Below are 109,253 nucleotides of genomic sequence, written 5' to 3'. Positions count from 1 at the left end.
CTTGAACTTGTTTTAAATATTTCCTTCATTGACTTGGTACTTTTAGAGCAATTATGTAGTATCTAAGATGTTTTCAGTAGCAAGTGTTGCTCTTCGCTTGAATTATGCTCTAAAACTCTTTGTATTTGTTTAAAATTAATGTTTGCTCTTTTTGTGTGAAGTACGGACCTCTAGACATGTCCATGTTTGTAATTGGTCATTTTTGGCGAACACGCCCCTTTTTATGTGAACACGTTCATTGCTCAAGTGGGGAAACCTGGGTTGAGTTAAGGACTTGATAACCATCGTGATACTGTTTAGCGTGATTGTGGTCTTTAGGGTTAGTGAAGTTAGTGAGGAGAATTTATCCCGGGCGTGTTGAACTTGCTTCATGGTATAGGGCTTTGACCTTTAAACCGGAACACTTATTGGATTACCCTGTAAACACACACACTTTAAAAGAAGACCATTACAGAGAGCTTTAATAACAAATGTCACTTTATATCATTGTATTGCTCTCACTGGAACAGACACTGGCCTGGAATTCAGCCTGCAGTTTGACATTTAGAAAAACTTGTACACATTCTGACCACCCACAATGACAAACCATACATTTGTTTATCTTGGGAAAAGGGCAAACCCTAGTACCAAATGTACAAAAGATAAAGAACATCAAGATAAAGGAAGCTGAACAGTCTGTATCACCCTCCCTCCCACTCTCTGGGCTCTCACAGAAAACTGCCACTGTTCCACCTCAGAGAACCGTGTTTCTAACGGTGAATTCTAGAATCATGGGGATTAAAATGGTGGAGGGGTGTCTGCAGGCCCTGTAGAGACTGTCAACCGCCGTGGTCAACCTTTACCAAACCTCGACCATGGAGAAGGTCTGGAGGGTCAGATGTCGATCATAAACTGGTCATCGTCTGCTGTGAGGAGAGGAGATGTTATACCCCAGGAAGCAAGGAGACAGGAAAGGTTGAATGACAAGGAACAAGGAGGGAAGAGAAGGGGATTAGACTGTAGGTTTAGGGTTTGCCCTTGAGCAAATTGAACTCACTGAACCTGCCCAGCCAGTGTGTGTGTGCACGCCTGTGTGTGTGTGTGTGCACGCGCGCTTGTGTGTGTGAGCACTAAAGTGTGCTTTCTACTTTCCAAAAAAGAAAAGCAAACATTTTTTTCATTCTAAACCTCCAGAAGTCATCATCAGTGATGGGGCTGAGTAATGCAGCATGTGATCTGCAGGTCAGTCTGCTCCTAGTCGTAGTCCTAGTCCTGGTACTATCCTAGTCCCTGATACTTTGCCCTGGGCTAAATGGTAACATAATGTCTGTTTTCAGCTTGCTTGCTCAGCATAGAACATCTGCCTTGAGAATGAGAGAACGTGCCTGGGTAGCCCTGAATGGCTAGGCCCTGGAAGTGCTGTTTCTCAATCAGGGTGGACGAGGACAAAACAAAGGTACCTCCTGGATGATGTAGAGGGGAGGAGATATAGAGAAGAAAGAGAGAAAGAGGGGGAGGAGAGGGAGAGCTGAAAGTGACAAGCTAAACACACCTGCAGCCATGTGAGAACAGTGTCAGGTGTTTGGGTTAGTAGGTGAAAGGGAGATATGGAGGGAGAGAGAGAGAAAAAGATAGAGGGAGAGAGGGATAGGGAAGAGGGAAACAGGCAGGCAGTGGGGGTGTAGAGGAAGGGAAGTTATAGATAAGAGAAATATAGACACAGAGAAACAGCATGAGGGCTACAGTTAAGACGCTTGACCCAGACTCAGGTGTTAGGTCTCAGGGGTCAAGAATCACCTGCCAGGTGGGGGCTATTCTCCATCCCCTCAGGCAGCTTTCCCAGCGGGGGCGCAGTCACTCCGGGGATGTGGGGGAGGCAGCAGGGGGGGGTACGGGCAATGGGAGAGTTACGACATTCCAGCAAGAACTTCCTTTCGTAGATGATCTTAGTTCCTGGAACGGAGGAGGGGGGATTTCCTGTGATATCACGGAGGTAAAAAGGACTGCACACCAAACAAGCTGCAAGCAGATCAGGTGAGCACCTGGCATGAAGAGCAGGATTTAGACAACTTTAGTCACGAGGGACACAATATTGACTTACGGTTTCGAGTGTGTATTTCAGAGGCACAAAAAGCTGTGTGCTTCCTTCAAGGCACGTACTTTCTTTACCCGCCCATACGAATCAGCAAAAACAAGTAAAGCAACATCTGTGAATGTGTTTGTGAATGAGGGTGTGTGTCTGTGTTTGAGCTAGTCTGTGTTGTCAGTGACACAGCATTTGACCTGTGGATCAAGAGGTGAAGGCGTCTGTTTAATGAACACATTATATGGAGCTGTCACCATGGGACTACAAGGCTGACCTACTTCTGCAGTTCAAACCACTGTTTCCTTAGGTTACAGTATCTGTCATATCCATGCTCCCTCCTCTTCCCTCTCCTTTCCTCCTCACATCACTGAAAACACCCTCATTCCCAGACACCCTCCCCCCTCTTACCATTGGACAGGCCGTTCCTTCCCTCTCTCACCCCCAAACTGGTGCTCTACCTTTACTCCCCTGAGACTGGCCTCTGGCTTTTACTGTCTCCCTCCTTAATGGCCTCTCTCTCCCCACACATCACCCAAATAACCTGGAATACGGTGACCATTCGTCCTGTTTTTCAAATTCGGTTTTAGTTATATTATGATGTGCATCTCGTCTAATACTTCATTTAATTGTGTGCGCGCGCATTTTGCATTGCTTTTAACATTTCTTTAGAAGTCTCGCCTTCTCTCACACCAATTGGTGGATAAAAGGCTTGTAGCAACTACTGACCAAATTATTGCCTGTCAATCTGTTTTCGGCATCAAATAGTTGCTTAATAGTAGCAGCAAATGACAGCTGAGTGGAAACAGTGCCCAAACCATATACAATATTTATGTTGTGCAAATATATATATATATATATTTTTTTTAACTGCTTAAAGGTAGCCTTATCGTAACACCGTTTAGAACCCCATCATCTCCCCACCCCCTTCTACGAGAAAAAAGGTGTCCTCTGTTTGGAAAACCAGGGTATGGTCACCATACCCTGGCTGGAACAGCCATTACGCACGTGTACGCTATGCGCTCCACTACGGTTTTTGTACCATGCACCGAAGGAGCGATTCGTTAACAGCAAGTAAAATACAATAACACAACCGGCGCATAGTACGTAACTGCAGCGGTAGCTGTACCGTAGCTCACCCCCGGGCGTGGTGGAGAAGAGCGTTCCATCGGGAGTCTGGCTGTAGGAGTCGGGTAGCAGGGGCCAGTCCTTTGAGTTACCGAAACGGCTGGGAATAGGACAGCTGCTGCTCTGCTGGCAGTTAACAGACATACTTGCAATTTACACAGAAGTAATATGACTAGTTTGCGGATAAAATACTCGATCGTAAAAATAGAAAAGTTTGCACGCTCTGTTTCTATAATGGTTGCCGTGAAACCGAGACCAAGGCAGCAAAGGATCGCTTCAGCCTCGAGATTGAAATTGCACGACGAATACTGACAACCACGTGCACATGTTTATGTACAGGCAGCTGGTGGGCGTGGCATGTTGGTATCCCAATCTCAACTCGAGACACTTACGTGTGCACTGCTAGGTTGTCCTCCAGTTGTTTACTTTCCTTCATGCGTCTTTGGGCATCAAACCAACCAATCAGCACCATGACAGTCTACATCATCGCCTATCAGAGATGAGCGGCTTAAACCGCTCAAAGGTGTTTGGTTTCACATCGTTTAACGTCATACTTGTAAACAATAAACGTAATTTCCCCAAATATGACTAGCGTGTCCCAGCCAAATGCTGTGTACTATACAAATCCCGACGACAAGTGACTAGACAAGTAACAAAGTACAGGACAATTTGATAGTTTAATCTTTTTATTGAATATTAAGGTAGATATTTCACATGGATACAGCCTACGGTAGAGCCACTACACAACATGAAATTTACTCTCATTTGAACCCTTTTTTTGTAGGTAAACAATTATACATGTTTATACCACTCTAAAAGGTTCAGATTTCTCTCTGTATCGGTTATCGCCAAGTCGTGCCTAGGCTGGGATAAATAGCACAGTAGCAGACCCTACTGTGGACCCCAGAGGGCCGGGGAGGAGGACTTAAGGGGAAGGTTTAGAAGTAGACGTCATGGTTATGCTTACGCTAGCTAGGCAGACAGGATCCTGTTGAACAGGTGGATAGAGTGCTGCAGCCCTCCATCCCTCCCTGTGTTAGGCACATCAGCATGGTGTCCCCCCTCTCTCTCTTTCTCTCTCTCAGGTCAGGGACATGTCTAGGTTAATATCTCTATATTATTATCTGTGTTACTGGTACTGTGATCGGTCCACTACAGCACCAGGTGTGTGTGTTTAGTTGACGTGGTTCAGATGTACGTTGCCAATATGAGGAGCCCAAGTCCCTGGCCACACCTGGAGGGAGAGAGGAACAGGAGTTAGAATACAAATACACACACACACACAATAAACTCAAATCACAGACACAAAAAGACAAACACCCAGAACACCTCAATAACAGAAAGCAAACACACGCGCTACCTGCTGAGGGTCGGTGCTGTCTGTGTTGGAGACCACCTTGAGGACAGGGCTCCAGGAGGGGTCAGCAGCGTGGAGGCCGTTGTACACCGGCCCCCCAGGACCGTCCCCCAGGGGGGGGTGGGGGGGCAGCATTGCACCCCCGTACAGGGACATGGGCAGACCCTGCACACACACATCAGAGCAAAGTGTGTTAACAAGCTAGTCTGGGCCTCTCCACAGTACTGTCTAGAACAGGGGTGTTCAATCCTGGTCCTCGAGAGCCCCTGTCCTGCATTTTTTAGATGTTTCCCTGCTCCAGCACACCTGATTCAAATGAATGGGTTGTTATCAAGCTCTGTGGAAGCCGGGTAATGACCATTCATTTGAATCAGGTGTGCTGGAGCAGGGAAACATCTAAAACATTCAGGACAGTGGCACTCGAGGACCAGGATTGAACACCCCTGGTCTAGAATAGCCCCCCAGGTGTTATGGTCAGTCTCCCTCACCTTGGGGAAATCCATGAAGCCAGAGGGGATGGGCTGGAGCTGGGCCTGGTGCTGCCCTTGGTGGAAGCTGTTGGCCGGGGTCACCATGCCGCTGTCGTCCCTCTCCAGGGCCTGGTGCTGGGAGAAGGCGGAGGGCTCTCCCTGCTGGTGGTGGGGGTGCATGACGTGTCCGGCCATGAGGGGCGGGGCCCAGCCAGAGATGGACTCTGGAGGGGGAGGAGGGTAAGAGGAGGGGCGGACTGAGACGGGCCGAGGCCAGTTAGTATCCACTCAAACACAGAACAGCGCATGCACGCACACCACATACACACACCAACAACAGTCTACACACCCACAACAGTCTACACACAAGACAGCAACAACTAGGACAGCGTCTAAACAAACAGACTGATTATATACCACAATAAGGGATGGTATATTCTCCTTGACTCTGACCATCATAATACTGTAGAACTATAAACTTATGATCCTTGGTCTTTTACTGTACTATCTGTAGAATTAATAAAAAGAGTGCATAGTGCCTGTGATGCAGTCGGTGATTACAATGTCAGTGAAACACACATGTAAAGATTCCTTGAACTATGGATCGTGAAAATTGCCCACGACTATGTTGCTGACACACACACACGTCTGGAATTATAGATTGATAGTGCAGTGACTGTGATGCAGCTGGCGATGACAGTTCTTCTCGGTGGTTTTGGTACCAATATCTTTCAGATCTCAATTCAAATTCTCTTGAAGTTCTTGTTCAACCTCCACATCTATTGTGGTCAAATTGCCATTGCTGTGGTAGCCAATATTCAGGTAAATGATTATGTAACCTTCATTTGTCTACCGTTTCCTACGTAATAAATTGCTTTGGTTATGTTGATCAAAATGTACGATCTTGGTTCTCTGTTTAATTGTCTTACTACCGTCTACAAAAAAAACCCCTCCCTTAAACCAGCCGTCCTTCAGAACTACAGACCAGTATCACTGCTACCCTTCTTTAAAAAAACAATTGAACACGCTGTATCTAACCAACTGTCAAACTTTCTCAGAACAACTGCTTGACCCCAACCAATCGGGCTTCAAGACTGGTCACTCCACAGAAACTGCCCTTCTGTCAGTCACCACTGCCCTCCAGTCTGGCAGAGCGGCTTTGAGGTCATTCGTCATCATTCTGCTGGACCTTTCTGCAGCATTTGATACGGTTAACCATCAAATCCTGCTCGCCAGACTTTCTGAGTTAGGCATCACTGGCACTGCACTTCAGTGGATCTCATCCTACCCGTCGGGAAGATCATACCAGGACTCCTGGGGAGGCAAAGTGTCAGGCCAGCTCTCCACTGGTGTCCCACAGGGCTACGTTCTTGGACCCCTACTCTTCTCCCGGTACAACACCTCACTTGGACCAATCATCACCTCCCACGGATTATCCTACCACTGCTACGCTGACGACACGCAGCTGTACCTGTCGTTCCCCCCAACTGATCCTGGCATCTCAGCTAGGATCGAGGCCTGCCTCACAGACATCTCTGCCTGGATGACCAAGCACCACCTCCAGCTGAACCTCGCCAAAACAGAACTCCTCATCATACTGGCCTCCATTTCCCACAATCTCTCAATCACCCTGGGATCTGCGACGGTGACCCCTTTATCCTCTGCCAGGAACCTCGGGGTGACCATGTATGACGATCTCTCCCTCACAGCCCACATTACATTACTGCGGTCTCCCGATCGTGTAGATTCACCCTCTACAACATCCGGAAGATCAGGAGATACCTGTCTGAGCATTCCACCCAGCTGCTAGTCCAAGCACTTGTCCTCTCAAAGTTGGATACTGCAATTTGCTGCTCGCCAGTCTCCCAGCATGCGCAACCCGCCCTCCAGAGGATTCAGAATGCGGCAGCCCGCCTGGTCTTCAATCTACCCCACTCCTCATCTCCCTCCACTGGCTTTCCATCACGGCACGTATCAGATTCAAGACTCTGGTACTGACCTTCCGAGCGGTGAACGGGACTGCACCCGACTACATCAAGCATGTAGATTTGCAATGTGCTGACATCAGTGAACATTTTAATTTATGTAACAAAATTCACTGATCTATTCTGAAAGTATATCCACTTTATAATGTTGTTCTGTTCGCTAACCAGCCCCTTTGAAAGCAGCTGATTATCTGTTGTAAAAGCGAATTTACGTCTAAACAAGAAAACATCATTTCCATTTCTACAGGTCTATCCACTGGGAGAAATATGTTCAATTACAAGTTCTGTATCATGTTAGCTATTGGATGGCATCGCTTGCTCTCCAGGAATTATAATCCTCATGTGATAATGATAAAAAGGACAAGTTGACCCAAAGCTAAAAGTATTTGGAGTGACATACATTTTGTGTTTGCAAAGCTTGCTGGGCCTTGGCATAAAATGACTGCTAACATAATTTCAGTAAGTCATATCATCAGCACAGGGGAGAGTGTGAACTAGTTCTAGCCAGGTGAAATCACTATCATTCTGATTGGATTTTAAGAGCAGATTGACTGCTGTTAAAGAGGGGACTATTTGCATATATTGAAAATCTTCACCCCAAAAAAAGCTTTAAAAAATAGGAAATGTGTCTTATTGTATTCCATTATTCTATAGAAACATGTGAAAACATTTCTCAAATACTAAACTAGCAAACTTTGCAAAACACAACATTTGTCATTGCCAAAACCTATGGCCACGATGGCACCCTATTCTGGTTTACTGCTTCCATATACATTGACTGATCTCCCCCCCTCCTTAGGATTTTTCCTATTTATTTTGCATTACAATCTGTAATTTTAGTATATTTTGGGGAGGTTTGTACCATTTGATTTACATGTCTATCACTTGAAGAAGCAAATATATTTGATTGTAAAACAAACCAAACTTGAGCATGCTATTCACCCCATTAATCCCCCGCTGGATCACTGACACCGTCATACTGTAATTCCAAGAATCTGTGTTTGTGTTCATCTGTATATCACCAAATCAACTAACCAACATCTTAGTCACACAGGTTGCATCACGGGCACTGCACTAGTAATTGTAAAATAGGAAAAAGGCCTAGTCGACGGAGGGGTGTGATACTTCTGCAAGGCTCTACAACTGTCCTAAAGATGGACAGTGTCCAGGTGGAGCAGGGTCCTCACCAGAGCCGCCCCCCAGACTGAATGACCAGATGCCCCCCTGTCCCACCGAGGGGGTGTAGCTGCTGTGCATCATCTGGCTGCCTGCGCCCGTCTGCCTGATACGAGCCAGACGCTCCGTCCCGATCGGTGGAGGAACCTTCCGGTCGGGCTGCTGCCCACCCCCACTTGGCTTGGATTGGCCCATGGTTGCAGTTACCACAGACGCGCAGAGAGGGGAGGAGTTACCAGATGACACGGAAAGAACTGGAGACTCACCTGGGGGATGGGAGGAAGAAATGAGGAGAAGAAGAAAATATAACAATGATTATGCAAACCTATATCAGTGATGTATTTGTGTTGAGGCTGTATTTGTGTGTGTGTGTGTGTGTGTGCTTACAGGAGGAAGCAGCACTCCAGGGGTGGGGGGAGAAGTGCTGTCTGCTGAAGGCAGGTGTTCCCAGGGGGGCGTGTCCTTGCAGGTAGACTGGGTTGCCAGGTATCGAGGAAGAGAAACTGGTCAGAGACGGGCCAGAGGACGACATGGAGCTCAAAGAGGGGTCCAGAGAGTGCAAACCTGGCAACACAGAGGGGACGGGACGTTACTGATGTGTGTTTGTCTGTACAGTCGTGGCCATGAGTTTTGGCACAGATAAATGTTGTGTTTTGCAAAGTTTGCTGGTTCAGTATTTGAGCAAAATGTTTTCACATGTTTCTATAGAATACTGGAATACAATAAGACACATTTCCTATTTTTTTAAGCTTTTTTGGGGCGAACATTTTCAATATATACAAATAGTCCCCACAGCAGTCAATCTGCTCCTAAAATCCAATCAGAATGATCGTGGTTTCACCTGGCTAGAACTAGTTTACACTTTCCCCTGTGCTGATGATATGACTTACTGAAATTATGTTAGCAGTCATTTTATGACAAGGCCCAGCATGCTTGGCAAACACAAAATGTATGTCGCTCCCAATACTTTTGGCCACGGCTGTAATATGTATACTTGCATGTCTGTTGGAATATTAAGTAATATGCAAAAGTTTTAGGAACAATTAAATAAATGTAAAGCAAAATTTCTGTAAGAAACAATAAAAGACAAAACGATATTTGGGGTGTGCTGCCTTCGGCGAGCACAAACCATTGTTATCTCACATATATATTATTTATTATTTATTGTTTATTTTCGCGCCCCTAAGGCTCAGTCAATATATGGACTACATAGACAACGTCGATGTCAAAAGGTTCGTCTTGGTCGCGATTGCGTTGGTTCTATTGGGATTTATGTTCCGTTGCACGGTTTAGGTTTTAATTAAGTTTTTGTGGCAAAAGTGAAGCTAACGGTGGCTAACTTGCTAGCCACAGTCACTGACGCTACTGACTTCAATAACGTCACGAAATATCGCGTGACTACCTCTAGCAGAACATTAGTTTAGCAGCTCATTAACTTCTGGGAGATAGCTAGGCTAACTGCTTTACTGCAAGGGAGCTGCAGAAACGCCACAAGCAATTAGGACAGGGTGATAACTATTTACTCATTTTACTTTGAGATACTTTTACTTTGTGATATGAAACACAATTGTGAAGTTTAATGTACAATATAAGCTGATATAAGGAAGTAGTTACGTCTACTTTCGGAAACAGTAGCAGAGCCTGTTTTTTTGTTCTTTATTTGATATTCTCTGACAGTCTACTATTTCACTGAAGCATTAGCAGCATGACATTAGCCTCTGTTGCCCGGGCAACACATACTACAGCGGTCTATGATGCATCTGTTTTCAGTCGTTAAAATAAACATTCTTCTCAAATACATTTTCGTTGTCGGATTTATTATGACATTATATTACAAGTAAACGATTTTTGGGTGAAATTATCATTACCTGTGGTTTCAAACCAGTGTAGCTCACTGCTAACAAAAACATCCACAGCTGTTTACAGTACTGTAGCTAAGTCAAACGGCGGCACATGTTTTTGGTGAAACTATCTGACTAGTGACTACTAACCTGAACTCCATTGCCACAGCCTAAACTTTGTCAATCTGTTCATGAAAATAATTCATTTCAGCCTAGACCGTACAATGGAAGTAACGTTAAATCGAATTCAACCAACGCAATCGCTACCAAGACAATCTAGTAGTAGTACTGTAGTTGTAGCCTACAATCTACCGGGGCAGCTTCTCCACACTGCAGGGCTATATCGCATTTTGCCTTGTTACTGACAATGATCGCTACCACTGACATTCTTATGAATGAGTGATTTTCCCCTAAATAAATGTCAAGCTTATTTACGTTTTTGGGGGCATATTTTCATTTAGCAGATGTTACTATTTGAATTGCGATTCCATCTGAGATAGCTAGCTACTGCTGGTAGCACTAACGTTGTTGTTAAAATACATTTCAAAGGGGGTTCTTTATTAATGAATTAATGCAATATGAGTTGGCTAAATGCCTGAAAATATCACGAGAATGGAAAAACTTACAATGACGTTTAAATCATAGAGATTAGGTCAATTTTTACACCGGTCTGACAAATTTATTCGTTTTGATTCAACTATGAGGTTGCTAATCACCATTCCATCTTGCAGGGGAAATGAGAAGACAACTATTTCATTCTACTCTTTACTCTTAGTATTTTGAGTTGTAAATGAGCAGAAAAAATATGCTTTTAAATCTATGTAATCTTTATAAATAATAAGTAGGCTTTGCATTTTAATATAAAATATACAGAAATGTAATTTAAATACGGACCCCTGCAACCAACACAAGTAAGCAAGCACACCCTACAATTTCCCCAGAAATTGTACCATCTCTAGTTTTTTTATGAAATTGCACTTTTGTACTACTGCACAGAAGAAAATGTTAAGAGACAAATTTCATGTCAAATCATGACTTAGAATTCTGCACAGTACTGTATATATTAAGGGTGGGGAACAAAAATTATTCACATTTGAATCGCGATTCAGTCTTCTAGCGATTCACAATTGTTATCTTATACATTGTTTTTTGTTAATTAAAAATAGCAAAAAAATCGTGAATTGATTTTTAATCGATTCGTGACCCCAAGAATTGATTCGAATCGTGAGGTACCAAAAGATGCCCATCCCCTAGAATATATAATATATGAGATATACAAAATAAGTACGTAAATAAATATATTGTGTGTGTCCTCACCGATGGGGCTTTGGACCATCCTCTGAGAGGGGCAGCGGTACCCAGGGGCCTTGGAGCCGTCCGGGCCCATTCCATTCTCCCCCTGCCCCCCCAGGTAGGGGGCGCTGTAGGGCTGCTCAGGGGGGGCGCGTGGGGGCATATGGCAGGAGCCCCACACCTGGCTACTGCCCCCCTGGGTGGAGTCGAACATGCTGCTGATGTGGTTGAAGAGCGCGGCGGAAGAGTGGCCGTAGCTGGGTGGGGCCATCTGCGGTTTGGGCCCATGGGGGGGCATCTGGGTGCCGTTCATCATGGAGGGGGGGGGCATCTGTAACGCTGAGTGCTGTTGGGCTTGTGTTGATTGTTGCTGCTGTTGTTGATGATGATGGTGAAGGTGGTGATGGTGATGCTGTTGTTGATGTTTGAGAGGGTGTTCCTGCGAGGGGGGGGCGTACACGGACGGGAGGTCCTGGGGGTGTGTCATGGGGGGATAGAAGGGTGGCATGCGGGCTCCAGCTCCCTGGGGCGAGGGGGGGTAGTGTGGTGTGGAGGCGCTGGCTGGGCTGCCCCCTGCTGGCTGTGGCCGGGAGCTGGGGGGCGGGGCAGAAGGCGGGGCGGGGTCAGCGCTGGGGGGGAAGGGGAGGGGCAGCTGCTTCCTTTGGGGATCTGGCTGGGAGGGGGGGGCGGTGGGGGGAGGGGCCGAGAAGTGCATGGGGGCTGGGCTTTCATTGGCTCCACCAATAAGAGGGGCGGCAGTGTCGGGGGAGGGCTTCTCTCTCGATGGAGGGGCAGCGGAGGAGCTGGGGGGGTCCGTTCTGGAGACGGGCAGCTGGGCTGGAGGGGCAAAGGGCGCCGGGGGGGATGGGGAGGCAGTGGTAAGCGGGGCTGCATTAAGGGGGGCTGGGATGGACTGAGGGGCTGGGCCAGAGCCAACCACTGAAACGAGGGCGGCCATGTTTGTAGTCTTTGGTTCGGGGAACAGCTGTTTCCTGGCGGAGGAGGGGGCAGGGCCAGGGGCAGGGCCTGATGAAGAGGGCATGGCCGGGGATGCGGTGATTATGTGATCTTGGAGAGCAGGAGTGGAGGAGGCGGGCGACGGTCTGGGAGCCACGCTGCCGTTGTGTTTGGGGGAGCCGTTCGAGCTGCCGGGGCTGACCGGCCGCACTGGGAAGGGCCCCCAGGTGCTGGAGGAGGGGGAGAACGTGCCTCCAAATTGAGCCATGGGCAGGCGGGGGTGCCGGATCTGGTGCATGGTTTGGGCCGCTAGGAGGGCCAGATGGGGGTTGGTGTAGGCCAGGGGTAGGGAAACGAAAGGGGGCCTCACCCCAGCACCCGGCCCCTTCCCTGGCTTTATCCCCGGCTGGCTGCTGGAGGTCTGGAAGGGGATAGAGGAGGAGGGGCCGGCAGGGGCCAGGCTCTTGGGGCCCAAGGAGGCTGTGGAGGCCAAAGCCCCAGCGGTAGGAGGGAAGGTGGGGCCCAACTTGCAGGAGGAGCCCCCAGGGGCCCTGATGTGAGTCCGGGGGATGAGGTCCTCAAGCTCCTTGGCCGGGTCCTGGATTAGAGCGTTGATCAACTGCACCGCGTGGCGGGTCGACTCGGTTCCACCCCTGCAGGACGGGAGGACGTTAATACCCCAGTTCTCAAACACTTCTGGAACAAGGCGAGCCACTGAAATCCTGTCACAGCAACCCATTTTATACTAGGTTGTGTTGTGTAGGGTTAGGGAGGTGTGAGGTGTACCTGATGGTGATCATCCTCTCTCCGTTCTTGTCCTTCTGCTTGTCCACGTCTATGTGCGCCCCTGTCACGTCCTGGATCGCGGTGATGTTGCAGCCACCGCGCCCCATGATACGGGACACCACGGAGGCCGGGACGGAGAGCTTCTTAGACCTGGGGGCGGTGGACACACACCACGTACGTACACACAAAATTAAAATTGATGAACATACAGATTGTTACACTTACACGTCTCACCCCCCATCTCCTAGGTGTGTCAAGTCCAACATCCATACAGGAAGTCCTACGCCTGTACAGGAAGCTGTACATCCATACAGGAAGCTGTACATCCATACAGGAAGTCTTATGTCCCAGGGTGCCAGTACGGGGACCCACCTGCGCACCACCTCCTTCCAGCCATCCTCCCTGCGCTGGCCCCTCTTGGGACTGGTGAGGCTGGGCTTGCTGCTGGGGGAGCACCCTGGCAGGGCCATGGCCTTGAGCTGGGCGGCCAGCATGCTGGGGGGGCGCTCACTCAGCATGTCATGGAGCCTGGGAGAAGCAGAGTGTAACACACACGGGTTCACACACACACATTCCATTTGAGAGCTTTGCTTTTACTCCATTCTCTGTTCTACTAAACCGTGCTATCTACGTCCTCTTACTTCTGGTGTGGCTTGGAGACATTGACCAGGGGCTTGTCGTCACGGAAACCGTGCAGCGAGGTGCACTGCCTCTTCTCCGGTACGGGGGCCTTCTGCAGAGGCTGAGGGGCGGAGGACGAGGAGGACGAGGAGGAAGAGGAGGAGAAGCAGGGCAGGTCGGGGAGGAAGGCCAGGTCCTGGCTGCGGCCTCCCCCACCCCCGCTCCCGCTGCTCTCGCTGGTACAGTCGGTGCTGTCCAGGGGGTCCGAGTCGCTGCCCCCTCCAGGGGCCCCCCCACCCCGGGGCTCCCCCTGGACCTTGTTCTTGTCAGCCCGCTGCTGCGCCAGTGCCACCTGCAGGATCGGAGGAGGAAGACAGGATAGGGTTAGGAAGAGGGAGGGAGGAGACAGGAGGGAGATAGGAAGGAGGAAAGGAGGGGAAAAAAAGGCAGGAAGGAAGAAGCTTCATGAAAATAAATAATTGAAAGCACTTATGTAAATGTACTACTAAAACATCAACAAGCAACATGACTGTACCTGACAGGTGGGCCTACCTGGGAATCCTGGAGTATTATTGGCTGGCTGACCAAGGGGTCCTTGGTCTTGTTCTTTTTGTTCTTGCGGTTGGCGCTGGGTGTGTTTGCCGCGGTGGCCTGGCGTTTCTTGCCGAAGGCGCTGGTGAAGGTGACCGAGGTGGCTGAGATGCCGATGGTGGTGGTGGTGGTGGCACTGGGGGGGTCGATGGGAACCTCCGGCTCTGAGCTGGGGTCCTCCTCCCCCTCGGAGTCTGAGTCCTTGTCCTGCTCCTGGCTCTCAGGAGAAACCTCCTTCCCCTTGGCCTCCTCCTCCTCCTCTTCCTCCTCCTCCTCCTGCTTCCTCTTCTGCTCCTCCTTCTTCTTCTTCCTCTTCTCCTTCCTCTTCTCCCTCTTAGCAGCCAGGGCCTGCTTCTTGCTCTCCTCTCTAGACTGGAGGGCAAACAGAGGGCTTAGGGACCAGGCTCACCCATAGAGCAAGCCCTAAGTCCATACAGCAAGCCCTACGTCCATACAGCAAGCCCTACGTCCATACAGGAAACACAACGTCAATACAGGAAGCCCTAGGTCCATACAGCAAGCCCTACCTTCTCCAGGTCCAGCTCCTTCAGCAGGATGCTGGCGTTCTTGTTGGCCTCTGCTGCCTGCTGATCCTTAGCCTTGACGATGGTCTCCATGCACTGGTGGCACTTCTTCAGCAGGTCCTGAGGACAGCACATTATTATTATTCAAAACAACAGACTTCAGTTGAAACTCTGATATAGGCAAGTAGGTTTATTTTCTACCTATAAGCTGCTTAAATAACTAGCAACCCTCATCTACTCCTATAAGTCACTGAAGACACTTCCTGTTTCAATGCCTAATGTGATCAGGGGTGGATGTATGTGTTTGTGTGTGTGTCCTCACCTTGTCAGTGATGGTGGCAATGTATCTCATACACTCGATGTCAGAGGGAAACTGGTTGACCTCCTTCACCAGGTACTGAACCACCTTCACATGACCCTGGAGAACAGAGGTTAGAGATCAATCTGGGACCGTGTCTGAGTGAGAGTGTGTGTGAGAGTGAGAGAAAGTGTGTGTGAGTGAGAGAGTGAGTGTGAGTAGAGCACTGAAACTCCAGCTGCTCTCTCCGTCAACCACTCGTTCTCTCACTCACCTCGCTCAACCGGGCGAGGTAGTGGGACAGGTTTGCTTCTTTCCCCATATATTAAATACACATCCACCCCACTCTCTGTCACCGCCAAATCATTTGAACACCATTATGTGATGCTAACTGATCCTATCAAAGCATTCTTAGTTGTCCTCTTTCGCCCACCAGGGCCGCTAGTCGACTTTGTGGAAGTGCTGGACATGCTCCTCAGCTTCCTCCCGTATGATGGAACCTCGCTGATAATCCTCGGGGACTTCAACATCCACCTCGAAGGAACGCAGGCCGTCGACTTCATGTCTCTCCTGACTTCTTTCGACCTGACACTGCTGAACACACCAACAACCCACAAGGCAGACAAACAGCTCGACCTCATCCTGACACGTAACTGTATCACTGACTTAACCTCTGTAACCCCACTACACATCTCTGATCACTTCTTTATCCAGTTCTCTGTCTCTCTCCCCCCAACTCCTCCCGTCTCCCCACCCCTGAAGAACGATCCACCCTTCCTCCATCTCCCACGATCTCTCAATCACCCTGGGGTCTGCGATGGTGATCCCTTCATCCTCTGCCAGGAACCTTGGGGTTACCATGGATGACAAGCTCTCCCTCGCTGCCCGCATTGCTGCAGTCTCCCGGTCGAGTAGATTCACCCTCTACAACATCCGGAAGATCAAGAGATACCTGTCTGAGCATTCCACCCAGCTGCTAGTCCAAGCACTTGTCCTCTCAAAGTTGGACAACTGCAACTCGCTCCTCAACCCGTTCTCTCCAGAGGATTCAAAACGCAGCAGCGCGCCTGGTCTTCAATCTAACCAGACGCTCCCATATTACCCCACTCCTCATCTGATCAGATTCAAGACCCTGATACTGACCTTCCGAGCAGTAAACGGGACTGCACCCGACTACATCTCTCCTCCAGCCTTACACCCCCACCCGCCACCTATGGTCTTCTTCTGACAACCGTCTGGTAGTCCCACCTCTCAAGAGCGCAAGACCTCTTTTGTCTGGCCCCCCAATGGTGAAATCAACTCCCCACCTCCATCAGATACACTGACTGTCTCCCAACCTTCAAGAAAAGGCTTAAAACGCACTGGGAGTACAACGGTACTTAGGAATGATTTGCTGGACCTGATGTTAGTTTCCTCCAGGAACACAATGACTCTTATTGAGGGACTTGTTGCTCTTGTGTGAGAGTGGTGAGAGTGTGTGTGTGTGTGAGTGAGTGAGAGACCTTCCCTACCTTCCGGAAGGCGGCCATGAGCGGGGTGATCTTGCGGTTGTCAGCAGCATCTACGTCAGCTCCGGCCTGCACAAGCAGCTGGACCACGTCGAAATGGCCGCCGTTCGCCGCAAGCCAGAGTGGCGTGTTCCCTTTCTTGTTGCGTACGTCGATGTGTGCACCCCTGGTGGGCAGGACATCAGAGAGTAGGTTTGACATTATGTTGAATTCTGACATCATAGTTGCAGCCGGTACAACATCATAACGTAAGTAAGATTATAGCAAAGTTGCGGGTATGATTCTGACATTATAGCTTAGGTACAGTTATAGCATCAGAGGCTAGGTACAGTTATGACATAGTATCACCTACCTGATGATCAGCAGCTCACAGAACCTGTGGTGTCCTTTGTCAGCAGCGATGGTGAGGGCAGTGTCTCTGGACGAGGGGACTGGGGGGGCATTGACGTCGGCACAGCGGTCCATCAGGACACGACCGACCTCAGCATAGCCCCCAGACGCCGCCTCCATCAGGGGGGTGAGCCCCGTCTGACAAAAACAGGGTCAAATGTCAAACAGGAGACGCGGGCCTGTGTGACTGGGTCAATGTGTGTCTGGTAAGGGGGTTGTTCTGTAGGTGTGTCTGTGTGAGGGTGTGGGGGTTACCTTGGCGCGGTGCTCCACGTTGGCCCTGCGGTTGAGCAGCAGACCAACCACCTCGGCACGCCCCTGGAAGCACGCCAGTGTCAGCGCCGTGTTGCGATTGGTCTCTATCTGCGCGTTGATGTCAGAGCCCATGTCCAACAACAGCATGACGGCAGGGACGTGGCCGTTCATGGCCGCCAGCATGAGGGGAGAGATCCCCAGCTTACTGCCAGTCCTGGAGGACAGGACGTGCAGGGTGAGATGAGTTACAAAGAGAGACAGCGAGGAGACACAGTTAGGAGATACAGTGAGGAGACATGGCTAGGAGAAAGAAAGTAAGGGGAGAGATAACGAGGAAAGGCAAAGTGAGGAGACAGCGAGGAGAGACAGCTACCAGACACAGCGAGGAGAGACAGCTACCAGACACAGCGAGGAGAGACCGCTACCAGACACAGCGAGGAAAGACAGCGAGGGAAGGCATAGTGAGGAAACAGCGAGGAGAGACAGCTACCAGATACAGCGAGGAGAGACAGCGAGGGAAATCACTGAGGAGACAGCTAGGACATTGGGGGCCACCTTGAGTTGATCTCAGCGCCGGCGTTGAGGAGGATCTTAATAATGTTGACGTAGCCCCCGGACGCGGCCAAGCTGAGGGGCGTATAGTCGGACACGTTACGGTGCTCCTTGTTAGCCCCCCTCAGCAGCAACAGCTCCACCACCTGGCAGGGAGGGGAACAGCAGCTCTCAGAGTAGCAGGGTAGAGCACAGGACACCTCAGTACAACAGAACACCATTTGACTTCGTCACTTCACACTAAAATCGGAGTCATGCCGAGCTAGCACTCATACACACACACTCTTGCACAGACTCCCAACCACACATACTCTGACACGCACACACAGCTGAACTCACCTCCTGCCTGCCCCCGGAGCAGGCCAGGGAGAGGGGCGTGTCTTTGGTCCGCTCTGATTGGGCCTCAATGTCTCCTCCTTTGTCCAATAGGATCTCCACCACGCCTACGTGGCCAGCTGTGGCAGCCAGGATGAGAGGAGTGAAGCCTGGAGTGGACAGAGAGGAGAGGGAGAGGTGGTGGTGAGGGGCAGGCTTTACATCACCATCTAATACCACTGCGTATGTGTGTCTGTGTATGTGTGTCCGTGTGCGTCCTGTTCTCTACCTTTCTTGTCGCGGTGCTCTATGTTGGCTCCTCGTGCGATGAGGACCGACACCAGCTCCTCGTGTCCTCCGGCACATGCCAGAGTCAGTGCCGTGTCGTGGTTACTCTCCGTCTGGCCAATCAGAGTCAGGGAGACATGTTAACCACAGCTAATCAGACAGAGGGACACTAGTTAATCTGTAGATGGGTAAGTAGAGCAAATTAGGTGAGTAGGGTAGAAGGGAGAGTAGAGTAGGGTAAACTCACGTGAGCGTCAATGTCCACAGTGGGGTAGAGGGGGAGCATGGAGGGGGGTGTAGACGAGGTAGGGGGACTCTGGGAGGGGGGCTGGGGGGACGTGGTAGTGTTCATCATGGGTACTCTGCTGCTCACTGCTGTAGGCCAGAGATACAGGAGTTCATAAAACATCTTTAGTAAGAACATCAAGAACAACAAGAAAAAAGAGCCATTATTATCGACATAAGCTCTCCGACACACACACCTGCCATGATGTCGTCCAGCGTGTCTGTGAGTGTCTGCGCAGGCGTGGCCACCAGGAGCCCGGCAGGGGCGGTGTGCGTGACGAACCCCCCTGCCTGCTGACATAGCATCTGCTGCTGGCTCAACAGTGCCCTCTGCAGCTCGGGGCTGGAACCGCAGCCCTCGGGCCCTGGCCCAGGGCTGGAGTAGCCCGCCGAACCGAAGTCTGTAGACTGCTGCTGGGAGGCGAGGGGCTGGAGGGGGGGGAAGCTGGGCTGGAGGGGTGGTGGAGGGGGGCTCTGGTGGGACTGGGGGATGTGGAAAGTCGGGGGCAGGGGAGGGGGTTGTAGCTGGGCCTCCCTGTGTAGGATGGTGTCCACCTGGGGCAGCTTAGTAAAGTCCAGCTCTTCCTCCTCATCATCATCATCATAATCCTCCTCCTCTTCACCCTCCTCCCCCACTGGAGAGCGGGGAAGGCCGTCCTCATCGTCACAACAACCCTCCACCTCCTGTTCGCAGTCACTGGGTAGGGGCCCGGCGTGCGGGGGATTGGCCGGGGCGGCAGCGGGTGACTCCACCCCTGCGGGCTGACCCAGGTCATCCTTCAGCCCCTTGGCCTCCATGTACTCTTTGGTGAACTGCTGCTGGGTCTTCAGCTGCAGCTGCCGCTCCACCTTCTGCAGCTCTTTCAAGATCTTCTTCTTCTTCTGCACCTAGGGGGGTAGGGAGCACAATCACTACAGCTACCTGCACACTTAGATTTTAGATCCCAAAACCCATCCCATGAGTCCTGTATGGAACCCCCATACTCCCATTACACCAAAATCAGGCATAAGTGTCTAATTCAAGTTTAAGAGCATTTGTGTGTGTGTATATATATATACATACATATGTGTACACAGTGTGTCTGTAATGCCTCGTGTGTCCCCCCCCCCCCATCTCCCCTAAGATTGACGTTCCTCACCCTCACCTGTTCCTCCCTGCTCTTCTTCAGCTCCTCGATCTTGTCTTTGGTGAGTGGCTCCCCCTGGATCAGCTCCAGGGACTGCAGTTGGGCTTTCTCGATGGCGCTGATCCTCTGACCCAGCTCGTTCAACTTGCCCTCCGTCTCCTCCACGATGCACTCCAGGGGCTGGTATGGGTGGAAGGGGGGCAGAGGGTCCCCTTCGGGGCTGGCCTGCAGGGGGCCAAGGCGCTGCTTGGAAACACCTGGGAAGAGAGGAGAAGTAAAACACTGGCTAGCCAAGTTCCTAACTCACACGTTCAATAGTTAGTTGGGGTGCTAATTAACATGAGGACCCAGCTAGTCAGGCAGGTCAAGGCTGGTGGGGACAGGGTGAACAAACCTTTGCCGGCGACTGGAGGGGGGGCGACGAGGCTGGAGGGGGCTCTGTCGGGTTCCTGGGGGGGCACCACCATGGCCAGTGCCTGGAAGGGGACTCTGGGAGCCTGGAGTGGGGGGGAGGGGGGGGGGTCAGGGACACACACACACACACACATGTGAAACATGTTCATATAATTAACATTCTTTTAATGAACCTATAAATCATTGTTTCTCAACGGAGGCAGTACCACCCCCCAGGGGGAGTTCAGAGTACATCAACAGTGGCGGTCCTAGCACATTTGGCACCCCGGGCAAGGTCTTCACTTCCCACTTTTTAATATATATATTTTTTTTTTCACATTTTCATAATTTTAGCATTAGACTTCACTGATCTGCGATTTCATTCACGTAATCACGGATTCTTACTTTACATATTTTTTTGTTAGACGGGTAAAGCAAGGTCACACGTTTATTTGTATCCATCTAACATGCAATGCTCGTTTCCAGGCTCAAACTAACTACTCTGCAACCCAATGTGAAGAAACTGGCAGACAACCATGGGCACAGGGCTCACACTAACATTCAAAGCAATTTAGCTAATTTCCTTCAAAAGTTTAGATAAATTGGCTTGCGTTTCCCCCCCCCCCAGTAAGCAAATACGTTTTCCTAGGTAGGCTGCTCTCGTCATATTCTTCAGTCCTCATCTATACATCTATGTGTTTTTGTGCGTGTGTGCATGTGCGTGTGCTCCATACCTGGGAGTTGTCGTGCGAGGGGGGGGTGAGCTGTGCCAAGTCGGGGGGGGGCACTGACAGGATGTTGTTGGGGTAGTCCAGCAGGTAGGACACCACGATGGTGTGCCCCCCCTTGGCTGCCTCTATCAGCATGGTCGAGCCGTCCTGTGGGGGGACAGGTAAACACAGTGTCAGGCTCACCAACTACAAACTGCAGCCATGACTAACTAAATGATTCACCAACAGAGTGGCTTCTGTCTAGGTACCACTTTATCAGTAAGCTAAGTGGTGCACATTGTGATCAACAGACGATTCGTAAATCTTTCCATTCTCATTCGTCGTCTTGTGTCTGTGAGATAATGGATAACTGAGGCCAAACATTTTTATTAACTTATTCTATTCTACTTTGTACAGTGGAATATTTGGCTCTACTGTACAAAGTTCTATTCTACTCTACAGTACATCGTTTTTTGTGTTGGTCTGACTCTTGTTAGCCAATCAGGATGTGTTTTCCTGGACAGATGAGCTGACCTTGAGCCTATGGGTTGGGTCAGACCCGTGAGCCAATAGGAGCTCCACCACTGCCAGGTGACCACCGGCACAGGCCAATGAGACAACGGTGTGGTCGTTGTTAGCAGTGGCTCTGTTCACGTTCGCACCTGCGAGGGAGAAGGAGGAGGAGGGAGGGGAGGAGATGGAGGAAGAAGAGGAGGAAGGAGGGAGAGGAGATGTAGGAGGAAGAGGAGGGGACGTAGGATAAAGAAGAGGGAGGGAGGAAAAGGAGAAAGAGAGGAGGAGGAGAGGGAGACAGTGTCAAAGTCCTTATTGTTATACAGCCTCCAGTCCTACTCTCTACACAGTCACTGGACAGCCAGGGAGCAAAGTGGGGTCGTACCTTTGCTGATGAGGAACTGGACGGTACACAGGTGACCTGCCCTGGCTGCCTTCATCAGAGGAGTCCTGCCTCCCTCTGACTCATGCTCCTACGCGCGCACACACACACAAAGAGAGAGAGAGAGAGAGAGTCAGTGACAGCTTGTGTCCATCAGGGGTCAGGGGTCAGTTCTCACCAGGTCAGCTCCAGTCTGCAGCAGCACGTCTCCTACGTCAGTATGTCCATTCTCACACGCGTACGTCAGCGCCGTGTCCCCGGTTGCCGTGGTAGCGTGGACGTTGGCTCCTTGGGGAGGGTCACAGTTTAACAACCCTTAACACAACCAGGTGGCCCTACTATTATCCCTTCCTCCCCCTCTTCTCCTCTCTACCCTCTGGTTGCCTACTCTCCTCTCCTACTACTACTACTACATTTCCTCCCTCCTCCCCTCTCTCGCTCCTCCGCCGCTCTCCCTTCTACCCACAAACCCCCCCCCCACCCCTCTCCTCACCTGCAGCCAGTAGGTACTTGACCAGCTCCAGGTGGCCCTCCTGGGCCGCCTCCATCAGTGGCGTGGAGCAGCCCAGCTCGATGTCCGCCCCCGCCTTGATCAGGAAGTCAGCCACCTCCAAGAAGCCCCCGCAGCACGCCAGTGTCAGAGCCGTCTCCTGAGTCTCCTCGGTTTGGGCATTGATATTCGCTCCTGGGGGAGGAGAAGGAGGTCAGAGAAGGCGGAGCCGACAGGAGGAGGAGCAGAAGGAAGAGCAGTAAGGGGGGGGGGGGGGTGGAGAGGACAGACGCAGGGGAAGAGAAAAGGAGAGGGGAAAGAGACAAGGTAACAGTGGTCACAATAAATTAACGTGCACACTCTAAAGTGTTTACAAAACGTACTGCTGCCCACAGGACCAACCCAGTTCCAGTAAATAAATACAGTGACAGGAAGAGAGACAGCAAGTGGGAGAAGAAGAAAGACAGTGGTAAAGGAAAAAAAACGGGAAGAGCAACAGGACAGGAAGAGGGAGAAGAGACAGGAAGTGGAAACGGATAAGAACCGAGAGACAGGATGTGGACCGGCGCTACCTTGTGCCAGCAGCAGGGCCACCATCTCCTCATGTCCCTCCCTGGCGGCCTCCATAAGGGGTGTGTAGCCCTCGTCGTTCACTTCCTCCAGGTTGGCGCCGCGCTCGATCAGGAGCGCCGCCAGTTCCACGTGGCCCCCGCACGCTGCCAGGGTCAGCGGTGACTCGAAGGAGTCGGCCGGCATGTTGACCTGCGCTCCGCTGTCCAGGAGCAGCCGTGCCACCTCCACATGGCCATCCTGCAGGGGGACAAGGGTTACCAGCTGGCAACGCTAAGAGTTGTATTAAACTGTTGAGGGTTATTATCCGTCTGCTTTCTTGAACCCTTAAAAGCTCTTATTAGCTGTTAGAAACGGTTATGCTGTTTGTTATAAGCTGCTGCAATCACTCAAACCATTACAGACAGCTAAATAAAACATTAAGAGTTATCGGTCATGAACTGTTATAAGCTCTTCGGAGCCACTATATACTGTTAAGAACTGGTTCTGTTACAAGTTGTTACAAGAGATGATAGGCAGCCATAAACAGGCAGCCATAAACGTATTAACAGTCATGTACGCCTAATTTTTTTATTTAGGTGCAACAAAAAAAAATTAGGTGCACCCATATTTTTCCTTTAACGTCACAATTTCAAGGTCACCTTTTTACCACGCACCAAATACATTCATATATATATTATGTAAATGATTTTAAACAAGAATAAGTTGAAGATGTATACTTTTTTTTATTTGAAGCACAAAAATAATAATAATAAATTTGGCACATGCAACGTCATAGCTGTACGTCATGTTCCCGTGTAATAAATTTTTCTTCATCAGAAGAATTTTCAATCAAAATTTTGTGAATGACAGCTCTTCTTTTGAGATGTTATAGGAGATGTTGAATTTGATTATCATCTCTGAGTGTTCTGAGGACCTGATGGCTGCTGTCCGCCGATGACATGCAGCCTGGAGAGGGGCCACTTTAGTCCAACTTATTGCGTTAACTCAACTCAATTTCTAAATCACCCTGGGATCTGCGACGGTGACCCCTTCATCCTCTGCCAGGAACCTTGGGGTTGCCATGGATGACAAGCTCTCCCTCACGGCCCACATTGCTGCAGTCTCCCGGTCGTGTAGATTCACCCTCTACAACATCCGGAAGATCAGGAGATACCTGTCTGAGCACTCAACCCAGCTGCTAGTCCAAGCAGTTGTCCTCTACAAGTTGGACTACTGCAACTCGCTGCTCACCAGTCTCCCAGCATGCGCAACCCGCCCTCTTCAGAGGGTACACTTGCACTTATAGCGATTCATGTTGTTTAATTGTAACTTACTTAACTACATACTCTTATGGTTCTTCCCTTTGGCACTTCTTTTTGGTTGTTCACAATGTGTGCTTCATGTTTTGGCTACCCGCAATGTTTTTGGGACTATCTTGTTGTTATCATCAGTGACCTATGCACTTTGTAAAGCTCTCTCTTGAAAGTCGCTTTGGATAAAAGCATCTGCTAAATGAATACATGTAAATGTAAACTTCTGTTTGGGTTATTGGTTCCAGATAAGCTCATGCATTGTAAATCTATTTGTATTCCGCAGCATTAGGAAGTTTGTGATACTTTTAGGTAGTTAAATAATAATGATCAGCGTTTCGATTCAAAACTTTGTTGATCCACTTACAAATGCACTTTTCCCTGCCATGCTCTGGTCACATACTTTACAATGAATGCAGTGCATTATGTTATCTTCTTATTAAACCTTAACCAGGGAAACTAGTCTAACCAGTCTTTACAAAATGTATGTTTTTCCCTTCTCTAGCTCAGGCTCGGTAGGCTCTACCTCGGAGTCAGATGCCATCTCCGACGAAGGACCAGGGCTGGCATCTTACCAGGGACTGGGGAGACTGGTGGCTGAAGTAGCTCCATGTCTGGGCTGTTGTCGGAGCATTGACCGGGGAGAGTGTTGGGTACGGGTCTATTTCTTTTCATTGTTCGTCGTCTGTTTTTTCTTGAGCTTATTTTGCTGATGCTGATTGCCGTAACTGATTCTCTGGTGCTCACGTCGCAATTCCAATCACACAGCCCAAAGCGGTGTAGGCCTACAGAAATATCTGGACTACAGCCAATCAGAGGCAAAGACCTACTCCATCTCAGTCTCTGATTGGTTTAGAGTCTATCATATCGTGGTCTAAACTTTAGACCACGATATGATCCAACCATTTGCAAGTTCTGTCAAAGGAGAACAAATGCTTCGGTCGTGGAGAGGCAGCGGATGCGAGGACGTTAGGTGCACTGGTGCGACCTAGGAACATTTTTAGTCGCACCCTTACAAATTTTGGTTGTATGTGCGACCAAATTGGTCGCACTCTAGAGGATGCTATAGGCGGTTATGAAGACTAATGTGACACTATGTAAAGGAGCTGTTGTGGTGGTGTCTAGTGGTTAAGTGTGAGTTTACTCACCATACAGGCCTCCATGAGCGCTGTGTGCATCTCATCTGTCTTGTGTTCCTGGTCGGCCCCGGCCTCCAGCAGGAAGCGCACCATGTCCAGGTGCCCTGGGGAAAACAACAGGGCTTAGCATGCTAATGCTAAAAGGAACAAAGTTGACCATGCTAATGAGGGCTTTGAGGGACAATGCAAGCAGGGGTAGCTAACCATAACAAGGTTCTCTCTACATACTATTTCAACGTCACTTTAGATAAATAAATCTACAAAATGGTAAAAAATGTCATGTAAATGAATTGCCATCAAATGAAAGGCAGCAAGGTCATACCTTTGTAGCAGGCCAGGGTAAGTGCACTTTCCTTGAACTCGTTGGAGTGCGTGTTGATGCCGGCTCCGTACTCGAGCAGCACGCGTGCCACGTCTACGTGGCCGGCGCTCGCCGCCTCCATCAGCGGCGTGTGTCCGTTCTCATTGTGGTCCTCGATATTGGCGCCCTCCTTCAGCAAGACGCGCACCACGTCCAGGAAGCCTCCCGCACACGCGTACGTCAAGGCCGTGTTACCTGGAGCATCGGGACGGACACGGATGTGAATGCGAACCTGTCGAGGATTGTGAGATGTGTGTATGCATGCATGCATACATACATACGTGTGCGTACCTTTGGAGGACTGTGTGTATATATGCAAGGCTCTATAGTGAGTATTTCACTCACATTTGCCCCTAAAAATAGATACGTGCGAACCAGAATTTATTTTCACAAGCACAGTGTGCGACTAAAGATGTTCTGTCGGACTAATTTCTGACGAATTTCAATTGCAATACTACAGTTTGTATGAGGGACTTTTTTACAAGCTAGTTGGCAGCTATAGCCTGGCTTTACACTTAGCAACAACTGTAGCTAGTGTTGTGGGCCATGTTCCTGTTCTCTGAATTGGGTTATCTAGCAAGTTATTTTACAGTCCTGCCATTTGTTCTTTATTCCTTCGTCATTTTCATTCCTTTGGAATTGCGTTGCTGTTGTATTTCGCAGTAGTGGCCAATGCTAGACTTGTGAGTAGTGAGTAGACCTATACATTGATTTGGGTTAGCCATGTACTTACTTATTTAGCCATTATGTTTGACTCAGTTTATCATCAGTTTGTTGAATGCAGGGCTCGACATTAACTTTTTTAGGCACTTGTCCTTTGGACAAGTACATTCACGTTTCACTTGTCCATACACAAGTCACTTGTCCGGGTAAAGATTTATCATTTTATATTTAAAAAAATGTGTTGACGTTTCTAGTTTGCTAGCGTCAGCAGTGGTGTACCTAGCAAGCTTTAGCAGCATTTGTATCGGTTAAATGTATGTAGTTAAATATCAGCTAATATTCAACTGTAAAGTAGGCTATACACCAGTGGCGATTTTAGACCCTTTTTAGGGTTTTTCCCTAAAAAAATAATAAAAGAATATATATATTATTCTTTATTATCATTTGATGCTGGTAGTTCATGAAGAAAGGGACATCCTTAGTTGTTTCATTCATTCAATATTTTGCAGAATAATACATAAATCTATGAATTGTTATCAAGTGAAATTAGGGATTTATATTAGCAAGGGGGTTTAGCACTTTTGCAAGGCACTGTATTCATGTCACATTTTAATTTGGGGCTGAGCACCCCTAAAGGTCTGATCCTAGAATCGCCCCTGCTCAGACGCTCTCACACCAAACCTACTTCTCACACTGAGGGCTATTTCACTTATTTTAGATACAGTATAAGTTTAGATATCTTGCAAATACTGAGGATAGCCTACCGAAGTAGAGTTAACCAATGTCGTAGTGATGCTAGCTAACGTTAGTTTGCTAGCTGTATAACATTTCACTGGGTCTTACAGCGTTGCTTGATTTACTGAATTTATTATGAAATTTTCTACTAGCCATTTGCCTACTTGAGCAAGTCACAGTTTTTTTTTAAGCCCTGATAGTGTAACTGAGATGACACAGTAAATAATTCCTCTTTCAAGTAATAAGCCCCCATTCAAGTGTTTAGCATTAAATTAGCTGCACAGTCTGTAGAGATCTTGGGACGAAGCCACTTATTTTGTGTTTTGCTAATGCAGAATTCGGTCAAATAAAATTGGTAAAATAGACGTAATAATTGGAACATAACGTGAAGTAACATAGCATTTTATTTAGTTTGAGTTGACTTGTCCAGTGGGACAAGTAAAGTTCTCTTCCACTTGCCCTACAAAAAATCCACTTGTCCCGGACAAGCGGACAAGCCTTAATATCGAGCCCTGGAATGTGTTGAATGTTTCATTCCAAAATACAGAATTTTTGTTTAAATGCTAGGTTTCATCATTGTGCCAAACAAAGAATGTTTAATTCAGACGTATTTTACAAAATGCTTTATTCTTGCATGCCCATGTGCATTTTTGCATTATGTAGGATTTTCTTTTACGATTTCATGGAAATCTTCCAGTGCATATAATTAAAATATTTTGTATCCAATCACTGCAGTTGTTTTTTGTAGTAAATCTTGTGAGGTGACATGTTAGTGAGGAGTTAACATGTTTGTCACTTTAAAATAATGGTCCACATCACAAGTAGTTCCTGCAGGATGACAAGGTAACGCTTGAGTAATTAGTGAGGAGTTATACTTGTTTTCACAAGTAATAGGCCTATAATAAGTCTACACATACGGTACAGGCATACATTTCTGTGAGGCACTAGTGATATTATAACAAACATTGTAATCTGGAAGATGTGGTTTTGCGCTTATAGCAACATAAATGCAGGATTCAAATCGTTTTTGATAGAGAACATCAATGTTTATATTCATATCCTAAAGAGAAGTCCTCCTCAGGTGGCTACTGTAACATAAAGGTAGGTCTTTGGAGTCTGAGACATTGAACTGACACTCAAGAGCTCATAATAGTAAACTAATCCAAGTGTCAGCATCACTTCCTAATTATTAAAAATGTTAAACAAAATATCATTATTTGTATTCTACCATGTTTAAGTTTGAAATAAACAGAGAACATACGTCCAACCTTTGGTAAGAGTAGTCACAATCTCAACCTGTAGTTAACGCATTTGGGGGGATATCATATTCATAAAATGGTTTCCACAAAGAACCCATTTGAGGCACAAGCTTCTGAAAAGTTATGACCATGTTAAGAGTAAAACAACCAAATTGTTAACCTTTTAGAAATGTTTACTTTTGTGATTAGTAATTAATTGGTTATTCTTTCTTAATTGGTCATAGTTCACAAGTAGTTCTCAAGAGGATACATTTATTTAGTTATATCCAAATACCTACAAAGGAATTACCTTTGTTGTAAATTAGCCATTACTTACTGCTTAGTTAATCTTGGTTCCATATTAGTTAATAGTATTAAATTCGGTGTTAATGTAGAACTACCTATTACTTCCTGCATAGCTACTTGTTAACAATGGACCCTTATTCTAAAGTGTTACCGAATTTTGTTTGAGGCATGATGAGTATCACTCCCCCACTGAATTGCACAGTAAACAAACCAGAAAGTAACAAACTTACAAATTAATGTTTTGACTGCATAGAATAACAATATGAGTCCAATGTAATGTTTATGTCATCTCCCTCCACTGGCTACCCATAACGGCCCGCATCAGATTCAAGACCCTGGTACTGATCTTCCAAGCAGTGAACGGGACTGCGCCCGACTACATCAAGTCTCTCCTGCAGCCTTACACCCCCACCCGCCACCTACGGTCTTCTTCAGACAACCGCCTGGTGGTCCCACCTCTCATGACCGCCCGGTCCCAGCACAAGCTCTTCTCCTGCCTGGCCCCCCAGTGGTGGAATCAACTCCCCACCTCCAGAGACACGGACTGTCTCTCCACCTTCAAGAGAAGGCTCAAGACGCACTTGTTCCGGGAGTACAATGGTACTTAGGAATGGTTTGCTGAACCCAACGCTAGTTTCCTCAAGGATCACAATGACTCTTGCTTAGACTGTTGCTCTTGTTGGTTAGTGGTAGCTGATTTAAACTGTTGTATTCTATTTGAGTTAATCCTATTTTTTATTGCTTTCTTACAGGTACACCTGCACTTAGAGATTAATGTTGTGTAATTTTAACTTGTTTAACTACATGCTCTTATGGTTTCTTCCCTTTAGCACTATTTTTTGGTTGTTCACAATATGTACTTCTTGTTTTTGACTACCCGCAATGCTGTGGGGCTATCTTGTTGTTATTATCAGTGACCTATGCACTTTGTAAAGTTCTCTCTTGTAAGTCGCTTTGGATAAAAGCGTCTGCTTGATGAATAAATGTAAATGTTACATAAAACAAACTCAAAACTCAACTGTATTTTGCGCCCCCAAAAAAATCTAAAGTAGGCATGGGTCAATGTGTGATTTTGGTGGTAGGTAATGTGATGTTCCGAAGTCTTATGCCAAAACCTGTAATTTTGCGTTTGCGTTAAGACGACACATTTGGCCGTCATCTAAGGATGACAGAAATTGCAGTCTAAACACAGCCGTTTCAAACGTCGCAAGACGTTTGGACCATCTATGCTTGGTTGTTGCCTTTCCATATTCCACAGATGTGTCCCTAAGTACACATCACATGTATCTCCAGTGTGTTTGTGTGTGTGTGTATATATAAACTCCTAAAAAAAAAAGGTTTTAAACGTTATTTCGGTCGATTATTCCTCCCTTTCAATAATACCAATTGGTATTGTATTTTACACAGAGTAGGGATTATCTAATCCACCAAGAAACTCAAAATGAGAGTGAATACGAACAGAAGAAAGGATTAATTTCCAATCCTTTATTCAAAAACAGTACCGACAGTGCAAATTCACAGTGTAATTTTTTTTCAGAATGTGCACAAACAGGCACAACATAAAAAAATAAAATAAAGATTAGCAAGGATTAAGCTATTTTCAGAGATTTGTGATTTTCTATCTTTTTATTTGAAACTTCATTGAAAAAGTAAAGGCTGTGGAAGTATACCAACAATTTTCAAAATGGTATGGGTAGTTTTCACCCGGTCCCTAACGCGACGCTGCAAAGTAGCGTCTTCCGAATGTGAGACGAATGTTGAATATGAAACTAACTTCACCTCGGTCAATTAACACATCTTTTCGACGTTTTTAGTGTGAAATGCACCCACACCTTGGATGACTTAAGTTGACTGATTTCTCCCGTGTTTCAGAACAACGTTACTCAACGTCTCTCCGATGGCCTTTACTCTACCTCCACTCAACTAAACTTTTTTTTTTTTAATACTCAAACATCTCCGCGACTTACTGAGTGGCGTAATAATCGCACGACTCAACGATCGATAATGAAATTTGTTGCCAACGCTTTTAATAATCGATTTAATCGATTTGTTGTTGCAGCCCTAGAAATAACGTTTCCAAACTTTTTTGGAGTGGTTTATGGGTACCTGTGGAGGACTGAGGAGTGTGTGTGTGCGTATATATTTGAGTACCTGTGGAAGACTGTGCGTGTGTGTGTTTGAGCACCTGTGGAGGACTGTGAGAAGTGTGTGTGTGTGTGTGTGTATGAGCACCAGTGGAGGACTGTGTGTGTGTGTGTGTGTGTGTGTTTGAGCACCTGTGAAGGACTGTGAGGCGTGTGTGTGTGTGTGTGTGTGTGTATATGAGCACCAGTGGAGGACTGTGTGTGTATACGAGTGTGCGTACCTGTGGAGGACTGTGTGTGTGTATACGAGTGTGTGATTACCTGTGGAGAACTGTGAAGAGTGTGTTTGTGTGAGTGTATGAGCACCTGTGGAGGACTGTGCGTTGACGTCGGCTCCGTGCACAAGCAGCAGTTTGACGATGTCTACGTAGCCTCCGCTGGCAGCCGCCATCAGAGGCGTGATGTCACCCTTGATGCCCCGGTCCTCCACGTTAGCGTGCATGGCCAGCAGCACCTGCAGGACAACACTACGCCCTCAACTGCTGCGTGTGTCTGTGTTCTACCTGTGCATGTGTTACCTGTGCTATCTCATGGTGTGTATGCATTACCTATACTAGCTCACAGTGTGTATGTGTGTGTGTGTGATTGATTAAGTGTGTGTGTGTTACCTGTGCTAGCTCGTAGTATCCAGCGGAGCAGGCCAGGCTGAGCAGACTCTCTCCCTCCTCTGTGTGCTCGTTGACGCTGCGGCCCTCGTCCAGCAGCTTCCTGACGGCGTTCACGTCTCCATCCGAGCACGCCTCCGCCAAGCTCCGGCTGAAAACAACCAGACTGCTACAGTTACTGGCATTGTAGCAGGACAGACCACCACAGCCACACACACAGTGTGGACACAACTACAGTACACACACACCTGCCTAAAGTACACACACACACACAGAGTAGGGATGTTAATAATTAATCATTAATCAATTGCCTTTATTAACTGATTAGACGGACAATGTTTGTCATCTGCCTTTTTAGGGTAGAAATAGCAGTACCGTATTTTTTGGAAATAAAGCCGCGGGTTATACCCAGATTTTTAAAAAAATATTGTGGTGATGCGGCTTATATTTCAATGCTTCTTATACCATGTTTTTATAACAGAACAACAGTAGAAACCCTTTTTGTGAATGCTATTTCACCTGTTAAGGAGTAGCGTTGCACATGTGATCGCTTGAATGCGGGTCTCACAGCGTAACTTCGCATATATGCAATATCAAACATTCCAACTGAATATTTTCCGATGGACAAAAACTGTGCCACAAAAGCTTTATTATGGCAGCAAAATGTACTAATAAGAAAGGTAACAAGCAACACTAGCATGGTAGTAGCATTGCAACGAGTATTATGCTAGCTAACTTAGCCCTGAAGCTAACTAAAGCTAGCTAGCTACCGTTTCGGAAAAATAACTTACGCTTTGGGGGCCGTCGCAAATATTTAGAACTCACGCGTGTAAAGGTAAATAATTAGTTAATTCCCAGGCAATAAAAAACATACATTACGCACTTATTTTCGTTTTCGAAGCGTGTTACAAAACGGCATGCTGTAAGATCGCCTATAATCGTGCATTGCTTGGTATCATTGTTCCCGTATCAAGTGCGGCCTATATTCCAGTGCGGTTTATACTCAGATTTCTAAACACAGAGCATCCATTCTGGTGGGGTGCGACTTTTAGAAAATGCAGTTTATTTAAAAGAAAATGCAGTAATTGCGCCGGACCCTTTTCACACTGTTCCATTGTTCCGTGATCATGTTGGGTTTTATTTGGCTTATTTGACACACTGGTGTTCAGCATTTTAGCTATGCATCATACATGGCTTGTGGTGTTTTAATAGGGTCAAATTAGGTTGGTGGTGTTGCCCCAAGGGCGTAACCACGCATTCTTTGGGGGGGGTCGTGTCCACCCCAATATTGAGAAAATACCAATCTGTCCCCCCAATATACAGCAGAAAATATGTAAAATATATGTTCTCCTTTTATGAACACTGTCAATGGATCGGTCTCTTGTTTCGTCTTATTTCTTTTCAATTTATTTTCCATTGTTAAGAAAAAACAGGTGTGTGAATCCCCCCTCCTAATTTTACACTTGTGCGATTTAGTTTGAATCCACCTTGCGCCATTCTGCGTTGTCATGGTTAGTTAAAACACTTTTTTGTCAGTCAGTTGAGAGAGAGAACGTGAGAGAGAGAAAGTGAGAGTGAGAAAGTAAGAGAGAAAGTGAGAGAGAGAAAGTGGAGGGAGAGAGAGAGAGCGAGTGAGAGAGAGAAAGTAGTGAGAAAAAGTAGTGAGAGAAAGTGAGAGAGAGAGAAAGTGAGAAAAGTGGAGAGAGATAGTGTGAGAGAGAGAAAGTGAGAGAAAGTGGAGAGAGAGAAAGTGAGAAAGAGTGGAGAGAAAGTGAGAGAGAGAAAGTAGAGAGAGAGAAAGTGAGAGAGAAAGTGAGAGAGAAAGTGAGAGAGAGAGGCAAACAACATAACCTACCAACCCACAACACTGTATCAGTATCTGAATGTGTGTGAGAGAGACCGTGTGTGTGTGTGCGTGTGTGTGTGTGTGTGTGTGTGTGAGACCGTGTGTGTGTGAGACCATGTGTGTCTGTGAGACCGTGTGTGTGTGTGTGAGACCGTGTGTGTGTGTGTGAGACCGTGTGCGTGTGGAATTACCTGTGTGTGTGTGAGATTGTGTGAGTGTGTGTGATTGTGTGTGCGTGCAAGCAGAGAAACATACTTGTCGGCCTGGCTGGCGTTGAGCGTGTTCTCGGCCCTCATGCGTGTGAGTGCGGCGGCAGCCTCGTCCAGGGCACAGCTCACAGAGGAAGTGAGGCGGCGGAGGACCTCGGGGTCTGCAAACGCTTTACCATCGGCAGTGGACAGTTTACCTATCCCTTCAGCACCACACAAACACACACACACACACGGGTCGACAGGTAGACAGACAGGTGGGCAAACAGGCAGCCAGGCAGGCGGGCAGACAAACAGACAGACAAGTGGGCAGACAGACATGTGGGCAGACAGACAGGTGGGCAGACAGACAGGTGGGCAGACAGACAGGTACCATGGCACATTATAGTGCCAGAGTTAGGACCAGGCCAGAGGAAACACATACAGTAAACACACACAGTAAACACATGCAGTAAACACATAGAAAACACACACGCAAGCATAGATTAGCCATGATCACACTACACCACTTCCCCTTCCATTCCTGACCTCAGTCTGAAAGCTAAACCCAACGTAGACATAGATATCGGAGGAGAGTTCTCTGACGTAACAGAGTTAACTGACTGTTTTCATATTTCCAACCATGACCAAGAGAGGCGGATGAACTAGGGAGATAGTCGGCAGGATTAGCCAGTGTGTGACACTGCTAGCTCAGAACTAGTCTAAACAAAAGCACACGCAGGCAATAATACAGACGTACAGTGTAAACACAGAGACAGGGTAGTTACCCCCACACACACACACAGTGTACTAAAGGCCACTGCTGAGTCATGATGGGAGCTGCTGATCCTGTATGGAAATCCATTGTTGATACTAATCTCCCTGCCGGTGCCCTAGCAAGCTAGCTTTCACCAGTGTCATGTGGATTAGACGGGGCTAGCGTGTTAGCGGTTAGCTAACACACCTATATACATTATACTGATATGGGCTAGCCTGATATGTGTCATTTAGCCTCCATGCTCCTATCACTAAGAAAATGATGTGCTAACCTAGCCTCTGCTAACCCTTAGCTAGGCAATAGGTTAGCTGTGTTACCATGGCTAGGCTAGCCATTGCAAGGCTGGCTAACTCATACGCTCACCATGCCGTTTCACATAAAACCAGCATCCACAGCATGCACATGAACCATGTCACACAGGCATAAAGCATACTCTTCTGATCATTCTGACTGGTAAACTGGTCGCCAGCCCTGAGTTCTACTGTTATGCTGGTCACCAGGCCTAAGTATAACTAGGGTAGTTATTGATCATCTACTGGTCAGTGGGCTACTGACAGACAAACCAGGAAGCAGGTGACCTTCCATCACCAAAACACAACAGAAGGTAGGGCCAGTAAAAAATAACCCTGGCCAGCAGGGATTTGAGGGTCTATTCTGAGCACAAGCTTTCCATATAAAGGTATTTCACTCTGTATTGCAAGCCAAGTCTATACACTGTATCCTCTGCTAGGCTAAACACACTCCCTCGACTGACAGGAGTGCTAGCAACACGTGTATGTGTGTGTATGCGTTCAGTACCGGCGGCCTCCAGCAGGGCATCCAGGCGGGCCTGTGTTTCTGGATCCACCGTCCTGAGGTCAGCTCCATCCGCAGCGCTGGACAGCAGGAGTTCAGAGGCTGTCTTCAACATGGGGTTGTCCAGGTCGTCCTGGTCCAGGATGAACGACTCCACCTGGTGGATGGGAGGAACAACAGGAGGAAGGAAGGAAATTGAAAAAAACAGTCAGGTGATGTTTTGAAAACCTGTGTATTATCTTTACCAGGAACTGGTCAGCTAGTGCCAGGCTAGCTAGGTTTTAGAAGAGCACTGCCGACTACCAAAATCAGTGAAAGACAACGTGTAAGGACCCGAAACAGAAGGAACAGAAATTTGGACGAGAACAGTTGGCTCAAAGTCACTACTTACAGAAATGAGTACTCACCATGCCATATGATTAATAATTGTACCCAATTAAAACACATACTTCTTCAACAAACATCATAATGCAAGTTGCAAAATCCACTTGTGTTTTGTTTCTACACCAAATACAGTACAGAGTACAGTATAGCAGTCAAGGGCGTACATTACTGTACTATGACGAGTAACTTACTTAACCCACTCAGAGGAATGGATCTCCAAGCACATTACCAGGCCAGAGGTGAGATAATTGTCCCACCAGGGCACCAACCACAAAGTTCTAACAGCTCCCGTGCCACGCCCCCTGCCCCGCCCCCCTGGTGGTTGCCAGGAGACAGAGTGGTGCTTAGGGTCTGAGCCTGGGTGGATTTGCAGTCGCTAAGCACCAAGAGCTCAGCTCAACCCGCTTGCTCTCTCGTTCCTTCTCTCTTTTCCCCTCTCTGTCTTTCTTCCTCCCTCACTTTTCACTTATCGCTCCCCATCTCTCCGTTTCCACCTGTCCTTCCCTCTCCAGCTCTTCATCAATCTCTTTCTCTCCATAAATCTCATCCCCCTCTCTCAACCTCTGCCAGTGTGACCTTGACCTGCATCCACCTGTTGCTGAAAGGGCAGTCCAGCCCTCTATTACTCCTGCTGGACACCAAACACGGACAAGCACACACCACAAGTAGACAGGGCTTTTACATTACAAACGCTTACTTTAAGTGCACTGGATCTGGCTTCCCAAGAGGAAAGCCCTTCACCTCCCTGCCCACCCTGCCTTCGAGAGGATGCTAAATCGAGCACACCTAAAGTGCTTGAAGGTAAAGATAAGGGGGCGGTCCCCTGAAGCTCCTCAGGGTGGGGAGGCTCGTGTCAACGGCAGACAGACCGACAGCAGCTTCCTTGACAAGAACAATGTGTGTGCGAGTGTGAGACCACAGGAGTAGACCTGAGTTTAAGTATCACAATCTGTTCACGCACAAAAACACAGGACTGCCAGACATCTCGACACGAGAGTTCATCTTGAATGCAGATAAGATCAGACGGGTCTTGGTCCCCAGCTGGATGATGTCACTGATCTACTCCCCCCCCCACCCCCGAGTATTCCCATCATGAACTGACCCCGGGCACAACAGGAGGGAGGGAAGAAATGAGAGAGGAGAAAGAGTGTGAGGGAGAGAGTGAGAGAAAGACGTAGGGTGTGGTCAACAACAGCAATTCTCCCATGTTAATTTTTCTTTCACAAAAATCTCTTTGGGGAGAAAAAAAAGAATGAAACGAATGCGGTGGTGAGCGTAATTGAAACCATATTGAAACATTGTTGTTGGAGAGCACGCAGCAGGGTGAAAACCAGGCTGGAGGCTGGGAGTGAAGCTGGGGCAGAGGCTGAAAGTGGGGCTAGGGATTGAATAAGGCTGGGGCTGAGGCTAGGGCTGAGGCTGGGGCTGGAGACTAGCGATGGGGTTAAGGCTGGGAGAGAGAGACACAGAAGCTGGATTGAAACAGAGTAAGTGTAGCGCAGCAGACGTGAAAACAAGTGACTCATTACTTCATCCATGTGTCTCAATGGGTGTGTGTGCGTGAGAAAGTGGGTGTGCGTGAAAGAGGGAGAGTACATTCAAGTTATAGACTTGACCCTACACCAGATACTACCTAAAACAAGACAGTTCTGTCATATTCCAGTTAGTTCTCTACTAGACCATGCCCCTGGAGCAGCTCCTTTCAAAACATCTCTCTCTTTTCCGTGAGGAGCACATGGAACAACAATGGCATTCCACGCCTAAACAGCCTTTTCATCCAGCTTTACTCATTAGCTATGGTTGTTTAAAGCTCTCTGCAGGCCCTGTCCAAAATGTTCAAATATTGGCACGCCTCCCACACCCTTGCGCTAGTGTGGTCACCCTAGCGTGTTGCTGCAGTTCCCGTGCTCACCTGTGCCATCTAATCTCAATAGCACACTTCCCTCCACTGTACTTAACCGAGGAAAACATCAACATGGTATCCTGTGATTGGCTAGGAGGCTGAACAGAGTCAGAGTCCACATTAATAACAATGAGGTTGAACCTGAAGACAGCCACAAGCCGCTGCGTTTCCAACACACCAACACTTCTATTATTGAGTAGCAACGTCTCCTGAGCACCTGAAGCCTGAGACACAGACACACACACACACATTTACCAACACAGCTCAGGCACACATCACAATCCCCACATAAACAGCCAACACACACTCACACACACACAGTAGGGTAGCAGGAGCAGCAGCAGCAGCAGAGGGTGTGAAGGCAGACTGCAGTCTAGGAAGTTCTCTGGTGTCTGGTTAGGAAAGACTGAATAAGGCAGGTCAGTGTGAAGCCCAAACACGCTGGTCTTTCAGTGTCAACATCTCCAGTTCTCTCCTCTCACCAACGTAAACAAGCACGACATCGCTGCTGTACCTACATTTAACAAAAACTAGATTTTTAACACCAAGTATTTTCTCAAAGAACTCTGTATGCTTCTGGGTTACTGGCCGTTGGTTACATGAACTGCGTGTCCATCGATGGCTTTCTGGCTACTTAGCCGCTTAATCTGGGCGAGTCTGTAATGACAGCTGAATTTACAAACTGGACTGACGGCCCTTTTAATGAGGACGTGGGCACTGATGAGTACGCTGACATGCCAAGTGTGAATATTAACCAATTTGATAATACTTAAAATGGTAAGGTGGTTTTCTTGATAAATTGCATCTGCTTTCCACGTTATCCATCTATATTTCAGCTATTCACAGCTATGCCATGCACCGGCTGAAACTTGTGGCTTTCCTTGCTAACTAAATATCAGTTGAACTGCGACGTGCACTTGCTAGTCTAGCTAGGCTAGGTAGCTTACTAAATTGCTAACATTAGCTGGCTAGGCCTGGGATAGAAGCCTCCGACAGAGCTAGCATTGCAAGCTAACTTGGCTAGCTTGCAAAATACTGTTGTTCTTAAGCCAAATTGCGTAATAAACCCCTTACTTAAGATCCAGGTGTGCCGACCAGCTATACAGGAAATGTTACAGATCGGAAAATTACTCAATATTCTGATAACATTTTGTTTTGAACAGTTAGTGTTATCGTCGAAGGAGACAATCTTTGGCAATATTAACATTAGTTAGCTGAACTAGCTAGCTCGCTCGTTGGCAGTGGTTAGCTAGCTAGGATAGCATGAAGCTACACGGGCTAGTCTCGTAGTACTCGAGTCGTAGCTACTAGTATTAGTTGTCTGAAAGGCTCACCTCAGATACCTCGTCTTCGTCGCTACCAGATCCATGTCCAGAGGAAAGTACTGCGGCCGCAGCGAGTTTAAAGTCGAGTCTGTCTGCTACGGGTCCACCAGCCTCGCCAAACAAGCGGACTTTCTTTCCACCGACGCCGATACCTAGGCCCCCAAGTCCGGCTCCTGATGTGGCCCCGACCCCCATTCCTACGGCAGGGGAACGCGGAGTCACCGAGTCAATCTCGTCCTCAAAGCCGTCCGTCAGCATTGCTGTCCCGGCTACTGCATCCTGCATACTTCACTGTATAAATTGTGTACCAATAGTAGCAACGTTGTCTTTAACTTTCTTTGAGGTTGGACTGTATTTAGATATTATAGTTACACTTCAGAAAAATCCTGTAACTCTCCTGAAGCGAGAAGAGCTTCTCTTTCCCCCAAGCCATTAACTTTCTAACAACCTAACTTACTTCGTCCCAGTTCTCCGTTTACCCACCTCTATTTGGTTTCTATACACGCTATTGGCCAGACCATCCAAACAGTGAAAAACGGTTGGCCTAAATGAATGCGTGTCAAGGCAAGGCAAGCGACGTCAAGATAGGTTTACGAGAGGGCTTGGCGATTAATGCTTGGCAAGTTGATGATTGGGCCCTTGCCTGCCTGTCATGAAGTGAAGTCCCACCCCTAAGATAACATCTTTATTGATAAATACAGGCGTTATGTAGAATTAGGTCGAAGATCAATAGAAGTTAGGGGTTGGTGTTTGTTTTTTCAACAAAAAAACAAGCAAACAACCTTACACACAATATCTCCATGCTGGCACTATGAGTACGAGCCAAGATTAATTGGTAAGTTTTCAAGCAATGTGGTAATAGCAATTTAAAAAGATCCCCAAGGCCATGACGTGACAAATAAAACTGTACAACTAAAGTGGTTGACATACAAAAGAATGTATGGCTGTAATGAAAGAACATGGCATGTTCTTTCATTACATGATCCACTTGTGCTTAGACGAATGCTTCATTGAAATAGATGTGGAATCTTCAAGTTTATGAAATGCCATGGTTTATTGTTCAACAGATTTTCAGGACTCAATATCAAGCATTGTTTTTCTGCGCTGGACAATCTGTAAACATGTTTGAATCAATTTCCACAAGATCATAACTGTAACATTTTGTACAAAAATCAAAAAGAAAATTGGGAAAAACAACAACAACACATTTAATGTTTAAAAAGTCAAGAATATGTACAATTCCAACCTCTATTGATAACATATACAATGTCATGTTATAATAACAAGGAAACTTTGCAATCCCCCACTTAAACCTGACATTTCACTACTACTAAAATCACTTAACTTCAAGTAGACCTGCGAACGCAGTTTGCTCCACATTAATAGAGGGTGAGGGAGGTAGACTGAGAGGAGAGACAAGGTTGTGCTGTAAGGTTGGAATGTGGGATAGTCTATGTTACAAGATGTTGATGGCCAAAGGAGAAAAGGGTGTAAATAGAGTAGTGATAGGGAGCTTCATCATGTGTTTTGTGACAGTTGTCAACCAGAGGTTTAGTTATGTCAGCAGGTCAACAGATGAGGTGGTGTTGTCTCATTGTATGGAGGTCGAGATGGAGCAGTCTCATTGGGTGGAGGTGAAGATGGAGGGTTATTATTAGGTGGAGATGGAACAGTCTCATTGAGTGGAGGTGAAGATGGAGGGTTATTATAAGGTGGAGGTGAAGATGGAACAGTCTCATTGGGTGGAGGTGAAGATGGAAGTGGCGTTCTCACTGGGTTTGATAGTGTGTCTTTGTCCCAGGTCACAGAGTACTCAGGAACTCCTTGACCTGTGAACAAACACAGGAAAACAACATGGTGGTGAGTACCTGACAACCCAGCAGGAGCTGGTATTGCTGGCATGCTGGTTATGGAGTGAATAACCTGGGGCCTCCCTTGGTCATTTATACATTTGGACGTCACAGCCCAACAACCCGGCTCCGGCCCCACCTTCCTCTTTCACCACCTACTTCCCTCACCTCCACACTCCTCTCCCTCCCCCACACTCGTATTCCTCTACTCCTCAACCTCTTCCCGCCTCCAGCCCCCCCCCCCCTTCTTCCTCTACCTCCTCCACCACTAACCTTATCTATAGTAGCCTCCTGCTTGATGCGATTGTTCTTGAAGTCCTCGTTCACATCCAGGATCAGGATGGGGATGTCCTTCAGGTACTCAAAGTCGACCCTGGGGAGACAGACGGGGGAGGCAACATGTTAGCTGCTCCACCCTGGACATCGACCCAGAGAGAGGAGGTAGCATGTTAGCTGCTCCAGTGTCACACTAACCTGGGAGCCAGTCCTGACTACCTGGGTGAAAGACCAATTCAGTGCAACCTCCCACCCATTTACATTTAGTCATTTAGTAGACGCTCTTATCCAGAGCGACTTACAGAAAGTACAGGGACAATCCCCCGAGGCAAGTAGGGTGAAGTGCCTTGCCCAGGGACACAACGTCATTTGTCACGGCTGGGAATCGAACCTTCTGATTGGTAGCCCGATTCCCTAACCGCTCAGCCATCTGACCCCCCCCCACACACACACACAGACACACACACATGAAAGTACATGAAAGTCCCGTACATGATAGCTGTAACAGCAGAAGCAACATCAGGATTTATTACTGTGGAGACAGGGAGCCTTACTGTGTGTAGACAGGGACTATTACTGTGGAGACAGGGACTATTACTGAGGAGACAGGGACTCTTACTATGGAGACAGGGACCCTTATTGTGTGGAGACAGGGACCCTTACTGTGTGGAGACAGGGACTATTACTGTGTGGAGTAAGATACTCTTACTGTGGAGACAGGGACTTACAGTGTGGACAGGGACCCTTACTGTGTGGACACAGGGACTATTACTGTGGAGACAGGGACCCTTACTGTGTGGAGACAGGGACCCTTACTGTGTGGAGACAGGGACTATTACTGTGGAAACAGGGACCCTTACTGTGTGGACACAGGGACTATTACTGTGGAGACAGGGACCCTTACTGTGTGAAGACAGGGACCCTTACTGTGTGGAGACAGGGACTATTACTGTGGAAACAGGGACCCTTACTGTGTGGAGACAGGGACCCTTACTGCGTGGAGACAGGGACTATTACTGTGGAGACAGGAACTATTACTGTGGAGACACAGACTCTTACTGAGGAAACAGGGACCCTTACTGTGTGGAGACAGGGACTATTACTTTGGAGACAGGGACCCTTACTGTGTGGAGAAAGGTACTATTACTGTGGAGACAGGGACTTTTATTGTGGAGACAGGGACCCTTACTGTGTGGAGACAGGGACTATTACTTTGGAGACAGGGACTCTTACTATGGAGACAGGGACCCTTATTGTGTGGAGACAGGGACCCTTACTGTGAGGAGACAGGGACTATTACTGTGTGGAGTAAGATACTCTTACTGTGGAGACAGGGACTTACAGTGTGGACAGGGACCCTTACTGTGTGGACACTGGGGATACATACTGTGTGGTGCGATGGTGGAGCCAGCACTCGTGTTTGTAGTGGAGCTGCTCCAGGTATTCCAATGGAATCCCTTGCTCCTCTTCCCGTCCTCGCAGGTGCAGCCTCTGCATGCACCTCTGATACACGCGTACAGACACGCACGCACACACGTGTACAGAGACACACACACACACACAAACGCACGCATACATGTGTGCAAGCACACAGACACACAATTGAGACAACGGAGAGACAGAAGTCAAACACAAGTCCAATTGGCGTATTGGTAAATGTTATGTGGTATTTGAGAGGTCAAGGCAAGATGGCAGCTTTAACTCAGGCACTGCGTCTAGACAATTCTCCACAAGTGCATGACAGGGAAGGAGGTCCAGAATTTCTGACTCAGGACAGTGATGGGAACGATAGATCAAGGAGACAAGTCGACTGATTACCAGGCCCAAATGGAATACGCGGGCGCAGAATTCCTACGAAAACCCTCGGATTTTCAAGTAGAACTAATTGGTCTGAGGCAAAATGTAAATACACTTTTCAACTCATATTACATCTCTATTAGTTAAAAGTTAGCCAAAAATACTAAGAATTGAAAAGGAAACACTTATTGACCCAAATTACATCAAGAGACAGGGCCGGGGAGTTTTCAGACGATCTTTATGAGGATGGATCAATACTTTTTTGCAAAGTCTGTCAACATTCAATCGACCATATTTGCCGTCAAACTGTTGTGGAACATCTTCGGTCGCTCCGACATAAGAACAGGAATGCTAGCGGAATTCCGCAGTTTTTCAGTCTGAATAACCGCAGAAAATGTGAAAAAAATCTGCGTATTCCGTTTGGGCCTGCTGATTACCCATGAGCCTTTGCGTATTATGCGGCGGTAAACTGCTCATGCACGCTAACATGGTGCCAGCTCTGGCAAACGATCAACATCACTGGTTGTCATCATTTATAACTTCTCTAGAATAAAAACCTTTCTATAACAAATTGTGATAACTAGGTTTTACGATCAATCACATATTTTAAGAAGCAACACTTAGCGCTTCGCTCACTTAGGGTCCCACTGAAATCAGAACATTCTCGTGGTCTCAACCTGGACGTATACCCTCCAGGGGGAAGGGCTCCCTGCAGGGTGCTTACCTGGGGGTCCGCCCTCAGGTAGATCATGGCATCCAGCTCGATCTGGCTCTCAAACTGGGCCAGGAGCCAGCTGTGCCAGTCCTGGTAGACGGCCCACTCTGTCTCATTCAGGTCCCCACACTCAAACAGGTTGGAGGCAAACACATACCTATGGAGACAAGAGGTAGCCACCAACAGACATGATATATTTGATCATTTTGTGTCTTTTAAGGTGTTAGTGAATGTACAGAATGAACATAATGTATTTAGTAAATGGACAGCATACTGTACGTCTGTCTTTTAATGGAAGGCAATGCCAAAGAAAGAATACTATCCATCCTGGATGGACAATAAAGTTATTATAAAATTGGTATATTCTATTTTGATTTTGGTGGGTTCTGGGGTCTCAGAGGAGTCTCTCTGTGGCTTGACACATTGTGTACACACACTTGTAGTTTGTGATTGAATCTTTATAAACTAGCAAAATCTCAAATTATATACAGTGCCCTCCAAAAGTATTGGAACAGTGAGGCCAATTCCTTTATTTTTGCTGTAGACTGAAAACATTTGGGCTTGACATCAAACGATGAATGTGAAACCAGAGATCAACGTTTCAGCTTTTATTTCCAGGTATTTACATCAGGATCTGATGCACAAATTAGAAAATATCACCTTTTTGTTCGAACCCACCCATTTGTCACGTGAGCAAAAGTATTGGAACATATGACTGACAGGTGTGTTTTGTTGCCCAGGTGTGTCCTATTACATACATTATTCAATCAATAAATACCACTGAATGTCTACACTCAGGTTCAGATTGGGTAAGATAGGTTTTGTCTATGCAGACTGTATTCAGAGGTGAAAACAACATGAAAACCGGAGCGCTGTCTTTGGGTGAAAAACAAGCAATTGTGAGTCTTAGAGAAGATGGAAAATCAATCAGAGCCATTGCAGAAACAATGGCCATAGCCAGTACAACCATTTGGAATGTCCTGAAGAAGAAGAAAACTACTGGTGTACTAAGTAACAGACGTCGAACAGGTAGACCAAGGAAAACATCAGCAGTTGATGACAGAAACATTGTGAGAGCTGTAAAGAAAGACCCTAAAACAACTGTTAGTGAGATCAGCAACAACCTCCAGATGGCAGGAGTGAAGGTATCACTATCTACTGTTCGCAGAAGACTTCATGAACAAAAGTACAAGGGCTACACCAGAAGATGCAAACCACTCATTAGCAAGAAGAATAGGAAGGCCAGGCTGGAATTTGCCAAAAAGTCCAGAGATGAACCTCAAAAATTCTGGGACAAAGTTTTATGGACTGATGAGACAAAGATTAACTTTTACCAAAGTGATGGAAAGGCTAAAGTTTGGAGAAAGAAAGGAACTGCTCATGATCCCAAACACACAAGCTCATCTGTGAAACACGGTGGAGGTAATGTCATGGCTTGGGCTTGCATGGCTTCTTCTAGGACGGGCTCATTAATCTTCATTGAGGATGTAACACATGATGGCAGCAGCAAAATGAACTCGGAAGTCTACAGAAACATTTTGTCTGCCAATTTAAGGAAAGATGCAACCAAACTGATTGGCAGAGCCTTCATCATGCAGCAAGATAACGACCCAAAACACACTGCCAAAACAACAAAGGAGTTCATCAGGGGCAAGAAATGGAAGGTATTAGACTGGCCAAGTCAATCTCCAGACTTAAACCCTATAGAGCATGCATTTTACCTGCTTAAGAGGAGACTGAAGGGAGGAACCCCACAAAACAAACAACAACTGAAAGAGGCTGCAGTGAAAGCCTGGGAAAGCATCAAAAAGGAAGAATGCAAAAGTTTGGTGACGTCAATGGGTCACAGACTTGCTGCAGTTATTGAAAGCAAAGGATTTGCAACTAAATATTAAGTCTTATTCACTTAAATATGTTTTAAGTATATCTGTTCCAATACTTTTGCTCACATGACAAATGGGTGGATTCAAACAAAATGTGATATTTTCTTAGTTGTGCATCAGATCCTGATGTAAATACCTGGAAATAAAAGCTGAAACGTTGATCTCTGGTCTCACGTTCATTATTTGATGTCAAGCCCAAATGTTTTCAGTCTACAGCAAAAATAAAGGAATTCGCCTCACTGTTCCAATACTTTTGGAGGGCACTGTATATATCAAATAATATACTGTATTTCACAGGTTCACACCCGTTACACTTATGTGTAACGGGCGTGAACCTGTGAAACTCACTCCTCAGGTATGTAGTGGGCTACCCGCATCAACGAATAGCTAGCTTTTCTTTGGCATAGCTGGTAGTGGTCGCGCTTGGCAAGTCAGAGGTCATGCGTTCGAGCCCAGCAATGGGCGAACAACACCTTGTAGTGACGGAGCGTGGCTACGTCCGTTACATCCCGTCACATTGGTGCGGTGACCCGGATTCACGAGGTTGGTACTAGCTAACCACCAGAGTGAATTTCAGAAGGGTGAATGTAACGGGTGTGAACCTGTGAAACTCACTCCTCAGGTATGTAGTGGGCTACCCGCGTCAATGAATAGCTAGCTTTTCTTTGGCGTAGCTGGTAGTGGCAAGTCAGAGGTCGTGCGTTCGAGCCCAGCGAGTGGCGAACGACACCTTGTAGTGACGGAGCGTGGCCACGTCCGTTACATACCGTCACATAAGTATAGTTAGGTCCATAAATATTTAGACAATTACACAATTTGTGTTTTTTTATTAGAATAAAAATGGGCTTCAAGTGCAGTCTCTCAGCTTCAATTTGAGGGTATTCATATCCAAATTGGAGGGTTTATGAATTACAGCTCTAGCCCCGTTTTTCAAGGGACCAAAAGTAATCGGACAATTGACACAAAAGCTGTTTCATGGACAGGTGTGGGCTTTTCTTTGTTATTTTCTTAATCAATTAAGCAGGTAAAATGTCTGGAGTTGATTCCAGGTGTGGTATTTGCATTCGGAAGCTGTTGCTGTGAACTCACAACATGCGGTCAAAGGAGCACTTAATGCAAGTAAAACAGGCCATCATTAAGACCGATATATGCTTCTGCGTTTTTCGAAAAACGGACACATGGGAACGCCCTCGTCTCCGTGGATCGCCCTCTACGAACTCTCCGTCAGCCCTCGGAGAGCCTCGGAGAGCCTCGGAGAGCCTCGGAGAGCCTCGGAGAGCCTCGGAGAGCTTGACGTGCACCTCCTAAATTTTCTAACTATCCGTCGTAGCTACGGAGAGCCAGAGCCATAGAAAAAGCTTTTCTATGCTTTTTCTATGGCTCTGCGGAGAGCTACGGAGAGCTACGGAGACCCCCTTGGCTGTGATTGGTCAGTATTAAGAACCGCTTGCGTCAGGGGCGGGGTTGCCGTGATAGCAGGACGAACATAATCCTTTGACCGCCATTGTTTGTAAAGTTTTTACAATTCATATTTCAGCTAAACGGTACATGTAAATCAGCATCTGAATTAAAATGTGACGAGAAATGGGAAGTGTAGTTGCTGAAAATGTGCGTATTTTATTGATGAAACGGTTAATTTGTACATTTGCTCCGACTTCTCGGTAACCTAGGTAAATAAACACTCAACGACGTCTAAACAAAAAACCGTTGCGCCACCTACTCTTCTGGCGATGAATTGTTTTCAGCACCCACAGCCTACGGAAAAAACAAACGCAGTCTATCCGTCCGTATCCGTGCGTATCCGTGCGTATCCGTGCGTATCCATGCGCCCGCCCATCCGTAAACGGAGACGCAGAAGCATATTTCGGCCTTTAGGCTGCTAAAAAAAATACAAATCCTTCAGAGATTGCAGGAACATTAGGAGTGGCCAAATCAACAGTTTGGTACATTCTGAGAAAAAGAATGCACTGGCAAGCTTGGCAATTAAAAAGGCCTGGACGTCCAAGTAAGGCAACAGTGTATGGAAGCAAATCGTGACCAAAATTCAAATGAAAATGCATTTCCAGAAATGCATTTTCATTTTAAGAATGTGGCTGCATTATTTGACTCATAAATCAAATTAGTATTCAATCATCCTATTTGCATTTTCATTTTCTTCTTTAAGACTGCTCATTCTTTCCCTTAATTAAAATGAAAACGAAAAAGACGTTTGAAATTTAATTTTCAAAATATGCCCCAGCAAATAGATACCAAAATTCAATTTGAAATGTAAAATTTGAAAATGAAAATGCATTTCCAGAAATGCATTTTCATTTTAAGAACGTGGCTGCAAAATCGTGAACACAATTCAAATTCAACTGCATTTCCAGAAATGCATTTTCATTTTCAAGAACGTGGCTGCAAAATCGTGACCACAATTCAAATGCATTTCCAGAAATGCATTTTCATTTTAAGAACGTGGCTGCAAAATCGTGACCACAATTCAAATTCAAATGTATTTCCAGAAATGCATTTTAATTTTAAGAATGTGGCTGCATTATTTGACTCATAAATCAAATTAGTACTGATTAGTACTGAGCGGACATTGCATTTTCATTTTCATGTTCTGCCCGCAAAGAACTGCCCATAATTCGAAAACGAAAATGCATTCTGAGCGGCGCAGTAGAGTGACGTCAGTAGCCGCTCTTCTTCAGCTCCCTGCTGACCGAGCTACCCATCTTGTTCGGTAGGGGGCGGTGTGCACATACGCATTGCATTACATGGCAAATGTGCCGGGAAATTGATTGAATTGCCGGGTCTTTAGAGGACGCATCACAGATCATGGCGCTCCCTCAAATTGTGCAGACACTGATAGAATTAGCTGAGCTGGTAGAAACTAATAATATATCTGAGTCTGATGCCCGTGACCGAGTAGAACAAGTCACAGAGAGCTTGGCTGCATACTCTGCCGTCACAGAGGTACACATTAATGAGGTTGCCATAGTAAACCTCTCTTCAGTCCTGGAACGGCTGGATGCTGTGGAGCCTCAAATGGGACGGGGACGACCAACCATCCACATCCCGTTCGAGTCCATTGAAAACTATTTATTGTCCTTGCATTCCACACTTCAAGCAGTCGTTACCTGAAAAGGATTCTTAACAAAGTATTAAAAAGTAAAATTGTATTAATGGTTAAGATCATTTATCCAATTACTTTTGAGCCCCTGAAATAAAGGGAATGTGTATAAAAATGGTTGCAATTCCTAAACGTTTCATACAATATTTGTGTTCAACCCATTTAAGATTATTTTATGTTTATTATATGTTAACTGTATGCACCTGCCCACCAAAGTAAACTCCTTGTTTGTGTACACTTACTTGGCAATTAGATTTCATTCTAATTCTGACCTGAATTAAATCTGAAAGTCTGTAATTTAATTGCATCGCTGTTATTTAATCTCAAGTCCATTGTGGTGGTAGCCTGACGTTGTCATACTCATAATTCTAGTCAGAATATGAGTCTGAAAACTCTCCGTTTTCGGCTGTGACAACGGGGCGTGTTTCAACCGAACTCGTAAAACAAATGCCTCTTCGCTCAATTGGATAGACCTACAACCAATCAGAGCAACGTAATATGTTGTTTGTTGAAAACGAATTAAACCCAAGCGCTCTTTCGTGACGTTGTTGATTACGTTACTGTTGATCATCTGTCCATCATCGTATAAAGCCCCCCCTTGCAATTTCATTGGTCCGTCCCGATTTAGGTTTTCTGTAGTTGTCCCCAATACGAGACCCTCCAGACCCAACTTCCCGAACAAATTTTTTTGTGGTTGTGGGCGGGGAGAAGTTGGGCTGGCAGCCAGGCTATTGTGGTGGCATACAAAGCCAAAATTATGACAATGATGTCACTCTCCAAATATTTATGGACCTAACTATATACACACACACACACACACACACAAACACGTGCTAGAGTAACAGTGAGAGCAGTGACAACTACAGCTCAGGTAGCTGCAGAGTGATGTATGGTGATGGGAGCAGCCATGCCGGACTTGGCCGCACCTGTCGCTGTAGACGGAGCGCTCAAAGAACTGCACGGGGCTCTCTGCCTGGAGCAGCTTGGCGGAGGGGGCCTGCAGTTGGGAGCGGACTCGGCTGAGGCAGGCGTAGCTCTGGAAGGTGTAGGACCAGCGGCTGGGCTTGTCGTACAGCATCTGGAGCAGGTTGCCTCCGCTCTTCTGAGAAGTGCTCAGTTCCTGCGGGAAATGAGGAAGACATGGTGATCAGGGGCCGGGTCTCGAGCATACACACACCAGACATACACATGCACCAGACACATACACACACACACACACCAGGGGCAAAAGGACCAGACACACACTCTCTCTAGACAAACACCAGGCATACAAATGCACAACAGACATACGCACACCACACACTGCATACATGAACACAGCATTCATACACAAAGACTATATACATAGTCACGCAGAATCAATAAAAAAATATATGCAGTCTTCAGTACAACGGTCTGTCACATTGTCTGCCTCACACACACAGATATGTGTGTGTGAAATCCTTAGGGAAATGCAGTCTGCATGATGTACAGTTTAGTACCTCGTAATCGTTTTCGGTATTCTGAATGTTGCACCATTTTCCAATCGGCTCCGGAATCACCCCCCACTCCTCGGAGGCTTTCTCTAACAGCCGCACGAAGGTGGACTTTCCCGCAGCTAAAACACACACAAATGCACAATCATACTTCTAGGTGTATAGATTTTCCCAATAGTTATTTGTCATAAATGACAAGTAATCAAAGCACTTGGGTTGTTGTCAGTGCAGCTCATAGGCGGAAATCCCAGGGGGGACAAGACCCCCTCATCCTGGGAAAAATATGATTTGTCCCTTCCAATAAATCACTGTAAACATAAGGAAATTTCAATAATGTTAATAATATACGTTTCACATATTACGTTATAGGCTGTGTGTTACAGCAGTAATTTGTGTGTCCCCTTCAGGAATTGCTCTTGAGAAAATGTCAAATAATTGCCCCCCCAAAAAAATTGATAGCAGAAATTCGCCACTGGTGAAGCTGTCGGAAATACAAGGTTTGAACAGATTTGGCGCCAACGCTGATATGGAGGGAAATTAGCAGATTAAGTTTGACACCTTCCAGCAGCATTTACACGCACACAACTATGAAGGAGAGGACAGCCAGCTAGATAACATTAGTTGTTAATTGTTGTTAACTTGACCTGTTTCCTGTATATCGATCAACTTATTGATCAACTTTAGATAGGACACAAGACAGATGGTTGTGAAGTTTAGAAACTCACCAATATTTCCTTCAATTGATATTTTCTTGGTTCTCTTTTCAAAGCTGTTGTTTAAGCTTGAACATACTCTTTTAGGGGGGGTTGCCATTCTGACGGACACTTACACAAGTATTAAAGAAGCACGCGAGATCAGAAATTAAACTTTCAGTGTTTTTTTCCTAGGGCAGGACTATACCTCAGGTTGCCATGTTTTCAAGAACAACCCTATCTGTGTTATTTTATATTGAAACCTACAGTTGTAACAAATATTTAATGTCCTGATTTTAGCCTTATAAATAATTGATATGATATAGTGTTTTTTTTTTTTCAAACATCAGTGAAATACAGGACTTCTTACAAAATTGCATTATGGGGTTTTAGGCACCTCAATAGCTAAACCATGTAAAGAAACTTGGCAACCCTACAACTAAAGTGCGCCATTGCGCATGTACTCATAAGAACCGGCCTGGGGGAACAAATTCGTGAGCAACCACGCCGACTACGTGATTATTTGAGAAGGAAAAATAAAGGTAATTGTATATTTTAAAGCAATTTGGTTATATTCAATTTGGTGGGCTACGCTATTGTAAGGATGCATAACCCAATAAATACATACACGAATGTATGTTTCTTTGCCAAACCTCTTTTGTCTTAAGTAATGTATTCAGGAGAGGCCTGCGCCTTTGTCTGCGTGCGGCTATGCTTGGTCAGGATAGCCAGCTAGCTGCTGTCTTATCGTTTCAGACAAACAATGAATGAGACATATTAGAAAGTCAACTAATATCATTGCGGTTTTATCGATTCTAATTTGGCAGTTTAACTTAAAATTGATTTGAATTAATTTTATTGATCTTACTTTAATCTGATTGTTTTACTAGGTAGCTAGCTTAGTTAGCTGTAGCTATGCGTAGACTTTGAAATGGCGCCTGGTCTGGTTGCGTTAGCCAGACTTCATTGCTTTTACGCACGCCTTTTTTGTTCCGACAGAAACGTGTTAATTAACTGTCCAGTTTGTGTTCCATGAATGTTGAAATATAACCTAAGAGCCTCAGAAGGCACTTTTTTTTGCAAAACCAATCTTACCAGCGTGTGTGCGTGTGTGTGTGTGTTAGGGCTGACCAACCATGGCTGACGGTGAAGGATACGTGGTGAGAGTGCGCGGCCTGCCGTGGTCCTGCGCCGTAGACGAGGTGTCACGGTTTTTCTCAGGTGGGTTGACCGGGCTTTCACAGCACACGAGGCCCTAGCCGAGGCCTTGTTGCGAAATTGCTAATATATTCAGATGTAGTTGCAGTAAACCGTTCAATGCTCTCGGTTCTCCAGATTGTAAAGTTGCAAACAATGGGACAAGCATCCACTTCACCTACACACGGGAGGGGCGGCCAAGCGGGGAGGCGTTTGTGGAGCTGGAGACCGAGGAAGACCTGAAGATCGCAGTTAAGAAGGACAGAGAGACCCTGGGACATAGATATGTGGAAGGTACAGGTCACTGTGTTTGTGTGGGAGGGAAGGGCATGTTTTAAGTTTGTCCTACACACTTTGATGTTGTGGTTTATATATAAATCCTGTATTTGCTGTGTGTGACAGTCTTCAAGTCCAACAACGTGGAGATGGACTGGGTGATGAAGCACACAGGCCCCAACTGCCCAGAGACAGAGGGGGACGGCCTGGTTCGCCTGCGAGGCCTGCCCTTCGGCTGCAGCAAGGAGGAGATCGTCCAGTTCTTCTCAGGTAATTTCTCCCTCCTCACCATGCTCCTTTGCGCTCCTCCTCAACACCACTCTGCTGTAAGCAGACGTAGACACAGGTTCGTAGGGTGGAGAGGTCAACACAGACTACTCTTGAATAGTATCAGGGTATATTATCTGTGAACTCTTGATTATGAGGGATGGCTAGCAGTTATCCTATTTCTAACTGTAAATATTGTTGGAAAACAGATCGACAAATGGATATCAGTTCAACGTTCAGACCAACTTTTTATTTTTGACTCAATCTAAACAAATTTGACTCGGTTTACTGTAAGATACCCAGTTATGCATCTTTAATGCTTCTATTCATCTTAATAAAATCATGCTATATTCCCACATCAGTAAAAAAATAAAACATTCCACACTTTTTTTCTGGTAAGCTGTTTAGAAAACATGCTCTTGACCTGTTTTTTATTTAATTTAAAAAAAAACTTTTTTAATTAATTTTTTAAAGAGAAGAGTGGAGTGTTTGTAACGTGAAGTGACATCATGTGGGCATGTGATTTAATGTGTCCCCCGCTGGGGTTATCTGTCCTTGGGTTGAAGGGTTGGAAATCGTGCCAAATGGGATAACATTGCCGGTGGACTTCCAGGGGAGGAGTACGGGGGAGGCCTTCGTGCAGTTTTCTTCACAGGATATAGCTGAAAAGGCTCTAAAGAAACACAAGGAAAGAATAGGGCACAGGTGGGGATGGATGGTTGGCTGGCTTCAAGCTGCTTTTCAGATATCATTGGTACTGATTGATTGATTTTCTGATTTGATTGATTCACCACTTTCAAATGATCACAAAACCAGTGTCTGATCTGTTACTGTGGTAACCGTTTGCCAGGCTCTGACCATCTCTGTACATGATACCAGGACATGCATCATACATGTAGCTATCGCACACTACCAGAACATGCATCACACATGTAACTAGCGCACACTACCAGGACATGCATTATACATGTAGCTAGCTCACGCTACCCGTACATGCATCATACATGTAGCTAGCACAAGCTTCCAGGACATGCATTATACATGTAGCTAGCACACGCTACCAGGACATGCATCACACATGTAGATGGCACACACTACCAGAACACGCATCACACGTAGATGGCTCAAGCTACCAGGACACACATCATACATGTAGCTAACACACTACCAGGACATGCATTATACATGTAGCTAGCACACATCAGGTCATTGTGGCCTTCAGCCCTGGTAGAGTCCTCAGATATCTCTTTTAGTGGGCAGTAGTGCTGAGGGACTTCCTGGTTGTAAAAGGAAGCTATGGGTATACTTGTCCAAAGAAGTCCAGAAAAGCCTATGAACTTCATAACCAAAATGATCAGATTTTAAGTGTTTCTTTTACAGACACTATTGTACATTATTCCGCCTAAAACAAGCACTTACATTTTGCAAATCGGGCATCTAGTTATATAAATTCCCTGTGGAAGGCAAAAAGCAGTGTCTGTAGTGTGGAGGTACCATAACACCAGACATCTCTCAGCACTACACCCCAGCCGGCTGTCATAGAGGAGCCCCAGAACCAGTCTTCCTTGGACCATGGAACCAGCTGCCTGCCCCTGTGTCTGCCTGCCTGACCCAAGGAAAGCTCTCTGGCTGGGCTCAACATTGGCCCCCCTAACCAGCCCATCTCTGGCTCCTATAACCTCCACACAAAGTTGTTCACCAGTCCTGCACTGTGTATGTGCCTGGATCGTTTAGTGTAGTTGTCTTGGCTACGGCCACGTTGTCCTAGCACACCTGGGGCTCTGTAACCTCCAAGCAGTTGGGCCCGTCTGAGCACTCCCAGTCCCAGCTACCATCATGATCACCACGAGGCAGCACTTAGCCAGGCTAGCAGAAACCCAGATGGCCATGCATGGCTGTAGGACCCCCATGCTACAGTCATAGCTGTCCTTAGCCCTGCCCATATCCATCACAGACACACACCCCCGTAGTGGTCTACCCCCGCCATACAGGGGCCCTGTCTGATGCGCGTGTGTGCCTGTAGGTACATAGAGATATTCAAGAGCAGCCGTGCAGAGGTCAGGACCAACTACGAGCCCCCCAGGAAGCCCATGGGCATGCAACGCCCGGGGCCCTACGACCGGCCCGGGGGCGGCGGGGGCCGCGGCTACAACGGCATGGGGGGCCGCGGGGGCTCGTTCGATCGTATGCGCCGGGGCGGCTACGGAGGAGGTGAGAACGGTGAGGATAGACAGCCCGCCGTGATCGGTCTCCTCCCCTGGGTGACTTTGTCTCCTCCATCTGCCTCTCCCTCCCTCTCTTTGCTTGTCCCTCCCTCTGTCTCCATCTCTCTTGCCGTTTCTCTCCCCCACCCCCCCCCCCCCCCCCCTTCATCTATCTCTTCCTCCCTCCATTTCTCTTCCTCCCCCATTCCATCTCTCTTCCCTCTCCCTCCATCTCTGCCGTGCTGACGTGTCTGTCTGGTCCCCAGGGGGCTCTGATCGCTATGGCGACGGGGGCTCCAGCTTCCAGAGCACGACAGGCCACTGCGTTCACATGAGGGGTCTGCCGTACCGTGCCACAGAGACTGACATCTACAGCGTGAGTCCTGCCACACGCACGCGCGCGCACACACTGTAGCTCAACGGTAGAGCATTTGATTTTAGAGGGCGCAGGCTCAGATCCACGTCCCTGTATTGTGCATCGCTTTGGAGTGTCTGCTAAATAATAATAATAATTACTATTACTCATCTACATACTATAGATGCTTCAGTCAATGTAATATCATCTGGCATCGCCCAGAAATACTCCTGACTGTGTGTGTGCGTAGTTCTTCTCTCCTCTGAACCCGGTGCGTGTGCACATTGAGGTGGGGCCGGACGGCAGGGTGACGGGGGAGGCAGATGTGGAGTTTGCCACCCACGAGGACGCCGTGGCCGCCATGTCTAAAGACAAGGCCAACATGCGTGAGTCCTGAACGTCTGCCCCGACCGTCTCTTTCTCTCTATTCTCTTTGGTCAAGAGAGTAGAGACTGTCTGTCCCTCTCCATCAGTATGTCCCCCTCCGTCTGTCTCCGTCCGTCTGTCTGTCTCCCTCTCTCTGTCTGTCTGTATCCATCTGTCCCTCTGTCTGTCCCCCTCCATCTGTCTGTCTCTGCCTGTCTGTCTCCCTCCTTTTGTCTCCGTCTGTCTCCCTCCCGCTCTCTGTCTCCCTGTCTGTCTGTCCGCCTCCCTCTGTGTCTGTCCCTTAGCTCTTCTACCTCAGAGCGGGCCAGTATGGAGCTTTTATAGCATGGCCCTGAGCACCTGTTTGACATCACCTCTTCTCTCCCTCCAGAGCACCGCTACGTGGAGCTGTTCCTCAACTCGACATCGGGAGGCAGCAACGGCGGCTACGGAGGTCAGATGATGGGGTCCATGGGTGAGGCCTCACCCACCCATCCACACAAGTACACAGGCCCCCAAGGGCATTCCCCTTCCTGGTTAAGTGAGCGTCTGACTGACAGTGCTCCTTGTTCCCCAGGTAACCAGTCTTCGTACGGGGGTAGCCAGCAGATGGGCGGGGGCTACTCTGGAGGCTACAGCAGCAGCTCCAGCATGGGGGGCTACAACGATTACAGTGAGTCTCAGCTCTACCACCCAGTCACCCATGTCACACTGGCTCACGTAGTCCACAAACTGGAGTTGCGGCCAAACTTTTTTGCCAGCGCAATGTGTAGCCTATTGAAAAGTAATGTTTTCGTATTGCTTCAGATTCCTCACTACATAAAATGTGGTTGTCATTACAGTTTACTTAAGTGTTCTAAATTAAATAAGCCTCATACGGTCTGCGAAAAATAATTATAGCCAGGCAAATGAGGCAATAATGATTTTAAAAGTATGAAGCACATATTGTTAACAACCAAAATAAGTGCCAAAGGGAAGAACCATAAGAGCATGTATTTAAACAAGTTACAATTAAACTGTATGAATCGCTATAAGTGCAAGTGTACCTGTAGAAAAGCAAGCAACAGTAAAAAAATAAATTCACAGCGAGTACAACAATTTAAATCAGTTACTGTACCACAAACCAACAAGAGCAACAAGTCTCTAAGCAAGAGTCATTGTGATCCTTGAGGAAACTAACATTGGGCCCAGCAAACCATTCCTAAGTACCGTTGTACTCCTGGAACAAGTGCGTCTTGAGCCTTTTCTTGAAGGTGGAGAGTGTGCAGTGTACAGCCACTACGAGTGGTCCCACAATGAGCTTTCCTTAGGACGTGCCATTTCTGTGTCTAGCTTGAAATGCTATGAGGAGGAGAGAGGTGGGGCTAACCGCCATTGCAAGCCATGATGTGACTTGAGGGGAAAACCAATATCTCGCTCGCACGGTCATAGCTCATTTTCTTATTGGTGGACCAAATTCTCTGAAGATTTTTTTTATCCGAGCATTTGAGTTTAAATTCTCAAAGGCGGAGAAAAACACGCAGGGCTTGGTTTACACCTATCAACATTTCTGACACTGGGGGACCAAATGCAGGCTAGGGGAACTCGGGTTAATGTTAAATAACTTCATAAAAGTGACATTTTCATGCCATGGACCTTGAGTGCACATCTGTATGCAATACAAGTTCATTATTGTTTATTATTATCCAGAGTGGCTTACTATAAATAATTTGTGCGACCAAATCATGTTTAGCACCAGTAACTGAAAGTTAGTAGCGCTAGTGCAGTGGTCACCAACCTTTTTAGGCCAAAGATCACCGACCTTTGCCTTGGTGACCCGAAGATCTACCTATTGAGGCGTTGAGAGACAGAACAGACTCCAGACTGAACTTACAACTTAACTTTATATTTGGCCTTCAGTGTTTCCCACAGATTAGAAATCTAATTGTGGCGGGGAGTGGTGGGGGTTGTCAGACGGGGGGGGGGGGGGTCGTAATTATTCCTTCGTTAATAATTCGTTACACAGTTAATTTGTTAATAATTTTTACATTAAATATTAATCCAAAATGATTCACACCTTCACAAATGAACAACAACTAACATATAATTTCTGCATTATGCATGTAGCAACGCTAGTGCTAAACAACTATTTAACTGGTCGGCTCCATGACGCCGAGTAAGTAGCTAGCTCTTGAGACTTCTCACCAAAAGAACGAAGGGGAAACTTCGAGTACTAAATGTAAATGTGAGTAAGGTACCTAGCGAAAAGTAGCCGCAACTTTCCTCGACTTTTAGCCACGGCACTAATGCTGAAGGCTCGCTGATATAGCTGTCGGTCTTACTAGAACGGCATATGTACTGTATGCATTGTTGCTAACGTGTGCTGATGTTGTGACTGTGTGCATATGTGGGAAAGACGCATCAGTAACAGAGAGACGGAGGGAGAGCAGGGGAAAGGAAATGCAGCTGAACGAATACGCTGCATGTTTTAACCTAAATAGAAAGTAAAAAAAAAAAAAAACGAAACGCAATGTGTGGCGGCCGGTGTTGATTCTGTGGCGCACCGCCACAAATTAGTCTATGTGTGGGAAACACTGGCCTTATTGTAATTGAATGAAATCAAACACTTTGTGAACAATATGAACAAGAAAAAACACCTTTGCAATGAGCAGGCTGGATATGAACGGTTTTATTTATAAACTGAAGTTACAACACAACACTGACAAATTTCTCATGTGACAAGTCAGTGTGATGGCTGTGACTGAACACTGTCTGTGAGTGCCTTGTAGTTTGGCTCATAAGCAGAGACAGCCAGTCTGAGGCAGTCTGTGAGGTGTCTGTCAGTAAGCCGGCTCCTGTACTTGGATTTGGTGATTTTCATCTGTGAAAATGCCATTTCACAGAGGTAGGTCGATCCAAAGTAGGCACTCACTTTTAGTGCACATGCACTGAGGAGAGGAAACTTCTCTCGGCTGACAAGTCCCCAAAAGTCACTGTCCCTTGACCTGGCTTTCAGCTCAATGTCATTTTGCAAATCAAGCATCTCCATGTCCACTCCACTTGGCAAAGCAAATGCTTTCTCGAATTGGTCTGCAACCTCCTCTGTATTAATAGGCAGGAATGGGTCTGAAAGAAATGCAGCAATATCCTTCATGATTTCTAACTCACCAAAACGTCGACTGAACTCCGCTGCCAGTTTGTCCAGGTGCACACAGTACTGCTCAGGGTGAAAGTCAGAAGAGTCTTTGATGGACTGTGACATTTTTTCCAGGTTTGTAAAGTGTCAGCGTCCCTTTCCTCAGATTCGTGGTCCAGACACAGAGTTTGGCCTTGAACGCATTCACTGCGCTGATCATGTGGAGGAGGTGCCGGTCTTTTCCCTGGAGTTCGTGGTTGAGCGAGTTCAGTTTTCCGGTTAGGTCCGTCAGAAACCCCAGGTCCAGTAGCCACGCATCCGTTGAAAGTTCCTCGTGCTCCTCGTTCCTTTTCGACAGAAACGTCTTAATCTCAGGCAGCAAGTCAACAAATCGCTGCAGCACTTTTCCGCGACTCAACCACCTGACATCAGCATGCAGAAGCAGGTCTCCATACGCCGAATCGAGCTCATCCAATAACGCCTTGAATAAGCGATGCTGAAGCGCTTTTGCTCGAATCGAGTTTACCACTTTGACCACCAGTGACATGACATGAGAAAAGTCCACAACTTTCCCAGCCAAGGCTTGCTGATGAATCACACAGTGATACTTCATGAAGTCGGGGAAATCCGGATCATTACGGCACAGTGCTATAAAACCAGCGTGCACACCGCACATTGCCGGTGCCCCATCGGTAGTGATTGCCACCAGTTTCTGAATGGGGATGTTCTTTTCACGGACATAGCTTTTAAAAACTTTGTAAATATCCTCACCTCTCGTTCTCTCTTTTAATTGGAGAAGAGTGAGGAAGTCCTCCTTTGTTGTAAAGTCCTGGAAAGCCATTCTGACAAATACAACAAGCTGAGCCGTGTCCATTACATCCAGCGATTCATCAAACTGCAGTGAAAAATATTCACAGAGTGACAAGTCCTCCAACACCTGTTGACCAACGTTATCCGACAGTAACTCGATCCTTCGTGTCACTGTTGTAGGACCAAGAGGCACAGCACGGAATGCAGCTTTTATGTCCTCTTTGTTTTTGAAGGTGCTGCAAACAGTCTCTGCGGTGACGGTCAATAGTTCCTTAAACAAATCCCCATCTGTAAAAGGTCTCTTGTGTTTAGCCAAAATGTGGCTAATACGAAATGACGCCTCAGTTGCAGCCTTACTTTGAGACGTAGGTTGTGAGAAAAGCGACTGTTGAGCCTTCAACTCCACTTTCAGCTCCTGAACTTTTTTGGCGCGGATTGCGCTCTTTGGTGGATAGCAGTCTTTGAATTTCGGATGGTTAGTGTTGTGGTGCCGCTCCAAATTCCCTCGCTTAGACAGTGCCTGTGGCTGGTGGCACAACATACACACACTCTTGTCTTTTACCAAGGTAAAGATGAATTCCTCCTCCCATTCATGATGGAAACTGTAGTTTTTCGCCCTCTTTCGTGGTGCCTCTGCCATGCTTGCTAACACTATGTGGACAACACGGCCGGGTAAATAAACAAACCAACGGCAACCACGCCCACAGGTATCCTGGGATAGCAGGTCTCTCAAAGGTCGTCTTCGGGAAAAAACGCCCATTTATTCTGTCGGTGAATTGCTTTGCAACACGCACAGGCCAATATGCAAATCCAGGTACAAGAGAACGCGCGTTCAGTTTAAGAATCCTCCGCGTTCATGAATTAGTCGGAGATCAGTATTTCTGAAATTATTTTGGAGATCGACAGGGAAAGTCTCCGAGATCGACACGTCGATCGCGATCGACAGGTTGGCGACCTCTGCGCTAGTGCCACCAGTGGAAAATGTTAGTGTACAGCCCTGACATAACCGGCTCCCACGTCAACATGTTGTGTAAAGGTTCCAAATCTTTCTTGGACTATGGACCGGTATGCATATTTGATTTTTATTATATATTTGTAATATTTATGCGACCCGGTACCATGTCCATTCAGCCAACCCGCCCATGTAGGCTTCCAGTTGGGGTATCGTTGCAAATAGCTATTCTTTTTCCAGTCCTAAAAAATAAAATAATGAATGTGATGACTACAACAAAGCTGCAAACTAAGTTGAACCTTTCCAGTGACTAGTTTATGCCAACAAAATCATGTTTTAGCTGTCTGGAATCGGACTCATCAAATTTGTTTGCTTTTTATGAGCAATTTTTCGCTTAGCCACACAGTACCACACGGTACAAAAATCATGCTCACATTGCCACGTCATCGTCATTGCTACGTCTGTACGTATAATTTTAAAGAGTAATGGATGCATCGAACACAGATTAAACATTAACAACCTCTATAGATTCCTCACAAATTCCTTGAAATCATGCGACAGCCAAACTCTGGAAGCTGAAAGTTTTATTTTCAGCGGCCCGGCACCGGTCCAAGGCCCTGTCGTTGGGAACCCCTGGTGTAGATAATTTGTGCCTCTAGAGTGCGCTCTTGCTGCAGTTTTTACCTGTCCGTTCTTGGTGCGTGTGTGTGTCGCTGATCCTGACGTTGATATTCCTCTTTCCTGTCAGGTAACCAGAGCGGGATGAGCAGCAGTTACTACGGCAACAGCAGAGGCTCTGTGGGCATGAACGGCAGCATGAGTATGGGAGGGGGGTGGGGCATGTAGGGGCAACAAAGGGGGGGCGCCACAGGGGCTAAACAACTTCTGTAAAGCATTTTGGCTGGTGGGAGGGGGTAAGATGTTCTGTTTGGATAAGGTTACCAGTCTCAGTCTGTGGTTGGTCTGAGAGGAGAGGGGAGTGATTAAGTTTCCTGACCTTTGACACTGGAGTCAGTGTGTTATGTTGATGTTACTTGTTTTGTTTTTGTTTGTCAATCCAGTACATTACAGGGAGCAGCAGGGGTTATTTATTAACCCCCCTCCCCCACTTCTGAACAGGTAGAATTCATGCACCTGATTGACTGGATGGGGATTGGAGAATAAGCCAGGGGTGCTTTTTGTAAATATCATGTCAGTTTGTGAGACTCCTTCAGAGTCGGGGAACATTTTCAGCTTCTTGTTTTCTTTTTCTTTTGCTCTGTAAGTTCTGTATGCTTGGTATGAAGAAGGGTTTTTATAATGTGAAAGAGCATGTGAAAAAAGCATTTTTTAAATAAACGGATGTTTTGGTTGACCGACTACGAACTGTTAGTGTTTTAAAATCTCCTGTTGTAACAGTCGTATGACCCTGTCCCACAATCTTCGTTTCGATTCTGCTTACAGGTGTTCTAAATAAACTTGTTCACAGAACTCTGTCAATTTGTTTATTTACAGATGCTGCCAATGTTAAAATACAACATGTATATTTTGGCATTAGTGAGTAACAATTGACAGTAGTGCACAACATTTTTACCTGGTCTCCGTGAGGTGCAACATTCATTTCACACAGAACAAAGCTGCTATGGATTTTGAATTTTGTTTTGTATTTGTGCTTGTTTTTGTCTATGGTGAGTTTGTAACACCATAGTAATGTTTGACAAATGTATTTTTTATTCATAGTTGTTAAAGTAACATTAGCAGGGCTGAAGTTTTATAAGTTTGGCGCGAGATTCTGATACCTGTCAACGTTTGGGCAAAAATTGGGGGTGCTGGTGATTTGATTGGCTTTTTACTCTGTATAACTTGGGACAGTTCTCAGTATGCCTGCGCCTGCCAGTACAGGCACTGGCACGTACCACTCGCTCCACTGGCATATACCACTAGCTACAGTACAGTTTTGGTTCTTCTAACCGCTACTGTAACTTTTCTTGACATTAGTAAATAAATGGGGTGTCAGTTTACCTATTTTGGATTGGTTTCAAATTTAGCAAAAATCTGGAAAAATTATTCTATGAAAAATCTAGTAGTATGACCCAGGTTCGAGAATCGAACACAAATTATTGGGGGCGATAGTTTTGTAAATGTTGACTGGAGTTACTAAAATAAAAGGACCGGAAGAGCCAGGTGCCTAACCATAAATGCAATACCACCTACATCCGCCGGGGCCGTTGCTTCAAGCCGAGGGGCGAAGGGTCGGGGTCTGCTTCGCTTGCATCTTTCTCTGCCGCCATTAGGAACTACAACACAAACTAACGCACAAAATCAACGTCATCTTTCTCAGCCACTCCCTCTGTTTGCTGATTGGACAGGTAGAAAGTTAACCGTAGACATCTGACTTGCGTACCCCAAGCCCAGACACAGTACAAAAGCAAAAGCTAAATTGAGCGGAAGTACGTAGGAGGGCAGAACCTGGCTAAGCTTTCATTGCAGTCTAAAGAAATCGCCAATGGTAGAAGGCAAGCCGACTGAACCATGTGATACTTTGGACAATGTTCTGCGGGGAAACCTTGGGTCTTGCCATTCATGGGGATTTTACTTTGACACGTATCACCCTTTCATGGAAACGGTATTCCCTGATGGCAGTGGCATCTTTCAGCAGGATAATGCCTCCTGCCACAAAGCACAAATGTTCAGGAATGGTTTGAGAAACACAACAAGTTCAAGGTCTTGACTTGACCTCCAAACTGCCCAGATCTCTAATCAATTTAACATCTCAGGTAGGCTGTGCTGATCCATGGAGACCCACATCATAACATACATGACTTAAAGGATCTGCTGCTAACATCTTGGTGCCAGATACCATAGCACTCAGAAAATGTGATTTCTCTAAGATCCTACAATGATAATTGTTTTGTTTTTTGGGTTCAGACACTGTGATACTAGCAAAGGCTCTCTGAGGCATGAAGGTCAGAGGACAGTGTTTATAGTGAATAGAGAAAAAACTAAGATTACATGCAACCAAAAGGTGGTTGTTATTATAGTTAGGCAGATACTACATCATAAAACTATGACCATCATCAGAACACAGAAGTTTACAATAGGAAGACGCATATGAATAATAAGACTTCACAACCTAGAATATATGAACGAATGATAAGGCAATTAGCTGATCCACTGATGGTGATTAACTAATATGTTTTCTGCCACAAAATATACTTGAATCATTAATTTTCCTTGTGTTTGCGCATGTGTGTGTACCTGCATGCGTGTGTAGATGCCTGGTGGGGTATTCAGGCGAGTGCTGTCACCTGTTCATCCTGCCAGTGAACAGGTCTGAGGGGGGCTCCAGGACCACACTGGGCCTAGCCCTGGGGGCCCTGGAGTTCTCCCTCCTCTGCCTGACTATCATCAGCCTCCTGCTTGCTCTCAGGTACCCCCCTTCAAACTTAAAAAAGGGGGGGGGGCATAGAGAAGGAGTAGGAGGAGATACCAGGAGATAGCCAAAGACAAGGTTAGTGAGAGCACAGCACACCATAACACAACACACCACAACACACCATAACACACCATGCCACAAAACACCACAGCATGCCACAACACACCACAACACACCATGCCACAACGCAACACACCATGCCACAACACACCATAACACACCACAACACACCATGCCATAACACACCACAACACACCATGCCACAACACATCATGCCACAACACACACCCCAACACACCATACCATACACAACAGAACACACACAATACAACAGAACACAACAAAATCCAGCCCAGAAAAGCTGTGACCTCCTACCCAGTGCTCTATTTCAACCTTTTCTATTTTCTACCTCGCCTTGCCTCCACAGGAAATGCTGTAAGCCCCGGGAGGAAGTCACTGTGTCAGAAAGAGGATATGTCCGCCTGAATAGGACACCTGGCAGGCTAAATAAACATCCCGGTAGACTTCCCTACATCTGCCAGGAGGTCATTTTGGACCAGAGACAGATTTAACCTGTCAAGCAGGGCAGGTTCTAGGATGGGCATTTAGAGTAAGCTAACGCAAAATGTCTGTCTGTTATTTAAGAACTTCGGTTGGCAGTATTACATTTAAGGTGGACCCAGCAAAAACCTGTATCCTGTAATTCTGGGTTAAATACTGATTCCCAATTCTCTGTCTTGCCCCTTAACCCTTCCCCTTAGTTTTGCGTGTTCATGTGAGAGTAAGGGCTAAATATCCTTTGATACACACTTTGCGCACATCACACCAGTTTTAAAATCCCTGCACTGGTTACCTGTTAGTTGCAGGATAGATTTTAAGATTATTTTACAAGTAAATCACTCTATAGTCATGCGCCTGAATATATTTCCAGCATGCTCTCAAGATACGCACCCAGTAGATCCCTGAGGTCTTCTGGCACTGAACTCTTAACAGTTTCAAGACAAGGCAAAGATATATGGAACAGTTTCAAGGCAAGACAAAGATATATGGAGAGGCAGCTTTTAGTGTTCATGCTCCCAGCTTTTGGAATACTTTACCAAAGAACTAAGAAAGGCTAAAACTTTAGAAACCTTTAAGCAAGATATTTAGACATACCTCTTTAATTTAGCCTATTATTCTTTTTGATATGTATTGTGGTAAAAATATATTTTTTAAATGTGGCATAGATTGGGATGTCGTAGTTTGCAATATCTCTTCACCATTTTGCTGAGTGGGATTTAAAAGACAACAGCATGGATAGATATGTTGTGGTCTGTCTCTTTGCTACTGCAGCTGAGCAGCAACTGGCTTTACAAGCCAATAGCATCTCCACTAGCTCTTTACTTTACATCTGCTGCATAATTTAGCTTTAAAAGCTTGCTGTTTAATGTCTCTTGTTTTCTACAGTGCTCAGCGTAAATGAGTACACCCCACCTTTAAAAAGTAACATTTTAAACAATATCTCAATGAACACAAAACAATTGTCCAAAATGTTGACAAGACTAAATGTAATATAACATCTGTTTAACTTATAACATGAAAGTCAAGTTAATAATTTAATTTAAATTACACATTTTTCAGTTTAACTCAAATTAGGATGATGCAAAAATGAGTACACCCCACAACAAGTAGACTACATCTAGTACTTTGTATGGCCTCCATGATTGTTAATGACAGCACCAAGTCTTCTAGGCATGGAATGAACAAGCCGGCGACATTTTGCAACATCATCTTTTTTCATTCTTCAAGAATGACCTCTTTTAGAAATTGGATGCTGGGTGGAGAGTGCTGGATGGAGGTGTTCGATTGGGTTCAAATCAGACATACTTGGCCACTGAATCACTTTGACCCTGTTCTTTTTCAGAAATCCAAAAGTGGCCTTAGATGTGTGTTTAGGATCATTGTCATGTTGGAAAAGTGCACGATGACCAAGGGCATGGAGTGATGGTAGCATCTTCTCTTTCAGTATAGAGCAGTACATCTGTGAATTCATGATGCCATTAATGAAATTCAGCTCCCTGACACCAGCAGCACTCATGCAGCCCTACATAAAGATACTGCCACCCCCATGTTTCACTGTAGGCACCATGCTTTTTTTCTTTGTATTCCTCACCTTTGCGACGCCATACAGTTTTGAAGCCATCAGTTCCAAAAACATTTATCTTGGTCTCATCACTCCAGAGTATTAGTCCCAGTAGTCTTCATCTGTCGAAAGATGAAAACTACTGGGACTATACTGCCGTGCGTTCATTGATATTGTTTAAAATGTTACTTTTCAAAGGGGGTGTACTCATTTACGCTGAGCACTGTATATTGCTGTTTGTGTCAGGTAATATAGATCCTTTTAGGAAGATTGGTCCAATATTTTCCAGTAGTTGCTTTTAAATTCTTAGTGTGTTTTGAAATGTATATACTCTTAAAGCAAATATATTCGCCTACCATTCATTACAAAATGCTGTACTTATTTTATTTATTCACATAATTTATTTTTTGTTTGTATAACATGTCATGTATCCTATGATGTAGTATTTGTTTATGCTGTGTGTGTGTAATATGTTAGCACTTCCCATTCTCCAGGAGTGTCCTTCATTTTCTCATTTCAGATAAGTCAGGGAGGAGTTTGTCCAGTTCTCCTATATTAGCCCCAATGAGTGAAATGGTGTTTTGCTTCCCTCTGGAAAATTTGTGTCAAACATAAGTATTTCCCCCCCACCCTCCTTTCCCCCTCTGTGAAGCGCATTGTGTTGCCTTCTGGTATGAAATGCGCAATATAAATAAAGTTTGATTTACGCATAAGTCTATCCACCTAGGGTCTGTCTGTGAAACCATTGTAACCAAACAGGAGAGATGTCCTCTATCTTAAACAAAAATAAGCTGTTTGTACTCCAACATGCATGTATAATAGCACTGTGCTAGAAGTGTGTTGTAGCATTGGTTTCACCTATTTATTCAGTTGTTGTTTTGTATGCCTATATGTTAACAGGGTGGACAAATAGCTATTCATATCCTGGCACAAACAAACTCATATCTGGGGTTGTGCTTTGGCTGTAGATTGCTGGCAAACATTTTGCGTTGTGTTGTTAGACATATAACTACTACTGGGGCACAGGCCCCTATTCATATCCCTTATTCTTTCAAGCTTGCTGCACACAATGCACTACTAGGCTTTAGAAACTCCCCTTGCTTAACCCACTATACAACAATTCAGGGACGCAAGTTTGATATCAGATTTCAAGGACATCAATAGCTAATGCAAGTGGGCATATTTTTTTGGCATTCATTTGGTGCAAATACAGTTTTTTTGAGCTTCATGTAATATTGTTTTTATGTTAAAAACAAAATGTTTAAGTCTAAATAAGATTATCGGTAAACCTATCATTTAGAAACTTTCTTTAGTTTTGTAATGTTTTCTTAGCCTACCTCAATTCTTGTGTCCGAGTCCGACACCTGGACTTCTGTGTGCGTGCAGCAGTGGCTATTTGGCAAGCTCAGAAGAGCGTGTTGACATGGAATTCTGCGGGCATTGGTTTATGTTTTCGGTTAAACACTTTTACAAGCGTTGATTGGGATACTTTGTTTATTCTTTACGGGATTATCAATCTAAATGAATCCACTGACAAATAAAGTAAATTGTTAAAACTCAAACTTTAGATTTTAATGAGGCACAGCAGATTTAGACTGGGGCACGTGCCCCAGTAAGAAGGGTCTAACGATGCCCCTGATGTGAATCCTGCTCCTGCAGCTGCGAGGGTGAGACCACTGAGCTCTGGTCTCTAATCTCCATGATGACTATCTCCGTCTTGACGTGATACTGAAGTCACACATTTACCAAGCCTGATGCTGCAGCACATACTGCTGTCATCACCCCAGCCAGGGGCGCCGTATAGGGGGGAAAGCTAGGACGATTCTAAGGACCCCTGACTGACAGGGGCCCCAAAAAATAAATAAAAAACAAATAGAAATGATGAAAAAATATAAATATATATTTTCTTTGTCATGGGGCCCAAAATTCCTGGCGGCGCCCCTGACCCCAGCACACCATAACACTTGGCAGTAGGGAATACAGGCCAAGCAAGTGAATGAGTGAATTAATTGCCAATCTCATTACTGTAATGTGTTTTAAACAATGGGTTTCATTTGTGCAATTAAGTTACAAACGTGGGAAAATATAACTTTGAGCCAGGATGTTTGTACGTTTAAATCGACAATAAAAGAAAAAAGGGGATTTCGTCTTTCATTTTACATCAAATTTTCTTACATTGTAAATATAATAGCAATGTTTATTTATTAGAATTAATTTGTTTGGATTTTGGGTATTGCAACAAAAAAAATAAGTACATTAAATTACACAAACGTTACTCATTTGTGCGCATGACGCTACTGACGTTCTAGTTGAGTCCATCATGGCCGCGCCCATAGACCTCGAGCTGAAAAAGGTACATCTTATTTTGTATTTTCTACGCGATTAAAGATACACATGGGGTGTATTGTAAAGGTCCCATAGTAAACATCACTCAAATAAATTGTCTAATATTCTTTGAAGCTGTACAAATAAAAAGAAACGCCACTGAGGGCATGGCACAAAATGCTCGTGCATGGTACCCACAGGCTAGCTAGCTAACATTATCTAGCAGCAAACTAACATCTGATCTTGCAGTAAGATGTGGCAAGCTAGCGGTAGATGCCACGGTAGAGACTGTTCATGAATAGGCATCAAACAGCAAAGTTAAAATTACAAACTGTGCTAAACAAAAGCCTATGGTCAATGTATGATGTCTTCATCCTAACTACCTACTTTTGTAAAGTTGCTGAAGGTTAAAGTGCTAGTATAACTTACAGGACATGATCAACATAATGACTGCTGTTATTGTCTGGGTGCGCGCAGGCCTTTGCGGAGCTTCAGGCCAAGATGATTGACACACAACAGAAGGCTAAGCTAGCAGACTTGCAGATCGATCAGTTGACCCGGATGAAGAAACATGCTAACCTCACACACACGGAGATCGCCTCATTGCCAGGAACCACGCGAATGTACGAGGGTGTGGGGCGGATGTGAGTAACCTTCTCTAGACTGGTACTCAACTGTGGAACACTCAACCAACCTGTGTGTGTTCACGCATGTTTGTCCTTGCTTGGTTTTCTGCCTAAACTTTTTCGGACTCCCTGCTCCTTCTCCCCTCTCTCTCTCTCCCGCTTAGGTTCATCCTGCAGTCTAAAGAGGAGATCAACACCCAGCTCACAGACAAACAGAAAACGTCAGATGAGAAGATTAAAGAGCTGGAGGTGGGCATACAGACACTTCGTCTGCCCCCAACAGTTACACACACACACACCAGGACTCTGATTCACATTAGAATACATTTGTTTCAAAACAGTTTTTTTGGTGGGCATTTTGCTTTTAACATTACATAGACATTATTCCACATAGATCTTACTAGAAATGTGTGCGTATGATGCTAATGATATCCCAGTTGAGTCCATCATGACCACAGTGTTTGTTGCATGTCTCCACGCTGGTGTTGAGATCTTGGTTCTCTGCTGGCGCTGGCTAGCAGTCACAGTTCCAGCTTACTCATTCTGTTAATATTTGTCTGGAAGAGCAACAATGGCCCCCGAGATGTCAGCGGGTCGTCATTATGTGGGCTTGCTCCTGCCTCGCAGAAAGCTGCCGATGCAGATGACATTCAGGGGCCATCTTGATGGCATCACAGGTGACATCTTGGTGGTGAGGTAATAGCAGGCTCCTCTGTGCGGGGTCAGACAGTGAGACTGGAGGCCTGACACTGGAAGCTATTGTATGGGTGGCTAAAGCAGGTGTCATGGAGTAGTTTGTCAGGGTCTCTTCCTCACTTTCTCCAGGCTTTGAACTAGGGCCCTCACACTCACACATGCAATAACCAACTTTCATAACCACCTCTTTAGCCAGCTGCACCATGGAAAAGCTAGCAATTCCATGGCGGGGGATTTATACTGAGTGAAATTAACCAATTCACATTGGGTCTCAGGAGCACAGGGTGACTCAACGCTTCACACAGGAAGTCATTGTAGGAGCACAGACAGTAGGTTGGCCACTAATCTTCCTGCTCCTGTGTGACACGTTATTCTCTCCCCATGTCTCCTGACTCCTTCTCAGATCCCTCTCATAGCTCTCTCAAATTCAAATTTGATGTATTGGCATGAATGTCACAATATCAATGTTGCCAAAGCATCAAAAAAAAATAATCTACTAAACCTCTGGTTGTGGCATGTTGATTCATGTTGGGCAGCAAGATATGCCCTGTCTCCTCCTAGGAGTATTTTTTATTTGGATAGGACATTAAGATCTTTGAAATCTGTAATTATAGAGTGGAATAATAAATATATCTTATTTCATTAAATGGTTCAATCTCTTCTTTAGTAAGATGGTGTGTATATGTTCAATATGTATTTCTCATTTTCTTCCCACTAACCTCTGTACCTCTGTCTCCCCCCCCCCCCCCCCTTTCCTCCCTCAGCAAAAGAAGACCTACCTTGAGCGCAGTGTGAAGGATGCTGAAGACAATATCAGAGAAATGCTGATGTCCAGGAGGGCTCAGTAACACACACACACATACACACACCTGCTGACAGACACACCACACAAGCAGGCTAATACACCCACATACAATTTTACATCTATGTAATAAGTGTGTTCCCACATTACCCAAGGTGGCCACGTGTCTGTAAATCACCAACCAATTCTGCAAGCTCTTCTTCTGTTGGTCTTTCCAGGTAATAAAGTTATGAAACAGCAGAGTGTGTTATGTGTGTGTGTGTGTGTGTGTGTGTGTTAACATGTGGGAGTTCCAGGAAAAAGGTTTGAGACATCCAGAACGGTCTGAAAATCTTCTGGAATGACCTTTGGCCTATTTCACATGCATTTACATTTAGTTATTTTAGCAGCACACAAGTGTTGGTTGCATTTCCGATCAGGAGTGGATGATGGAAGACCAAAACTGCCATATTAATAAATGTCCACGTCCATGCATACATATGGAAATAAATAATATAATAAATTAATGCACATATAAATACATGAATGAGAATATGGAGCCAAGACAAAAATAATTGTTTATCCATAATTACATATTCTTTTGATTTATGCATTGATATGGACATTTCATGTATGCATTTATGCATGGATTTGAACATGTACAGTGCCCTCCAAAAGTATTGGAACAGTGAAGCCAATTCCTTTATTTTTGCTGTAGACTGAAAACATTTGGGCTTGACATCAAACGATGAATGTGAAACCAGAGATCAACGTTTCAGCTTTTATTTCCAGGTATTTACATCAGGATCTGATGCACAAATTAGAAAATATCACCTTTTTGTTCGAACCCACCCATTTGTCACGTGAGCAAAAGTATTGGAACATATGACTGACAGGTGTGTTTTGTTGCCCAGGTGTGTCCTATTACATACATTATTCAATCAATAAATACCACTGAATGTCTACACTCAGGTTCAGATTGGGTAAGATAGGTTTTGTCTATGCAGACTGTATTCAGAGGTGAAAACAACATGAAAACCGGAGCGCTGTCTTTGGGTGAAAAACAAGCAATTGTGAGTCTTAGAGAAGATGGAAAATCAATCAGAGCCATTGCAGAAACATTGGCCATAGCCAGTACAACCATTTGGAATGTCCTGAAGAAGAAGAAAACTACTGGTGTACTAAGTAACAGACGTCGAACAGGTAGACCAAGGAAAACATCAGCAGTTGATGACAGAAACATTGTGAGAGCTGTAAAGAAAGACCCTAAAACAACTGTTAGTGAGATCAGCAACAACCTCCAGATGGCAGGAGTGAAGGTATCACTATCTACTGTTCGCAGAAGACTTCATGAACAAAAGTACAAGGGCTACACCAGAAGATGCAAACCACTCATTAGCAAGAAGAATAGGAAGGCCAGGCTGGAATTTGCCAAAAAGTACAGAGATGAACCTCAAAAATTCTGGGACAAAGTTTTATGGACTGATGAGACAAAGATTAACTTTTACCAAAGTGATGGAAAGGCTAAAGTTTGGAGAAATAAAGGAACTGCTCATGATCCCAAACACACAAGCTCATCTGTGAAACACGGTGGAGGTAATGTCATGGCTTGGGCTTGCATGGCTTCTTCTAGGACGGGCTCATTAATCTTCATTGAGGATGTAACACATGATGGCAGCAGCAAAATGAACTCGGAAGTCTACAGAAACATTTTGTCTGCCAATTTAAGGAAAGATGCAACCAAACTGATTGGCAGAGCCTTCATCATGCAGCAAGATAACGACCCAAAACACACTGCCAAAACAACAAAGGAGTTCATCAGGGGCAAGAAATGGAAGGTATTAGACTGGCCAAGTCAATCTCCAGACTTAAACCCTATAGAGCATGCATTTTACCTGCTTAAGAGGAGACTGAAGGGAGGAACCCCACAAAACAAACAACAACTGAAAGAGGCTGCAGTGAAAGCCTGGGAAAGCATCAAAAAGGAAGAATGCAAAAGTTTGGTGACGTCAATGGGTCACAGACTTGCTGCAGTTATTGAAAGCAAAGGATTTGCAACTAAATATTAAGTCTTATTCACTTAAATATGTTTTAAGTATATCTGTTCCAATACTTTTGCTCACATGACAAATGGGTGGATTCAAACAAAATGTGATATTTTCTTAGTTGTGCATCAGATCCTGATGTAAATACCTGGAAATAAAAGCTGAAACGTTGATCTCTGGTCTCACGTTCATTATTTGATGTCAAGCCCAAATGTTTTCAGTCTACAGCAAAAATAAAGGAATTCGCCTCACTGTTCCAATACTTTTGGAGGGCACTGTATGTATTGTATAGCAGGTTTGATCCTCAAAGATAAGGATAATTTATTGTCATTCCAAAAACATGGTACATGAGCTGGAACGAAATTAGGTACTGAGATCCCGTTAAAACCACTCACAAATAACTAAAATACTCATCCTAAATAAATACAATAAATACAGTTAACCAATCATACACACACATAGATGCATATTAAAAGAACCTGAAAAATTAGCAACATAGTTAAGGAGATGGGAGCTCAAACTTCTAGAACAAAGGGCTGAGTCACTGTCTTGCAACCTGATCACATCATCAAGGGAGCATTGTGGGCTAAACATGCACACCGTACAAATACTGTAAACAAGATGCATAATCTGACCTCTGTTTCATGATCCCAGATACTGCAAGGGAATGGTTCACAAGTATATAACTAGTTTATTGCTAGTTAAATGTTTATCGTCTCAATTAAACAAAACAGACAAAATTGTTTTTGAGTAGGATCATCTTTATATTTTTGCCAATCCATCTGTCTCTAATGTATGCATCGTGGGAAAAACCTTTAAAACTTTTCAACTTTTCAAAAACTCTTGAGGTGCTGATTCATGTCACTTCAGCGTGTGTTGGGCTCCAGAGGATGGACAGAGCCATGACACCTTATATTAAGTGTGCTTCAGACCAGCAGAGAGATGTCGGGGTTGTGTGCAGTGACCCAGATGTATGTGTTACATGACAATGACTTTGATAGTGTCACAAGAGCTGAGTCATCAAATTATTCAAGTGCTGTCTCTCCAGGAACATGGTTGGCTGCATTCACATGTGAGGACACACACTGATATACTTCAGAACACTCATATGGATGCACTCTGTGTCAAAAATATATCGACTCTCACACACCCACACATTCTGTTCGTTGGTCTTTCACATTGATAAAGCTGTTATTAGTCACTGATCAAGCTCTTTATTAACCAGACTGAACCCTGACTCTGACTCCTCCCTGCTCTGATTGCATTCGTCCCCAAACTCTTGTCTCCTATATCCTTTTATGTCTGCCATCTTATCTCCTGCCTCCTATCTCCTCTCCTGCTTCCTCTCCTATCTTCTCTCCAGCCTCCAATCTCCTCTCCCATCTTCACTCCACCTCCTCTCCTGCATCCTCTCCTACCTCTGATCTCCTCTCCTGCCTTCCAACTCCTTGCCTATCTCCTTTCCTATCTGCTCTCCTGCCTTATATCTTGTCTCCTGTCCCAGTAGGCCTCCAAACCCAGATCTCCTGATCTGAAGGGGGGGGGGGGGGGGGGGGTAAAGTCCGTCCCAGGGCAGATGATTAACCATAGGTAATCTGTCTCCTAGCGCCCCTTAAAGCCTGACCCGTTACACACATGCTAGTTCACCCTCTCTCACACACACATGCTCACTCTCTAACACGCGTGTCAGGAGGCCAACCGAAGCACATGGACACGACAGTGGAACCCAAGGTAAACTCCTCACACCCACACTCCCACCTGTTGACACACAACCACACGTTCTGACGGCATGCCTACTGAATGACACCTTGGTGGAAATTCTTCATCGGAAATAGACTTAGCTGCCAGAATACTGTAGCTTCACAGATGTAGAACAGGCTCTGTGTGTGTGGGGAACCAGGTCTTTATTACTGCTGTAAGATTATTCTGATGGGGTGGGATGGATGGATATATGGATGGATATATGGATGATGGAAGGACGTAAATATATCTTGGGTATTGAGAGATGGAGGGATAAATAGAGTTGGGCTGGTGTGGGATGGAAGGATGAAGAGAAGATTGAACTCTTTGAGGGTGGGAATCCTTGCAGGGTAAGATGGAAGGCTCCAAATCAACTTACCATCTAATGATGATTTCCAGACCAGACGCATGTTGGGGATAAGGCAAGATAAGTTACTTGGCAGATCCAAATTTGGGGGGGGGGGGGGGGGGGGGGGCATCATAAAGGAATTATGTGTAGGGAACCAAAATGGTTATCGGCGGCACTGGATACAATTCTCGAATTTAATTGTGATTTTGCATGGTGATTACTTAACCCAGTGGTCCTCAGTCTGAAAAAAGTTCACATTTATGAAAGGAAGAAATCTAAATATAAACTTTTTGTTTGTATAACATTTTGCATTAGGCAACTTTGAAGACCAAAACATTAACCTATCCTACTGGCATAGACCATCCAAAAATCTAACTTTGTCAACTGTTTTACGACCTTAAAAATTGTGTAGTAAAAAAACAAATCCATATTCTACATTTACAGGATCTTTTCCATAAGGGGCAAGTGTTTCTCCCTTCTGAATTATTGGAAAAGCTAGGAGGGACTCTAGCTAGCTCATGCTTTTGAGCCTGTAGAGTCTATAGTATAATCTGAGTCCTACGTTATCCTTTCATTTTGGTATTGGGACAATTAGGTCTACTGAAACAGTTGACACATTTAGATGATTGGAAAGCCTATGCCTTTAATGTTAAGAGAGGCACAGGCCTAGATGATATACAGTAGTAACACATCTGTCTACCTCTTTGGCGTGTTGATAGTGTCTGTGGTTCTGGTGCAACATCGTGTGGGTCTGTGTTTGAGCAGAGATGTGTTGCAGGGGCATCGCCAGGAATTTTGGGCCCCATGAAAAAAAACTTGCAAAAAGGTTAATCATTTATGTTTGTTGTTCTATTTTTGGGGCGTTTGTCAGTCAGGGGCCATTGGAATTGTCCTAACTTTTCCCCCCTATACGGCACCCCTGGTCTGTTGTTGCATGTGTGTGCGTGGGTATGTGGGGCAGTTTTTCTCTAGAACACTTTGGTGGTGAGCCCTGACTCAAGAAGTTGTTGTGTGGGACGAGCCCCATGAGCTGGTGTAATACATTTCATGTATCATTATCTAAAGACTTAAAACATTATATTTAACAAGCAAGATACTATAGGCATTGTAAAACTCCAGTTCATAGAAGCTTGTGGAGGGCTGTACTGGCGAAACCTGAATGATAAAGCCCCTTTGTCACTGGTCACTCAGACATTCGTCTGGGACAGTCTTTGATTTGCACCAAAGGGACTGTAATGTTAAAATGACGATCACACTTTCTAGCTCACACCTCTGGAGAGGTGGTCTCATCAGTGGAAAAGGAAGGTGAACGGGGTGAACCGACTAAAATTATCATTAAAAGTTGTGTTCATGTAAATATAGTTCTAAACAGCTTTTAATGTCATGTTTGATATGTTTCTTATTTTATACATCACATTCTAGTAATACTTTCAGTGTTGTAACATTTTTATTTACAGGATTTACAGAGTTTGTCCATGCAGTATTCCAAAAATTGTATTGTATTCCCTTGTCTTGCAAAGACATTTGCGTTACTGCAACCATTGAGTAAACCGGTGATGGTCCAATTTGAATTAGTATGCATTAGGCAATCTTTCTTTCATATAGTGTCCATATTTTAGTATGCAGGTTCGGTGTATATGGCGAAGCTATATCAATCACTTCGAGTTTTGTTTAAGATACAAAGCTCCGGTGCGTTAGGCGCCTAGTTTCATTGAGCCTATATGTTGACAAGCCTCTATATTACTTCATCCTCTCCTTCTGTCTTCCCCAATGTTATAGGTGCAATATACTGTCCCCATACGTGTATCCAGGCCCACTGGAAGACTCAGGGGGGTGACCTGGTGCACCTGGTCAACCTAGGGTTGAAAAAGCGTTTCTATAATGCCCTCTAGGGTGGCAAAAATGAAACCAAGTGCCCTACTGTCTGCGATTCACATTGTGAAATATGCTTGAGTGCCCAGGATGCCCCTTAACGCAATATATGATAGTGTGTCCTCTATAAATTGTCTTAATGAGTTCCTTTATAGTAGAGAAAATGTGACGCAGTACCCTATAAGGTGCCCTTACAATGGTCTAAATGGGACTGTTCCTGTGCACTTACTTCAATGGAATAGGGTGCTGTTATGAAGTGCCCTTTATGCTGCCCCTACGTGTCCCAAATGGTGCCCTTTCCAAAGAAGACTATTAGATGCTGTACCCAACAGTCTCCCCTACAATGTGCCCACTAGGGCATGCTTTCCCAAAGTGAGGCTGTGACAACACTTGGGGTGAGAGCCCATGTCGTGCAGTAGCATCCCTTTACATTTTTACGCCCCTGCCCTTCAAACAGCCAGTCTGCCACTGTCCAAGCCCCACCTGGACCTGTGGAGAAAGACTATGTTAATTGGAAATCTGGAAATCTGGGGCAGCTGTCCATATGTCAACCAGAATATCAATATTTGGATTTGGATTAAATATGCACACGTAATGTAATAATTATATATTCTCAGTCATGCTGAGCCATTTTAAATGACTGTTCTGCCAAGCAAAGTGTGGTACAATTTGGGTCACTGAAAGGGATCTGAACGTCTGTGCTGAATCTGTGCAATAATACGTATTTCAGTGAATCCTCATTTTAGTCATGGTTATCTTTCCCCTCTTATATTAAAGCTTAGCATTTAGCTTATCAGTTAATATGTGGCAAAGTTATTTTGAAGTAATTTATAATTTTTGTTCAAGATGTGGACATCTTGCCACGAGACACTTGCCTACCACTATCAACAGAACAGTAACTGTCATGTGCCAGTGGAAGCGCTGTCACGTGCCATTAGCTCCACTGGCACATACCAGTAACCACTGGCACGTGCCAGTAGAGGCACTGGCACGTACCACTAGTTACTCTCACTAGTTACTCTCACGAGGCGCTGGCATGTGCTGTCAGGCCAAATAGTGTCCTAGGGCCAAATAGTGTCCTACCTGACGTCACAATGCCGTTCTGAAGCAAGGACGCGTCCGTCGCTATGCCGACCTTAAATTCCTGAAATATCTGTCATGGTTGCTATACTGGTTACTAGGTAGGAAGTTTTGTATTTAGGCTTATTTAAACCAGTTTATTCTAAGCGACTATTTAAAGTTTTCACTCGTTTGATAGCTGGTGCTAGCTGGCTAATTGTTTTCGTCAAAAGAATTCACTTATTTAGCATCAATTTTTAACAGACCGGGAAGGCAACAGGATAGTATTCTACCTGCGCGCGCTGCTGTCTCAGGAATGTCGAACGAGTGAAAACTTTAAATAGTAGCGTAGAATAAACTGGTTTAAATAAGCCTAAATACAAAACTTCCTACCTAGTAACCAGTGTAGCAACCATGACAGTTTCCTGCTAGCACTCGTAGATATTTCAGGAATTTAAGGCATAGCAACGGACGTGTCCTTGCTTCAGAACGGCATTGTGACGTCAGGTAGGACACTATTTGGCCCTAGGACACTATTTGGCCTGACAGTACCACTAGCCACTGTCACGTGCCAGTGAAGGCACTGACACGTACCACTCACTCCACTGGCATGTAGCACAGGCTACAGTACAGTACAGTTTTGGTTCTAACCGCTACTGGAATATCGGCCAGTGATTACTGTCACAACGGTTTCAGACAGCTCATCAAATTACGCTAATTATCAGTAGGCCTAAATGCTATGTTAACTTGATTTGGTAGTCCTACAATTTACAAATTTAAACAGTCAACAATGTTTTGCCAGATCTTCTTCGTTGCCCTGTTAATTGCAGCAATATTGCAATTTTTCGGGATAACTCCAAAAAACGAAGTTGACGTTTACCTCAGTGAGACTTTTACGTGTAAACGCGTCATCCCCCTGGTCAGTTACAGTAGGGCTTTCCATGCTGATGATAATACCTTAGCCTGTGGGGGTCAGTTTGCATACTGTGATGGTGGTTAAGTCCATATCAAGCTCCCACCCCTCGCCCCTCGGCTTGAAGCAACGGCCCCGGTGGATGTAGGTGGTATTGCATGTACGGTTAGGTTTCTCTTCCGGTCGTTTTTATTCTATTAACTCCATTCAACATTTACAAAACTATCTCCCCCAAATTTTTTTGTTTGATTCTCAAACCTGGCTCATAATACTAGCTTTTTCATAGAATAATTTTTCCCGATTTTTCACCGTAAAGCAATAAAAAAATGAAAGTCACCCACAGTTACATGCCAAACATTGTACATTTATTGAAAACGCTATTCAGGAGCTGAAAAGCACTTTAAAGCAATAAAAACATGAAAGTCTCAAAAACGGAATTTGATGGCCAAACATCTTCACAAAACACATTTACCATGTATAAACACCCACAGAAACATGTTATAACAGTTAAAACATCAAGAAAACCATTCAGCCAGAAGTTTGAAGCCAAACATAGTTAATGCATTGAAAATGCTATTCAGGAGCTGAAAAGCACTTTAAGGTCGGTGCCCTGATCAAACATATGATTTTGCTTACATAAAATAAGTATATTAGAATATGGATAGTATACTTTTAGCTAACTTATTATATACTTTTAAGAAGTATGCTTTGAAAATAGTTCACTTTTGATATACTTTTAAGAAGTATACTTAGAAAATAGTTCACTTTTAAGAAGTATGCTTAGAAACAGAAAATGGTATACATTTCTTCTGGAGTAAGATGTATGTTTTCTATTATTATACACCAAAGTCAAAATACTTTAAAAGTACATTACAGGTTGAAAAAAATGTAGATCCATCTTGTATATTCTAATTATTCATAAACATCTATTATGCATTGCACGTTGAATCTTTTTTGGTACTGAAGCTGTAACCTTAATTCCTGCCAAAACATTTTGAAGTCCTATACTCTTATTCTAAATGGACTGCATTTATATACCGCTTTTGTACCTTGCCTCTCATTCACCCATATACTCACACTTATTGACTGCAGCGAGCTACCATGCAGGGCGTCGTCCTCCCCATCGGGAGCAAGTTGGGGTTCAGAGTCTTGCTTAATGATACTTCGGCACATGGTCAGAGATCGAACCCCCAACCTTGCGATTGACAGACAACCTTCTCTACCCCCTGAGCCACAACTAATAATTATAAATTGGAGTATTAATGGAAAAAATGAAAATTCTAGTTGAGAAAGAAGCAGACAGAAGGGTTGCATTATGCATTTGAAGGTTATGCTGTCATACTAGCTGAAGAACGAAATAACGACGTGAAAAAATTAAGATAGAGTAGCTCATTGGCTGGTCAATTCCCATGATGCACTGTCACTCAGAACACATTGAGAGTAAAAACACTAGCGTCAAACACTATTACAGAAAATGCAAACTTTTTATTTTTGCAGTTTCAATAATTTGATTGACTTCATACAAAGTGATATTCTTTCCCATGATTTATTTTGACTTCATACAAAGTGATATTCTTTCCCATGATTTATTTTAATTTTAGAAAATAACAATTCTTTGAGGTAAATTAAAATAAGAAGAATGTTTTCTCTTGCCATGCACCTAGGGAAGAACCTTCTAGAGTGCCTTATCCATCCCTGGCAGTCCTCTGGACTTGTGTCTTCACATCTGGCACTCATGGCTTCCAACAGAGACATTTGATTATGTGGGTGGTGATCATATACTTTCCACATCCAGGCCTCTATTGGGTTGAGGAAGGGTGAATATGAAGGCAGGTACAAAACCATAAATCTGCAATGTGCTGCAATCTGTGACAGTTGCAAATCGGTGAATAGCAACATTATCGCAAACTATGACAACAACTTGGGAGTTTTTTACTGGCTCCCCCTGTTCTGCAGGCACTAGCTCAGCATAGAGCTGTTCTAGGAAAGCTATAAGCCTCTCTGTGTTGTATGGGCCAATGAGTGGTGTGTTGAGAAGCAAACCATCATTGGCCATTACAGCACAAAATTCGCTTTAGAGATGCCACTGTGGATCTTTGCAGATTGGGTTGCACCCTCAACCCTACCTCTCTCAATGAGAGACCAGGGTTCACAACATGGTCTTTAAGTGTAGCCCTTATTTCATCTGAAATAACAGGTCTTTGTCTTGTTTGTCTTCCTCGACGCAGCCCTCTCCCTGCCACTTTTCTCCTTCTACCAACCCGTCTTCCTTGTTCCATTTCCAAAATAAGTCTTTATGAGCTCTACTTATATATATGTGTTCAGTAACAAGTCTTAAACAACACACCTGCTTAGGATTTCAGCTGAAATTGCAATCAGCAGTGTTTGAAATGCACCAGGCTGAATTCCATTCGGTTTTGAATGTGTGCTTACAGTTTTGACAGCAGTGTGTTAGTATTTGAACAAAGTGCTGTGAATCCACAGTGTTGTGCACGTTGTGGTTAAAGCCATGGGATAAGTGTGTAGAGTTTTGAAAACTGTGTTCAAGCGATGAAAAACGAACTAGTTTGGTCCACATTAACTGCTGCTGTGCAGACTGTAGTTTGAGTTTTGCACATGCGGCTTCAGTTGTGCCACTGTCGTCTAGCAATCGAAAAAAACTGTAACAAGTCAATCACCCTGCCATCAAAAAAAAAAAATTCCAGGCGGGGAACAACAAAGTGTCTCTGGCTTTACACTTGTGTCGGCTCTGTACTGGATTAAGTTGACCCCCCCCAATTGTCATTGTATGATTCGCTTTCTGTGTGTGACCTCACCGTGTGATGCCCCTCCTCCAGAGTCATGATGTTCTGGAAGTCCCAGAGGGGTGGGGTCAGCAGACAGACAGGGTTAAGGAGACAATCGGAGAGAGGAAGGCCCTGGACATGATCTACACTATTGAGGATGTCCCGCCCTGGTATCTCTGTGTACTACTGGGCCTCCAGGTACATACACACACACACACACTTACACACTCACACACATTACACGTGCACAAACACATACAAAATGTTTCTTGCACATTCATACATGTTCACGCTACCTTGTGTGTATGTGTGTGCTTTTGTGTGTGTGTGTGTGTAGCACTACCTGACGTGTTTCAGCGGGACCATCGCGGTGCCCTTCCTCCTGGCGGAAGCCATGTGTGTGGGTCAGGACCAGCACGCAGTCAGCCAGCTGGTGGGAACCATCTTCACCTGTGTGGGCATCACCACTCTCATACAGACCACCTTCGGAATCAGGTACCAATATGTGTTTCAATATGTGGGTGTGTACATGTGGCTGTGTGTCAGCATGTGTTTGTCTGTATGTGTCAACATGTGTGTGTGTGTATGTGTCGGTATGTGTGTCAGAATGTGTGTGTGTTGATGTGTCGGTGTGTCAGTATGTGTGTGTGTGTGTCCGTATGTGTGTCAGTATGTGTGTCAGTATGTGTGTCAGTATGTGTGTGGATGTGTCAGTATGTGTGTCAGTATGTGTGTGGATGTGTCAGTATGTCTGTCAGTATGTGTGTGTGTGTGTGTGTAACCTCGTCTCTTCTCCAGACTGCCTCTGTTCCAGGCCAGTGCGTTTGCGTTTCTCGTCCCAGCTCAGGCCATCCTGGGGCTGGAGCGCTGGAAGTGCCCCCCTGATGGTCAGTCCTTCCTCCATCCCTCTCTCCTCTGCATCCTTCCTCCATCCCTCTCTCCTTCCTTCCTTCCTCCCTCCATCCGTTTGTCTCTCTCCATCCCTCTCATCCCTCTCTCCACTCCTCCCTCCCACCATCCCTCTCTCCATACCTCTCTCCCTCTCTCCCTCCATCTCTCTCTGTCCATTCCTCCATACCACTGTGCCTCTGCCCCTCTGTCCACCCCTTCTTCTCTCCATCGCTACATTGCTCCATCCCTTCCTATCTCTATCTCATCATCCCTCTGTCTCTCCAGCTTCATCACTAAACCTACATTTATGGCTTCTCCAATAAGTCTTCATTACAGAAGACTTCTAATTCTAATGTTGTTCCACAGAGGAGATTTATGGGAACTGGAGTCTTCCCCTGAACACCTCCCATATATGGAACCCCAGGATCAGAGAGGTGAGTTGGGCCACAGCACACCGGCCAATGACAGGCCTGTCTTTTCTGACACTCATACCCAGGAAGGGAAATATCCATCTACGCCCTTGTTGAATATATGAAGTATAAGTTTCCATTGATGGCCCAGTGGATTGCGGATTTTGTAGGAAGTAAATTGCTCATGTACACCAATATGGGGCCAACTTTGGGTAACTGGGATGACAAGATTTGCCAAATTCACCATTTAAATAGATGTATTTTTACATAATTAGCTGTCATCATGTGCCATTTCACTAGATTAAAGTAATTTATGCATATTAGCTAGATTATGTTTCCATTGCTGTGGGTGATGAGTTACCACTGGTCCAAATTACTGAGGTACCACCATCAAATCCTCCATATTGTGATGATGTCGTTGTCTCAACCATGTGTTCAACCTAGCAAACCCAAACCCCCTGTCTGTCCTCCAAACCCCCTGTCTGTCCTCCAAACCCCCCGTCTGTCCCCCAAACCCCCTGTCTGTCCCCAAAACCCCCTGTCTGTCCCCCAAACCCACTGTCTGTCCTCAAAACCCCCTGTCTGTCCCCCAAACCCCCTGTCTGTCCCCAAAACCCCCTGTCTGTCCTCCAAACCCCCTGTCTGTTCCCAAACCCCCTGTCTGTCCTCCAAACTCCCTGTCTTTCCTCCAAACCTGTCCCCCAAACCCCCTGTCTGCCCCTTAAACCCCCTGTCTGTCCCCCAAACCCCCTGTCTATCCCCCAAACCCTGTGTCTGTCCTCCAAACCCCCTATCTATCCCCCAAACCCCCTGTTTGTCCCCTAAACCCCCAAGTGACCCTTTCCCTGCTCCAGATCCAGGGGGCCATCATCGTGTCCAGCCTGGTGGAGGTGCTGATGGGATTGGCTGGACTCCCAGGCCTGCTGCTGGACTACATCGGCCCGCTCACCGTCACTCCCACCGTGTCCCTCATTGGCCTGTCTGTTATCACCACCGCTGGAGACCGGGCCGGCTCCCACTGGGGGCTGTCTGCACTGTAGGAGGACGCACACACACACACGGCCACACAGAGACAAATATAGACATACACACACACGGCCACACACAGACACATAAACGCACACACACTTCATATAAATAGTGTAAGATCTTTGTCATCTCAAAATGTGGCACTTGCAGAACAACTTATTGTGTCTGTTTTCTTATTCTCCTCCCCAGGTGTATCTTCCTCATTGTTCTGTTTTCCCAGTACCTAAGGAACTGGCCCCTCCCCCTGCCCACCTACACCAGGAAGAAGGGCTTCTCAACCACCAAGGTCCACATCTTCAAGATGTTTCCTGTAAGGACTCACACCACACAAAGTGGCGGTCTTAGCACATTGTGCGCCCAAGGCAAGTTTATCACTTGAAGAAATCTTGTGCCGTCACCTACGCCGTCAGCCCACGGAACGAGCACCGCTACTAGCTGTCGGCGGCAAACGAAAATGCTGCACGGCACCGTCTCAGCAAGCAGCGGTGCCTGCAGCAGCCTGAAGGGCTTGTGCCCTTGTGCCAATTCCCCACAAACTGAAATGATAAATAAGAGAAAACCGCGTGCGCCCGCCCCCCACGTGACATGAAAAAATGCCGCCCCGGGCGGCTGCCCAGTCTGCCCGTGCCTAAAACCGCCCCTGCACACACAGACGTACACATACACGCAAGCACATAAACAAACTCACGCACGCACACAATGAGTTAACAGTGTTACTGGGTCACAGTAACAAGAATGTCAAGTTAAGCAATTGACCCTGCTAATAATGGGATTTTATATCTGTGTTAAAGTGTGTGTGTTTTGTGTATGCATGTGTGTTTATTTATGCTTGTGTGTGTGTGATAGATTATCATGGCGATCATGTTGGTGTGGCTGGTGTGCTACATCCTCACCCTTACTGATGTGTTGCCTAGCGACCCTAGTCGCTATGGATACAAAGCTCGCACAGATGCCCGCGGTGACATCATGACCTTGTCACCATGGTTCCGGGTCCCCTACCCCTGTAAGACCAAACACACTGCCTACATACACACCCTGCACACACACCTCTTACGCATACACAGATACATCTTGCACACACACTCCTTACACACACACCCCTTACAAACACATCCCTTTACAAACATCCCTTCTATGTCCTTGTGATAGGCCAGTGGGGGTTGCCGACAGTGACTGTTGCCGGGGTGCTGGGAATGTTCAGTGCTACCCTGGCGGGCATCGTGGAGTCGATTGGAGATTACTATGCCTGTGCCCGCCTCTCGGGGGCGCCACCACCCCCCGTACACGCTATCAACAGGTGCGAGTTTCTGGTTTGTCACTGCATTCTATTTTACCATGTTATGGTGGGTTTTATTTGACTAGTTTGTTGTGTGATCTATTTTGTGATCATATTTTTTTGTGTCACATTGCGTCATGGTAATGTATGTAATTTGTTGTTGCTGCAGAGGTATCTTCACAGAGGGGGTATGCTGCATCATCGCAGGACTGCTGGGAACTGGTAATGGATCCACCTCTTCCAGCCCCAACATAGGTGTGCTGGGGATTACCAAGGTAACCAAGCCCCACCCCTCTGGAGTAAAAAAATGTGTGGAGTTCTGCCACAGATACACCCAATCACATGTCCTCGCTCTTTTCACCAAAACCAATCAAATCACTTTGTATTGTTCTGAGAGAGCTTGGCCTAGACATCAATGTCAGAGAAGGAACTAGAACCTTTAGAGAGGAACAAAGGATGGGAGGACCTTGATGCATGCCATGCTGTCTGAGCCAGCTATTGATTACTGACCTCAGGGTTTTATCCTCTCTCTCTCTCTCCTCCCCTTCCGCCCCAGGTGGGCAGCAGGAGGGTGGTCCAGTATGGGGCAGTCATCATGTTCCTCCTGGGCACCGTGGGCAAGTTCACGGCTCTCTTTGCCTCCCTGCCCGACCCCATCCTGGGGGGCATGTTCTGCACTCTGTTTGGTAAGTGGTGGAACATAAAAACAGCTACACACTGGTCCAGAGGGGTTGGAACATGCCACCTGGGGGTAGAACATAGCACCTGGGGGTAGAACCTGGGGGTAGAACATAGCACCTGGGGGTAGAACCTGGGGGTAAAACATAGCATCTGGGTGTAGAACATGCCACCTGGGGGTAGAACATAGCATCTGGGGGTAGAACATGACACCTGGCGGTAGAACATAGCACCAGTTACATACTGGTCGACAATTACTCTGCTCCAGTCCGGACCCTTTTGAAATTGGAAATATAATTTCATCCATCTCGCCTCACTTGAACAATCTTTTTTGTAGCAAGGAACTGGCACTCTACTCATCATCTCCCTGTACCCCCCTACAGTTGTTCCATGTCCCCTCCATGTAAACACAGAGAACCATGCATGTTTATGGAAAGAAGCTCTTGCCGGCAGTGTTGCCTATCCACCACCATGGGGCAGTGTGAAGACAGACAACTCCCTTCTCAGTCTCAAAATGAACTCTCAGAATATAGTCATATAGTTTCACAAATTCGATACTAGCTACTTTCCTGTATTGTGTGTTCAACATTTTTGCATCCTTTGTGTGTTTACTGTGTGATTATGTATCCATATACTTGTGTGTGTGTCTTGACTGTGTATGTGTCCTGACTGTGTTTGTGTGTCCAGGTATGATCACGGCAGTGGGACTGTCCAACCTGCAGAGTGTGGATCTTAACTCCTCCAGGAACCTCTTCGTTCTCGGCTTCTCCTTGTTTTTTGGCCTCATGCTTCCCAACTACCTGGACACACACCCTGGCAGCATCCAGACAGGTGGGTCACACGCACAAACACTCATACAAAGGCAGCACCCGGAAGGTGGTTAGACCTGTGTTATACCTGGGCTGGGCCAAGGTGAGATGGAACTTGATAACAGCACGTGTATATTTACAATACAACATAAAATAATCAAGATATGACCAATCAATCAGTGACTCCATCATGGTTTGGTTCCCTGTGGACAGGAGTGTCAGAGCTGGATCAGATTCTAACCGTGCTTCTGACCACGGAGATGTTCGTAGGTGGCTTTCTGGCCTTCGCTCTCGACAACACCATCCCCGGTATGACGGCTATGTGACCGACCTGGCTGCTCCAGTTAACACATGACCAACATGCACACACACATGCACACACACACATAGATATGCAGAGGCATGTGCTCACACACTTACACATGTACACACACACAAAGACACACCCAAAGACACACACACACACGCACACACACACACACACACACACACACACACACACACACACACACACATGAAGCCAAGCTGATCAGAGTGGAGTTATCACTTTCTGTCTGTTTGTTGGTGTTTGTCTATCACATCACCAAGGAACACATCAATCACTCACAGTACAACAGCTGTTGCCCTTGACTACCACTGTTTGTTTTCAAGGTGGTCTGTGTTGTGTGTGTGTTGTGGGTTGGGAGGGATTGGGGGGAGATTGTGCTTGCATAATATGTATTGGCTGTGTATAAAGTATATGGTACACTTTTGTGTGTCTGTTTGTTTGTAGGTCTATGTGTGTGTGTGTGTGACCCATTGTGGTTGTAGGTCTGTGTGTGTAACCCAATGTGGTTGTAGGTCTGTGTGTGTGACCCAGTGTGTTTGTAGGTCTGTGTGTGTGTGTTTGTGTGTGTGTGTGACCCAGTGTGGTTGTAGGTTTGTGTGTGTGACCCAGTGTGTGTGACCCAATGTCGTTTGTCGGCCAGGCACGAGGAAGGAGCGTGGCCTGTTGGACTGGAAGGCAACGGTTGCCTCAGAGGGCTCCTCTGCCAGCCGGGGCACCTACGACTTTCCCGTGGGGATGGGCTGTGTCCGCAAGACTGGCTGGCTACGCTACCTGCCTATCTGCCCCAGCTTCCAGGGCTGGGGGGACCGAGGCGGCCACAGGTCCAGCCTCCAAGAGGAGGTCGGCAAGGGGACTGGTGGGATTGCGGAGGGGGCAGCAGCAAACACAGACACCTCAGCTAGTCTGACATGCACTAAGGTGTAGCTAGCATGTTAGCACGCTAGGCTAGCCTGACCTGCACAAAGGCAGCCTGTAGCTAGTGTGTATGCATGCTAGCCCAGCTTGACCTGCACCAAGATATAGTTAGCGTGTTGGCTACCTACAGTAGCCTACTGTAGGTAGCGTGTTAGCCTGTTAACTTTCTGCACTCCTTTGCCTTTACTGTGACTCATAGTTGAAATGTCATAATATTACTTTTGAACACTGCTGTATTTTCACAGTCTTTTACTTTAATGACATGGTATTTATTACAGATTTGAAGCTGTATTTAAACTGTATGAATTTATAAAAGCAACCACAAAACAGTGTTTTTGTTACTGTATATCTTTATTGTGTACAAAAACAAGTAATTAATGAAATGTTTTAATTATTTATGATCTGTATCAAATGTGAGGATATTGATGATACAAAACAAATGTAATTAAAACACTTTTTTCAGTGTAAATAGTTGTTTACATTATGAACAAACTACTTAAATGAAGTTGGCAAACAAAAAATGTTAGCAAGCAAACACTGACATCCTGTCTTTGTAAAAACACAGTTGTGGATCCTTACAAAACATTTCACTGTGAAGTAAAAACATGAAATTGTTGAATCAGTAAATTATTGAGGAAGGGGAAGTACTGTGCAGTATGATAGTATGACAGTCAGGTAGTGGGAGGGTGAGCAGCTGTCTCTCTGGGGTCTCAGGTCCTCACTCAAGCTGCTCTCCTCCTCTCATAAACAACGTGCCGCTATAGCCAGCTATGCACCCAAGCTGCTAGCGATAGATGGAGGAGTAATGCTGAGATTTGAAACCATGAAGCTTGGTTTCACATGCTAGTGAAGACCTTTAGGACGATTGTTCGAGACCGTTGAAGACAATTAGAGACTGGGGAAGATTGTTGGAGAGTGTGTGATGAAGGCTAGATCCACAGTACTGTTGTCTTGGTGGTCAGAGAGGAGGAAGAGGACATAAGATGTCGATTGTGTTCTGCTTCAGGGTGCATTGTGGGGTAACTCCTGGGCATGGGTCTGGATGGAGATGGGCAGACACTGGGGGGCAAACAGTGCAGGGAAGGGAAAGGAGGGGTAGGAGGGGTAGGAGGGGAAGGGGATGGAGATAGCAGCAGGGGCAGTGGCAGCCATGTTGTGCTGGGGCAGATAGACCTCTATGTACTGACCCGTTTCTGGATCAAACAACATCTTACGCTGAGGTTGAGGGGGGGTGTCCACAAGGAAGCACCGACCACTCTCTGGGTCCAATAGCATGTGGCGGGGAGAGCGGCCATAAAGATGGGCGGCGGGCAACTCAGGGACGTTCCCCTGCCCCCGGAGCTCTGTGTTTGTGGCTGGGAAACCCTGTACACTGGACAGGAAGTGCTGCTGCTGGGATTCCAGGGTGGCCATTTTGGCTCCCCTTTCTCCGCTGTTTCCACTTACTGTTGGCTGAGATGGGGAGAATGTAACTTCTTTGTAGCTATCTGGAGGTTGATGGGGCTGGAAAAGGACAGGGGCCTGGATATAGCTGACTTTCCCCATGTGAGTGTGCAGGGCTGGGTAGCCCAGGGGTGTGGGGGTCTGGAGGGCCTGGTAGCCCAGGGGGCTAGGGGTGTAGAAATAGGAAGAGAGGATCTGCTGGGGGGGACAGCCAGGAGTGGACGAAGGAAGGTATCCCAGGAGTGTGGTCTGAGGCTGGGATCTGGGGGGCTGGTCAAGTCCCTGGTCAAGTCCCTGGCTGCTGGTGTCTCTGGTACCAGAGCTCCCTGGCCCAGACTCTGGCTGGTGCTGGTATGCTACTGAGGAGGAGATGTAGGATTGAGCTGTATATGGAGCTGAGGAAGACATGTAGGATGGAGGTGATATCTGTTTGTTGGTGTCAGGCCCGGCTCTGCTTGGCTGGCAGCGCTGGGGGGCTGGGGTGCCCTCACTCCTGGGGGGACGAGCAGGAGTCAGGGGTGTCGACCCGGCATATCCCTGATTGACGATTGGCTGGCTGCCTCTCCTCCCAAAAGGCAGTGGGAGAACCTGGAAGGCGGAGTTTGTAAGTCCAGTGTTTGTAACCCTGTTATGTGATTGGTTGAGAGGGGTTCTGTTGATGTACCCTCTGTAGTGAGAGACGTGTTCTGGGACCTGCGTCTTTGTTACTGGGGGCGACACCTTCCTCACGCCCAGGATGTCACGCAAAGGCTGTTGATTGGCCGACGGGGGGCTGTCCTCTCGCCCAATTCCGGCATCTGTAGGGGTATTTCTGAAGGGAAGGTTGTAGTTGGTCTTCACCAGGCTTCTCATATCTCTGACCATGTGAACTGGAGCCATACCTTTAAATACCCCAGCAGCCCCCTGGACACTGGCCCACTGGCCTATAAACCTGAGATCCCCTGTCCCTGCTCCTGCCATTGGCCCAGAACCTAGCCCTGCTCCAGTCCCTATCCCAGACCCAGCACCAGTCCCAGCCTCTACCCCAGATCCAGAACCAGTTCCACTATCTACCTCCCTCCCCTCTATATTCCTGCTGCTCCAGCCTGCATCTGCCCCCTGCAGCTCTGCAGGAAGAGTGAGGAGGGGTTGCGGTTGCTGTTTACTGTTCCCTTGGCACCCTCTCTGGCATTCCCCCTCCTTCTCTCCTCCTCTGTTTCTCTCTCCATCATCCTGTCTGCCCTCTGGAGCCCCACGGGTCCCCTGGCCTACACACGTGCTCCTGCTGGCAGATTTAGCTGAGTCACAGGATAGTCTTGCCCCTGAGTTCCAGTTAACACACTGCTTTCCTGCCTCCTGGTGTCTCAATCTCTCTGCTCCCTCTTTCTCTCTCTCTCCCTCTACTTCTGTCTCCCCATCTCCCTCCCTCTCCCCATCTCCCTCCCCCTCTCCCTCTATCTTTCCAGCAGTGTTGGCTATTTCAGACCACCTCCTCCCAGTGTTCTGATACCGACACCCTGGAAGGCTGCTGGCAGAGACGGACACACAGTTCTGTTTGAGAGGAGGCTTCTGCTGGGTTCTGGTGCTCACACTGGGATGCTGGTGAGGCACTCCAGGGCCCAGGGCACGCTGTGTAATGCAGTTCTTATCAGCCACGTGGAACTTAATGGCAAGGGAGCCGTGGTAGAGAGAGTTTCTGTTGTTCTGTGAGCTGTTGTTGTGAGCTTCAGCAGGTGAGAAAAGGTTCTCCTGAATGTTCTCCTGACGTTCTCCCAAGCTGTTGTGCATGGTCTGCTCGATCTGCATCTTCTTTGACAGGACACTCTTGATGATGCAGGACGCCATCTTGGTTTTACTAGGGGAGACCGTCTCATCCAATGAGACGGACTTGTGCAGCCGCTGGCGCCGCTCGGCCAGGGAGGTTCCAGGCAGGGGGAGGTCCAGTGACGTGGGAAGGTCATGTGACCGCTGGTTGAAGGTGGCAGGAGTGGAGTGCTGGCGCAGGAGCAGTCGAGGGGGGGCAGAGGCGTCAGCCAACACCTCCTTATCTCCTCCTCCCCCTTCCTCTTCCTCCCCCTCCTCCTGGTCCTTCCTCTTCAGTTGAATCTGACGCTTGGGGACAGTCTTGCCCCCCCGCTCTTCCCCCCCTTCCTCCCGCTGCTCCAGCTCTACGTCCACACACTCGAAGCTGCCCGTGTCCGAGCAGGCGGGGGTAGGGGTGGCGTCGCCAGGCAGGCTGCCGCCGGGCAAGTGGAGGGACAGGTCCTCCTCCGACCAGGGGGAGGCGCTGCCTTCCTGGGAGGGCAGCGGGGAGGGCTGGGCTGATTGGCTGGAGGACGGACAATGGTCCCTGTCACACACCTCCAGGTAGTCGGCCTCAGGGCAGCGATGCTTGCTGAGGAAGTGGCGCCCCTGGCCCAACTCCCTGTCTGGCTGGTACAGCCTGGCGGTCATACTGGGGGGTGGGCCGGGCAGGGGGGCTGCTCTGGGGGGCTGTCGGGGGGGGAGGCAAGGCTGCCGGGGGAACCAAAGGGATCCGGGTCCTTGACCTGGCACTACTCTGGGTTTGTGTCCGGGTTTGGGTCTGGGTGGGTAAAAAGTTGTCCGGTAGTCCGGTATGTGGGTGATGGAAGCGGGAGGGCTTGGGCTGTGTGTCCGATGCTGCTGGTGTTCCTGGTGCTGCCGGTATGTCTGGTGTTGCTGTCCAGTTGCGAGGGAACCCTGTGAATAGCAGGGCGATGTTGTGCGCGGCGGCGTCTGCGTTAGCAAGGGTAAGATTCCTGACCGTGGCTGTCGGACGACTGAGAGTGTGGAGCTGCAGCTTGCAAGAGCTTTTCTATTCCTGGATCTGAGTGACAAGCCAGTCTGGAGCTGCAGGCCCTCCCCCTCCCCTTCCCTTTCCTTTGCCCCCTCCCCCGGCCCTTCCTTTTCCCCCTCCCTTCCCTTCTCCTCCCCCCTTTCCCGCTTCAACCCTTGAAAAATCGGCTCTCTAGCTGCCTGTCTCTCTCCCCGTCTCTCCTCGTGTCTCTCCTCCTCCTCCCCCTGCAGTCTCTCCTCCTGTCTTTCCTATTTTTCCTCTTGCCTCACCTCCTGCCTTTTCTCTTCTTCTCCTGTCTTTCCTCCTGATTCTTCTCCGGTCCTATCTGTCTCTGCTCCACATTATCCTCCTGCCTCTCATCCTGTCTCTCCTTCTGCCTTGCCTCCTGTATCTCCTCCTGCACCCCCTCCGGACTCTCCTCCTGTCTCTCCTCCTGTCTCACCTCCTGTCCCTCCTCCTGCCTTGCCTCCTGTCCCTCCTCCTGCCTCTCCTCCTGTATTTCCTGTTTCTCCTCCTGTTTCTCCTTCTGCCTTGCCTGCTGTCCCTCCTCATGTCCCTCCTGTCTTTCCTCTTGTTTCTCCACTTGTCCCTTTTCTAGTGTTTCTTCCTGTTTTATCTCTTTCTCTTCCTGCCTTTCCTCATGCCGCTCCTCATGCCTCTCCTCCTGCCTCTCTTTTTGTATCCCCTTCTGCCTTTCCTTCTGCTTCTCCTCCAGTCCTATTTGTCTCTGCACCACATTACCCTTCTGTCCCTTCTCTTGCCTCTCTTCCTGCCTCTCCTCTTGTATCTCCTCCTGTTTCTCTTCCTGTATTTCTTCCTGTTTTATCTATTTCTCCTGCTGCCTATCCTCCTGCCTATCTTCATGCCTCTCCTCATGCCTCTCCTCATGCCTCTCTTCTTGCCTCTCCTCATGCCTTTCCTCTTGTCTCTCCTTCTGCTTCTTCTCGCACCTCTCCTCCTTTCTCTCCTCCAGTCTTATCTGTCTCATTTCCCCCTTCTCCTCCTGTATATCCTTCTGCTTTTCCTCCTGTCTGTTCTCCTGTCTCTCCTTCTGTCTCTCTTCCTGTCTTATCTGTCTCTCCTGACACTCCTCCGGTCTCTTATGTCTCTGCCATCTCTTCTCCTGTGTTGGCACCTGACTAGTTTCCTGGTTATCTCTGGTCTCTCTGCCTGTCTCCTGGATGTCCCTTGTCTCTCTGTCTCCCTCTGGCCCTCCCTGCAGGCCTTTTCTGGGCAGGAGGTTTGCCCTGACGGTGAACCAGAGAGGCAGGTGTGGGCGGCCCACCAGGCTACTTTGAGTCCCACTGACAGACACAGACACACTGGCCCTGCAGGGGAGATGCAGAGTAGGTGAGCTGGAAGCCTCTCTAGCTGGATTTGCACCCCCCTTGGTCTGTTGGTGGGCTGGACAATGTACAGCCTTTGTACCCAGGGGTAGTGGGGTTGTTCCAGGGGAGGGGACCTGGGTTAGAGCCCCTGGAAAAGGTACAGGTGGGAAAAGAAACACACTGATTTGGGGCAGTAGGGTGGTTTGAGTAGAAGCAACTTGGGTTTGAGACCCAAAAGGAAGAGAAGTAGAAGGGGCAGCATCTCTGTCCCGGTGTAGTGGGGTGGTTCAAAGAGGGGAGACCTGGGTTTGATGCCAAAAGGAGGGCTTAGTTGAGAGGACCGCATCTCTGTCTTGAGGTGCTGGGGTGGTTCCAGGGCAGGCAACCTGGGTTTGAGCCCCTGGAAAAGGCACAGGGGAGAGAGGAGACTCTCTGACCCGGGGTGGTGGGGTGGTTCGAGGAGTAGAGACCTGGGTTTGAGGCCCTCCGTCTACCCCGTTCTCCTTTGGCAGGTCATCCCAGTCACTAAGAGAGCTAATGGCTGAGTAGTAGGAAGCTGAGGAGTTATCATCATCCTGCTCCTCTTCATCTCCCACTGTCACTTCTGTCTCCTCCTCATCCTCTAACTGCTCAGAGCATGGTGTCCTTTCTGGTAATGTCATCTTGCAGCAGAGTCTGCGTAAGGGCTGGTTAAACACTATGGAGAGGGCTGTTTCCACTCCAAGGGTAAAGATCAAGATCATATGCTTACAGAGTACAGGGCCTGGAGTTCACGTCTCATTTGCTGGACCAGAACTGATGAAAGACAATTAAAGAAAACATCTTCATATCAACCTCAAGATTCAATAATGGATAACAAATGTTTTGGTTTTCAAACCCATGCCTTGTTTTTCCATGCAATATTTCTACACAGGTTGTGAAAGTATGTTTGTCATGTGTTGTGTGAGATGTTTTGAAAGTGTGTGTTGTGTAGATGGTGGTTATGCAAGTCAGTGGAAGAGACCTGTGCAGGCACATGATCTGACATGAAGACATTCTGTGTGTGTGTGCGCTAACATGTGTGTCTGTGTAAACGTGTGTGTGTTCAGGTGATGTGTGAGGTTATTCGAGGGTGTGTGACAGTCAGGCTCCTGTGGACTTCCAAACAGACAGCTACTGTTACCTCCATGTCATGTTGAAGAGGCCCTCTACACAAGGGTTCTGTCCTAATACTTTGAACATGCTTCCTTCCTTCCATTCCTCCTTAAAGTATTCTCTGACCTAATATTGATTTATAGGTGGATGTTCTGTGCTCTTCTACACAGTTAATTTCTCATCTTAACTATCCAATGAAGGGAAGGAGGCAAGTTTATCTTGTAAGACAGCAACAATCCCTGCAACAATCCCCCCACCCCACCCCTCACTGTCAGACCTCTCCCACAGCAACATTAGAGGGAGGAAAGTAGGGAAGAAATGAGGAAGTGAGGAGGGATTATTGAGACTCTGCCCAGAACTCTCTGAAAAGGAAACGCTTGTCAGGACCTACCTTATACCCAGCATAGACAGATAACGATCAGGACTGACACATCTTCATATGCACTCGAACCTGAAACCATATAAACATCACAGAATACCCCTTTAAATTACTGCTTATCTTTCACAAACAGCAGAAAATAGAAAGCAGAGGAGAAATCTAGGTCAAGTCTTTCTCCCTTGGGCATACGACTGTGTCTGATGGGTGTCATGAGCCAGGCCGACCATCTGACCTTCTTCTCCGTCTCTAGGGCTCTGTCAGCGGGCAGGAGCACGAGGTCCAGGCCTCTTGGTGGGTCTGGGTCTGGAGGTATGTGATTGATAGTGATCGCGCCAGGGCCTGAGGGAGAGAAGATGGCGGAGGTGGTGGTTAGCAGCTACAGCAGGTGTGGACTGAAAGAAAGAGCGAGAGAGAGAGAGAGAGAGAGAGAGAGAGAGAGAGAGAGAGAGAGAGAGAGAGAGAGAGAGAGAGAGAGAGAGGGGAGAAGGAGAGAGGGGGGGTGAGAAAGAGAGAGAAAGAGAGAGAGAATACTCTGCCTGCTGGGATCAGACCTCTGGAATCCACCTCTCTTCGTTTGCCGGGACAGTCCCAGTCCCAGTCCCATACCCTGGGCTAAATATAGCGACAGGGTAGATACAGCCGAGCCCTATCACCGACTTGACTTGATAGGACAGGGTAGGTGTGGGGAGTGGAGGCTGGTTAAAGAGGGACGGAGACAAGCTCAGCCTGAAAGATTAGCTGGTCCAGATATGCTGCTGAAGATAAAATTCGCTCTGATCAGCACACAGAATGTTTCCACACAGGTTACAGTAGGCCTGGGCCTAAGTGTGACTATAAGATAAAAAGGATTAAAAAGACTAAAAAGGATAAATAAACTATTAATTAAGGAGGAATAAACAGTCAAATGCAATATGGTTACTAAGATGTATCTCACACTATCGGAATCCTACTTTTCATGAGGGGTTTGGGATGAGTATAGGTTAGTGGTAGAGCATTTGACTGCTCATCTAGATGTGGCAGTTTCAAATCCCCTTCATCACACTGACGGTATCTGCTATTTGAACACAAATTGTGACAGTAAATCCTTTCTCACTTGCGGTAACGAAGTATTACAAACATCTACGAAATGTCATCATAGATTTTTTGCAACTGAATGACAATTATTTCCTTTTCTGGAACATGTGTGTGAGGCCCTATACTGTGTTCAGTGAGGACGGGACCTTTACTGTGTTCAGTGAGGACAGACCCTATGCTGTGTTCAGTGAGGACAGGCCCTATACTTTGTTTAGTGAGGACAGGTACTACACTGTGTTCAGTGAGGACAGACCCTATACTGTGTTCAGTGAAAACAGACCCTATACTGTGTTCAGTGAGGACAGACCCTATACTGTGTTCAATGAGGACAGGCCCCATACTGTGTTCAGTGAGGACAGACCCTATACTGTGTTCAGTAAGGACAGACCCTATACTGTGTTCAGTGAGGACAGGTCCTATACTGTGTTCAGTGAGGACAGAGCCTATGCTGTGTTAAGTGAGGACAGAGCCTATACTGTGTTCAGTGAGGACAGGTCCTATACTGTGTATAGTGAGGACAGACCCTATACTGTGTTCAGTGAGGACAGACCCTATACTGTGTTCAATGAGGACAGAGCCTATACTGTGTATAGTGAGGACAGACCATATACTGTGTATAGTGAGGACAGACCATATACTGTGTTCAGTGAGGACAGACCCTATACTGTGTTCAATGAGGAAAGAGCCTATACTGTGTTAAGTGAGGACAGACCTTATATTGTGTTCAGTGAGGACAGACCCTATACTTTGTTCAGTAAGGACAGACCTTATATTGTGTTCAGTGAGGACAGACCCTATACTGTGTTCAGTGAGGACAGGTCCTATACTGTGTTCAGTGAGGACAGAGCCTATACTGTGTTCAGTGAGGACAGGTCCTATACTGTGTTTAGTGAGGACATAACCTATACTGTGTTTAGTGAGGACAGGTCCTATACTGTGTTCAGTGAGGACAGACCCTATACTGTGTTCAGTAAGGACAGACCCTATATTGTGTTCAGTGAGGACATACCCTATACTGTGCTCGGTGAGGACAGGGTTTATACTGTGTTCATTGAGGACAGACCCTATACTGTGTTCAGTGAGGACAGACCCTATACTGTGTTCAGTGAAGACAGACCCTATACTGTGTTCAGTGAAAACAGACCCTATACTGTGTTCAGTGAGGACAGACCCTATACTGTGTTCAATGAGGACAGGCCCTATACTGTGTTCAGTGAGGACAGACCCTATACTGTGTTCAGTAAGGACAGACCCTATACTGTGTTCAGTGAGGACAGGTCCTATACTGTGTTCAGTGAGGACAGAGCCTATACTGTGTTAAGTGAGGACAGAGCCTATACTGTGTTCAGTGAGGACAGGTCCTATACTGTGTATAGTGAGGACAGACCCTATACTGTGTTCAGTGAGGGCAGACCCTATACTGTGTTCAATGAGGACAGAGCCTATAGTGTGTTCAGTGAGGACAGACCCTATACTGTGTTCAGTGAGGACAGACCCTATACTGTGTTCAGTGAGGACAGACCCTATACTGTGTTCAATGAGGACAGAGCCTATACTGTGTTAAGTGAGGACAGACCCGATACTGTGTTCAGTGAGAACAGGTCCTATACTGTGTATAGTGAGGACAGACCATATACTGTGTTCAGTGAGGACAGACCCTATACTGTGTTCAATGAGGAAAGAGCCTATACTGTGTTAAGTGAGGACAGACCCTATACTTTGTTCAGTGAGGACAGGTCCTATACTGTGTTTAGTGAGGACATGACCTATACTGTGTTTAGTGATGACAAGTCCTATACTGTGTTCAGTGAGGACAGACCTTATACTTTGTTCAGTAAGGACAGACCTTATATTGTGTTCAGTGAGGACAGACCCTATACTGTGTTTAGTGATGACAAGTCCTATACTGTGTTAAGTGAGGACAGAGCCTATACTGTGTTCAGTGAGGACAGGTCTTATACTGTGTTCAGTGAGGACAGGTCCTATACTGTGTTCAGTGAGGACAGAGCCTATACTGTGTTCAGTGAGGACAGGTCCTATACTGTGTTTAGTGAGGACATAACCTATACTGTGTTTAGTGAGGACAGGTCCTATACTGTGTTCAGTGAGGACATACCCTATACTGTGTTCAGTAAGGACAGACCCTATATTGTGTTCAGTGAGGACAGACCCTATACTGTGTTCAGTGAGGACAGAGCCTATGCTGTGTTCAGTGAGGACAGAGCCTATACTGTGTTCAGTGAGGACAGGTCTTATACTGTGTATAGTGAGGACAGAGCCTATACTGTGTACAGTGAGGACAGGTCCTATACTGTGTTTAGTGAGGACATAACCTATACTGTGTTTAGTGAGGACAGGTCCTATACTGTGTTCAGTGAGGACAGACCCTATACTGTGTTCAGTAAGGACAGACCCTATATTGTGTTCAGTGAGGACAGACCCTATACTGTGTTCAATGAGGACAGGCCCTATACTGTGTTCAGTGAGGACAGAGCCTATACTGTGTTCAGTGAGGACAGGTCTTATACTGTGTATAGTGAGGACAGAGCCTATACTGTGTACAGTGAGGACAGGTCCTATACTGTGTTTAGTGAGGACATAACCTATACTGTGTTTAGTGAGGACAGGTCCTATACTGTGTTCAGTGAGGACAGACCCTATACTGTGTTCAGTAAGGACAGACCCTATATTGTGTTCAGTGAGGACAGACCCTATACTGTGTTCAGTGAGGACAGGTCCTATACTGTGTTCAGTGAGGACAGAGCCTATACTGTGTTAAGTGAGGACAGAGCCTATACTGTGTTCAGTGAGGACAGGTCCTATACTGTGTATAGTGAGGACAGACCCTATACTGTGTTCAGTGAGGACAGACCCTATACTGTGTTCAATGAGGAAAGAGCCTATACTGTGTTAAGTGAGGACAGACCCTATACTTTGTTCAGTGAGGACAGGTCCTATACTGTGTTTAGTGAGGACATGACCTATACTGTGTTTAGTGAGGACAAGTCCTATACTGTGTTCAGTGAGGACAGACCTTATACTTTGTTCAGTAAGGACAGACCTTATATTGTGTTCAGTGAGGACAGACCCTATACTGTGTTCAGTGAGGACAGAGCCTCTACTGTGTTAAGTGAGGACAGAGCCTATACTGTGTTCAGTGAGGACAGGTCTTATACTGTGTTCAGTGAGGACAGGTCCTATACTGTGTTCAGTGAGGACAGAGCCTATACTGTGTTCAGTGAGGACAGGTCCTATACTGTGTTTAGTGAGGACATAACCTATACTGTGTTTAGTGAGGACAGGTCCTATACTGTGTTCAGTGAGGACAGACCCTATACTGTGTTCAGTAAGGACAGACCCTATATTGTGTTCAGTGAGGACAGACCCTATACTGTGTTCAGTGAGGACAGAGCCTATGCTATGTTCAGTGAGGACAGAGCCTATACTGTGTTCAGTGAGGACAGACCCTATACTGTGTTCAATGAGGAAAGAGCCTATACTGTGTTAAGTGAGGACAGACCCTATACTTTGTTCAGTGAGGACAGGTCCTATACTGTGTTTAGTGAGGACATGACCTATACTGTGTTTAGTGAGGACAAGTCCTATACTGTGTTCAGTGAGGACAGACCTTATACTTTGTTCAGTAAGGACAGACCTTATATTGTGTTCAGTGAGGACAGACCCTATACTGTGTTCAGTGAGGACAGAGCCTCTACTGTGTTAAGTGAGGACAGAGCCTATACTGTGTTCAGTGAGGACAGGTCTTATACTGTGTTCAGTGAGGACAGGTCCTATACTGTGTTCAGTGAGGACAGAGCCTATGCTGTGTTCAGTGAGGACAGAGCCTATACTGTGTTCAGTGAGGACAGGTCTTATACTGTGTATAGTGAGGACAGAACCTATACTGTGTACAGTGAGGACAGAGCCTATACTGTGTTCAGTGAGGACAGGTCCTATAATGTGTTCAGTGAGGACATAACCTATACTGTGTTTAGTGAGGACAGGTCCTATACTGTGTTCAGTGAGGACATACCCTATACTGTGTTCAGTAAGGACAGACCCTATATTGTGTTCAGTGAGGACAGACCCTATACTGTGTTCAGTGAGGACAGGTCCTATACTGTGTTTAGTGAGGACATAACCTATACTGTGTTTAGTGAGGACAGGTCCTATACTGTGTTCAGTGAGGACAGACCCTATACTGTGTTCAGTAAGGACAGACCCTATATTGTGTTCAGTGAGGACAGACCCTATACTGTGTTCAGTGAGGACAGAGCCTATACTGTGTTCAGTGAGGACAGGTCTTATACTGTGTATAGTGAGGACAGAGCCTATACTGTGTTCAGTGAGGACAGGTCCTATACTGTGTTCAGTGAGGACAGAGCCTATACTGTGTTAAGTGAGGACAGGTCCTATACTGTGTTTAGTGAGGACAGGTCCTATACTGTGTTCAGTGAGGACAGACCCTATACTGTGTTCAGTAAGGACAGACCCTATATTGTGTTCAGTGAGGACAGACCCTATACTGTGTTCAGTGAGGACAGACCCTATACTGTGTTCAGTGAGGACAGACCCTATACTGTGTTCAGTGAAGACAGACCCTATACTGTGTTTAGTGAAAACAGGCCCTATACAGTGTTCAGTGAGGACAGGGTCTATACTGTGTTCAGTGAGGACAGGTCCTATACTGTGTATAGTGAGGACAGGTCCTATACTGTGTTTAGTGAGGACATAACCTATACTGTGTTTAGTGAGGACAGGTCCTATACTGTGTTCAGTGAGGACAGACCCTATACTGTGTTCAGTAAGGACAGACCCTATATTGTGTTCAGTGAGGACAGACCCTATACTGTGTTCAGTGAGGACAGAGCCTATACTGTGTTCAGTGAGGACAGGTCTTATACTGTGTATAGTGAGGACAGAGCCTATACTGTGTTCAGTGAGGACAGGTCCTATACTGTGTTCAGTGAGGACAGAGCCTATACTGTGTTAAGTGAGGACAGGTCCTATACTGTGTTTAGTGAGGACAGGTCCTATACTGTGTTCAGTGAGGACAGACCCTATACTGTGTTCAGTAAGGACAGACCCTATATTGTGTTCAGTGAGGACAGACCCTATACTGTGTTCAGTGAGGACAGACCCTATACTGTGTTTAGTGAAAACAGGCCCTATACAGTGTTCAGTGAGGACAGGGTCTATACTGTGTTCAGTGAGGACAGGTCCTATACTGTGTATAGTGAGGACAGACCCTATACTGTGTTTAGTGAGGGCAGGTCCTATACTGTGTTTAGTGAGGACAGGTCCTATACTGTATTCAGGTCCTGGCTGCAGGGCAGCTATCAGCTTGCGTGTGCGTAACTCATATCCTTGGCAGTCACAGGATGTGGTTCTGAGCCATGCTTGCTTGATGACTAAACCAGCTTTAGGACTTTAGCTTATTAAGTTGGCACAGGAAGGCTCCAGGTTTGATTCCTACAACTGTTGACTCATTTCTCTGACCAGCTAGGAGAATCTGACAAGTGTGTTTATGTAAACTGTTGCAGCAACAGATGAGTGTTTTATAGTTTTTACAAGTAGGCTGGCTTTACATGGTGACATTTGTACACAACTTTATTTGGTGGAACTAGGTTAAATTATGTTGCATTTGAGTTGCATGGTGAGTAAAGCCCTCTGCAACGCACTTGAAACTTGCTTGAAACTTAGACACAACCGTTGCAAAACTGATATTGTGTCGGATGATGACGTAAACTACCATTAATGTGATTTAATTTCAACTGATTTCAACTCGACAACGGCTTTTCGCCAAATTGAATAAAATAATAAAACATAAAATGGTTTCTTCTTTAGTTCTTCACACATAAACTCTTAATTGTCTATGTATAATTCCTTACTAAATGTCAAGTTGCATGGACATTTTGTTTCAGCCAATTTGCAACCTGCAACAATTTGTGTGAAAATGTCATTGTGTAAGGCTACATTTAAAAGTGGGTGTTTCACAAACTGTTACAGTGACAAGGATGTGTTTTATAGTTTTTACTGTAAGAGGCTGGCTGTTGTGGCACACTGACTGTTCTGGAGACACCCCATACAGTATACCTGCCCCCTGACCTGGCCCGTCCTGGGGTATATGTGTCCTGGATCCTGTAACTTTAACCTGGGCCGAATGTCCAACCTCACAAGACAGACACCCACTAACTCACTCACACTTTCTCTCTCTCCCTCTCTCTCTCTCTCTCTCTCTCTCTCTCTCTCTCTCTCTCTCTTCTCTCTCTCTCTCTCTCTCTCTCTCTCTCTCTCTCTCTCTCTCTCTCTCTCTTTCTCTCTCTCTCTCTCTCTCTCTCTCTCTCTTTTACTCTGTCACAAACAATCACACACTCTATGTCTCATGGGACACCAGAACGCCAAGTTGACAAGAACATAGTTGGTCCAGTATTAAGATACCAGAGCTTTGCCACTTTGACAGCATGTTACAGACAGTGCTGATGGAGACAGGTGGTGTGGTATGGGTCTGCTAGTATATGTATGTGTGTATGTGTGTGTGTGCTTAGTATGTCTGAATGTGTATAGCCTCAGTCCCTGCAGATCAACAGGGATCAGCTGTAACTGCCAAGTGTTATTGTGTGCGTGTGTGTGCGCATGTGTGTATGTTTATATTGTGTGTGTATGTGCGCATGTGTGTGTGCGCGCTTCTGGCACCAGCGCAGGGCCATTCAGTTATGCCGTTCTGTACAGTGGGTGCTATGACTGCATTCTTGTCTTGTGGTTAACTAGGGTTTGAATTTCAAGAACCATGGGAAATGAATATGGCGGACAAACTTTCATAATGTTTCAGTGATTAGATTCAGCAGCACTTGAGACTGAATTCTGTCTGTTTTGCCTGTCAGATACCATCGCTTTACTCTGCAATGGAAACGTCGCTGTTGCTGTGGATATCAAAACAAACTTGAACCCATTCACCCACACACGTATGGACACACACAACCACGCGCGCGCGCACGTACACAATCGTGTAGGCAGTCAAAACCTATATGCCAAATGTAGAGTTTAGACGCCATCTGTTGGCCAAATAAGTGGTTTATGGTATTTAGATAATGCTTAGCTTCAGATATGAAAACCAATTAATCAAAATTACGTAGGTCTACGTTGTTGGCTAAATTGGCTATTATGTAGCTTATTTGCTTGTATTCTCAATAAGTTAAAAGTTTCAAGAATTAGTTCAGCTTGCCCAGTCTGAACTACGTTAATCATTCGAACACAACAATTTATAGTTGTAGTGTGTGGTGAGTATATATGGACCAGAAAGTGTTCATTTTATAGATTGACAATGCTTGTTGGGGGCGCTGTCCTGGGGTCACACAGTCCATGCTACACTAACCCCCGAATCTACACCCGTAAACTCATTGCTGCCACAACAACTCCGGACTGTCTAGCACAGGTTCCAGAGCGGAACAATAGAACTAGTTGAATAGGTCCCTGACCGCTGCCTGAATGTAAGGTTTTGACAAGAGTCGTTTAACAAAGTAACCGGTGAAGGATGTTCTCAGAATGCTCTTGGTTTGACTGAAATGCAACATTGGACAGGAGTCGGTAGCTCCGGGTATGAGCAGATCAAAGGTAAATAACTCGTTAGCCCTGCGTGTGGCCAGCTGGCCACGTTCTCTCTACAGAAAACATAGGTGTTGTAGTTGCAATTTTGTCAGAATAGCGTAGGCCTACTAACAGTCTACTAGGCCACTATTCTCTGGTATTTTAGGGATAGCAATGGCTAAATCATGTCTAAAGAGAGAGATGTCTATCTCTCATCCAAGATTATAGTGACGATCATAGGCTCTGTAAACGGTAACATAGTTCAGCCTCTGAATATTCCCCACTTGTGTCAAGTGATCTTATTATCTAAAATATAAATGTGTTCACAAGGGAATACAGCCTTTCAAGGACAAGCAGAGAGAGAAAGAGAGAGAGATGGAGTCAGAGGCACAGTGGTGGAAGAGCCAGCTAGCAGTGGACATTCACCAAACTCTGAAGAAGAAGGTTGAGTAACTTTTAACATCTCAGAAACACTTCTCACACTTTACACCTCATGCACTCAACAAGCCAGAGATGACCAACTTAACCTCCTGGGCCATACGACCCTGCACCTGGAGAGATACCCTGCTGTAGGTTTACACTCTAACCCTGCACCTGGAGAGATACCCTCCTGTAGGTTTACACTCCAACCCTGCTCTTGGAGAGATACCCTCCTGTAGGTGTAGCCGATGTGTGGTGAAATTCACTCCTCAAGTATGTAACAGGCCTCCCACGTAAACAAATTGCTGGCTTTTTGTTGGCGTAGTTGGTAGTGGTGGTGCTTGGGAAGCAGAGGTGGTCGGTTCGACTCCTGGTCGGAGTGAACAGTAGCCCGTATACCTCTGACGGAGCTAGCAATACCACGTCTGTTACATAGGTTTACACTCCAACCCTGTTCTGTTGTCATGGTGGCTGGCCTGGCTTTTCTTCTACCTCTGCATTACTGGTGATGTCCGACAGACATAGATCCATTTGAATAAGAAAAAGAATATTAGTCTTTCTTTCTTTCCCTCTCTGTCTCTCTCTCTTCCTATTTTCGGCAATAATTCCACAATGTATGTGTTAAATAACTGCCCCTCCCATCCTCTCCTCTCCTAGGAGATGACCCTGCCCTCCTACAAAGCCTCCTCCCCCCAGATCTGGATGCGGCGTTACTTCGCTGACTTGCTGGCTGTTGTGAGTGAGCAGTACAGCCTGTGTCTGGCTGCCCACCACCTGGCTGTGTACCTGCTGGACCTGTTTATGGACCGCTATGACGTGTCCCTCCACGAGCTCTACGCATCTGCCCTCTCCTGCCTCCTCCTTGCCTGTACGTCCACTTCTTGTTTCACACACGTTTCCGTTTTTGTTCTAGTGTCAGTTCAGGTTTGTTTTAAGGGAAAGTCATGGATTCCCGGAGAGATCTCTGAATGAGTTTCTGGGTTGGCTTGTTGACTGCTGTATGGGATAGCATATGCCCGCCCTCTCCTCATGCCCTTCCCCCCTGCCTCTTGCCCTTTGTATTCTTTGTCCCTTCCCCCGGGCCTCACTCCGTTCTGTGACCCTCTGTCCTTCCTACCTCCCGGCCCCTCCAACCCCCACCCCCTTCAACCCCCTCTCAGTCGTTGAACAGACTTGCACCCTTCAAGCACAAGTCCTCTGGTTATTTTTAGATTAATCCACCTCACCCCCACACCAACTTTTTTGTCTTCTCCCTTTTCCTTCCTCCTCTCCCTCACTCAACTCCAACTCACTTTTTTCCCCTTTCACTTCCTCCTCTCTTTCTCTCATAACAATGTTTCTCTCTACCCCTCCCCTCTCCCATCTCCCTTGTCCCCAGGTAAGTTTGAGGAGAAAGAGGAGAGAATCCCCAGGCTGAACCAGCTCAACTCCCTAGGCTTCATGCAGAGCCAAGCTGTGGTCCTGACCAGAGCTGACCTGCTGAGGCTGGAGCTCCAGCTGCTAGACAGCCTGGGCTGGAACCTGTGTCTGCCCACGGCAGCCCACTTCGTCGACTACTACTTGAAGGGGGCGCTGGGGGATGGGGACCGCCACCGGGGCCGAGCACTTGCCTCTGTGGACCGGACCAGGAACTTCCTGGACAAATACACTCTGTACTTCCTAGAGGTCTCCCTACAAGGTGAGGAGGAGGAGGTGATTTTGGAGGTGGAGGAGGGAGAGAAGGTGGTTTTGGAGGAGGTATTGGAGGAGGAGGTGATGGTGTGTGTGAAACACCAGTGTACCTATCTCTACTACTAAGTGGGAGTCAGGAGGCTGAGTGTTTAGGGAATCGGGCAAGTAATCCAAAGGTTGCCGGTTCGATTCCCAGCTGTGACAAATGACGTTGTGTCACCCTACTTGCCTTGGGGAGAATGTCCCTGTACTTACTGTAAGTCGCTCTGGATAAGATGACTGCTAAATGACTAAATTACATTTAAATTAAATAATCTGTTATCACATTTACATTACATTTACATTACATTTACATTTAGTCATTTAGCGGACGCTCTTATCCAGAGCGACTTACAGTAAGTACAGGGACATTCTCCCCGAGGCAACTAGGGTGAAGTGCCTTGCCCAAGGACACAACGTCATGTGCACCGGCCGGGAATTGAACTGGCAACCTTCAGATTACTAACCCGATGCTCTACCCGCTCAGCCACCTGATTTATCAATAATGTCCTCCCCATCCAGACCACTTCTTCCTGCAGTTCGGCCCCTCCCACGTGGCATCTGCCAGCATCGCTGCGTCTCGGATGTGTCTGGACATCAGCCCCCACTGGACCACCCTACTGCACACTCTCACTGGCTACTCCAACGGACAGCTCACGGCTTGCGTAGAGATGATGCTGCTGTAAGACACACATGAACTCACACATGAACACGCACTCCCACACACAGACATATATGGACTCGCATCCACCATGCTAAAATTGTAGTAGGCAATAATCACCGACTAACAACACAAACATGAATAACATATTGACCCAAGGCAAGCCAACCCGTATAGACAGGCAGGTGTTTGCAGGCGTTTCTGTGCTGCGCTGCGTAAAAGTGGAGGCCGTATGAGTTTTGGCCGTTTGTATAGTGTGTGAGTGTGGTTTGTGTACGTGTGTGTGTGTGTGCCTGTAACAGCACTTATTAGATCTCACTTATTGGACATCAGTGTGGTGTAGATCTGATGGTGGTGTAAGTGAAGACGGGGAGTCAGGTGGCTGAGCGGTTAGGGAATCGGGCTAGTAATCAGAAGGTCTGTTTGATTCCCGGCTGTGCCAAATGACGGTGTGTCCTTGGGCAAAGCACTTCACCCTACTTGCCTCGGGGGGAATGTCCCTGTACTTACTGTAAGTTGCTCTGGATAAGAGCGTCCGCTAAATGACTAAATGTAAATGTAATGTAAATGTGATAACAGATTATTTAATTTATTTCTGGATAAGAGCGTCTGCAAAATGACTAAAATGTAAAATGTAAAAGTGAGAGTATGCAAAGCACACAACACCTGCCTGTGCTTACGCCTAGATATTTATCAAATAGTTAGGCGTAGGTCTTGCATATTTGAGGCGTATGTCAGGTGTAGAGTACACGTGCACATCCCCAGCGTGACGCCTACGTGACGTGTTTGTGAACACCTGTGTCCATTGGAAGTCAATGTCAAGTTCTAGCGTGTTCAGAGGATTGATATCATTGCGCAGGCGTGTGTAGGGGCTACTGTGCGCTTTGCAAATGAACCGGTGACACGTATTACACCTCCTAGACATGAACATACACACGCACACACTTAGACACACACACAACATACAAAAGGCATTCCCCCCCACACACACACACATAAATACACACAAATACACAGACACATGTACACAAACACACAATCACATATTGACACACACACACATTTTACCCACACAAACAGATACATATATACGCACACACACACACATTCCTTAACACAGCACTGTAAACATGGTCTGTCTCTCTGTCTCTTCCAGAGCTCATGACAGTGATGTGAAACAGGCCAATAAGTCTAAGCCCAGGTCTGGAGCCAGTCTGACCCCTGTCCAGTCCAGGACCTTCTCCTCTGTTCCCTGCCTTTCCTCTGCCCCCCTGCTCCAGCCACGTGTGCTAGGCGAGTTCCAGGCTTGGAGGCCTGCTGGGTCTCACTACCACGTTCAGCCCTGCCAGAGTGGACTCATCTCAGGATCCGCTTCCCAGGCAACCTTCCTCCCCATCCTGGCCTCAGGATTGGGTACTCAGTCTCATCAAGGACCAATCAGCTTGCAGGTGGCCTCTGAGTCCCGCCACGGCCATTGCCTCAGCCTACCCTATAGTGGCGCTTACCTAAGCTCCTCCCATAACACCTTTGTGGGCGGCTGCTTTGACAGGTGACACCAGCAGAAGTTGGACCTAGGCACCGTGGGCCAATCAGCTAGCGGGATCAGAGGACTCTTGGCCAATAAGAACCCTCCAGAAGGTCTATTGGTTGGTACAGCTTGTCTTCACTTACACCACCATCAGATCTCAGATGTCTAATAAATTAGATCTAATAAGTGCTGTTACAGGCACACACACACGCGTACACAAACCACACTCACACACTATACACACATACTCATACGAATGTATACACACACATGCATGTACGTCAACACACACCCCTTTATACACACCACACTCACACATACACACACACATACTCAAGATGCTATCGTGAGGTGGCTGCTTTCTCCTTCCCTATGAGGTTATGGTGATGCTGGTTGCCATAGCGATAGTGCCTGCAACTGTTGAGGTTCTTTCTCGTCTTTGGATGAAGAACAGGCTCTACTGACCAGTTACCACAGCTGTGTTTTAGTTCTACAACAGGGATAATGGAAGGGCAAGGGGTGATGCTCGTCACTCACTAGCTACTTTGTCTCCCACTTTCTCTTATGTACTCTCTACCTACCTCTCTTCTCTTTCTTTTTCGCTCCCCCTCTCTTTTTCCCCTCTTTCCCTCTTTCTCTCATTCTCTCTCTCTCTCTCTCTCTCTCTCTCTCTCTCTCTCTCAATCTCTTGTGTGTTATTTGACCAAGTACTGGTATTTGTTCCAGATTTGTTTATTGTTTACTTTATTTTGGTTATAATTTATATTACATTTGTTTGAAAGAGGTAGCACAGGGAGATGGGGCTATAGTGGACGGTGAGGGTTACAGTGGAGGTTAAGGGTTACAGTGGAGGGTGAGGGTTACAGTGGAGGTTGAGGGTTACAGTGGAGATTAAGGGTTACAGTGGAAGTTGAGGGTTACAGTGGAGGATGAGCGTTGCAGTGGAGGGTGAGCGTTGCAGTGGAGGGTGAGGGTTACAGTGGAGGGTGAGGGTTACAGTGGAAGGTGAGGGTTGCAATGGAGGGTGAGGGTTAAAGTGGAAAATGAGGGTAACAGTGGAGGGTGAGGATGAGCGTTGCAGTGGAGGATGAGGGTTACACTGGAGGCTGAGGGATGCAGTGGAGGGTGAGGGTTAAAGTGGAGGGTGAGGGTTACAGTGGAGCAGTGGATCCTCAGGGCACCTTTTCCTGCGTCTTTTATATGTTTCCCTGCTCCTACACACCTGGTTCAAATGAATGGGTCGTTATCCAGCTCTGCAGAAGCTTGCTTATGACCATTTATTTGGAGCAGGGAAACATCTAAAACAGGCAGGACAGGGTGCCCTGAGGGCCAGGGTTGGGAACCACTGCAGTGGAGAGTGAGGGTTGCAAAGGAGGGTGAGGGTTTCAGTAGAGGGTGATGGTTGCAGTGGAGGGTGAGGGTTGCAGCACTGGGTAGATGTGTCCAGAGAGGTGTGTGAAGACTTGTTTCTGCTGCAGAAGCACTTTGGGGGACATTTCGAGGACAAACATCTGAGCAGGATATTAAATGGAATAAACCAACAGTTGACCAAGGTTTCTGTTTCACTCATTGTCCCTCTACTGTTAGTTTACACATCCCACATAAATCGGTCTTAAGATCGATATGCCCACCCCTATGCTGTATCATCTCGCTGAGGATCGTGAACACATTTTCATTGATGTCTGGGTCAGTTAGGGCCAATATCATTCCTATAATTTCAGCAAAGCTCTCAATATGATGTAAAAAAAAAGTTAACTGGCAGGTGCCTCCATCTCTTCAGCTTCCGCTAACATTTCGACCACTGTAGCATTCAATATTTCATTCATTGAATCCGCACAAGGTGCTGCCACCTTGGAATAGTCAAAAGCAGTCGATTCAAGTTGAACCACTAATCAGAGGCTTTGACCCGCCCCCTGACTTGGTGACGGGGGGACGACAGATTTATTTTGCTGCAGGAAGTTTCACCGTGGATAAATGTAAGTATAAATACATAAATGTAAGTATAAATAAATACATGTAAGTATAAATAAATAAATGTAAGTATAAATGAATAAATGTAAGTATAAATGAATAAATGTAAACACATGAAAACCTAAACATATATATATATACACACAAATACATGTAACATTTATATATTTTGTGTCATTTATTTAAGCTTTGTGTTATATAATTGTTTATTTATCCAAGTATTTATTTATTTAGTTTTGGCC

At 46.3% G+C, this 109,253-nt stretch overlaps 7 protein-coding genes and 1 long non-coding RNA gene across 24 annotated transcripts; 4 read left to right on the top strand and 4 right to left on the bottom strand.

The window, feature by feature from the left end:
- Positions 1-443: 443 nt before the first annotated feature.
- ankhd1 (ankyrin repeat and KH domain containing 1) lies at positions 444-39,034 on the bottom strand. Of its 12 annotated transcripts, none has more exons than XM_047043294.1 (37): positions 38,579-39,034; positions 34,961-35,114; positions 33,452-33,575; positions 31,354-31,516; positions 31,052-31,199; positions 25,621-25,854; positions 25,308-25,402; positions 22,870-23,107; positions 22,301-22,492; positions 21,986-22,095; positions 21,811-21,898; positions 21,447-21,574; positions 20,937-21,080; positions 20,204-20,306; positions 19,822-20,066; positions 18,880-19,570; positions 18,645-18,772; positions 18,399-18,510; positions 18,134-18,279; positions 17,798-17,940; positions 17,243-17,456; positions 16,950-17,125; positions 16,601-16,763; positions 15,114-15,209; positions 14,795-14,911; positions 14,229-14,639; positions 13,697-14,028; positions 13,428-13,583; positions 13,056-13,205; positions 11,337-12,922; positions 8,566-8,742; positions 8,190-8,444; positions 5,036-5,274; positions 4,551-4,712; positions 3,192-4,424; positions 1,777-1,932; positions 444-905 (listed from the first exon to the last, which is right to left on the bottom strand). In XM_047043294.1, the coding sequence occupies exons 1-35, from the start codon at positions 38,852-38,854 to the stop codon at positions 4,365-4,367; spliced, it is 7,956 nt and encodes a 2,651-aa protein (XP_046899250.1). In that variant the 5' UTR covers positions 38,855-39,034; the 3' UTR covers positions 444-905; positions 1,777-1,932; positions 3,192-4,364. The 12 variants fall into 12 exon arrangements, with proteins under 12 accessions (XP_046899250.1, XP_046899243.1, XP_046899241.1 ...); XM_047043287.1 differs by having other exon boundaries at positions 3,175-4,424; positions 33,452-33,608; positions 38,579-39,033; XM_047043285.1 differs by having other exon boundaries at positions 33,452-33,608; positions 38,579-39,033.
- Positions 1,766-3,334, bottom strand: eif4ebp3 (eukaryotic translation initiation factor 4E binding protein 3). The gene is made up of 2 exons (XM_047042879.1): positions 3,202-3,334; positions 1,766-1,932 (listed from the first exon to the last, which is right to left on the bottom strand). Exons 1-2 carry the CDS (start codon positions 3,332-3,334, stop codon positions 1,766-1,768), a joined length of 300 nt encoding a protein of 99 aa, XP_046898835.1.
- Positions 39,035-39,613: 579 nt separating the features above from the next.
- zgc:110540 (deoxynucleoside kinase) lies at positions 39,614-50,573 on the bottom strand. The gene is made up of 7 exons (XM_047043136.1): positions 50,406-50,573; positions 49,687-49,802; positions 49,132-49,325; positions 43,217-43,364; positions 42,083-42,198; positions 40,693-40,792; positions 39,614-40,398 (listed from the first exon to the last, which is right to left on the bottom strand). Exons 1-7 carry the CDS (start codon positions 50,491-50,493, stop codon positions 40,372-40,374), a joined length of 789 nt encoding a protein of 262 aa, XP_046899092.1. The 5' UTR covers positions 50,494-50,573; the 3' UTR covers positions 39,614-40,371.
- A 253-nt stretch (positions 50,574-50,826) lies between these two features.
- On the top strand, positions 50,827-61,273 carry hnrnph1l (heterogeneous nuclear ribonucleoprotein H1, like). Of its 4 annotated transcripts, none has more exons than XM_047043245.1 (11): positions 50,827-50,914; positions 51,497-51,593; positions 51,708-51,863; positions 51,972-52,115; positions 52,679-52,817; positions 54,136-54,323; positions 54,583-54,692; positions 54,922-55,057; positions 55,429-55,512; positions 55,615-55,710; positions 60,663-61,273. In XM_047043245.1, the coding sequence occupies exons 2-11, from the start codon at positions 51,509-51,511 to the stop codon at positions 60,758-60,760; spliced, it is 1,236 nt and encodes a 411-aa protein (XP_046899201.1). In that variant the 5' UTR covers positions 50,827-50,914; positions 51,497-51,508; the 3' UTR covers positions 60,761-61,273. The 4 variants fall into 4 exon arrangements, with proteins under 4 accessions (XP_046899201.1, XP_046899202.1, XP_046899200.1 ...); XM_047043246.1 differs by having other exon boundaries at positions 54,136-54,332; positions 55,429-55,491; XM_047043244.1 differs by having other exon boundaries at positions 54,136-54,332.
- Positions 61,274-67,716: 6,443 nt separating this feature from the next.
- pfdn1 (prefoldin subunit 1) lies at positions 67,717-70,140 on the top strand. 2 transcript variants are annotated; one of them, XM_047043141.1, is made up of 5 exons: positions 67,717-67,804; positions 68,254-68,420; positions 68,567-68,651; positions 68,967-69,098; positions 69,863-70,140. In XM_047043141.1, the coding sequence occupies exons 1-4, from the start codon at positions 67,772-67,774 to the stop codon at positions 69,066-69,068; spliced, it is 387 nt and encodes a 128-aa protein (XP_046899097.1). In that variant the 5' UTR covers positions 67,717-67,771; the 3' UTR covers positions 69,069-69,098; positions 69,863-70,140. The 2 variants fall into 2 exon arrangements, with proteins under 2 accessions (XP_046899097.1, XP_046899098.1); XM_047043142.1 differs by lacking the exon at positions 68,967-69,098 and having other exon boundaries at positions 67,718-67,804.
- A 3,442-nt stretch (positions 70,141-73,582) lies between these two features.
- slc23a1 (solute carrier family 23 member 1) lies at positions 73,583-87,143 on the top strand. The gene is made up of 15 exons (XM_047043322.1): positions 73,583-73,655; positions 80,695-80,841; positions 80,981-81,138; positions 81,442-81,530; positions 81,901-81,968; positions 82,799-82,980; positions 83,163-83,283; positions 83,820-83,976; positions 84,123-84,270; positions 84,419-84,524; positions 84,806-84,935; positions 85,615-85,758; positions 85,950-86,045; positions 86,705-86,989; positions 87,120-87,143. The coding sequence occupies exons 1-14, from the start codon at positions 73,632-73,634 to the stop codon at positions 86,986-86,988; spliced, it is 1,854 nt and encodes a 617-aa protein (XP_046899278.1). The 5' UTR covers positions 73,583-73,631; the 3' UTR covers position 86,989; positions 87,120-87,143.
- Positions 87,144-90,052: 2,909 nt separating this feature from the next.
- Positions 90,053-107,302, top strand: ccnjl (cyclin J-like). Of its 2 annotated transcripts, XM_047043323.1 has the most exons (6): positions 102,553-102,748; positions 103,052-103,165; positions 103,799-104,009; positions 104,520-104,819; positions 105,374-105,533; positions 106,669-107,302. In XM_047043323.1, the coding sequence occupies exons 1-6, from the start codon at positions 102,734-102,736 to the stop codon at positions 107,063-107,065; spliced, it is 1,197 nt and encodes a 398-aa protein (XP_046899279.1). In that variant the 5' UTR covers positions 102,553-102,733; the 3' UTR covers positions 107,066-107,302. The 2 variants fall into 2 exon arrangements, with proteins under 2 accessions (XP_046899280.1, XP_046899279.1); XM_047043324.1 differs by lacking the exons at positions 102,553-102,748; positions 103,052-103,165 and adding an exon at positions 90,053-90,134.
- Positions 92,284-94,466, bottom strand: LOC124482799. Its single transcript, XR_006957770.1, has 3 exons — positions 94,293-94,466; positions 94,073-94,132; positions 92,284-93,342 (listed from the first exon to the last, which is right to left on the bottom strand). It is a non-coding gene; the product is annotated as an uncharacterized LOC124482799 (long non-coding RNA).
- Positions 107,303-109,253: the final 1,951 nt, after the last annotated feature.

Source organism: Hypomesus transpacificus, chromosome 20, assembly GCF_021917145.1.
Source record: "Hypomesus transpacificus isolate Combined female chromosome 20, fHypTra1, whole genome shotgun sequence".
In the NCBI taxonomy this organism is placed as follows: Eukaryota; Metazoa; Chordata; class Actinopteri; order Osmeriformes; family Osmeridae; genus Hypomesus; species Hypomesus transpacificus.
Note: the sequence above shows the minus strand (reverse complement) of the source record. Positions and strands in the feature narration are given on the sequence as shown.

Bases quoted from the DNA above. Each gene is read 5' to 3' on its own strand.
- eif4ebp3 (XM_047042879.1), bottom strand. From the start codon at position 3,334: ATGTCTGTTAACTGCCAGCAGAGCAGCAGCTGTCCTATTCCCAGCCGT. The intron at 1,933-3,201 runs GTGAGCTACGGT...CCTCCGTTCCAG, and splicing joins CTTCTCCACCACGCCCGGGG to GAACTAAGATCATCTACGAA.
- ankhd1 (XM_047043287.1), bottom strand. From the start codon at position 38,854: ATGCAGGATGCAGTAGCCGGGACAGCAATGCTGACGGACGGCTTTGAG. The intron at 31,200-31,353 runs GTAACACACACA...GTTGTCCTGCAG, and splicing joins GATACTACGAGCTAGCACAG to GTGCTGCTGGCCATGCACGC. The intron at 13,584-13,696 runs GTAAGAGGACGT...TGCTTCTCCCAG, and splicing joins GTCTCCAAGCCACACCAGAA to GCTCCATGACATGCTGAGTG.
- zgc:110540 (XM_047043136.1), bottom strand. From the start codon at position 50,493: ATGGCAACCCCCCCTAAAAGAGTATGTTCAAGCTTAAACAACAGCTTT. The intron at 43,365-49,131 runs GTGCGGCCAAGT...TTGTCTCCATAG, and splicing joins CGCTCCGTCTACAGCGACAG to GTATGTGTTTGCCTCCAACC. The intron at 40,793-42,082 runs GTATGTATCCCC...CTGTCTCCCCAG, and splicing joins CTCCACCATCGCACCACACA to GGTCGACTTTGAGTACCTGA.
- hnrnph1l (XM_047043244.1), top strand. From the start codon at position 51,509: ATGGCTGACGGTGAAGGATACGTGGTGAGAGTGCGCGGCCTGCCGTGG. The intron at 51,594-51,707 runs GTGGGTTGACCG...TCGGTTCTCCAG, and splicing joins GGTGTCACGGTTTTTCTCAG to ATTGTAAAGTTGCAAACAAT. The intron at 55,711-60,662 runs GTGAGTCTCAGC...CTTTCCTGTCAG, and splicing joins GGGGGGCTACAACGATTACA to GTAACCAGAGCGGGATGAGC.
- pfdn1 (XM_047043141.1), top strand. From the start codon at position 67,772: ATGGCCGCGCCCATAGACCTCGAGCTGAAAAAG. The intron at 67,805-68,253 runs GTACATCTTATT...GGGTGCGCGCAG, and splicing joins TAGACCTCGAGCTGAAAAAG to GCCTTTGCGGAGCTTCAGGC. The intron at 68,421-68,566 runs GTGAGTAACCTT...TCTCCCGCTTAG, and splicing joins TACGAGGGTGTGGGGCGGAT to GTTCATCCTGCAGTCTAAAG.
- slc23a1 (XM_047043322.1), top strand. From the start codon at position 73,632: ATGGACACGACAGTGGAACCCAAG. The intron at 81,969-82,798 runs GTGAGTTGGGCC...TCCCTGCTCCAG, and splicing joins GGAACCCCAGGATCAGAGAG to ATCCAGGGGGCCATCATCGT. The intron at 84,271-84,418 runs GTGCGAGTTTCT...TTGTTGCTGCAG, and splicing joins CCCGTACACGCTATCAACAG to AGGTATCTTCACAGAGGGGG.
- ccnjl (XM_047043323.1), top strand. The intron at 103,166-103,798 runs GTTGAGTAACTT...CTCCTCTCCTAG, and splicing joins ACCAAACTCTGAAGAAGAAG to GAGATGACCCTGCCCTCCTA. The intron at 105,534-106,668 runs GTAAGACACACA...TGTCTCTTCCAG, and splicing joins TGCGTAGAGATGATGCTGCT to AGCTCATGACAGTGATGTGA.